This window comes from Cinclus cinclus, chromosome 8 (genome assembly GCF_963662255.1).
Source record: "Cinclus cinclus chromosome 8, bCinCin1.1, whole genome shotgun sequence".
In the NCBI taxonomy this organism is placed as follows: domain Eukaryota; kingdom Metazoa; phylum Chordata; class Aves; order Passeriformes; family Cinclidae; genus Cinclus; species Cinclus cinclus.
In genome coordinates, this window is record NC_085053.1 from 24,337,582 (window position 1) to 24,481,760 (window position 144,179).

Here is a 144,179-nt window from a genome sequence, read left to right on the forward strand (position 1 = left end):
AATTCTCAATTTTACTTGAAATAGACAGATTGGCTGAAATCATGGTGTAGAGAATAATGCTGAGCCTAACAGTGGACTAAAAGCTGATGGAAATCCCTCTTCTGAAATGCTTTGTGCAATTCTGTGTGTCCTAATCTCCCTTCCCAATTAAAAAAATAAAAAAGGTTAAAGCTCTGCAAAACCAAAACCAAAAGTCTTTTACAAGGAAAAGGAATGGAGTATGTAAATACTTGTATATAGGGAAAGAGTAAGAATAATTACCAGTATAAAACAGATTAAGATATTTACTTCCCTGTAAGAGAAAGACACACTAATAAAACTGAAATGAAAAATTCTTGTGTTATAAAAATATGTATTTTCAATAAAATATAATCGATTTACAAAATGTCTTGACACAGTGTATTTGTAAATCTAAGAGTTTAAAGGGGTCATAAGCATCCTAGATGTGCATAATTCACTGTCAGATAACTTTTAGGAAGAAACTAAATTTTTATAATCTCTTATCTCTAAGTGCACGCTGTATTCTTTCTGACACTGACTCTTGTCAAACCTGGGTTCTGAACTAAATCAGTAAAGAATGATCCATCACAGCAATCTGTGCTGCTATAAAGAATGAATAAGTTACCTTCAATTTCTCTTTAACAGTTTCCTTATGCAAAAATTGCAAATAACAATCAGTATTTCAAGATGGGAAGATGAAATGATAAGAGTTATTACTTGTGTTTTCTGATCCATGACTAAAAATATGATGTTGCTGTGAAAAAAAAATCCAGCAAGTATAACACACTCATACAGGCTAAATTGATTGATATGGTTTGAACAGTGTTCAGTCCTTCTGTAATGGCTTTATTCTTCTTGTATTCATGCAAAATGCATGTTCCAGGGCTACATTCCTGTATCTCCTAAAGACTGCTCAGGATCTCACACATGATGAAGACACAGTAAGCAGTGAGGATGCAGCAGGGACATTCCCCAGTTATGTGTTCAACAACAGAGTCAGTGTCACCTAGCAGTAAAGGAGAGAAAAAAAAGAGATTCTTTGGGGCATTTTCCATGGAAAGAACCTGCCTGTCGACTTAGTGTCAGCTGACAGTCAGAAAAAATCCAAATCACCCCACCTTTTTTTCCCTCAGCCTAGTTTCCATGACCTTTCTTAAAAGTGGGCCAAACTCACAAGCTGGCTTCCTTTTCTCTGAGGGTTTTGGGTCTTTCCCCTATCTCTGTGACTCTTTGCATTTTTAATTCCTTATCTAGTTTCTCCAAAACAGAGGGACCTGCAAATTAAACGTGCAAAATGGCCAGACAAGCATTGTAAAACTCAAGGAGACATGTAACTAAACATGAACTTGGCACAAGCTAAAACACAACTTTTATGAGAAAATCATTAGACAGATGCAATGGTCAGAAGTGGAAAAAAATTTGGCAAGGTTAAAATTAAAACCCAAATACTGTGAAGGTGCAGGTTTAACTAATACAGCAGAGAACACAATGTAATCTGGAAATAGTATGAAAGTTACATTCCATGTTGAAGTTACTGACAAGGGCACAGGCACAGGGGGTAGGCAGGAAAGCTGACAAAGTCCAATGGTCACTGGAGATCTGTTCCCCAATCCACAGCTCAGGCAGAGCTCAACACCTGTGTTAGCAGAGTTGCAGAATGCAGAGGATGAAAATAATCACCTGCCTCATGGACAAGTTCAACACACTTCACAGTGTTTTTCCACAGGTTCATAAAATGTATGGCTGAACACAGAGAGCTCAAGAACCAGATGGACAATGCATTCAGATGTAGATTCTGGTATCATTTCCCAGAACAAGAGCATTTGACCATTTGACATACTTATCCCTTTTTTCACCTTAAGTGGCCCAAAAATCCAGGATCAGTTCTACAGGCAATGCATATTTATTTGGAGCCACTTCTGAGGCTGAAAAGCAGAGGTGCAGCAGCTAACACAGCAGGCTGAGGAAATGAATTCCTGATTCAGGAACCCAGATAATTTATGTATGGTACTGGGGGAGATTAAATATTCAGGAATACTGTCATCTTTGTTCCATCTTCCAAATGTATCTATAATTTTCGTAATGTATTTTGAGGGCTTTCATTTTCATGTGGATTTGAAAAGACCTTAACTGTGTTTTGTTACAACAGGAAAGACCCCTATACCTAGAGGGCCCTTATCGTTTATGAGGAGACACAAAACTTCAGTTTCACGGACAAACTTATCTCACATACACAGTTAAAGCCATTGTTAATACATCCTGAATAGGAAGGAAATCCTTAAAAGAAATCCTCAGTAACAGTGTAAGGGATGGGAGCTGTCAGATGTGTCGCTCGCTGTCCCTCTGCAGCCTCCGGGTACTTTACACCTCCCAGACAGGTCAAGCAGCACCTGCAGGTCAACCCGCAAGCAACCAGCCTTGTGCTGCAGTTTCAGTTCCAGCCCTGTGTCTTCACGTATTACTTTTTCATGCTAATTCACGCAGGTGGTCGTTTCTTGTGTAAGGGGAGCTCCTCTGCACCGCCGATTTGCTCTGCTCTTCGCCACCGCCACCTCTGCCCCTGCGCGGGAGGATGGAGCAGGGTGCGGGAGGATGGAGCAGGGTGCGGGAGGATGGAGCAGGGTGCGGGAGGATGGAGCAGGATACAGGCTGCCCGACCATCGGCCTCCTCCTCTGCCCCGCCGGGGCTCGGCCCCGCAGCCCCGGCCGGGTGAACCGGCCTCTGGCCCTCACACCTTCCACCCCACAGCGGGTCAGTCCCGCTCAGGCAGGCCTGGAGCGAGGGGGGGCTCTTCCCTCTCTACCTGCCTGAAGGAGCCTTCCCCACAGCCACCCTGTCCCTGGGAAGACTCTGCTCATCCTCCAAGGGAAGGGGCTTTGCCCTTCGTCACAGTTCCCCGGGCAGGAGCTTCTGCCGCGGTCCCTTCAGCACCTCAGTGCCTCGGCCAGAGGTGCTCCCTCCCGTTTCCCCTAGGAGAAGGGCTCCGTCTCCGCACTCCGCTGCGAGCCAGGCCCCCTCTACCGCCAGAAGCCCCTGGAGAAGGGGGGCTCCCCCTCTCCCCCCGCCCAGGCGACTGCGGCTGGCACTGACCCGTCTCTGCCGTCCTGCTCCTCTCCGCCATATTTGTTGTCATCCCGCCACCCCCCCAACGCCGCCCGGCCGTCGCCATGGCAACGCGCGTCACCGCCATGGGGGAGCCCCGCGCCCCCCCCCGACATGGCGGCGGGGCTGACGATCCACCCCGGGGACAGCCTTCCCTGCGAGCGGCTTCCCGGGCTCACCCTGCACGGAGAGAGCCTTTCTTTCCCGGGGAGCGCCTGCCTGGGGACAGCCTGTGCGGGAAGCAGCGCCCGCTCCCATCCTCGCGCGGCCCGGCGGCCGCAGCGTTGGTGGCGGGCGGGGCGTGAGGGGAGCACCGCCGGCCGCCCGCCCCTCACGCTGCACGGCTCCCTCCCGCCCCGCCTCCCCCGGCCGATGTTTACCGGCGCTGCTCGGACGGGGAAAGGAGGGCTCGCGTTCCGCTCCCTGGTGGTTGCCCGCCACCTCGGCAACTGCCGTCACTGCGCCCCGGGGGACGGTGCCGGTACCGGAGCTCCTCCCGGGGCTCCTGCCTGCCCGTGGGAGTCGGTGTGAGCCTGAGGTGCGCACGGGGCGCTGAGGAGGAGAGGCTCGTTATCGCAGAGTATCAGTTAGGCTGGAAAAGACATCTGAGATCATCGAGTCCAATCTAAGACCAAGCACCACCGTGTCAACTTGGTAGACTAGGACATCACCAAGTGCCACGTCCAGTCTCTCCTTTAGCACCTCCGGGGACGGCGCCTCTGTCGCCTCCGTGTGCGGTCCATTCCCACCTCTAATCACCCTTTCTGTGAAGAAATTCTCCTTACTGTCCGATGTCCCGCACATCTCGGGGCAGCGGCGGCCTGTGTGAGCTCAGGGTGGTGTCGCCCCAAGGGAAGGGAGCACATCCCTCCTGCACTGGGGTGCAGCACCGGCAGAGAGGGCCGATTCATGTGTGCCTGACTGCCCCACCCTGCCCCAAGACTCAGCAGGCCAGTCTGGTCATGTGGCAGTTATGTCAAGTTTTATTTTATTTTATTTTATTTTTAATTTCTTAAGGCAGCCCAGTGGGGAGCTTCATTACGCGTGTGAGTGTTGCCCGTCTGTCTCCTTGCCCCAGCCCCAGCAGGTGAGCCTGACCATATGGCAAGTGCAGTGCTGGGGACGGGAGGGCTTCTGTGTGCGCGTGTTCGCGGGCCCGCTGGGTGACACTCACCATGTGGCAAACACGGCGATGAAGGCTCTGGTGCACAGGGGCTAATTATGTGTGTGAGTCCCAGGGGACCCGGCAGGCTGGGTGTGATCATGCGTGTCTCACTAATGCTGAGGCGCAAGCTCCATTGTGCATCCTCTCCGCAGACAGCTCCAGCCTCTCGGAAGCGAGGCTGACCGCGGGACGAGCGCAGTGTGCCAAGCACAAGCATCAAGACTCACACTTACATGTCTTATGTCTGTGCATACACAGACAGAGGTGGGGCTGAACGCACCCCGAACCAGGGGGCTGTTAAAACTCTGAAACAGGGAGTGTACGAGCAATGCTAAGCAATGGAAACAGGCAGGACTTTGTTTATGGTTGTGCATACGCTCAGGTGTTTGCTTCCTTAGATCTAATAAATTAATGAAACCACTTCCTAGTGACCAGTCAGGGAAATAATCCAAGATTAATAATTGAGGCATGCAAAATTATATATTTCTCCATCTAAGTTGTTGCTTAAACACTCTACCTCTTTGTCTTCCTATCTAGTGTGTGCCTTTTCTGCTCCAGTTCAGCTCCTCCTAACAACACTCACGTGGATAATACCTACAGGTTCTACATGCTTAGATTTTTCTGTGGGGTCAGTTGCTTCCTTTCTCCCTGGAAAAGAGAAAGGCTGCTCTTTTTTGCAGCCTCCTTCATTCTTCTTTCAGTTCATAGTTCTCTGGTTATTTTTGCAGCATTTATTTTTGTGGTTTCACTTCCTTTACTGTTTCCTTTCTTTTTCAGTGGCACTTAGGCCTCTTTCTTTTATCTATTTCTCTTTGCTCTCAGTATCTTACTTTAGTATTATATAAGCTAATTGAACATTACTTTAGCCACATCCCTGCTCCATGATGAAATACCTGTCTGAAGTGGTGTACCAAGGGGGCTTTGTGATGGGGTTGGAAGATACACCCTTGCACAGAAGAATGTTGGAGGCCATCTAGATCCAAGCTCTGCAAAAATATTTTCTAGACTTTCTCCTCTGCAGTCTTTATAAACTATAGGTGGTCACTCGCATACTAAAAAGGTGGATTTGTCTCACTGCTGACAGTGAGCTACACTAAGAGCACACATCCCCACAGACACATTCTTTCCCTTACAGCCTTGCTCCAGGCCAGCAAATCATCCAGGCCTTCTGCTGTTCCTTATTTATTGCTGGGCAAATGATCCTGGGACTTCCCTCTTCAGAATATGCCACATATACTCTGATCTTTCTCTTCTTTCTTTTATGTTCCCTGATAGCCATGGCCCATCCCATCCCAACTCTCCTTCACATAATTTCTCATAGTACTGATCTCTTCATTCCTTTATTTCATGTTTCTTTTTTATGTTTTTCTTTTTTAGATCTTAAACAGTTCTGTCCAAGTTTGCAGCTCTAGTCTGGTTTCTTACCATGTCCCCACATCCCCTTATTCCCTTTGTTCTACTTGCTATTCCAGCTTTAGTGTCCCCTCATCCATATTTCATTCCTATCTATTAATACCCATATAGAATTTCTCATCTTTAGATTTCTAAGAATTAAGTGCCTGTGGAGAGACCTTCCATAACTGTTCTTCGGGTGACCTCTTTATTCACATTTCTCTGAGACTCACTTCTATGGTGACCACAAATACTAATCCAAAGGCCTTTTGCATCTAATTCCCAGCCGATTAACTCAGCTCAAATACCTGCAAGAAGTTCTATTGAAATCAGAGACATTTGGGGGAAAGCACTTCTTCCAGTCAAATTATCTCTTCTGAGTTAACACACTTGAAAAACCTAGAAATGCCACACTCATTTTTTTTAGTCTGAGTTTAATGCTATGTTATAGTCACCTCACCAAGCTGAAGTGGTGTTAAATATAGATGATATGCAGTCTTTCCAAAAACAGTAAGATAATTTGACAAGAGAGAAGTGGAAAGTTCATATAGAAAGTTCTTTTAGAAATAGAAAGATAACCGGATGCTGTAACTCGAATCAGGGCTGAAGAATGAGGGAAATAGTTTCAGGAGAAGCAATTGCTTATTTTTATTTGTGCATTTTTAGAGCACCTGGGAACATGTTGAGGTTGTCATTAGTACAAAGAGACCTTTGGCCCCAACGATCTGATTTTGGTCATTACAGAACAACAAAGAATAACAGCACTGGTGCCCTGGTTATCCTCACATTTACTGCTTCAGCCCTATTCCTTGTTCCAGCATGTCCCCCCACCCCCTTTTGCATCTTGGCAAGCAAAAGCTGCCTCACTTCTGTGGCTCTTTGCAGCTTATTCCCACCCCATCATCTTTTAATAGCCTATGGAGAAACCAACGGCTTCCCCCCACACATTTCATTCAGTAATAACTTCTCTACTTGTTACATTTTCAAACCAGCACCTTCATGCTTTCCCTCGCTGCTGCTTCGCACTCCCACTCACTTAATTTTCCTCCTTCAAATCCCTCCCTAAAAATCTCCTCTGCTGTGATGTCTACTGAAGGAATGATAATGAATCGTCAGCTGTGTGCCAAGCCGAGTGTCTGTCATGGGGACTGGTCTGATGTGTTGGGCAGCCACTGCTTGTGTGGGACTGGCAGTGCCTTGAAGCAGCCTCTCTTTTCACTGTGCTCATTAGAGGTCCTGGGATGGGCCCTTAAAACTCATTATATAAGCAAACAAAAATAAATTGAGGCAATCGAAATAGAAATGGAAATGCTGGCCAAAACCAGGAAGATTAGACAATATTTCAGCTGTGATTCATCAGCTTAGGTAAATTTACATAAAATTAATGTGACTGACAGCTCCCTTCATTACAAATATTGAGAAATACATTATTTTTCTAAATACAGATTTGTCCCATTTTTCTACTTATTTATAATCTATAAGGACTTGAGGAGTATGCTTTACTTTTTAAAATCTGTGCTTGTACTTTAAACATTAGATATTCCATTGTTTGTTTATCTTCTGTTTGCAGCCTGCAAGGCTGTGGTGATTAAAGAACATAAGAAAGAATAATAACACAAGAGCAAAGACTTGAAAGGAAAAAATATTCCTGATCACTTTTTTTTAGGATAATTAAAATATGTTGAAGATTGAATGATTTGTGTTATACATTTAATACTTCTGATTCAGCTTGAGGTGGATGCTGTCAATACATGTCTGTCGAAACCCCAAAGATCTTCCAAGAAAATCAATAAAAATCCAATTTTACAATCCTGATATTTTCAGTGTTTAAAAAATTGGCAAAAAATGCCCTTTCTTATACATTACAAAAAAGCCAGTAAGGTGCATTATTGATTTTTCACAAATCGTTTGTAAGTGACTGTTAAGGCTGAATGAGAAGGAGAAGATGGAGCATTAGCACGAGTTTTGAATAGGTTTCACACACCACATGTATGGTGCATGTTGTGGGTCTTCAACGTGGGGATTTAAGAATACAGGTGTAACTGTGTAGAAATCACATAATTACTCTTTCTTTTTTTAATCCCTTTCCCCATGTAGAATAAAGTAGTGCAAGCATTCAAGTATATTTCAACTGTGACTGCTGTCAGAGAAAAGGCCATAAAAATGGTTCTGATACCAACAGGGCATCAATGGTGGCTGGGCAAGCAGAGCAGGCACAATTCAAACTTAAAAAGAAGGAAAAACAGAAAGAAAATCAAGTCTGGTCAGAGTTTTTAGCCAGGCTGTTATGGTTTGATGGATTCAGGGAGAGAATTAAATCTGATAAAGAAATAAAAAGCCAAAATGAAAAACCAAAGCCCAGACTGAGGTAGCAAAATGGAAGTGAATTTTAAACTATGCACACATAGTGGAGGAATCCTATAATCTTATTATTGTAACCTTGATCCATTCGTTCTCCCAGCATTTATTGCTCTCATTAGTTATGTAATATCTAAAAGCACACTGTAAATTTTTTTGTGTCAGGACACTATCTTTAATGTATTCTGAGCATGCCTAGTATAATTAGAGAGCTTTATACAAAAATAATATTACCTGCTGGGTTTTTTTCTGTATTATTTCTAAGCATAGAAAAATTAAAATGCAGCAAGTCTGGAAAGGTCAAACTGATTCTCCCCTCATTCTGTGCATGATTTCAGAAATAATCAAAAAGTTATGCTGAGATAACTGATATGAAACCAGTGACACTATCATCACAAAAGTTGGATCAATTTGTGCCCATGCAGGCGAAGCATCATCTCATTTCACACCTCAAAATATTTTTTTTTAATTCTACATTTTATAGATATTTTGAACTGTTTGTTCCTAACACTTTGTTCTCACGGATGTGCATCAATATTGTGTAATTACACAGAGACACTGTCGGCCCAAAGGAACCCAGGCTGCAAACGACCGCTGTACTGCAGGGAAGGTGAACAACTTGAGCCTCGAGGATACAGAATGCTACCTTGCTTTTCCACTCTTCCACAAGCACTCTGGGCTTGTAAAAGCCAGGGATCACCAACATGTAGAGCTCTCTCAGGTGCACGTCCTTGCTCTTTCAGTGTCCCTCTATGCCAGGCAGGGCTGACAAGGGCTTGGCTGCCAGAGTGTACTTCTGCCCTGCATTTGACTAGGAAATGGAAGGAAGGTCAGTGCCAGCCACCTGGGTGCAGAATGGAAAAAGAAATGTTACCCAAGTAAACCCTTGCTGTTACAAAACTGAGACTTTGAAATTCTTTTCAGGAAATAACCTTAATCTTTAAGTTCCCATCAGAAAGGTATACACACGTACCATGTGTACAGTGATAAAAGCACACTTTATCTGGGAAAGGTGAAGGGCTAAGTCTGTTCTCCTGGGCTTTGAACATGTGGATCAAGAGGGTTTAGAATTTCAAACCCAAAGAATAATGCTAAACTAGAATTCTGTTCCACTCAGAGGAGTAGCCCTAAGAATTCTTCTACACTGGAACCCTGGAATTCCTGGGAAGCCCTCAGTGGGGAAAGCACTTTCCAGGGGGTTCTAATTGTGTAGCTGCTAAACACAGTCTGTAACTTGACAGGCACTCCCAAAGGGTCTACAGGATCCTGATCCAGTCACAGTGACAAAGATTACTACACCTATACTTAGAAATTAAACTATAGGCTTGTGTGATGTTTTACTATACTTACTGGTAATATTTAATATCTAAGTATTAGTTTTTCATTAATATTTCAATACTATTATGGACATTGTCCAGACTCACTCCCATGTCTATATTTACAGACACATTTCATGCATTGCATTTTATAATCTATAAACGTTACAGTTCTCTGCTATCTTTTAATCCTTTTCAGTATCTGCTCTGATAAAATTCTTTTAATGTAGCCAATAAACATTGAGAAAATGAGAGAGGTACAATGAGAACTTAGTTTCAGTTTAACAGTTTTTTTGCTGTCTTGAAACTGATTATTTGGCCCTCAACTGAAATTTAATTCTTTAGAGAAAAGGAGAATTAATAATGAATTTAGGAACCACGTTAAATTCCATACTTGTAAAACAAATTCATGATTTCTCAAGGTTCCAGTGGCACAGAAAAAGGAGCAGCAAATCTCTGAGAGACAATCACTACATGTAGCAGCTGGGAGAGAGGAGGTAAACTGAAATGGCAGGAATTTACTTGAGAATGCAATAAGCTTATGTTCACTAACACATGGCAACTAATACACGATAAAATCCCAGTGCAGAAAGGCCATTTTTAGTTTTCACATTTGTTAGCAGATCATGGTAAACAGTTGGCTCACCCTAATATGCACTTGTCTTCCCTAACATTTTTTTCTCACACTAAGTGGCAAGGAACTCTTTTTGCTCCTATCATATACAAGTCCTACAAATACTCAGATATGAATGGAGGAGATCTATGCCAGTGCCAGCCACATGGATGAACAATGATGGGTTTATTCCTTTTAGGAATCCAAGGGATGAACTCAGGGGCTGCAGGCTGATTGCCTTTGGTAGTTAAGTTGGTGTGAGGGCTTGAGTCCAACACACTTGACAGCTCGAGACTGTCAGCCCTTAAGGTCCTGGTTCACCTTTCACCTTTCACCTTCACTGGAACATTGCTGCCTTCCCACTTATTCCATAAGCCCTTCAGTGCCACCAAAGCAAGTCCTTGTAGTGCAAAATATTATCAACATTTGCTTTAATCATAGTACAGTAAGGAAAACTCAAACCCATAGCAGCACTCCATCATCTTAGGAAAGGGTTAAGAACATGTTAGACCCATTCTCTGTGGAATTCAGGGTACAGGGTAAAGCAAAATATGGGATCTACCAAGGCCAACAACCTTCCCTCAAGAGTACAAAAAATAGAGTTGTTCAGTGAATCTAGTCCTAAATGCTACCAGATATGGCAAGATAATGAGAACTTGAGAGAAGATCATTATGCCCCTAAGGATAATGTCATTTCAGATGATGTCCACGAGATGATCAGGGATTAGTGCTCCCCACACTAACTCCAGCCTGACCATGGTGAGATAGGCAGAGATCTGGCTTTAGCGGTACTAGAGAAACATTGCACCACATTCACAGTAATATTTTAAAGTCACTGTTTTATGTGTTTGGAGACATGAAACACACAGCACTTTTTCTTTAATCTCTCTAGTTTGTCAAAGTAATACAAAATTTCTAGATATTTCTGAACACCATTATTACCAAAATTGTTTCCCATGTTCTAATAGCAGTGCTGAGAAGTGAATATCCAGTAAGACATAATCACACCCAATTATCTGTCCCCAACCTTGAACCTGGAGTCTGTAGAAAAAATTACATGAACTTTTTAAGGTTTGTATCCATAACATTTTCTGCATTCTAAAGCTTCAGTGACCCTTCCAGCCTGCAATCTTTCTGCCCCTCACTGCAATCGGACCCTACAGATGATAAAAAACTCTTCAAATTAAGATCTTAAGGAAATGAATGGGTATATATGTATCTGATCAGAATCTGCAGAAATAATTTAATGTAATTACTAACTAATCCATCTTGAAATCAAGGACAATTTAAAAATTAAGGCATTAATATGAAATTAGAATCACTTGAAGTTTGGATGAAGGAAGTACAAAGTAAAAAATGTGGTTACATTACCATGTTTACCTCCTAAATGAAGATATTTGGTGAAGCACAGATGGGCTACTTTATTTTGTAATCCTCTGACCCACAAGGATTGGCACTGAGACAGTGTTCCCCCTAATACATCTCTCACTCCATACTTTTTCACGTGGCAGTGAAATACTACATTTGGGAGCTCATTGACTCACTTCGGAGGGCGGCTGCTGTACCAGAGAAAGGAAGCTGATTTCCTTTTCATATTTTAAGCACACATAAAAGTGGTGGCAACTTAGGAATCAGCTCTTAGAAAAAGGACCTGGAATAAAAAAGTGCTTAAAATCTTACCTGCCAGAAAGTAATGCTCCATTATATGGGAGAAGGGAAGCTCAGTACTGAGGATCTGATTAAGGAGAGGGCACAGCACTGTCTAGGACAGCTCATCTTGACCATTCCTGAAACTGTGCCACAATTGTAATGAGGGGCAGAGCTGCTCACAGGCCAGGCATAGTATCTGCACCTTGACAATGGCTGTAGAGGAGGGCTTCCAAGCAAATTCCAGCTTTGCTTAAAATTCTGTGCTGGAGCCTGCAGGATTGGACACTACAGCAGTGACCCCATCAGCCACCTGAAGTTACACCATCCTGATGGGGTCACGTGTGACTTAGCAATCACTTAAGGATTCTGCTATAGTGCAAGAAACTGATTTGGATTCCTGAGTCCTAGCCTTGCCTATCAGCACCTTCCTCCCATACAGAAAGCAAGAGCTTTTAAGGGGAGCAGCCAGTGAACCTGAAAGTGACAGAAATGTGGGTAAAGTGTCCCACTGTGGCATGGCACTCTGACAGAGATCCACAAAAGAGGCACGACTAAAGGAAACATAAGAATAGATGCTATTTAATTAGGACCTCTACAGAAAGCATCTGATTTAATTGGCTAAGGGGAAGTCTTCACTCAGGCAACATTTATTGGGATATAAACAACGTCCAGTTGTAAACACTAATTAAACAGCAGGGCTAAGGTAACTGAGTTCGGCCTGCCTAACTAAGATGTAAGGTTTATAATCCATGCAGTTATGTGACAACTGCGAGAACAAATAATTTCATATTCAAAAATTCAATTATGCCCTTTTTGTAATGACATGCTCCAGGGGTCAGAGAATACTTTGTCTTTAAGTAACATAGCCAGTTTTTGATAGAGATTGAAGCTTGATTGCTGTTCAGTGTTTGTGAGGAAACTGGCAGTGGCAAAACAAGCCTGATGGATATCCCATCCTGTCTGGTGGTGTCTTATGTGACCCACCACCACCAAATTCTAGGCACCCTCATGCCTTTGGTTTCAGCAAACAAATTCTCTTGATTTTGAGCCATCTGGCCCATAACAGTTCCTCTATGAACTCATATCATTGACCATGTATTATTTCAAAATGTCCTTTCAAAGCAAGTTCACTCACAAGTTTCAGTGATAGTTATATATATAGTTTGAACTAATCCAAATTCTATGGCAGGTACACGTCCATGTAGCTACAAATTCACTGCAAACCCATATTGCAGAATTTCTTCAGACCTTCTGCAATGGGTGCAGCCTGGCTTTACGTCACACCTGCCCCTCCCCACAGGTTGCCTCCAGGTTTATTCACAGGCAAGCCTGGACCTTCTGCTGCATCTCCAGCATCCTTTCTCCTTGGCAGCACAATACCTGCCATCACAACTCCTTCAAAGACAGTCTCCGTAACAAAGAAAACTCTGATTTATTAACTATCTTCCTTGCACTGTTGGAATGACCTAATGATGCAAACAGGAAGGAAAATGAGAGGTTTAGAGGGCAGTCATACAGAACTACAGAACATCTCAAGCTGGAAGGTACCAAAAGGATCAAGGCCAACTCCCTGCTCCTTGCATGACTCCCAGTCCATGTGGTTCAGAATGTCATCTGTGAAGAGAGAGGGATGTGTGCCCTTGAATGCCATTCTAGGCACTAACATAACCTGTGGGATTAAGAAGCATCATTTGTCACATATGATGGACAACTGAAATAGAGACTCTCCCATGAAGAGCCCTCTTCCAAACTAGTGACACCCACAGGAGCTTTATGACTTTTATGTGAACACCATTAAGGCTTTTTTAATAGTTATGACACAGTATAGGCTACAGTGCATTTGCTGCACTTTCAAACTGTGGCTCTCAAACAATGTGAATTCTATGAGAAGGCTGCAGGCTGAGCAGTGACAGGCAAATGCACTGACATCTGAAGTTAGTTTATAGCCTTTTAAAATGCACATAATTTTCTCACAAACTAAACACCTGCAGCATGTGAAACCTAATGTTAAAAACTTGTATTTTTTATTTTTAGTTCATAGCCTCTAGAAATATATTAAAATGAGCAGTAGGTATAAAACTATACTCAAAACCTTAAATGTTTTCACAAGAATTTTTACTTTTAATAATTTAATTTATTGCATTTTAGATTTGAAAGTAGCAAGGACAATTTCAAACAAAAACTTCAAAACCAAGATATAACCAAAGACTTTTTCAGGATGAAAGAACACATGTAAGGAGGATCAAGACCCTACAGTGAGATCAGCTATTAGCTAATTAAATATGTGACTAAAATTCATCATTTTAAATAGCAGCCGTATTGATGGTGAGCAATCTGGTAAGCAAACAAATGATAGTGGATTTTTTTTCATCTCTTCAGAGAGAAACATTTATCTTAATAAGATTCACTGTGCCATAATACATGTGGAATAAGTCAATGTCTACTAATTAAAGGACATTGTCAACCTGATTTTCTAAGCAGCTAATTAAAATATGCAGCATCTAACAACAGCCTTTCTTGCAAAATATGCTCAGTTTAAAATATACATCCCTGGAAAAGTTACTAGTTTTTCTATTCCCTGGTGTTTGCCTTTTTAAATGGATTTTCAAGAAAGGAGGATCTGCTGAGCTGAGGTTCTATTTCTGTACCAAGTTCCATTGATACACACCCCTATACTAAGGCAGAAGCCCAAGGATTTGTAGGTCTAAAAGGCAAGACAAGACAACAATGACACTAATCCTAAGGGTTCGCTGTTGTTGCTTTTTCAGAGATGACATGATATCCCCCTGTCTGGGTTTTGTGAGGATTTTAGATAGTCTAGATGTTACTTGAAACCGTAACATTTTCAAGAAGAAATGTGATTTTCATATTGATGAGGAATCTTTAACCTCCCATTTTATGTATTACATTAATTTCTCAGAATAAGCAGGCTTCTCTCTTTCTTATTCTGATTCTCTAAGTAGCTTTTTCAAGAGAAAGAAGTTGTTGTAGATCTGTCAGCAAGGCTCTGGGAGTAGGAGGATGTTTGGATTTCCGGCATATTGCAACGCAGTTCTTGGCCACCAGCAAAGCTATGTGTGTGAATCTCATTTTATATCCGTTGTTTGCAATACCACATATTTTAACAGGCATTTGAAATAGTCTCTGTACTCCTAATCACAAATCATTCCTTAAAAGACCCTGAGAAGGCAAAATACAAATCTTTACAGGACTCGTGTCAAGACAGACAGTAGACTAAATGATGGTGTCATGGAATTAAAACAAAATCAGTTATATCTTCAACAATTTAGTCTGTGTTCAAAGTTCTTAGCTCAAATCAGCTTATTTTTTGTTTGTTTGTTTTTCTCTCCCAATTCACATTGTCATTTTCTATGACATACCGTCCACATTAAAACATTAGCCAGCTAATCTCATTAGCCAATTTTTAAATCTGTATTAAAATACATTTTTGCAGTGTAGAAACCTGAGAAAGTGGACTACAAACTCTATGACTAATTATTTTCAAACCTGGAAGTATGCAGAGCTCATCTTCAATTTCTATTTGCATTATTTTTTTTTCTCTAAAGATCACCCGAGTCACCACTCCCACCATTTCCCCTCCTTTTCTATCCTCGACCAGTACAAAGAAAACATCATTTTCCCAGCCAAGGCCTGTGCAGCATCCTTCAGAATGCGTCAGAGCAGATCCCTCATCAGCCAGAGGAATCACTGTGTTAATATGAAGTCCTTCCTGCCCAGCAGCACAGAACAAGCTTGGGATCACCACATTTTTTACTCTCCAGCAGAGATGATTTTAGCATTGTGTTACCTGATACACTATAAACCTTTTCCTTTCATGAACCTGTGCCCTTTTGTGGGCAAGCACCCAGCTCCTCCTCCCAAATCATGACAGCTCAGTGAGTGACCAGAGGCTTTGGCAATTTTATACACGACAATGACTTGAAACCAAACCTCTCTCTTGCAAATAATTCCAGGATAAAATGTACCTGAGAGCTGTGTCAACAATGACTTAGGAGGGCAAAACACGTTTTACTTTTCTATAGCTCTGCATTCTGTAGTGTTAACAGGAGTTAAAATCTAGTTTAGTCATTAAAGTAATCAGGTATGAATCAAAGAAGCTCAGGAGATGCTGTTGTTGAGAAAGCAGAATTATTTTCACACAAACAAGTATTTTCCTCATTCTAACTTCTTCTTAATGGGCATATATCTTTAATTAAAAAAATACTTTGAACTGTATCAAGAAATTTTCATCTGTAATATGGCTCAAACAGAAAAATACTAAAATGCTAGAAGCGTTTTGGCTTTTAAGTACACATCTAGCATGTTCATTGCCATAAAGCAATACTGTAAATGCCAAAAAAGTGAATCACTGATATATAATTTTAAAATGCCAGTGATTTCCCAGCTGTCACTGATCTTGGAAAATTTCCCCAGCAGCATGTGGAGATCAATAGTTGTTTACAGAATTTTTAGTCCCAGTTTGTAGGGAGGTTATCGCTGAGGACTATGTCAAATCTTTTATCTGTGAGGTTAAAAGACTGGTTTCACACTTAAATCTATCCAAAAGCCCATCATGCTAAAGAAACACAAGAATGATGATCCAGGAAACTACTGCATGTCCTCTGGGACAATAATGGTGCAAGTCTGCGGTAGCCATTCCTGAAGAAAGAAAGGTGACTAGAAGTAGTATCCATCATGGATTTTCCAACGTTTGCCCCACCTGACCAAGCCTAATGACCTTCTGTGATGCCCTGGAAGATGTGCAGACAAAGGCAGAGCCGTAGATGTCATTCATCTACCTTGCCTTCAGCAAGGCTTTCAGCATGTGCACAGCACACTTGTATCCAAGCTGGAATGTTACTGTGGGCATGGGCACATTGCAACAGGGGTGAAAATCTGCCAGGCCCAAGGGGCTAACAAGACCTACTCCAATTGGCAGCTGCTTGCCAGCAGCATTCCTTGGGAATCTACCCATAGACCTAAGCCACAGAATATCTGTCAGTGTCCTGGAGGAGAACACAGAGCATAGATTATTTATCCCTTTTTATATTTTCAGGATATTTAAGCACTGAAACAGGCTGCCCAGAGAGGCTGGGGAATCTCAATCCTTGCTGGTTTTCAAAACTTTGTTGCATCACGTCCTGAAGAAACTGATGTGATTCAGTGTTGACCCTGATCTGAGCAGGAGTTTGCTCTAGAAGACATCCTAAAGTCCATTCCAACTGAATGATTTTATGATTCTGAGAAAAAGGCTTTTCAAAGTTTGCCTATGCCATCCATCCTACCCTTAGGTTTTCCCTATACATGTGTAGTTCTGGGCTGATGTCAAAAGTAAGTAAATTAACATGTCCTCCTCATCCTTGTAGCTCAGAAGCAGGTTTAAGATCAATACCCTGTGCATGCTGATCCCAAATTCCATGGCAACGTTAATGTATCCCATTAGCAGAAAATACTCACTATTTTTCTCTCCTTGTACACGTACTCGTGAAAGCGGGTAAAGAATCTTTCTCTTCTGAATCCAGATGATTTTCTATTCAATATTTTTCAGAAAAGGTACTGAAAAATAATTTTGTCTTTGATTATGTCTATTTACAGCTTACTCATCAATGTTTTTAGTTATGGAAGATCAATTTTTTTTCTGTGCTCATCCATTTCTCTTTTGTTTCATCTAATTTTTCATCAGCTGAATCTTTTCCTTGTTTAACTGAAATGAGAGCTAAGGTTTCACACACATCACCGTGTCCATAGCTCTGAACATTAATTGGATAAGAAATTGTGATACAAATTGGTAAAAGGGCATGCTATATCCCAACACTGTAAAGAAATGGGAGTTTTGCACTGTTCTTGTGAAACCCAAAATTTAATTACATTACTCCATGCAGTAAAGTCAAACACACTGAAACTGCTGTCCCTTCCAACCTTTTAGAGGTTTCATCTCTTCACAGCTACATTCATACTGCAAGCTCCCTGCTTAGCAAATCAGACATTGCAAGCAATACTCAAAATGAAAATAACACTGCAGTGTAGTCATTTGTCATAGGACTGCACATTCTAAATGTGACACTATTTAGCAAACAGTAGAAATGCATACTGGAAATGAACCATATATTTTCTCCCTAATTCCTTTAGTAAGAGTAGTTAAACACATTAAGTTGTGCAGTTTCATATCCAAGGTCTTATTTCCGGCATTATAAAAGACTGCCTAAAAGTATTTAAACTTTTGTGCGTATCATCATAAAGAAAAAATCTGAATTGTAAGGAAAACATCCAAACATACACATTTAAAGTGACAACTGGAATTCTTCAAATGTGTGCAATTAAAACAGCATAAAATGGAATTTCTAAGAAATTATATATATACAAAATTATTAAGCATGAAAATAGCCAGAAGCCTTTATGGGACAATTATAGCATACAACGGTGGCTTTGCCACCAACTGAAGCCAAAGACCAACTTCTTGTAAACCCATGAGAAACCCAACACTTTTCTTGAGGTGCAGTACTATGTATATCAATAGAGGAAGCAGTTTAAATATTTTCAAACAGAAAAAAAAATATCTTAAAAGTCCAGAAATATATAAATAACATAGTCTTCTTATTTATCTTTGTTCTTTTTTTTCTACTCCTGGCTATGCAAATTAGTAAAAAAGTAGAAAGTTGCAATAGCAGTGGAAGACTCACCAAAATACATTTCAAAACTAAGAAAAAAAAAATTTTAAGTTGATATATAAAAAAATCAGTAGTTATACTGACAGTTGAAAGCAGAGTGAATACGAAGTCATGTGGCTCTGAGGCCTGATCTCTTAAGCTGCTCCTAATTAAATGCAGCTTTGCTCTTACTGGATGTTAAGAGCTTTCCAGGTTACTGCCCGTATTAAGGAAAATTAGATACTTATCTGTATGGATGCTGCAAAGTTGATTGAAAAAAGATAATATGTGAAGACTGTGTCAAAAAATAATATCGCTGATTCATTCTAATGTGCTTAGACATTCCTGAACTCTGATGGTTCATCAGTACCTCATAGTATGGGTCATAATCCTTAGCAGATAAATGCTTAATCCGAGATAAATCGTAATAAATCCAAATGAGATTAGACCTTTACCAAAATATCCAATGAGTGGTGTAAAAACATGTTTGAGTGACTGTGATACATCAGTGGGAGTCACCGACTGAATTCTGTACAGAATGGCAGAGAAGGTGCAATAATACTTAAAAGCAAAGCAGAACTGTTCTGATCAGCACCACTCGGGGGCTGGTGTTGAGTGTTCTTCACCAGCCTCCCTTCTTAACAATATTCCTCTGATCTGCAAGGCTTCATGGTTTACATCAGTGTTCTGTCAAAGTCACCTACTTTCTGAAACAAATGTTTTATTTATCTCCTCCTTCCCACCCCTACTATGGTGAATCCGAATAAAACCTGCAGGAGCCTTAAGGCTAAAACATTCAGAGGGATTCACTGGCATTTTCATCCCCTCTGTGTTTGGTAACTTATGTTATCAGGTTAACTTGTTAAGTATTTACAGTAAAGGACATCTTTGCACAGCATTTTAAAAAATTAAAAAGCCACAGTTACTAAAATTCATGGTGCTATGATTGAGTAAATGTGTTATGGTTAGAGATGGACAAAAAATATAAGAAAAACTGTTTGCTGCTGAAATCCGAGATTGCTATGAAAATCTAGACTCTTCACCTGGAAGAAATTTTGCCTGCCTTCACTTGTGACACAAATATTACCTCTTAACCTGCTAAATGTAAACAAAAAGCTCTTGTCTTGAAGAAAAAGTATTTCAGCTACATTTTTAAGTTTTTATTCTGTAATAATAAAATCTCAAATTCTATTCTAAAAATTAGTGTTGCCTTACATCCAGCGATTTAGAGGAAAAGTCATTACAATAAATCACTAATAAATTGCAACCTGAATTAAATTACACTTGTGAATTAAGCTGCCCATGGAAGTCTGAGTTCCATTAGCATTACTGAACATACTCGGAGTCGTGATCCTGGGACACTGACTTCATGGGAGTTTTGACTGTGGGAAGAATTAAAGTTTGTATCTGATGTCCTCAAAGCCTTTGATGTGTTTATAGGTTTTATAGGTCAGTTGCAAAGATAAGCTTTGTAATGGCTTTCTACACTTACCCTGGAAAAGCACTTCCACTCTCTTTCCACTGCTTAAAATACAGAACTATTTACTTCTGACATTCGCCATTTGTTCTAAACACCGTGGTGTGCATTACCCGTGTATCGATTCACAAAGCGTCTTCTGAACGGGCAATTTCCTCGCCCTGCTCTGACAGCACAAAGCCACCAGATGTTGTCACCGTCTGACTTCGGCTGCTGCTGCCGTTTCATCACCAGGTGATGCGAGCACAGCTCTGCCTTGCCTGTTATGATTTTAGCAGCAACCTGGTTAAGTGCTTCTCGTTGGCAGCTCCCGCCCTTTCCATTCAGCCCAGGCTTCCAAACTCCAGCAGATCCCATTGCCGGTGGCTCCGGGGAGACAAAGGAACGGGGCGGGCAGTGGGAGGAGAATGGTGAGCAAGGTGCTCAGGTAGAGACAGAGACACACAGAGCAACACAGGTGATCTCTAGCGCAGGTGTGGAATGAGCACGCACATCCTCTGAGCTGAGACTTCACCTCACTTTCACTGCCGACAACACACGACTCATTTTTCTGAAGGAGAAACGTAAGTTCTTATTTTAGAAGGTGTTTTTGTTGGTGGTTTTGCCACGTAACTAAGAAATGAAGCAACATGAAAAGGAACTAAATCTTTTACTTTGTGTAGTCTCTAAATCATGGCTTAGCAGTATTCAGTCATAAGAAACATTCACAATTACTTCCTATTTACACAGATCGACCTACAGCTCTCTTTTCATCGTAACTACATTGGTCTTTACACTTTTCAAGGGTACAGAAGACTTTCCTATGACTATTTTTTGTTACATTTTCAAAGACTCGGTAGGAATATCCTCTGAATTGAAACTTGCATCATCAAGCCAATGCCACATAATGATCATTAGCTGTACAACAGTGTAGACCTTTCTCTACACTTTTGGAGAAATGTTTGCACTGTAACCAGATCCAGTAAGAACTATAAAATGGTAGATGCACATTTTTGGAGTATTAAGTGGTTTGTTTTGTTCTTTTTTGGGGTTTTTTTGTTGTTTTTTTTTTTTCTTTTTTTTCCTGAGACCTAAAAAATCTAGGCAAAAAACTGAAATCCTGAATAGTGCAGCCTGGGTATGCCACAAATAAAAAAGCTGTGTAAGAGATGTCATTTTCTTGAGTATACAGAGCTCAAAGTGAAATGCTTTTAGAAAAGCTGTTGTCTAATGTGGTGATACCTTATCATTTAATGGATTGATGCCCTTTTCCTGACTGTTGTTTGCAGCTAGACTTCTCAGTTTTTAAGAATATCAATACCTCTTCAAAAGTTGTAGAGGCTGTAAGTCAGGAAGGATTTTCCATCCTGTCAAAATAAATACAAGGAAAATATCCAGCGCACCTAAAAGTACAGCAGCACTACTTTGGGTAGGAGAGAAGCATTCAGAGACCAGGACACTGGTTAGGGACAGATGATTTAATATGAGTGCTGTGAGAAAGTCAAATTTGTTTACAGGAAAACAAATAATCTTACTTTAGCTTTGTCTGGATTTCTCACAATGACATTTCATATCTCCTCTGTTTAGAATAATTCAAGTATTTTAGGGGTTGCCTGCATAGAGTATATCACAGATCTTTTCCCTATGTGATAGCATGTCTCTAAAACAACAGGATTTGGATCAAACTAATAGACAGATGAAGCCAAACAAACAAATAGCTGCTATGCTAATTTCTGAAACAGATGGCTCTGATCCAGTATTTGCTGGGAAATGCAATTCCTTGTCAATCTAACAGAGAATCATGTCTGTCTTTCTCTAATCCTGTATGTATAACATGTAGGGAGGAATCTGGCTCAGGATACTCCACCCACAGCTAAATTTATACACAGAGAACTGAAAATCAAAGTGCATAAACAATTACAAATTCCGCTGTCCTTACTGGAAGCGAAGATTGGACCCTGTTTTGAAGTTTCAGGTACAGATCTTCAAAAGGCCCAAGATGTTCAGTCTTTCCTCACTTTGTGGTAGAAATACCCTTGAAATTAATGTTAGTTGTATATATAGCTTGCAGCATTGAAGTAAACCAGGCAAGCTAAAAGCTTCTAATTCTTTTAGACTCCAGGTATTTTACTGAAATACCTGAGATTCTGTTACTTTTAACTAAGCCACCTGAAACAAAAATAAGTCAGTAAAGACGTAAAAAATTTCACACCCAGGTTCCTGACCAGGCCAGAGCTGAGGCTGTGGGTCTAACTCAGCTTCCTCAGACAGTCTGTCTTCACTGCTGGTGCATCTTCATCTAAATTTAGTTTAACGTTAAGAATTACCTACACAGCTAGAAAATAAATTGTTTGAAAAAATATAGGACAAAGCTTATGTCTAAGGAGAAGCTTCCCACAATGTTCTATTTGTGGCACACAATCATACATTTGTGTCACATCATCTTATCCTTTCCTTGAGCGGCGATTGAAAAAAAAAGGCTTTTTAACCTACTCAAAATTCTTCCTCATACATCTTCACAGCCGAGGGTCACGGACCCAGTCAGTGACAGAGGGAAGCGCCTGCACGGTGGAGATAGCACAAACCTCACCCTGCCGGCCGCACTTCACTCATTTCCATTCCCACACCGGGAGCCACTCGGGAGGGAGCGGAGCGGCGCGGACCCCCCTGGGTGCGTCGCTCCGGCTCCTCCCTCCCGACACCCCCACACCTGTGCGCTCTCCGCGGCCAGGGCTCGCCCCCGCACCCCGCGCAGCTGCCGCCGGTTCCGTGCGCCGTAAGAGCCCTCCCCGCGCCGCCCGCCCCGGCCACTCGAGCGCGGCCAGAGGAACATGGCGGCGGTGCCGCCTCACGCCGCTGCCTAGCGCCCCGCCCGGCGGCTCGGGAGACCCCGTAGGTACCAGCGCCTCGTGCGCCGCGCGCCCCGCTAGCGGCAGCCCCGCGGCTGCGGGCGATGCGCGGTGAGCGGAGCCCCCGGGCCCGGCTCCCCGCGGGTGAGCGGTGCGGAGGGTAAACCCCCCTCTTCCTGCGCTTCAGGCGGTGAATCTGCCCCTGGGCCGTCGAGTGCTGCCGGGAGCGAGGCTGCCTTCGCTTTGGGTGATGCCATCTGCGTTCATTCCGCTTCTAAAAAAAAGGCTTTTTTCTTTTTTTTTTTTCCTTTTTTTTTTCCTTTTTTTCTCTTTTTTTTTTCTTTTTTTTTTCTTTTTTTTTCCTTTTTTTTCCTTTTTTTTCCTTTTTTTTCCTTTTTTTTCCTTTTTTTTTTCCTTTTTTTTTTCCTTTTTTTTCCTTTTTTTTTTCCTTTTTTTTCCTTTTTTTTTTCCTTTTTTTTTTCCTTTTTTTTTTCCTTTTTTTTTTCCTTTTTTTTTTCCTTTTTTTCCTTTTTTTTTCCTTTTTTTTCCTTTTTTTCCTTTTTTTCCTTTTTTTTCCTTTTTTTTTTCCTTTTTTTTTTCCTTTTTTTTTTCCTTTTTTTTTTCCTTTTTTTTTTCCTTTTTTTTTTCCTTTTTTTTTCCTTTTCCTTTTTTTTTTTTCCTTTTTTTTTTTTTTTTTTTTCCCCAACAACAAAAAAAGTAACTTTGCGCTGTGTTTCCAAAATTAAGGGTTTTAGAAGGGCTTATCCATTGGGACCTTGCGGTGTGCGGCCACCGGGCAGTGGAACCAGGAGGATCCGCCGGGGCAGGGACCCGGCCGCTGGCTGCTGCCCGTGCCTTTCCACCTTCCCGGGCATTCTCCTTGTTTCTCCACCTGTGTTACTATGTGTCGCATATGCAAGTTCCAGGCTGGGTCCCGTTTACTGTGATGAGTACAATTAAGGTGTTTTTAATTAAAGTCATTACGCATGACTGTGTAGTTTTGCCTAATTGCCTAGTAGCTACTCTGGAAGTTAGTGCTGGGTTTGTGCCGATACTTCCCCTGCACCAAGCTGATGGTATATGAAATATTCCCAGGTTGGCATGGATAGAGTTTAAATTTCTGTTCTTTTGTTATTCCATAAATTAAAAAGAAATTCCTAAAGCAAGCTCTAGCAATGAACATTTGTGCTAAAGAATCTAGATTTCCCTAAATATTTTCTGAGTTCTTTTTCAATGCAATGGCATGCCTTGAGTAAGACTCACTGGTTGTGGAGGCTGGTTGGCAGTAAGGCTGCCTACAGTGATAAATCATCTTTTAAATTTCACCGAAGCAAGAGCAGGACAGCTCATATTGCATCACTTGCTCAATTTGTTTATTGGTTCTTAAGTAGGTTTCCCACTGGTGTCATTGGAAGGTTGTTGTATCCAGTGGCACCCTTAGTGCTATTTAAGGCTTTTATTATCTCCTTGTATTAATAGAGGACCACTGAATATTACTTAACAGGTATATTGGAGGTTTGGTTTTGTGCCAGCACTCGGCCTTTTTCTTGTAAGAAGGGCCAGTGAGAGCAGTTGAGAATTCTTTTAATAAAAACAAAGCAACAGTTCCCCCTGTTTTTTAATTCAAAAATTCCAGAACAATATTGGAAACCTTAAACAACAAAGTTCTAGTGATGGAGAAGCAGAGCCTGCAATGCATTCAAAGCAAAAATAAAATTGATAGTCTAATTTTGCTATCCACACTGAGTGACACCTGAAATAGTAAGGAAGCCTAAATGATGGAAAGTAAATTAGATTTTTAAATTAGGTAATGTTTGAAGATGTTAGAGTATTAGTACATTTATTTCCTTGTTAATATTCTGAGATGTTTTAGGAAAAAGTAAGGAAAGATAAATCATACCAAAATAATTTAAATGACACTTTAAAAAAAAATCAATTGCAATGTGAGGCTTATTGCTATGCAGAGGAAGAAGCTTTTGCACAGAAATAAGCCTTTTACTTTATTCCACCTATTGAACAGAAAAATGTAGACTAGGGAGAAAGTGCTTGTCTAGCTTTGGCAGTAGAGAAGCCTGGAAATAGTCTGAGGAAATGGAGATCCCATTCCATTTTAGCACTGCTGGTGAGTAACCTGGCACAGGCATGTGCATTTTTATCTGAATTTTAAAGGGGTTTTGAAGCACAGTTAAGTTTTTTTAGCCATATGCAGGAAGGACTTGTTATTTTTGCCTCATTATGGAGGGAACGCTTCAAATTTGCAAGTTTAAAATTACTGACTTGCAAGGAAAATGTGTACTGTGTCTTTAGTTTAGAGAAGTCTGCTTTACATGTTTATTGGTTTTGTGCAAGGGAGAAAAGGTGGCACCCTCCAGCCATAAGTCAAAAAGTATAGGCAGGATAGCAATTGCCTGCAATTTTTAAGTGTAGAATGAGAGGTGCTGATGTGGGCAGCCAGTTCTTCCTGGATAGTTGAGGGTTACCTTGTTAGTGTATAGTGATACATCAGAACAGAATTTTAGGAGCCCACAGACTTCTCTTAAATGTAAGAGTATATTTTAAAAAAAAAAAAAGTGGCATTTGGCTTCTGTGTAGGTGTGGAAATAACCTGGAAGATGGTTCCTAAGTGGGGTAATGACAAAGAGTTAATATGTATCCAAATGGAGTGTTGGGTTTTGTGCCAACACTGTAGGGGAGAGGCAGAAGTCAATTGCAAATCACTTTGCATTCTGGGCTGTGGGTGGGAATTCCTTTTTCTTACCTAGTTTTCCTTTTTCTAGGTGTACTTGGGGTTTTTATAGCTGAGAGTCAGCAACTTTTCTATTAATTTTTCTGGAAATAGATATGTAGCAAATAAGTTCTTAAATAACTCTAGGTTGTGTCAGCGTTTTTCTTTGCTTGTTTCTATCAGCATTAACTGTTACTGTTCAAATCAACCTAGTAACAGTTTTGAAGAATGGCAAAAGTAATGAGAATGGATGTATTTTCATGAAAGGCTAGTATATAAGAGGAGAGAAGTAAAACCTTAATATTGCCAGTTAGATTCCTATTATCTGCAACTGCTTTCTGGCCCTAAGGGAAGTTGATACCTCTAACAGCAAGATCTGTGTGAAACAGCATCATAATCTTATAGTGGTCTAGCTGCCTGGATAAAAGAAAAACATGTGGAGTGTAGCATTATTGGTGTGGCAGTTTTATCAGGATCTATTTGTAGTAACTGTGGATTTGTTCAGGATTAATTGGGGGGGGGGGGGGGGAGGGAGTGTATAGTAACTTTAATTTTGGCCCTGCAAGGATGATACTATCCTAGGCAGAAAAGAGTGTCTCAAAACTAATGGCAAAACATGCCTGCCATATAGAGTTAAATCTTTGTGGTATTTCCTTCACTTTGGCTCAGTTTTTGACTAAATTGATGGAAGAATCCTGCTTTCAAACAACAGAGGAGCTCAAACAAGGTGTAGGCTTAAAGAGCAAGCTGAAAAATCATGACAAAACTCAGTAACAGTGACAAAATAATTGTGGTCACTTCTAATTAGCCTGTTTACTTCATAGTACCAATTCAGATTTTTCTAAAAAAGTATATACGCTGGTGTTTTTTAATTAGCTCTTCTTGGTTTTTCTTACATATCTTAATTAAAAGTTTGGTGGTAGTTGTTAATTGTGATGTACTTGTTTAGCCTTTTGTTTAGTCTTTGTTCTGTTTATGAATGCTGCCTTCGAACAGCACTGCTCTTACTCAACCATCTTGCACGATAGTTTTCCTTGGGGGTTATGGAAATGATAATCAGCCTTATGCTTGCTCTGTTTCCAGGTGCCAGAAAGAGACTCTCTGGAAATGAGAGCTCAACAAACTGACATTTCATGTTCTACCGTCACCTAGACCAGTTTGTCAAAGGTGGAATTTTAAAGTATTAGATTGGGCTATAATAAGTAATCTGCTAGAGGATTTTCATGTTTCTGCCTTGGTTGGACTTCAAAGTTCTGGTTTCAGCAATCTTCTTTGTTTTGTATTTGTGAAAAGAGGGTTGTAGTGGAGAATCTAAGTGTGTTGTCCTTCTTGCAGTCTTTCAATATTTTGTCTGTTTTTTTTCCTCTCCAAACTGCAGCAAGCGTAGCATAGAAACACAGAAAACTCTTAACCTCTTGCAAAAAGAAATAACATGTCAAATATTACAGTATATAACTGGATTCAGAAAGCAATTGACTTGTGAACCAGGCTTGGTGAACCATTTTATTTGCAGTGTCTTTTCATTACTTATTCAGATAATTGATGCAATGTTTGAAGTCCCTGAAGTGCACAGAAGCATCTGCAATTTCATTGACATAGTAAACTATTTTAGAAAAAAAGTACTTTAGTATCCTTACAATAGACAAAATATGCAGTCTTTGTTTCCATAAAGATTGAGTTAATGTGTGGGAGATTGAGTTTGGGATTTCCATAAATTAAGCTGAGTTCTCACCTTTCAACAGTTGGGTTTTTAGTACTGAAAAACAAGTGTCGTTTCTCTGAGTTCTGTATTACTTTAGTAAAAATAAGCATTCTGGTGCTTCCCCCTGGTTATAAAAACTACTAATAATAAATGGTGGTATTTGTAAAACTGCTGACACTTCTGCAGTCTAAGAACACATTGAACAGATGCCTCCTGTTGCCCTCCACTTCAGTGTGTTTACTGGTGCTTCATGCAGCCTAGGTCATATTCTTGTTTTTGTGTTTCTGAGTGCTCCTACAGCCTCTTCCCTCTGAATGCAGTCAGCTGCTCCCTGATTTGGTTTACATGCTCTTAGTGTCTCCCTCGGGTTCTCTCCATTCACCCGTCTTTCACAGCAGGCTCTGCAAGCTTTGTTAATCAGCTCATCCATTTGCATTAGAAGGTGGGTTTTTTCCCAGCACAAGAAAAATTTTCACCCCTCACTGCTTGCTGTCATTCCTTAGTTTGGAGCTTCTTAGTTTATTATCAAATTTATCACTTGCTGTACTTAGAGCTACTTTTATGTGTTGGGTTTTTATTTTATTCCATGTGTGCCCATCTATGTTATCTGGCCCCTTGCCTGACTTTATTAAAAAAAAAAAAGGCTTACTTTTTCTTCTTGATTGATTTCTTCCACTTGGTTCCTTTCATTTTCTTCACTGACTAGTAGTTTTATCACTTCTGGGATTTCATGCACTATTTCCAACACGGTTGACATTATTTGAACCATTGTCCTCCATATTTTCATGCAATGTATAGCTGAAGAGTCTTTGTGTAGCTGATGCCATTGCATCTTGCTGCTGTTCAGTCCTTGTTTTTTAGGCCTTTTTCAGTTGGGCACAGTCACTTGCTGTAAAATACCTATATGGCAGTGTTTTCTAATGTCCAATATATAAACAGTGGACTTCCTGAGCTTCCTGACAATCATGTCTATTATATATAATTTGTATTTACTTTTTCTTACAAATGCATAGTTCTAAATTTCTTTTAATGAATTTTATGATCTCCATGCATTTTTGACATGCCAGTTTCTTTAGTTGCAGTGGCCCATGTAAAGTCACCTTTTCCCAAGCTGTTGCTCATTGCTTATGCAGAACCCTAAATTGTCAAAGGTATATAAAAATGGATATTGTTTAAAAGAAATAACTTCTATGGGAGGAAATTTGTATGTTAAAAGAGAACCTTTCCTGTTAAGCTGATGTGATGCAAAGCTGGTCTGATACAGATTGCTGTATCCAGGTCTGTCAACCTGTTTTAATTGTTATTCCTCATTCAAGTATTTCTGGTTTTGAATAACTTCTGTTTCATTATGCTCCTAGTTTTTCAAGAGAAGTTCTTTCTCTGCCCTGTCTGTTGTTCATGTATTCCTTGCTTAATAGATTTGTAACCCACTGGCAAGTCTTAAAGAGCAGGAAGGTGCAATTTTCAAAGATGTTAAACTACCACAGGTTTTGTTTAATGTCCAAAAAGAGTCTTAATCAGGGGTCTCATCCCTCAGAGGGGAATTGCACCGCAGCAGAACTGGGTGCTGAAGCCTTAGAAAAGCATTATTTCCACAGGACAAGGTTTCTGCTAGCAGCCTTAATGTGTGGGAGATGATTTCTGCCATGCCATGGTGAGAAGAGATAAAGCACTTTGTATACACTTACTGGCATCCTAGGTAACATCTCATATTCCAGACAATTTACTTTTGGTTGAATTGAGATGAATGTTGGTGTTCACAAGACCAAGCTTTCTGTTAATGTACTCACTGCTGAATTCCACTGCTCTGAAGAAAACATCAGCTTTAATTATGCCTTGGAAGAGTCATTCAAATTCCTCTCACTCGGGGCTCCACGCTGTGGTTTGTACTGGGCTCACTGGAGCTCTTCTCAGGCTCTCTCAGCAGCAGAGAGCACGCAATAGTGCCAGGTTTGCTCTCTGCAGCTCTCCTTGGATGTGGCACCAGTCAGAGGAAGTTAATAAAGACAATAGATGAAAGCAGGGAATGAATCAAAGATGAAGAGATTGGTAGAGAAGGAAAAAATGGCATTTCTGGAAGTAGCACATTAAGCAGATTGGGTCTGAATGGTTTGTTTTGCTGTTTTCTATTCTGAGAAGGAAGATAGTTGTTGGCCAGAAAAGCAGTTTCTGGAAGAATGATGTGCCTAGAAAGAGGACTAAATCTCAGCATGCTTAAAGATGGCTGCTTCATGTTTCACTCAGGGCTGTGATGTATCCTTACTGTCCTGTACTCCCTCTCATCTGCATCAATTTTCTGTGTAGGTTGCTCCTGTAGGAGTCAGCTCAAGAATCTGACTTTTGTGAAGGTAGGAAGCGCCTCTGGGAATGTCCACCAGGCAGCTTGTCTTAGCAGATGCATGATACAGAGGAAGGAGCAACAAGCAACAAATAGTTTAGATTGTAATTTACACTGAATGAATAATGTCAGGAGGCTTTACTGTTCCACATGATCTGTGAAGCCTCTTTCCCAATAAGTCAGAATCCTGTGGTATCTAAACTGGACTTATCCTGTCATAATAGGACAGCCAAATTTCCTACTTCACCAGTGGGACCTTAGGAGGAAAAGCAGTTGCCACTTTGCATTTGCTGCAGCTGGCAGAATGACTGGAGAGGTGAGAAACTTCCTCTCCAGCCCAGATATCTTCCTCTGGCAGCAGTAAAGACCAACTGATGCCAGATTTCTCTCCTCTTGTCCTCTGCTGGTATGTGGGGGAAGATATTAAGGTCAGCCCCAGGCTCCGTGTGCTGTGACAGCGTAGGTTGTTCCCTTTACACAGATGGTCTGGCTAATGAGAGTACATTGCTGAACAGTTCTGAATCAGGGTTATTAACACCCAGAACTAACTACACTTTACAGAACCACGGAGTTAAGTCATCTGTAGTTCTGGATGCCCTGTGTGGTACAGACACTCACTTTTTGTGTGCCTCTCCATGCATCTTACTAGTCTTGCCCTGCAGATGTCTGACTGATTAAAATCCCAACCTGAGATATAGTATTGGAAATTAGAGCTGGAGCTATGCAGCCATTGTCTGGTTTTTCCATCCACTTTCTCAATGGTAAAATAGTCTGCTTAGAAACTGAAAAGCCAGAGTTGTGCCCTGTCAGGCCTGATCTTAAAGGAGCACCTGGACAGGGTTGGTGGTGGTGGCTACAGGCAGGACCCATCAGAGCACTCCACCCTGGGAGTACATGGCAGTGCCATGCTCCCTGCTCTTCTTCCTTGCCTGACTCCCTGAATCTCATGCTGCTCTCTGCAGGTCACTCTACCGGAAACCTGTTTGAAATTTTGCCAGGTTATGTTGCTTTTTGTAGTGTTGAACAACACATTTGGGATCTTCTTGCTGTATGGGAATGTCATTGGCTGATGGGCTTTTTTTTTTTCCTCCATCCTCTTAACCTGTCAGCTCTGATGCCCAGCAGTTGCCCTTCCACAGAATGGTGAGGCTGAGTTTGTGGGCAGGATAGCAAAATGCTGAGGAGCAAATTTGGTATACGGGAGCATCTGGCCTTTTCATCTTAATCTGAATCTTACAAGCAGTCTCTTGTGTAGAAATTGAGAGGATTTTTTTTTTCTGGATTCTTAAATAGATGAATCAAGTAAAGCTTCCATTAAGCTTGATTGCAGTGTTTTTAAAATTATTTCTATCTGGGTCTTGTGGAAGCATTTGGAGCAAGATCTTACTGTGTACACTTACATGTTGTTTTTTCCCAATATTCATTTTTAGTATCTGGTCTTATTTTGGTTCCTTAGTTGATGTGACTGTATCTGAGAGATGTTTTTTTCCTTCATTCATTACTTAAAAGCTTATGAAATGTGCAATAGCATCTAGTTTTGACAGATTTTTTTAATAAATTACTGTTAGGATCCTAATGATACAGAAGGAGAGGTTGGCTCTGCTTTCCATGTGCAACAACAAGTGATGAAATTCAGGGAGTTCATTACTGGAGGGAATTCTGCATCTGTCAGCAGCATGTGCAGTGCTGCAGTCCTTATGGCAGTGTTCATACCTGGTACTGTGGGCACAGGTCTTGTGTATGGCAGGCTCTCTGATGGTCGTGGTTGGAGTCTTGAACATAGCAAGGCCTGACTGATGCCAGTGCAAAGAGAAAAGAAAACCTTTGTGAGTGTCAAGTCATCCAGGTTGCAGAGAAATGTTCTGTGCTAGTAGTTCTCCTAAGCATTGAAGTCTTTGTGCCCATGTGGCAGCTGAGAAGTGACAAGGGCAGGAATGGATAAAGCCATGTCATCGTCCTCCAGCCTGGGACAGGCTCCCAACCAGCCTAAGAGGGTGGCTTCCTGAACAGATGATAGCTCCTAAATAATTGGCCTTGGTCTCTGTGTTGACAGTCTTCCAGTTAACAGCGAGGTCAGTGGGAGTAATTGGTTAATAGCTTCATTGTGTCTTAAATTTAAATAGCACCATTAACCTCAAAGGTCATGAGCTGAGATTTCCACTACCAAACCACAGAATTTTATGGTGTATCCCTATGCTGCCCTGTTACTTTGGCAGAAAGCACAAAATTATGGAAGTAGTCTGGAGAAAGATACCGCACAGATATGCTGGAGGGATTTTGCCATTTGTTGCCAGCAGCTGAAATTTTTTGTCAGATATCAGATATCAGCATGACTGATATCTGGCTTTCCTTTACCCACAGAACTAGGACCTTCTACCACAGCTGAATAAAATATTTTCCTTTATTTGACACCTTTTAAAAAAGTTTGGTTTTTTTGCACACTAGGTGTATGTTGGTTATCTATGCTCACTTGGAACATTTTAAGTGAATTTTTTTAGGCATTGGGGCTATGGAAAATATTAAAAATAGAGGACTGTTTCGTTTATTACATGAGTTTAAAGTTCCTTCATTGTACGATGTCAAAAGAACAATTAAGTTTTATCTGAGCAGAGCAGGGTGTCCCTAGGTGCAGGTTACAGCGCATCCAGTGATACTATTAAAAGAAAGATCGTTTGTTGTTGCATTAGGGAATCCTTATAAAACATCAGGAAAACTGCCTGGAAGAATATAAATGTGTTCAGGCAATGGAGTGAAATATTCTTAAACTGCAGGGTGATGGCCTGTAGCTGGATAGGTTTTCAGAGCAGCTGTTTTGATGTGATTGTTGCTTTTCCCAGCAGTCATAAATTGGATGTACTAGAACCCTTTTTTTCTTGAGGCTTTGCTGTTTGGAGGTCCAGAATCAAAGCTTCTGTTATGAAAGCGAGATTATACAGCCCAGAGTTCATGAAATAAACTTTGTTGGCTTTTTTTCCCATTCTGATAAGTTGTTTACATGCTTCCAAAGATGTTAGGCTTTTTCCATGTACAGACTAATGTAGTCTTGCAGGATTTGCTTTGTGTAGCTGTTATGGATGCACTGAGTGTTGGCCTTGGCTGTGGGTCTGTGGTCTGGGTCTGTGCTAGACTTGCTTTGCTTGAATCACTACTCACTAAAGTACTTATTTGTACTTCTGAGCAGCTGTGCTGAGTTATGGCAAGGATTGAGCTGTGGTGTGAAGAGACCCCAGTGTGGACAAACCTCATTTAGCTGAGGGTCAACTGGAGATCACCTACCTTGGTCACCTGGTAAGCCCATGGTGGGATTGGTCTGACCAAAGGTTGGGCTTTCTGCTGGAGCAAGGCTCCCCTGGTGGTCACTGGAAACCTCCTTAGTGTACAGCCAGTGAAGAAGAGCATTATTTATCTTTCTCTGAGATTCATAGAGCAGGACAGATGAACTGTGCCTTCGAAGTGCCCATTCCTAGAACTTCATGTACAAAGGGCTGGAGAGAGCAGCTGCCCAGCAGATGGGTAACCTCGGGTGAAGTAAACTCATCCACACTGACCTCTAGGACTGGTCAAGCCCATCCTCTCACATACAGCTGTTCTCCACAGACTGGAGAAACCACAAGCAGCCTGGCTGCTGTGGGTCCTCATCTTACACCTGCCTGTCCAGTGAAAAAAAAACAAAACAGCTGTGGCTGTGGAAGAGGCAGTTCACTGCCAGTGCAGTGTTCACAGTTCAGCACAGAAGTGGACTTGCTCTTGGGTACCAACCTGCCAGCTTCTCTAGCTGGGCTACACAAATCCCTTGGAGCCCAAGCACCAAATATATATTGCTAGGTAATTGTAACCCAAAGTTATTTACTAGGAAGTTTAGCCTGCAGAACTACTTTTATACCTGCTAGCATGTTTTTAGGGCTTTTTAAAAAGGACAGTATTAAAAATACCATTGTTCATCTGCCCTACTTTAAAGGAAGCTAAAATTCACCTGCTAAGGTATGTTACACTTTGCAAAGAGATGTTTAAAGGACTATAAGTCCACAAGAAAATCTGAGAACTAGGTAGGAAAACTAGAGTCATCCTGATCCCAAGAGATGAGCTTCAGGAACTCTAGAGGGCAAGAAGAGGAGCTGCAGGTTATTTCTTTCAATGCTTTCTTTAGCCTCTCCCTGCTTTTTTTGTCAGTATGGAAAGTTCAGTGTTGGCATTGCTCGTCTCTTGAATTCTGCATCAGTTCTGATTTTTTTATGCTCATTACCCTCTCTGTATTTTACCTTGTTTTCCTTATTATGAAATTGTCATTTCTATAATTTAAGTTATACACTAAAGACTTGTGTGAGCCATATTCATGAGGGAGCTGTTTATCCCTGAAATTTGTGTACCTTATTAAGGCAGCTTACCTAACATTTATTTCTTAAGGGGTAAAATAAAACAGATGTGCACAGGAAGCTTCTTGAAAGTCCTGGCACTTGTACATACAGGTGTAAGCTTTGGAGCATGAGGTAAGCTTGGCTTCTGCAGTAAAGCCATTTTAAACTTTCTCCTTTCCAGCATCCTTGATTTGGGGATAAGCTGCATGGAAAGGTTTACCTGGAAATTACTGAAGATGTTTTTTATCAAATGAAATTGTAATACTTATTTACCTTTTGCCTGCTGCTACTAAAATATTCTGTGTAAGTGCCAGCTGCTCTAACAAGAAGTAATTTGGACAATTAATAGCTCTTGACGCTTCATATTGTCTTTATTCTCTTTTGTACCTCCCCTGGTTCTGCATCCTTCCTGTGTAATTGCAAGTTGCAGGAGACATAACCCTTCTGCATGCTGTTCACAGGTCTCCTTTGATTCCTCCTGTACCTCTGTTCTGATCCAGCCACCTTGTACTCTTCCCCACATCTCTTTCTGATCGCCGTCTCAAAGCTTGGAAACATCAGCCCATTAATCCCCTTTCAGGTTTTTTATTGTTGTTGTTGTTATTGATATTATTTGGCCTGACTGCAAGGTGTATAGCACACTGTATTACAGATGGGCTTAAAGCAAATCCATCAACTGTTCTAAAATTAGGCAGTGCTGGTCGAGAGACCTTGTTCACATTTTTTTATGAAGGTTTTTGTGCTTATACATAGGCACATTAAAAATGGCTGAACTCATGTAAATCTCCCTGGTAAGTCTGGAGTTCTTCAGTGTCTAGGTCCTTTCATTATTTACAAGTAAATACATTTTAAAAATGCAGTCATAAATCTTTGAAAACACCTTCATTTGTGCTCAGTTGAAACTTTGCTAACTGTATTATACAAAATTGACAGCAGTGTAGAAATGTTTTAACTCTCCCTGTAGGTAGGATTGAGTCCTGCTTGTAGTGATAGGAAAGCAAGCTGTAGGATTTCAGATGTCTGTCGCATACAACTTTTAGTATCTCTGAATTTAAAAGGAGGAAAACAAAATCAGGGGACTGGAGGCATTAAAATCTATATTCCTGAGTCAAAAGTAAAAGAACTGGAAAGGGGAGAAAGAATTTCTGGTATGTTACTGCTGTGTTAACGTGCTTACCTGCAGTGCATGCTGCCTTTTGCTTTTCAGTCCTGGCAGTGGGTTCTTTAAAATGTAGAGAAAATTGGCCAGGCAGGACATACTGGGACTGAGTGGATGCTCTGTGTTGCAGAGCAGCAGCTGAGCTGGGAGAGGAGTGTGGAGCCAAGGGCATTCCTGGCCTTCAGACTTGCTGGGAAGGTGCTGAATCATATTCTCCAAACCCTTCTTGCACTGTAGCAGAGCTGCTGGCCCCCTTCCCTGGCTGGGCTGTGCCCTGACACAGGAGTCCTTTGCTGAGGCTATTCACTGGCACACCTGCACACCTAAATCTGTGTGTCTGCCCGGCTTCCAGTTGAGGAATTGAGGATGTGGTTCCTATCACTGCTAAGGCTTCTCTCACTTTCAGAGCTATTTACATCTATTCATTTTGTTACCTCTGTGCTCTGCTGTGCCCTGGAGAGTTTTGTTCCAGTCTCCCAGCGTTCAAACATAAGTATCCACAGTGGGGTTTGCAAATACACACATCTTTGGAAAATTGGCATGTGATACTTAGAGCAGCTATGCAGCATCCAAATTACACATCTCATAAGGCATGAAAAAGAAAGTGGGCAAGCAATGTTAAATAGCCTATTTGTGCAAAAGCAGCTAGAGTGTGATATCTGTGGGAACTGCGACTACTTGCCTAAGCTTTGTGCATCTAAATTCCTCATTTAGGATTGTGAGTATTTAGGAAGGCTTTGTCTTGTTTTGCATCTAGTGTCTAGCTCTTTAAGGAGCTAGATATCTGACTACTCTTGGTTTTTTTCTGTTTTGTTCTGTTTTTTCCTTCTGTCTTTTCTGGGTTCAGATCCAAAAGGTGATAGTTTTTCCAGGTAGCTGTGTTATATTTCATCTCCTCGGCATCAGGAGGAATTTCATTGCACCACACAGAACATTGCATTGGCAGCAGAGCTTGTACAGCTTGTCGGTGGGTTCCACAGCAGGGGCAGGACAGGAGGCAGGGACAGGTTCCTGTGTGTGAGTAGATCATCAAATAAACTAATAAAAGCTCAAGATCACATCAGTCATCTCTCATCTGCTGTTTTCTCAGGAATTGTATGGTGTTTTTTTATATGGCTAGTGTTTGGTTATCATGACTTATGCAGTGAAACCTTAAAAATTTGACTGTTCCATCATATACATTAATTCACTAACCTTTAAGAGCCTGAAAAACATTTTCAGTGTCATGCAAGGTTGGTCTCAATCTCCTACAGCTGCTTGATTTCCACAGGGCAGTTGGTAAGGTGCCTTTTTTTCTGTTTGTTTTTTTTTTTTTACTCAGTAGCTAAACAAGTTATGCATATATACACTTAATTGTAAGCTGCTCAAGCAACGGTGGGAAAAACCCCTTGTTGTATAAGTAAATAACCTGTTTAGCCATTGTTTTGCCCTCTCTCCCCCCCACCCCCTCACAGTCCCTGCCACCTCCTGCACACATGTACAGCAAAGAGCAGTCAGCTTAACTGGGCTGATTTCTTTATTTCTTTTTTATTTCTTTCCTGTTCTCTTCACTGAAGTCTGGCTTTGGGTTAGATGCCATGAACAATTCAGCTCTAGCTTTCTCATTCAAGTTTGTGACTGTCAGTGTCACATGAATTACGTGTTTAGCTTTTCAGTTTCTTGTAATGTCATGGATGGCTTTAAGTTAATTTTTTTTCTCTGTGTATATTTATAAAGGGTTTGCACACCTTCATGTTCCTGTTTTCTCCTAGTGCTCTTTTTCAGTTAGTCATGCAGTGCATTTGCATGGGGTTATAGGTGGTGGAGGATATTTTAAATTATTACAAGATCTTCTGATGAAGAAAAGACTGAGTCCAGTGTTGCTGAACACAGTGTTGATGTGGTATCTTGAACTGGAGGCTGTTTCCACAGAGACTCTTGAACTGCTGCGTAGGACAAACCCGGGTGCTTGCATTGTGTAATGTCCTTTCCCTGCCAGTTATCTTTATTAAATCATTTTGTACACGAGATCCATCTCTTGCTCATAAATGCCTTGCCTTGGTTCCTCATCCACCTGCACCCTCCCATCTGTCAAACAACAAAATAGCTCTTTGATAAGAATTAAATATTAATTGTATGAGAGGAATGTCTTGGAAAAGAGTAAAACTTCTAGAGATAAATGTTTAGTTCTCCAGAAGAGTAGAAAATGAGGTGATGGAAAATGTCAGGTAGTTCACAGGCAGCAGCATTTAAATGGTTTGCTATAATTGTATTAGCATAGAATTAAATTGAGTTCTTTATTTTGTGCTGCAGTGGAATAGGACTGTTACTGATCATTTTCTCCTCCCTCTTGCTTTGATGATTAGTGTGAAAACTCAAGCAGCAAAAATTACAGAGTTCTGCAGTAGTGCAGGGAGACAGTGGTGTGAGGAGGTCTGACTTGGAGTGTTGTGTCCTTGCACATGAGAGCTCTGGTGCTTCCTAATAGACTGAAAATGAGACCACTGCTGCTTTATAAGAGGTCTGTTTCAGCCACATTGCTCTACAGCTTGGCAGATGGTGGCATGTGAATGGTTTCATATTGATTGGATGGATTTGCCTCGGGGTAATAGGAGTGTGGGTCCTTAAAGATGTAATTCTAGATATTTTTTTCGTTTGGAAAAAAAATCCAACAGAAATGTGCATTTGTAGAACACTTTTCTTTGTATGAGAGGAGTGTGTGGTAATCAAAGCACTGAAGTTACGTGGAAATAAAAAGTACTTAAATAGATTATCACAAAGACCAAAAAGCCAAGAATACTTATTTACTAAGTGATTACGTTTTTACATTAGAAGAAAGTGACACTTTTAATTAGTGTTCAAGGCATATGGTGAATGAGAAAATAAGCTTATTTCATGCAAACAGAAATCGATGCAAATAACCTTTCTCATATAAAAAGGGATGACTTGAAACTCAATACATATTCAAGAAGGTTAAGTCATTACTGCATCACTTTAATATTAGTTAAAGGCCAGCAAAGAAAATCACTATTCTGCATATACTTAGCATGGATTGCTATAAGTGAAATAAATAGGTGATGGTGTTTTGTAGGTGATAAATCTAAAGAAGCCCTTGTCCATCTAATGCTTTTGTTCTCTAACCTAAGTAAATAAATTTTTGGGTTCTGCGTTACCACAGGTAGTTGCCAGAGATGCCCTATTCTTCCCAGCCAGTAAAGACATTTTGTGATGCTCTTTGTTTATTGTCCTTTCTCACATCTCTGCTTTGTGTTTTCAGTCTTGTAAATGTTGTTTGTAAATCCTTTGGTATGAAATGACTTTTCAAATGTGTTTGTATAGCACCTAACACAAAGATCCCAATCTCATTTAAGCCTCTGGGTGTTGCTGTAGAGTGTTGAGTGAATTGGTATTTTTTATAGTAATGGAAGTATTTCTTGAGGTATTTGACCTTAAATAAAGTGGAGGGAAAAAATACTTAAATAGCTTGCAGGCATGATGAAATAAGGGTGGTTTGATACCTTGGGAGACTTAGGTGCTATTGAACACTGGATCCTTCCCATGTATTTCAGTCTTGTGCTCTGATGCGTGTAACAGTGGTTTCATATATGAATAAGCCACAGTAAGTCATAGCAGTATCTTATCAAGTTTTCTTCAATTTGCTTGAAGGTATAGTTCATATTTTATAGCAGAATTAGTTGCATTCTGAATTTTGTCTTTCCGTGAAAGAACCCTCTTGTGAACATAATGCTGATTTTTTGTTCTTCTGTAGTACAAACCAGTTAGTTGGGTGTGCTTTCCCTTTTAATTATACTTTGTTCTCAATACTGATTGGATTTTACCACTTTTGCTGAATGAAAAGCTCCTGTATAAATTTTAAGGTCCCTTTAAAAAAAAAATCTGTTAGAAGCGAAGTCATTTTAGGGTTTTGTTTGTGGGCTCGCTGCTGGGGAGGAAAGGGCATAAAGCAGTGACAATTTTTTTTCCTCTTGCTTGGGAAGTGTAGGGGGGGATTTACATTCTGTATCACAACTAGCAGCTATTCCAAGAAAAATCTTTAAGATGGTTACTTGGATCTGTGTACACTGCCCACCTGGTGGTTATGGAGTGAACTGTTACTTTAAAGAATAGTTTAAACAACAGCCATGTTTGGGGCAGGCTAATCTTGCAAAGAGAGCAGTACATATAACAGGAGTCTACAGTGTGATAAGGGGAAAATTCAGCTCACTGACTAGATGTTTTAATGTGCGAACTCTAGGGAAATAACATATTGACTATTCTGTTGTGCGCAAGAAAATTGAAGAACCCTTTGCAGACAGAGGGCTTGCAAAGGATTCTTTCTGTTTCTCTTAACCAAAATCTGTGGCAAGATGTTTGAAATCAGCAGGACGCTTAATGCTGCTTTGTTAAATAATGAGGTAATATTTTGTCACTTTTTCTGGGCAGCATCTGTTTTTTTCTCCTTTTTCAATATGTTGGTGAAGGATTCAGTTTAATCTTATGCAAGTAAGAGGTTGGTTTTTTTTTTTTAAACATGATTCTTCAATTTATTATTTTTTTTCCTTTTGATGCTTTTGGAGAATTGGGTTGTCTTTTATTTGCGGTTTCAATCGGCTGCTGTTGCCTAGGACATTATGCCACGTAAGGCTTCTAAACTGCACAGAGTAGGTAGTTATTAACGCTGAATTGGCTTCTGGTATAGTCCATCTGGGCTCTGTATGAGAGAGCTTGCTAGCGGCTACTGATGCTAAGATACCCGCAACCTTTGGGATGTATGCGTGGTGGAGAGGGGCTCAGTGATATGAGATCACTTCTTTTAAGGGAAACTGTCATTAATGAGTCAAGAAACTGCTCATTTATGGTAAGGAGAGGGAGGGGGGGGGGGCTGGGAAACAACCCTGTGATTTCATTTTGATATTGGATTAGCTGTTTAAGACAAGTTTCTTTTTGTGGGGATGGAAGATTGCACTAAAAATATGCTTTGCTCAGGGGCTTGCTAGCTGATGCTGGAGAGACTGTATAGAGAATCTGATGCTTTACAAATATCCCCACCGTGATGCGGTGGTCAGTCCCTTTCCCTGAAAGATAAATGGTACTATTGGAAGCACGAGAATAAGGTTGACTTTTTCAACAATAGGATTCTGCCTTTGTCTTTCCAGAGAGAGGCCTCTGAGGATGTTTGAGCATTTGTTTTAGCATTTCTTGGAAAGGCTGCGTGTGTGGGGTGCTTTTTGGGAAAGTGGTCAGTGTGTAGAGTACCTGGATTTATAGACAGATAAGATTAGCTAATTTTTTAGAGGAGCAGCGTGCGATTATTGTTTCAGAAAAATGGCTGAATCTTGATATGCATAACGAATTTATAGTAACAAAGTAGGGTGAAGTTGAAAAGACTTAAAAATAATTTCTGGATGCCTTCTCCGGTGTTATTAACCCTTGAAGAGACCTGAAGTAAAAAAATATGCATTACTAATCTAAGTTTAATATCTGATGTGTGTTTGCACAAGTATCTATGCTAATATACTAGCTGTTGTAGCATTTTGATATCTGTGTGTTCCGTCTAATGGGTACCTAAATTTGAGTTAGGAAATGTATCTTACAGGTTAGTTTAATCTATGCTAGTTTTTACTAAGCTACGAATGTGCTCAGAAAGATGCGTGGTGAGAGAAATCTTCTGCAGCCTTTCACATTGTTCATATTTTAATTGAATTCGGTGTTCATTCCACAAATAGATTGTATGATGCTTGTTAAATGTGATTTTTCTCCTTGCTTGGTGTATAGCTGGATTTTATGAGCTTTACTACATTTCATATGTTTTATTGGTGTGTTTAGTCTCTGTGTGTGTTTGAGCGTGTCTATGGTTTAAAGAAATTTAAAATGTACTGAATGTCAGTCCCTGGCTTAGCAGTACGGAGGGAATATTTACACTTTTTAAAAAATGAAACTCGTAGAACAATGATGATTTGGTTTACACGTTTTGAAAATGGTTTTGGTGGTTTGTAGTCAGATTTTCTTTCTCTAGGAAAGAGCAAAGTGAGCTTATAATGTGGCCCATCCTAGCTTTCTTGGTTTTCAGCTCTTACATTTAAAAACGCTTGCAGTGATACCGAGGATTTTGTTTTTAAAAAAATCATATTTAGTTGTTGAAATGAATCTGTGGACAGTAAAACTAAACCATCCTGTGTGCATTAATAGAGTAATACTCAGTTGCTTTAGTGGAGATAAATGTAAATTTAAGGTTTGTTGTAATTACAAAGTGCCATGCCATGTTATTTTGGACAAAACATGCTTTAGGAAAATACTTCTCAAGTAAAGAGAAAGCAGTGAATGCTTCCTAACTTGTGAGAATTCTTTAAAAACTTGCCGTGGTCAGAAGGGGGTAAAATATTGCTGTTTGGAAGTGAAGTTTTGTTAGTTTGTCAGTGGCAGCGAGCGGAGGACTAATGAGTGTGCATTGTTAAGTTAAGCACGTTTCTCTAAAGCTGGAAAATTCTTTTAAATGCCCAAAGTTTGCTGTCGTTTTATTTCCTGTCGAGCTGAAGAATAATGAAGCGAGGTGGCAAAATAATTCTGAAATACTACTGTCGTTCGGGGGCAGAGCCCGATAAAGAGGTGTCTGCTGTGCCTTAGACATTGTCAAGTGGCAGCAACATCAAATCCGCTCCTTTAAAAATACGTATTTTAAAAAACCTCACCGGGTGGAAGGAAGGAGAGATGGGTTGATTATTAAAATCAATAGTACCTGAAAATAAATGCAGCTTTAAATGCACGTCAAAGTGCTTTTGTTGTGCCTTTAAGCCTAGAGGCAGTTCATTAAATATGCATTTCTCCGGAAAGCAACTGTCGAAAAAGATAAGGTGGTTAAAATACGCCGGACCTGGGAGCGGGGCGCGCAGGAGGTAAGGAGATGTAGGCACTGGAGCATGGCCGAGGTACGGCACGGCCGGGCCCGGGGGTGGGAACAGGGGGAAACAAAAAAAAAAAAAAAATTTAAAAAAATGTATATACGGGGCTGCGTGTTTTTTCTTCAGCCGGGCCTTAATTACTAGACACAAGCAGCAGTTCAGAAATCTGGTCTCTGTTGTTGTAGAGGTCACCGCATCATTAACATTGTCAATCTGGCAGCGGCTAATTTCAATAGCACCTGATGTCGCAACGCCTTCCCCCCCCCTCCCCACACACACCACACACACACCCTCCCCCCTCCCGCCCCCCCCCCCCCCTCCCGCCCCCCGCGCGCGCGGCGCGCTCGGCCAATCAGCGCGCGGCGGCGCTGACAGATGGCCCCATAAATGGCGGTAAAGGGGGGACGGCGGCCGCCAGTCGCAGCAGGGCCCGCGCCGCTCCGCGCGCTCCGCTCCGCGCGTCCCGCCCCGCGCCGCTCCGCGCTCCGCCCGCCGCCGGCGCCGCCGCCGCCCTCCCGCCGCAGCACCACACTGAGACAACGAGATAATATACTCGGCTCTTATTATTTATTATTATTATTATTATTATTACTGCTGCCGCTTTTATTATTATTATTATCGATAATAATTTCTCGCTGCACAAACGTCTAGCAGTGTGCTTTGTGGATCTTCCAAAAAAAAAAAGAGAAAAATAATAATAATAAAATAATTCCCTGAAACCTTAGCAAAACCGTTAGAAGAGTTGAAGCCTTTCAAGACACCCAATATTTGCCATTAAGAATGGTTATGGTAGGTATTAGTAGATTTAAAATCTGATCGTAGCGGGTTTATATAGAGGTAGATATAGAAGCTAACATACAGATTTTCCCCGAATCTGCATCATTCTCAGTCTGTGTTTTCCCATGAATTTAGTTTTCTGCTACTGATCTGTTTGTACATGATCTCTCCCTTTCCCCCCCTCCCTTTCTTTCCCCCTCTCTCTCTCGCTCTCTCTTTCATATTTAATGTCTGCGTATCCTTTAATAAAGGATGTACTTTGTCATTTTAAGGTAATTGCGATTTCTCTCAGAATAAAGAGAAAAGCTCATTTCTAATGCAAGGCTGGTATGTGGCTAACTGAAATGTAAAAGGAAGAAGAGGCTTTTTTTTTTAAGGGTGGGGGAGAGTTAATTTCCACATTGACATTTTGGAGATACAAATGCAGAGCAAAATTGGGGGGGGGGTGGTGTTTAAAAAAAAAAAAGCCTCGAGATTGGTAATTTTCTTTTTGGTGGACTGCGCAATAGGTATGGTAATTTTAAAAGAGGGTGATTTATATGAGCTTCAGTAAATGCTGCATATTGTATTTCAAAGAGTTTCCTGTCGTGACCTCATAAAAAGAGGAGGAGGCTTGTATGTGTTGCAGTGCCTAGTATATGTCGATTTTGTTGCATCGTTGGGCAGCAGCGCTGTAAGAAGGAATGTCAGCTTTTACATAACGCTCTTTTTGCTTTTGACTCTGTGAGGGGCTGTAAGGGTCCATCTTTGTGATCACAGATGGAGTGGAATGGCTTGAAAATGGTAAGTGAACGGGGAGAGCCTGCTCGTGGGGTTTTGTCTCGTTTCTCGCGTACCTCGCGAATTTCTTTTGTTCAGGGTGGCGGACCGTGAATCATAAAATAAAATTAGAGAGCCTTGTTTATTTTTATTTTTTTTCCGGTGGGATATGTCTGCCTGTGTGTGTGTGTGCATCTGTATCTGTACATCCATTTACCGTGTGTAGCTGCGATGGCACTCCACAGCGTTTCCATTGAACGTCGCGTTTCAGTTGAGCGCGGATGGTCTCTGCTGACAGTCACGGTGTCATGGTACCGCGTGTGCCTGGCGGAGCGGGCGGCCGATGATGCCTTTTAATCTCCCTTCCTATTACACCAGCCTTAAATACAAACCTAATAATCGCCTCTAAAAAAATCCAGGTATCGCGTTTCCCATGGAGCCGGTGCTGTCGAGGATGGATGGGTGGATGGATGGGTGGATGGATGGATGGAAGCAAGCAAGGGTGTGTGGTTTTTTTTGGGTTTTTTTTTTTTTTTTTGTGTCGGGGTGGGGGCTGGGGGGGGGGGGGTGGGGAAAGCCGTGTTGTTTTGTTCTTTTTTAAATGCCGGGAGAAGTCAAAGCCATTTATGTGAAAAATAGTATTTCTATTTTTAGCCCGTATTCTCCTGGCGGAGGAGCCCGGACGCGCTCATCTCGTCCCCTCTTTTGTGCTTTTCCTTACAGATTGTGCAAAATGGCATGATCAGACACACAACTGCGGGCACCGGGGCTGCGCCGAGCGGGGCGACCCGGGTGGGGGCTGGGGCCGCCCGCACAATACCCGGCCCTCCTGCCAGCCCCGGGATGGGGGCGCCGGGGACCCCCCCCCCCGCCCCATAATTTAACGTTTTGCAGACTTTTGCCGCGGATATTTATTATAACCGGGGAAACAAAGCGACGGTCTTTTCCCATTCTTACAGGATTGTCTTTGTCTAGCTGCTTGTTTTGATGGGTGTAAAACAAATAAGATTAGACTGAGCAGCCGAACTGAAAGCGATAGCTGGGAGGAAAAGCCAATGAAAGGTTGCCGGGGAAACGAGCATAGGGGAAGCTGAGTGGGGGAGCAGGTGGCAATCATGTGGGAATACTGCAAACAGTGTAAAAAAAAAAAAATCAAAAAAAAAGAAAAAGCAGGGGCTACCTCGATTATCTTTGCTCTTCTTTGTGGCAGTCACAACTTTAATTATTCTTTATAAATAGGTGTTAATTACATTTCTGGCTCAGGCTTACAGTGATTTCTAGAAATCTGGTTTTAAGCATCTGTTCTTTCTCCTTTGGAAAAGGGGGTTATCTTTTTTTTTTTTTTCTTCCCCCCCTCCCTGCTGTGAAATTGTACGTGCAAAAAATTGCAAGGAATCCTGTGAGGCAGTATATAAAAAAAATGTAAATTATATTGAATGAAGTTGACAGAGGTATAATAGTGAACTCCCACAGCTGATAGCTTCTGCAAATCATTTCTTAGAATTTTCCAGCAAATGTCCCTATGAGAACAGTAGGTAGAATGAATTTACCCTAAGCAGTGATTTTGTGTTAAGTGATATTGGTATTTTTACAAAATCAGATGGTTATATGGCAGAATAATCAGTTCAGGGGAGTTCACCGTATTTTAGGGTTTAGGCACTGGGAGGAATTTACAAAAATACTGAAATTATTATTCTCTTCATCTCCGGCCCCACCTTTAGCCACAGTTTATTCTGTATCTACTGGAGCAATATCCACTTCCAGTGTCGGGCTCCTTGTGGCAACTCTACTTTTTAAACCACAGCTGAATATTTTGTTAATTGTGATGGTCTCTTAATTGTAGTGGCAAACAATAATGGGAAATAGCTGGTGGTGCTAGAAGTGTTAAAAAAGCATAGTAGACTAGTAAGTGATAGACGGTAGCGTAAAAGATATAAAAAATGTGGTTGCCCAGAAAATGTTCATCTATCACACATCAGGAGGCATAAGAAGCAAAGCAAGAATATAGAACACGCCTTTCTTTCTGTCTTTGGATTTGCAGATATTTTTACTTTATTCCTTTCTCTGGTGCAGGGTTACTTTGAATGCAAATTCAAGCAGGAATGGTAGTGCTTAGTTGACATAGGAATAAAAAAAATTAAATACCCCCTTTAATTTGCTTTAAGTATTGCTTCTGCTGCAGTCCTTTTTGTGAAAAAGTGATTGAATGGCCCTCTGAAAACTGCACTGCTTTACAATGTAGAGGGGGAGAAGAAAATCTTGAGGGGGTGTGCGCGTGTGTAAAATTCCGTATTTTACAGCCTGTGTATGTGCGGAGATGCATTCTGACATGCATTGTAGTTGTACGTGAGAGTAAAATAATTTTTCTTCTGTCCAAAACAGAGAATACTGTGTTCTAAATCTGTTAACTTAGTCATGACAATAAATAAGGATGCTTTTTATTATACACAGCTGCATTGTTTGTTTTAAGAGTCATCAGCTAGTAGTTACATTTTCATTTTCTGTTCAATTTCGTGTTTCTACAGAGGTTTAAAAATAATGTAATCCTTGTTTTATGGTGCACGTGTTCCTGCCCTGGTTTTCCTCTTTTCTTTGTTTTAAGATTATATTAATGAATACAGCCTGCATGTACATAGTGATATTTTCTTTCTACATGAAAAAGATTGTATTGTAAATCTTCCTATAGAAAAATAGCTCTAAGTTAGCAAAATAGAATTAAGATTGCTAGTAATCCTAAAAGATGAAAATGTAAAACCTCTTTCTGTTAAGACAAAAAGATACAGAAGATGTAGTTGTCCTTAGACGTGGCATTTTCCTTTTTAAAAAACTGTTGTCTTAGTGTACTAGTCAGAAAGGAGGCAATCTTACAATTGGATATTGATGCAATGTGAATACCAGCCATCAGTTTAAAATCCTGTCCCCGTGTATTCTGCTAATCAAGATCCGTTGTTAGATACAGGGGTGCCTCTCCATATCTGGACTGGCTTGGTTGCCTCCTTTGCTTTCTTCCTCTTTATTAATTTTTACCTTTTTGAGCTCCCTCAAAGTGAGCCCAAGCTGTTGTGACAAAGGATGGTTACAATGATCTGGAAGGGGTATACTTAAAAATCCCATTTGAATGCGTTTGAAATAGTCTTCATCGTCTTTATTTGGTCCTGTTAAATATTGTGACTCTTTTGAAAGAAATCTGGTTGCATTAATCTTACATATATTTAATGGATTAATTTTTAAAAAATATCTAAGTTACAGGGGATTTTTTTCCCCTCAACCTTCCTACTTGGTATGCTGGGAGTGTACTAATTAAATGCAGGTTATTTTCTGTGAGTAATTGTCATACTGGTGGTACATAACCTACAGCCACTCTACACCCTGAGGTTTTTCAAAAGAAATAAGGTATGATTGCATCCCATATTCTGGCAGGGGAATTTGGTATCTTCTTTGGGAACTTGGACTTTGAAAATAATTTCAGCAAACAGCCCAGGCAAGAAACGGACAGTGGCAGAGAGATGGTGAGAGAGATGCAGATAACTTGACAAATCCACTTGTCCGTTTTGGCAATCTGTGTCCTCTGGACACCTCATTTAAATGCCTGGACACATCAAAATGTACATTTGTTTGTCTGTGGGACAGCTAACTGGATACACTCTGATGCACTGGCAAATACTGCAATGCAGTATTTTTTCAATGTCATTGGGGTTTTGGGGGAGAAGTGGGCACAAACAGTTTTGTTGCAAGTGAGGTGATGTTAAAAAGCATAGTACCTCTGTAAAGGATAGGCCAGATTTTGTAAAATTTGCTAATCTGTGATGGAAAGTCACCCCTCCCCCTTGTACTCCTCTCCTCTTGCTCTTTTCCTTTCTGTGTAGGGTGGAGAGATGGGTACGCATGTATTTTTGTGTGTTTGTGCATGTGTATCTTCTTATTTGAATGGACCTTGAGGAGAATGCTGGGGTTTGGATGAAGAAGGAAAGGGCTTTTGTGTAGTGTAACACTTCCTAGTTGTTTCTGTAAATGTCCAGTTATCAGCAGTGTAGGTCTTGGAGCAACTTTGAAAGAAGGCACATTTTTAATTTTCTAAGGAACTTTGTGGAGAGGAGGGCAGTGTTGCAGTTCAACAAGTACTAGAGATTTAATCCTAATAAAACATGCTTCAGGGGTACCTGTACCTTGCCTTAGTGTACTTTTAACCATTTGAGATAATGTGAAGGGAAGATGTTGGAGAAACAGATACTTAGAGAATGGTTGCTTGCTTTTTCCCCTCTAATAATCAGTCTTTACTATTTTAAAAATTGGAATATTTTAAGTGCGGGGGGCTTGTGTAAGTCACTAGCTTTACAACAAGAAGAAGAAAGGGGGGAGAAAAGGTCTCAATGTGTCAGAGGCAGTGATTGTATAAAATTAGCCATCTAGAAAAGGCAGGAAAAGGCTTGGAGGAAGAAGGAGAAGGCACTAATATGTGAAACAGCACTGTGCTAGTCGGGGAGATAATGAGTGATAAATTTGAACTGGTGCAGTGGTGTGATGCCCATTAATTTCTCAGAACCTTGACTTTGCAGGTTTGTTACTCTGTTGTTCACACCTTTAATTATAACTAGTTTTGGATGATAGCTTGGGGCACTGAAGATGAGACCTTTTGTTTGTTGTTTACTCATTTAAATATTCAGAGTTTGCAATTGCATTGGAACATCAGTGTTAATCTCAGATGAGATTATTATAATACAGTTAATTCTTGGAACTGCCTCACATTGTCTTATTTGTAGCATTTATATCGCTTGCATGAATTCATTAAGAATTAGCTCAACAATGTTAGGTTGAGCTTTATTTTCTGTAGTGAAAATCTGTGTTCCCTAATGATGCATTGTTGCTTCTTTAGAGCCCCAAAAGTAGGGAGGAAGCGGAGAGCCCATCTTATTTATTGTTCTACCCTTGTCAGTGTCTTTCTTCTGTGAGGACTTTCACCTCAATGGCTAAGAAAACCTGTGCAAGTCAGGAAATGCTGAGAACCAGTTAGGAGTTGTTAATTAAATGGGGAGAAAAGACAGCATATTAATAAAAATAATTAATTAAAACAAAGGATAGCTAAACCTTTGTGTGTCCTCTCTGGAAATGAGATGTAATTGCACAGTCAGATGCAAACCTGGCTGTGACAATATTTAGAGGCATGATGTATATAAAATGCTGTAGTATGCCTTCGTTGCTAAGGCACGCGCAATTGCGTCAGCAATGCTGTTGTGATGGGAAATTATTTGTCCTTGAATTCTGAGGGAAAAATAAGCTTTCATTAATTCTGTTCTTTTAAAATTAAACTTCTCTAATTACTATAGCATTCCATACACGTTGCTGCTGGTAGTTTTCCCAGTCTGGAGCCGTGTGCCAGGATTTTTTTGGAGTCAGGGCGGTGGCATTTGGTGGCTTCGGAGCATTCGGAACCCTTGGAGGTGACGGCGGCGCGATAATGTGTGTTCATTTCAAAGCACACGCCGGTGACTATGGGAGGTGGCTCCTGCTCGCGGTGCTTCGAGAAGGTTCCATGCGTAATGCGTCCGTGCCCACGTAAGTGATGTTGGCGTTGGCAGGGGGCAGCAATGCCACTGGAGCCTCTCCAGTAGCGCGAGTCCTTCAGATCCAGCGGCTCCGCCGCGCGCCCGGCGCCGCTCACCGAGCTGCGGACGGAAACCCAAACCGCTTCCTGAGGGACGCTAGGTGAGGTGGTCTCACCTGATCTCCATGTAGAGGCCCCCAAAGGTTGCTGCTGGAGCAGGTAACTGTGCCCTGGTCCTACCTGTTGGCCTGTAATTGCATGCACTTCCCTTTAGAGAGGCTGAGTGGTTTCCTGAGCACTCCCAAGTATTTTCTCCCAGGTTGAGTGCTGTTGAAAAGCCTTTGTGGGGACACGACGAATGAAGGATGCGTGTCCTTCTTGCTTTTCTTCCTTTTAAGAGTCTCTCATGGTTGCATTCTGGAAAACTAGCTAAGACAGCAGTTTACTCATAATTTATAATTAAAGGTAGAACTGCCTCGTCCTGTAAGGCTAAGTCTAATTGCCCAGCAAGGATATGGAGTTTCAGATCCTGACTCTGCTCCTGCTGGCCAGCACAGTTTGCCAGAAGTCCATGTTTCCCTACTGCTCTTAACAGCAAAACTGGTATTTGTGAGTTTGAGAATTGATACTAGTAGACTGAACTTCATTGGGAGGTTTGACATTGGGGATTTTTTTGTTTAATACAGGGATTAATTAAGACTCCTGGTGTCTATGAAGTGTTTGGAGTGTGTGGAAGTCAACCTGGTTCTAGTAGTTCTGGTTAGAGAATGTCATAGAAACCTACATGGGCAAAATACTAACAAACCTTTTTTAATGGGTTGAATGCTAATCTGGAGGGGAGGCCGGGCTGTTCTTCAGTCCCCTTCAGCTGATATCTAGACGCCCATAGTCAGCAGCAGTTTAATGTTAGATAATGTGAAATTCATGACTCAACGGCATGAAATAACCTATATTTAAGTCACTACACTGTGGTGGAGTGTTAAAGCATTCTGCTTTAGGGATCAGAGCTGTTTTGGGGTATTTGGCTTTTCTGCCTGCTTAAAGGGTTTATAAATGTGACTGTTAATTGCAGTAATTGTATTAATCTTCTGTTGGTCCTTCTTGATCTTTGAATGGTGGTCAGTGACTTTTTGCTTTACTATGTGCAGAAGATCTTGTGGGCAAAGATGCTATTTCTGTAAAGCAGAAGGCACAGTCACGACTCCATAGAAGTAATAATGTATGTAAATAAATGCTTCTTAAATAAAAATAGTTCTAATATATCTTTGTTCCAAATGAAGTTACTGGCAGTAGATGAGTAGGGGGAAGTTGATTTTTAGCTGAAAGCATGAATGCTGCAAATTCTTCCTAATATGCCTGTGCCAGCTATGCTGTGACAATGTTGCTGTCGATTCTCTTCCTGTGAGAGCAGCTGTTCAGGGAATTAAACTCTTTGCTTGATGCAGAGGGTCCTGAAAAATTCACTGTGCTGCTACAGTGGTGGCTGTGGCCATTTTTAGTGTGGCCGATGATAGGAACTAACTCCATGATCCAGCACAGTAGCATATTGTTCTTTAGACTAACTGGGCCAGGACAAAATTATCATTCTGTATTTCGTGTGCTCTGTGTGAGATTCCGGAGAGCACTTCAGAATTTGACATTGTGTTTGATAATTTATAGAGCACAGTTTATATTTAACTGTAGACACACTAATCCAGGGAAGAAGAGTAGTATATTTTTAGAATCCTTTTTTTTTATTGTCTGTGCTTGTCATCACCCAACTACTGAAAGAAGTGCTCGCAAATGTAAATGCACAGATAGAAATTGAGTTTAATTCCCATCGTTAGTCTCTAAGTGCAAAAGTGGATATTATTTGTGTGATGTTCTTTTTGGTGATCAAGGAGCTTTGCAGCCGTACGTAGCCGATGCAACTGCTGGAGGAGCCACGTTCTCTTCCAGCATTTCAGCACCAGGCAGGACCAGGGCAGCTGGGCTGAGTGCTTCCATGGCCAGGGTGCTTAGGTGATGCAGTAGTTTTAATGACAGCATGGCTTTTGTCACCAACTTGTTTGAGGTGAAATGGATGGAAGTAGATCCAGCTCCAGGTTTAAAGCGCCTGCCTGTGGCTGCTGTGTGTTGTAAGGAAAGCATAGCAAATAGAGGACAATAAATTAGTTGGTTTGACTTTTTTAATACTCAAGCAGTAGTTCATATGTGTTTAGGCTTTTAGACATTCTCCCTGTTGGTCTCTAATAATGGCTGATGTATTTCCAGTTGCCTTTTGACATCTAAGTGAAATGTCCTTAGTGGGGCTTGGAGTCAGGACAGCAGGGGTGGTCTGGGTTCCTCCCTGTCCCCAGGCAGCTGCACCTGAGCAGGGACTGAGCTTGGCAGGGCTCCTATTGGGTGCTTGAGCAGAATTGTGTTTTAACCAGGACATTTTTATCCATGCGATATGCTTACCTGTTTAAGAAGAGTTTTGGTATGTTTTTAATTTCTTGTTGTTCAGGGTATGTTTGTTAATTTACACTTATTAAGGAAGGTGTTTGGTTTGACCCATGGCATGCTTCTTTTATATAGTACAGAGAATAGTAGTTTGTCTAGGATAAAGCATAAGACTATTAGCCTGACCTGTGACAGATACATACTTCATGTTTTGTCCTTTATTGATGAATAATGTATTCCTAATCTATAATAATGTGACCTTAGCATAGATGCTTTCATGCATGAGATTGAGTTTAAGCATTACTGAGATATTTATCCCATGCAGTACTTTAAAACTTACACTCATTTAAGCTATTTTGTAGGTAGTTATCTTGAGAGACCATCAGAGTAAACAGCTGCCTCTGTTTACTCAGAGGCGATTTCTGATTATTTTGCTCCCAGAATCTTCTCAAGTTTACAATTTGTATTATCTGCTCACTATCTTTAGATGGTGATGGCATATTATTTTCAGTAATTCATTGTAACTTTGTCTACCATGGGTATGCTACAGAAGTAAGAATGCTTGTATTTTATGAGAAGGTTATTTCCATAAGCAATATTAGTGTGGTACTGAGCTGCAGACTAACAGGTGAATTGCAGAAAAGATGTAATTTTTTTTTATTACTAATCTGGTTAAGTTTTAAGAGAAACACTGATAGCTTGCAGCAGGCAAACATTTTTAATGATGGAGATAGGACTTAGCTGAACATCATAGTTTCTATTTTGGGGTCTGTCTCACTTAGACCTGCAAGCTGCAGTATCCATAGAGATGCTGTTGCCAGCAGTTGAGATGTACACATGTTGATTAGTGTTTCCTAATTGCATTTAGCAGTGTGTCTTCATTAAGGTCCTGTTGAGGACAGAGCCTTAAAACCTCTGAACTGGGGCGTGTGTTTTGTTAAGCCATCCATTCCTGCCTAATATAAGCCTGTCTTTGCATGAAAAATATACAGGCAGCATTTGCTGAGAAGTTTATGGCTTAGGAGCTGAAATCCTACTGCAGTGAACTTTAATGAATATTAAATTGCCTAAGGGCTTCTAAAAATTGTAGCTTTTTGTTTCTAGAACTTCAGTAGAAATAACAGCAGTGGGGGGTTGGATGTTCCTAGGCTTCACGGAGAGCCCGCGCTGTCCTTGCTTTGCTTTGCCTTCTGGTAAGTAGATGTTTTTAGGTTTCAGTATGGCTCGTATCACAGGTTTCGCTGTCTAAACTCCGGGGTTGCAAATGATTCTAGATTATTTTCTTAAAAGGAGAAAAAAAAACCACCCATAAAGTGGAATTGTGACAGGTCTACAGCAGCTGAAGACTTGCAGCTGTCTGCTTCTTACATGAACATGTACATCCCCGTGGGAATCTGTGCGTCAGTACACAGTGCTACATACATATTCCCAAGTCAGTAATAGAATCAGTTACAGATTAGCAATATATAACTCAGTGATAGTCAGTAAACCAAACAAGTAAGCAGTGATTAGGAAACAAAATTGAGCTAAAAAATGAAATTCGGAAAGTAACCAGAAATATAAAAAGACTCTCAATTTCCTTTGCTTTCATTTCAGTGTATTTTTAGGCTGCATGTGCTTTGGACTGAGAATCTTTCTTAAATGTTGATCTCTAGCAGGCTCTTATTGCCTAATATGCAGGCTTTTGAGAGACCCTCTTCAGTCTTTCTGAGTTTTCCTCATGTACTTGATGTTTTTGTGGTATATCTGTTTTTTTATCACCCTGTTAACACAGATTTCAAGCATGGTTTCTGTTAGTCACAGTCTCTTTTTGCAAGAGGGACAATGCAGTTGCTGGCGACCTCTTGCTTTTGTGGTATCTAATAAACTGCAGCCCATGGACAAAGAGGATGGTTTCATCAAATTTTGGCTTGAAGTGTCAATCAGAAAGATCTTTTTGAGATTTTTTTTTGGACTCCTTTAGCCTTTGTAAGCATCTTGAGAGAACAAGTAGTAGCCTCAGTGAAAAGACAGGGGAGAATAAGAAGCAGTCTGGAAAGACGAAATTACTAAAATAAAGCCCTTGTGAAATTTTAGGCACAGGATTGCCTGATATGAATTTGGCAGAAGTGTGATTGAAGAAGTAGATGTTGCTTCAGAACCGAAAGCCTGACTGTGTTGTCTTTATTTCAGTTCAAAAATAGTGCAGACCTTTGAACAGAGGCAGCAGGTGATCCCCAGAGACACAGGTGGGCAGGAGCCATTGGTGGCAGTGTCCCAGGACAGGAGGAGGACACATCCCTGCCACCAGCCTCTGTTGGGATCCAAGTGGTTGTAAGGGTTTTTAACCTGTGCTGGTTGGGTAACGCATCTGTTTTCCTCTCCTGGTGTTTTTGGTGATGCTTTCTCCAAATCTGCGTTCGGGAGTGGTGTTTGAATGCTGTGAAATCAAGGCTGTGTTTTCCCATTTCTTCATGTATGAATTGTGTTTAACAGTAGAAATTATCACAAATTCTGGTACAACCATTCTAAATCAAGATAACTGTCTGGCTTTCCAAAAGTCAGTTTGCCTTAATGAAAAGGACAACCATGATCCAGGGAAAGAAGGAAACTTCTGTGCCCATCAGCTGTTACACCACTTTCTTCCTTACCATTTCCCAAGTGCCGTTGCTGTGGAAAGATATTGGGAGAACAGTGAAGGATAGAGCCAAACACCTCTGAGGTTTCCAGCAGCCATAGTTTCTTGATAATCTTTGCAAGAGGCAAAGAAAACATTGCAAATAGTTGAAGGTGTAGACCTCAGTGGCAGTTGATGAAGAATCTCATGTGTTGAGTTGAGGTACACAACACAGAACTCCAACTGTTCTGCTTCTGGACGAACATTGTTGTCCTTACAAATGTGCCATGCTTCCCAGAAACTGCTGTGCATGGAGTGCCTGTCTGTACCTGCTCCCCAGTCCTGTGTGTTTCCTGTGAGCTTTGCAGACTGCTGAGCTGTATGAATGATAATTGTAGTTCTCCTCCTCCAATTTCTTACCCCAGAGTACCTTCAGGAAGAGTAAGAGATTATGCAAAGTGTGCGATATGGTGCCTTTGTTCCTATCTTTAGTGTAGTTATTGGATGTGTAGTTCCAAGAGTGTTTTCCCCTACTACACAACTAGCAGCTATTGATGTTGAAATAGTTGAGAATTATTTTGGTGTCTGCTTCCCCCCCCAGCTCATTCCCTTTTGTCTTTAAAATCAAATGCAAAACTGTCGAGTCCATACTTGATGGGAACAGAACACATTTATCTGAAACCCTCAAAAAAACCTGCAGTTTGGGGCATCATTATTATACTGGTTTTCTTTTTTGATGAGGTTTTTAGGAGTTGTATCTCTATCAGTGGGCCAGGCTTGAGAGTAAGGTGGTGTGTTATGGGGCTGTCACAGCTTTCTGTGTAACTTCAGCAGCTTACCTAGGTGCTTTCATCTGGTTTGACTTATTTTTTATTCACAGAAGTGAAATAAAAAAACAGGTTTTGCCTTTCTGCTTTTTGTCACTCTGTTGGAAGAGCAGCAGTCCCTGCCTTACTGCCCATTTGTACGGCACAACTTGGTGCTGTCATGGTTTATGTCCTTCAGGCACTGCTGTGATAACAAGTAATATTTGCCACTAAACTCTGCATTCACTTCACTGCAGATTGGGGACAAAATATTTTGGTTTAACATATTTATGCAAGCCTATAATGGACTGGTTCAGGATAAATTTAGCTATTAAGGAAAATTATTTTTTCCTCTATTTGAACCGAAGCATCTTAAAATTAATGCATTTGTTGTCTTCTCCATTTGGATTATTTATGTGCTCTGTACAATTATTGTGGCAACCATAAGTGTGAATTTCCTGAAAGTTTCAATGCCATTTCAACCTGAGTGCAGCACACTCTGAAAGCAAGACTGCTGTATCTGTGCCATGAGAGCCAGAGACTGCTAGTTTTCTGAGCTGAGACTTTCAGCTATATCTATATTTAAAATATTAAATATGACTTTTACTCCCAGGAAGGTAAAGATGTAGCACATAGAAGTGCCTATGAGTGGGGAACATGTCAAAATATTCAGAGGGTTAGATAATGATTTGTTTCTGGGGTATTGGATTTGCCTCCAGGCAGATAGACTAAAAAGCTTCATTTTCCTCCCTTAATTCATGTTCATGATGTATTTATTAGGTAAATAATAGCAAAGTCTAGTTGTGCAATACATAAGCTTTAATAAAAATGTAATTGACAGTGAAATTTGACAGTTGATACAGTTAAGAGAATATTGGAGCTGCACAGAGAGTGTTGTCTGCCACTCCTGAGGTCACTTTAGGAAGAAGCCCACGTGTGGTTCAGGTGCACCTGCTTCTTGCTCTGGCTGCAATTGTGATTTTTGAAGCAAGGAAGACTTAAAATCACTTTGTTCTTTTCTTTTAATGCTCCCATGGGAAGGTGGCACAATGTGTCCTGAACATTTTGTGATCCAGTGCCTCATTCTGCAAAAACATGCTAAATCCCCATGGAGCGAGTAGCAATGGGTACATTTTAACCTGGGATGGGTTTCCTGGGCTGGAACAGGGCTAAAGGACCTGGATGTGTTTGTGTGTTTTGCCCCATGCCCGTGGACCAACCTCCTGCCTTTGGCATGGCTATTCATGGCTCAGCAGATGGCCAGGCTGTGGATGGATTGGTCAGGCAGCTCCTGTAAATGAGGTTTTTCTCACCTGCACAAGAGTTCTAGGGGAACAGAGACTTGTACTGTGCTGCCTTCCATTCAAAAGAGCAAATATGCAGGGAGTTAAAGCCTATTTCTCAGTGTATGAGGGAAACCTTTGTGAATCTACTTTTTTTTTTCTTCGAGAGGTTTTGTTTGTTTCTTCTTTTGTCATCGTTTTTCACGAGATGGCTGTGGGACCTCTGCCATGGCACCATTTGTTTTCACTTGTAAAAGCAAACAACTTGCAATGCTAATTAAAGAGCTTTTTTAGATAAAGTAAGAGCTTTGCATTATTTATCTAAACTCTTTTTTTATGGGAGAATGTTCTGAGTTTGTTCATTAATGAACACTTAGAAATAATACAAAATTAGACTTCATGAATTCTTCATGAGATGTAATTTGCCATGATCATTTTTCTTGGCATTTAGGTGCTGTGAACAGTTCATTATTCATAGCTAACTTTTTTGACTTCTGAGTCCTCAAAATGGATGTGTACGCATGAATTTTGAGGTTTAGAATTTTCAGATTTTGGTTTTAGGAAAAGATTGTTTGAGGTATGTTAAAACCACTTCTCTTTAATGCCTATAAATAACACTTATTCTTAAGACTCTTAATTGTGACTTTTTTTTATACATAAGAAATCAATTCCTGTTTATTGTGGAATATGGTCAGTGGAGTATATGTAATTCAGATAGCAAGAATGGGTGCTGATTATTTGCTGAGTGCAAGCTCCTTTCAGTGTACATTTGCGGCAGCCTCAGTTCCACATGCAAACCTTTTAGACTGCTGAGAAGAAATTTTGTAAATACAAAAAAAATTGTATATTTACATTTATCGAGCCATTGGCTGTTGCTTATGCATGCAATAGGGAGATAAGGCTGTCTTAGTCTGTGGGTAGTTTTCCAAATGATTCATTAACTGTGCTTTGTAATGGTAGATGGATGTCACACATTTACTGTAATAAGTGAAGATTAGTGTCAGTTATTCCAGCTTGTAATAGTTTGTAATTGTAATAGCTGTGTTTATACATACAGGTATTTTTTTGCATTATTGTTGGAGCTAATATTTTAGGAGGAATAAATTGAAAATAATTGAATTAATTGAAAAAACAATGAAGATGTGATAGAAGTATTTCTGAAACGTTAGTAATGTAGGAGTTGCTCTAATGGGTATTTGTGGCAGATACTCTGTGGGAGTGGTTTATACCAAGCCTTTTGGTAAGCAGTGTTTTGCAAAACACTGGCAAAAGCTTATGTTGTCTTCCCCAAAGCATTTATTTGTGAAATCTGTCAAACTAAAATACCTCATACTTTGCTGATATATTACCATAGTGAGAAAAGTAGTACACCAGAAAATTTTTAAAAGCAGCAGTCTGATGAAATACATGCACAATTTGAAACATGTAACTTACCAAATCAACATTGAAATTCTGCTGGCAGATAGTATTTGTCAGTGTTAGACTATACAGATTATTGGTGGCTAAATGGTCAAATATGTATTAGCAATAACTTCAGTTTATTCTTCTTCAAAGATACTATCCTATTTATAGAATATCATATTGCAGTATTGGGAATTTGGCAAGTAATTGCCCCCCAAAAAATAAAATGCCTCTTTATACCAGTAGCATGTGAATGTCATCAGACATGACACTTGCATTGTAATATTTCAGGACCAGTAGTAACTGCCTAAATTGGGTCAGAAAAGGCTGCAAAAAGAGGTGTTGCTCAGAGCACAGATATTGCTAATTTTACTTGCTTATGGAGGTTTAAGAATACCTGCAGGGATAACAGTATATTTTGTTTCTAAAAAATAAACATCGGGGTTAAGTCACTCTCAAATTTTCAACGTTTGTTTTGCCTGTATCCAGATAAGCCCTTGATGAGTTAGGCACACTTAGAGCCTTCTTTGATATTTTGGTAGAATTTAGTTGCAGCCCAATACTTCTCTGTATTTTAAAAAAGTCATTACCAGTAATTAAAGCACAGTAAGTTACCTGTGTGCCCTGGAAACTCGGAGTGTTGATTTTAACAATGTTTATATTGTGACACAGGTACAGAATTAAAAATTTAAATCTTAGTGTTGTGGATAGAGGAAAAAAAAACCAAAACAGTGACATGTTGAAATCTATTTGAATAAATAAAATTCCTCTTATGTAATGTGCTGACTGATGTGGAATCAACAGCTACTTAATATTAAAAACTGTGCTTGACAATAAACATCCCAGTGCATGCACACTGAGCTCTGCCTGGGGTTTGAGCTTCAGGCATGTCAGACACAGCAATGAATGTCTGGGAAGGAGAGCCAGGGCTGACCTTTTTGCTACCATCAATAATGTAAGTCTGTACTCATGGCAGGAGTCAGTGGGCACACCTAAAGTGTTATTCCTTTGTGCCTGTAAGAGCTCTGAGTGCAAGCTCTGCTTTTGCACAGAAATCACTCCGTGAATGGAGAATTAAAATTATGCAGTTAAAAAAATACATCTTAAATACTTTATCAGAAATGCTTTTAATAATTCTTCTACATTTCTATCCATTATCTCTTCTTTTAATATGTATCGAGCAAATGGATTTTCAATAACCTATGACTTGGCAATAATTTGAAGGGCAAATAAGTGCCTTGGTTTTCCTTTCTACCATTAAAAAAAAAAAAATCAGGAAAACCTAATTGGAGTTGAGTAACTAGGAAGAAAACCTGGCACCTGGTGCAAAATTAGTTTATGCCAAGATACTTTGAAGTAGATGAGGAAATGTACTGGTTTAGGAACAGATTTTTACCGAGCAGCTTACTCTTGATGTTCTGAATGTGTTAAATGTCTTGGGTTGAATTCTGTTCCTTTGCTTGGTGGGGAAGGTATGAATGCTGAAAATTGAACTAAACAGCGTTTGCAAAATGCCTAAGTAGGACACCAACCAGTTTGGAATTTTTGTTTTCTTTCACAGATTTTAAAAGATCCAGGGTTATTGTCTACCGCAGGGAACTATAGATAGCTTTTGAGTCTGTTGCTAATAATAGATGATGTACCTTTCTCGGTGTGTTGTGCTGAAGTCCTGCTTCTGGTGAAACTGAAACCAGTGGTGTGGTATTCCTGCCGGCTCCAGAGGGGCAGGATCAGTCCCTAAAACTGCAGCTTTATCTTGTAGGGTTTTATGTTGGGAAGAATAGGGTCCAGTGATGTAAAGGCACACGGGAAGCTGTCGTTAACCATGTCAGCGGCTTCACTCATCCTCTGACTGTGCGTTGGCGTCGGAACCGGGATGTTTTTCTTCCCCCCAGTTCCAGTCGAGTGGATGCGGGTGCAGGCTGTGCAGAGCTGGAGCGTGGCCACCTTGGGGTGCAAACCCCAGCCCTGCAGCAGCTGCTGGCAGAGCTCGGAGCCCGCAGAGGTGCGGAGATCAGAGGATGATCTTCCAGCTGGAATCCCGAGCTAAACAGATTTAGCAGCATCTGAAGCGTTTAAGTAGTACGTGTGAGTAAATAGATGGATGGAATTAGATGGGAGAAGGGAAGGAAGTATGGCCGGCGCTGGGTAGAAGGGGGTATCTTGAAGGAAAACTGTGTGGGGCTGGCACAGCTTGGTCAAGGATGCCAGCAGTGCTTGGTGCCACGTGGCTGGTAAAATTGGCAAGGGGATTCTGGTTTGGATATGCCCAAGTCTTTCAAGGAGTGACTATTTTTGTGCAGTTTATTTTCAAAATGATTCTGCTGTGTGGTTTTAAGGCATTTCTGTTAAGCACAATGTGGCAAGGCTTCTTTTTATTTAAAAGCTGTTAAACCAAGTAGCTATTCCTGGGCTTGATAATAAAAATAATGGTAATTCAAAACTTATTTCCATTGATAAAAATGAGGGTTATTTCCTAAATGAGACATTAACACTGAAGCATTTCAATTAAAAAAAAAAGACATGACCAGAATATAACCTATTTAGACTCTGAGCCACCCTCATGCAGTTAATTTTAGAATAGACACCTTTTTTTTTTTTTGGTGTATGTGTGTCCCCATCCTCCTGAATTACAGGCCTAATTTGTCACAACATGTACCTCCCTGGATTTAAAAAAGAAAGCAAATTAAGTCTTGAGTAATTATAATAATTACAGGGTCGGAAGAATACCAGGTTCAGAGTGTGTGGTGCCTTAGCCCTCTGTTCTCCTGTGTTTGTCACTGTCCCTGGGTGGTGGAATCTCCTAGGGCAGCATTTTGCATCATTGACTCTCTGGTGGAGGTAGGCTGAGCCCGTCCAAGGGATGATCTTCAATTCCAGTGAAGCTGCACATCGCAAACTTCACAGCAGGCAGCAGAAGCCACCATTTGCATTGCTTTAATTCCCCAGATTTGAGACTAAGATGATGCCCTTCCTTTGGCAGCACTGCAGACAGTGAAGTCGGGCTAGAAGCCACAGTAAAGGCAAATTATGTAAAAAAGGCTTGAAGTACCCAGGTACTTTTCTGCTTCATCTGCCTGTGCAGTTTTATGATAACTTTTTCTGCAGATAAACATGCAGGCAGCTTTGCTCACGTGACAGGTGGCATTGGTGACAATGGGGCTACTGTCCTGCAACACACTTTGCTAAGCTGATTCTTATTTGTCATTTTTTGGAAAGGTCTAGTTGAGTGTCTCTGTGAAAACTGGAGTTCTGTGTTTCAATATAGATATGCTTGTTACCATTTCAGGCCTTCACCTGTGCCTGATAAGCCTTTCTTTGATTAAACCTTTTTGATTCTAGTAAATATCTGAAGACCTTTGTATCTGTGAAGATTACAAATCCAGGTCTTGATTATTCAAAGAGGTGTCAGTTCATTAGTGAAAAATATAGGTGGAGAATGTAGGTCATCACTGGAACCAGTAAATGGTATGTCTTGGGACACCAAGTTTATTAATTGAAGGCAGGCTGAGTGATGACACGGTGCAGATTGACTGTGCCTGGTTAATGTTGTTGTCATTGCACTCTGTGATACAGTTATTAAATAGGTAAAATATTTTACCTTTTCATATAGAGCCATACACTTACTTCATCTGATTTAATGGAACTATAATTTTAATTATGATTATTACCTTAAATTATAATTAAATTTATGTGGTTTAAATTTACATTTGTGAAAATGGCTGCGTGATGAAAGCAGAAATCAGCTTTGCATTAACAAAAAAAGGGTTTTTTTTTAACTGCATCTTAGTATATGCTCACAGCCAAAGACTAGCATGACCTACTTTGCAACAATAACAGAGGAATCAAGCCGGGTTTTTTTGTTGAAGTATCTAAATTGGCCATGAATGCTACCTACTCATTCGTTTGTGAGTATCTTTAAAAATAGCTGTTGTATCTATGAAACTTAAGGGTGGTTTTCTTTCCCCCTTTCTCTTATTTTGCTGTAGATAATTAGCACCATGGAGCCTCAGGTGTCGAATGGCCCTACTTCCAATACAACCAATGGACCCTCCAGCAACAGTAGAAACTGCCCTTCCCCCATGCAGACAGGGGCTGCTACAGATGACAGCAAAACCAACCTCATAGTCAACTATTTACCCCAGAACATGACCCAGGAGGAGTTCAGGAGTCTCTTCGGGAGCATTGGTGAAATTGAATCCTGCAAGCTCGTGAGAGACAAAATCACAGGTAAGTGCTTCATGTTGTGGATTTTGCCTGCGTTGGGGTCAGCTTGTATTTGGGGTCAGCAGAACCCTGGTGCTTGTATTGCAAGTGTTAACACAGGGAATGCAGCAGATGCAGTGCTAAACTTCAGGGGCAAGCCTTTAGTCTTCAGTGCTGCACTCTGCATCTAGAACAGCTGAGAAGCCCCTTGTCTCTCAGCCTCTGCAGATCTGGGGGAGAAGTCTGTATGGTGCCAGTCTGCATGTGTGCTACACACTGTGCAGCTTCTTGCAGGAGAGCTTATGGCCTTGCTTTCCTGCTCATTCTCATTTGTATTTAGCATGGCTTGAACCAACTGATGGTTCCTAATTCTGGCTCTGCCATTTGAGCTTCACCAAACCCTTGTCAAATTTCTGCCTACTTAAGAACACTGCAAGGTGAGGTGATTCTGCATGTCCATCACAGCTTATTGACCACGGTGTTCTGGAACAGCAGTGGGCTATAGTTGAGACACACTGCTCTGGACTTCATTCAGACACCTGTAGATAATAGTTAATTAACTTTAGTCCCCAGAAAAACACTTTAGTTTGCGGGGATCCTTTTTTGTATGAAGTAGCATCCATTGGTAGGTGCCTTCAGAATAAAATCCTCCCATGGCAGGTGCTGCCTCAACAAGGAGAGGCATCTGTGCTGTCACTAGAAGGGGTGTGGATGGGTGCAGATGCACCTGGGCTAATCCACATCTTTGCTACTGCAGCCAGGAATCCACTGGTGCACAAGATGGGATGAACAATCAGCTTTTATATCTTGCTTTATAGGTTAGTTTTCTAGGTTGTGTGTCTACTCGCACCGTAGGTGGGAGCAGCTGAAATTTCACTGCTGTTCAGTGCATCACCAGTGCTGTTATGTTTAGCACAGAGAGCAGCAGCCTTGGGAGGGAAAGGGTTCCAGAAAAGGAGTCAGCTCCCCTCTGAGGCTCTCCTGGCAACTTGGGTGCGTGCTCTGTAGGAAGAGGCACCATGGGAAGATGAGGAATGAAAATGCAAATCTTCATACCTGCTTCCATAACATCCTGGCAGCCATTGTACTGGCAGCATTAGGATGATCTGCTTAGTGCTTTTCAACGTGCAATGCTTCTTTTTTATTTACTTACTGACATACAGCAATGCTCTGGTTGAACACGAGGCACATAACAAATGGCAGTAGCTGCAGGGCAGCTTGAGTCTTCACAAGTGTTGTCCAGCAGAGCTTTCTTTTAGCATGTTGGCCATGATGTATCTATTGCAAATCTTCTGATTTAACCACAGCTTCAGGTGCTCTAAAAAGAAGATTGAAAGATGGAATTGACTTTCATTTGCTTGTTTTTCTGCAGACTTTTTTTTTCCTTCTAGTCTGAAAATAATCTGTGAAATTTAACTGCAGCTTAGTTCAGTTATTTCAGGCTGAAGTGAAACCCTAATCTACATGAGTCTAGGGTGACTAGCCTGAATTTTGATCTTGTGTTTCATGAGCTTTTGCTGCTTACTCTATCCCTGAAATTCATTATGATTTTCTTACAATACATTTTCAAGACTTTAGATATTTGGTGTTGTTTTCATAGGGAATGGGTTGTCTTTGGACCGAGAGCCATTACTTCATCAGCTAGGAACAGTGTTCTTTTTGTTTCACTCCATCTCCAGGCTTTTGTCTTTCTGTTTGAAGATGTGGTAAATTTGCTGTATGATCTTCTGACGTATTCTTGGGTAGTATTTTTGCCTATGCTTTTTCTTTCCATACAAAGTGCATAAATCTTTGATCACTAAAATACTTTAAAGGAACCATTCTTTAGAAAAAACTTACACAGATGCCTTGAGGACATCGCCCCTACATGTTGTTTTAGTGGTGATACAAGTACGAAAGAGCCAAATTTGCAAAAAAAAAAACAATTCTTCTCCAAATTATCTGTGCTGTTTTTGAAAACAGAATTTCATCTGCCAAGATTTTAAGGCCTATTATCAAAGCATTGTGCAACATTTCTGAATTTGAGGATGCCTGTTCACTCCTCACATTGAATTCAGAGTTAGTAAATCAAATGCAGTCCTCTGCCAGAAGCAGTTCCTGTTTTTAGGAACATGGGGAGTAACAAAATGGAAATGCATCTGAGGTCATACCCAGCACATCCTTCTGGATCATCGTGTAAGCATGTTCTTCATTAGGCCCTTGGATTGTTTTTTTGGGATGGGAGGTGTGGAAGTGTGCCAGTAGGCTGGTGCAGGAGTGACTGGCTTTTCAGGGGGTCTTTACCTTGCCCTGATTTAAAATCAATAGAAGTATTTTTTTCTGACAACGAAAGCTGTATTGCAAAAACAGTGAATTCTTAAGCTACTGCTGAAGTAGTGAAGATGTGAAACAGTTTTGGTTTTGTCTGCTTCTGGATTTTTCATTGTTTCTGTTTAAAATTTTCTGGCTTTAATAGATCTAAGCTAAGCATGCTCTGTTTTGTTATGCCTTTAAACAAATGTTCTGTTCTTTCTGTTAGAAGTCTGGTCTGTCTTCATATATTGTCAGTTTGCTTCCTTCTTGCTGGGCTGCATTATCAGGCAAATCAAAAAAAGTCAGCATAAAAAGCTGGAGAGAGAGCTTGTTCAAGAAAAATGGGAAAGGTCATAAACCAAATAATGATTAAATAGTTATCCTGGCAAAACCATAGTAGAAAATCTCAAATGTATTTCTGAAGCTAGGTAGCATTGAATTGGCTGATGTAAAAGAGTCTATTTTCCCAGTCAAGAAGCTGCAAAATTTTTTTTTGTTTAATGATGTTGAGTCTTCTGAAATGTTTTTTTTTCAAGGAGTTAAAAGGTATAGAAAGTCTGTTTAAACATACTGGATCTCTCCAATAAAATTCATGACCTGAAGTCTTATTAATTTTAAATTTGGTTAAACAATGTATGACAGGAATAGTCATTGCTCCAAGTCTTCTTGCAGTCTTAGAACAGTAGTAGGAGTTTTTAATAAAATTGGTTTGTGAAGTTGCCCCCTCGCTTTGGAAAGGCACATGTTGAAACAAGCATATTCCTTTACTAAAAAACTATGCTAATTTGGTAGTACACCGCACTGAGTTGAATAGGAATGACAGCTTCTAAGACAGCCTTTAATTTGGTATTCAAAACCAAAATCGTAAACTTGGGTTTTGTTTGGTAGCTTCTCAGAACAGGCAGGATATACAGTAGCATTTTTTAAAGATGCTAATGACTTGAGAGGAGATGGAAGTCAGGCATACATTTTAATTATGGGGGAGGGGTTGCAACAGCAAAAATGGTTTGGGGTTGTTTTTTTTTTCACTGCAGAGATTTTAAGGGAATGAGACAAGGAAAAACAGACTGAAGATAGTTGCCTTCATTTGGCAGGGGTGTTTAATAAAAGCAGAACTTGTGGTTGTAAAGTGTGCTTATTAAATTCTTCATTTACACTACCTAATTAATTCTAGCATTTTAAATTAACAGTGAAACTGGTCCCTGCTGTACCATTTCATAGCTACAGCATATTTCGTCCAACAACCCAGTTGTTCAGGTTTAATCAGCTGCGCTCAAAAAATGAGAAGGAACTTGGGTTTTAAAAAAAAAAATATCCAGCTAAGTGGCATAAACATTTTAGAGGAGCATTAGATGAGAGGAGGTGACTTCAGGGAGGAAAACCTATGGCTTTGGATGGATGTGAGTGAGGCTCAGCACTAACCAGAAATGCTAAGCTAGAGAGTGTTGTAGATGCTCTCTATTTCGCATTTTGTCTGAAGAAAACCAGTGACAAATGTCTTCATTGCTTGAGGGAGAGGGCTTGAATTCATGAAAATTTTCAGAGAAGAAATGCTGAACTTGTTTTGTCCTGTGTTTGCAAACAAAAGATCCAGTCAGTGTAGTGTCTGTCAGACACTGCAAGTGCTGCTGGCCCACTGAGTTGTCCTTGTTGACATAGTTTGTATGTGGGAGAAGGGGGTGTTTGTTATTAATTCTTTAGTTCATTTGGTAGCTTTTAAGATTCATTTTTTTTGTTTCTCTGTGACTGACTCAGGAACTTACATCTTTGAATCTTCAGACGATTGGTATCCAGACATCTTTGGCTTGCAAATCTTTCGCATCTCCAAATGATCCAGGAACACTCTAAAGCAGAATATTTATTGATACAAGAGTTCTGTGCATCCCTTATGTTATGGCAGGGTTTGCATAATTCTGCTGTGTGGTACAATTTGATGTTCTTCGCATGTATAATCAGGAACTTTGTTGTTCTTCTATGTAACACTTCTGGTTTTTTGGGTTTCTTTAATTGTTCTTTTTGAATTTGCAGTTCCTTTAAGATTATGTACAAAGACCAGAGTATTTCACTTTAGTTTCAGGTATTTATAATAGTACTGACGCAGGTTTAGATTTAAACTGCAGTTCAGAAATAATCATGACATTGTAGGTATAATTTAAATATCAATCAGTGAAAAGGAGAGAGAGAAACAGACTGCTTTACCTGTGGTCTTCTCTAGAAGTTATGGATTGTCCATTCCTCACTCCTTGGATTTCAAGCCTAGGATCCAAGAACCAAAACCTACTAAAATGGCAGAATTGGAAATCATGCAGCATTATGAGAGTACAGGAAGGTATTTTTCACATGTGAAGTGTGCAGTGCTCATTCCTCTGTGGAAACCTGTAAATTGTTGACCTGGGCAGGCTGTTCTGTTCCTTCAATCCAGAAGTTTGTCCACACTGAGTTAAGTTGGTATCATGTGTCCTCTAGAAAATTTTTTTCCAATTTCTGTGAAATGTGAAGCCTATACTGAAAAGGTGCTTCTGTGAAAAGACCCAGATTTTATTTAACAGTGTGTTCAGCAAGTGATGGGGATCTAGTGTGTTTCTATCTAGAACATGCTGTTCAGAGCTGTATGCTTGCAGTGTGCTGAAATTTGGAGCTTAATTAAGCAGCCTTAATTTCAGCACCTGGGTTTGGTGACTGCTTTGAAAGCAAGGGATGGAGAAGGTCTGTATCCTCAGGAGCAGAAGCCATTAATTGCACATGGGCAATGCCTGGGGAGGCAGGAATGGTCATGTTTGCCAGGAGGGAAGCTCTGGGATGTAATGGCAGATGTGCAGGAGCAGGAGAACACTCCCCTGGTAATCACCTAGTATTGGCACAGTGCTTGCAGCAGGGAGCAGCCAGTTTTTATGTATTTTAATTGGAGGTTTGAGGTGTCATAGAGTAGATAACCAGGACGTCCCAGTGGGCCCTTCTGGGTTGGAGTAAGAGCACTCTGAAATCTGATCATAATGTAAAGACACAAAGCAAAAATGGGATGATGGCTAAATTTAATTCTAGAGAACAGGCCTTTGATAATGCAACTCATGGCAATAGGTAAATATTGCATGGTTAAGCCTGCAGGTAAAACACTTGGGTTGGAAATTGCAGAGATTTTAGTAAAATGGTGCTGCTTTGTCAGGGGGAGAAAAGATTTATTTAAGGTAGGTTATTTATGCTTAGAAGCTGCAGGTAGAACTTGTATTTACTGAAAAATTCACATACAAAGGCTGGCAATGTTTTGTTTATCTTTGAGAATTTTGTAAAATGGTGTGCCACAAGTGTCCTGTGGAAAGAAAAAAAATCAATATGCAGATAAATATAGCTTACAGTGAAACCCAGTGTTAGTCTACCTGATCTGAGATGACTGAAAGTCTAATCTGAACATAAACTACTTCTGCATTTGATGTCCAATTCACTGATTGTGCTTTGGAAGTGCCTTCCTTTTTGAGATACTACTGGCTCCAGTGGTTTTCCCCACGTAAAATACATTAAACAGATAGGATTATAGAATGCAGGGATTATGTTAGATAAGACTTTATAAACTCTTTAGAAAGTATGTAAACACTCATGCCTCCTGGCATAAGCCCACCTAATAACAGGGTTTAGGAGAAAAATACCTTGTAGAGGTAGTTTATTCCCTTGTTGACTTGGAAGGGTTTTTTAGTAATTCTCTGTAAAGCAGTGGTAACTAGTCACTGATCTCTGAACATTTATTTGGCACAGATTTTGTTGCCCTGGACTGAATGTTAGCAGCAATTTCATTGCTCTGGTAGAAGAGGCGAATTAATACCATCCTTTAGAATAGGAAAAAAGCTTTCATACTGCAGTGTTCACCGTAAATTGAGTATATATTTCTGGCATTTGGCTTGATTGCATTTAAAGGCCATATTTAGTAGTGCCCCTCAAATTGACTGTATAGGGAATATCTGTAAGAAGCAGTGGAGTTCTTGCATTTTATTTCCTTGAAAGCAAAAGACTTGGTATTTGCTGAAATAGGAAAAATATTTATACAGCGGAGTACTCAGCTAGGGTTCTTTTGTCTGAAAAAATAATACCAAATTAAGTGAATTGCCTTAGGTTTCTCAGGAAGTTACTGTACGTTGCCCTCACTGTGTTTATTAGGTAAAGGAGATGTGTATGGAAGTTACTTTGTGTTGAATGCATACACAAATGCAGTGAGGAGTGTCAGAGCAGTATTAGTGCAGCTGAAAGTCAAGTGCCCAGAGAAGCAGTAGTCTACAATAATGTAGTTTGCTACTGAAAAGAAAAACATTTTCTGCTAATCAGATGGAATACAGACTATGCTTTATTTTGTTGTTGTTGTTTTCTGGGTGGTTTTTTTTGTTTTGTTTTTTGTTTTATGCAGAGAATGAAATATTAAAAGGTATGGGAAACTGTACAAGTTTCAGAGTCTTTTAAATTTGAAATCTAGAATTATTTTTAACGGACTAAATATATGGCTCTGGATGTTATTAAAGACCTTTGATAAATTGATCTTAATTTCATAGCCTAGTTATTTTTGTAGCTTATTTCCTGAAGTATATTCTGTTCTGGAGCAGAGAAAAACGTAATTTCCATGTTGCATATGCTATTTTAAGGGCTGCAGATTCAAGACAATCCCCAAATATTGATTATTTTAATGAACATTTGCATTAAGTATCTGAACTTAGCACTGTGGTGGAGGAGACACAAAAATGGTAGCGAGTGTCTCAGTGCTGGATCTCTAAAATGGTTTGTCTGTGCTGAACACTGAAGAAAATGGTCAAATTAGCATCCATCATTTTCTTTATCACTTCTCTGCAGTCGCCTGGTGCAGACTCTGTGCCGGCGAACAAAAGAATTTTGATTTCTTGATTATTTGAAAAAAAGCAATTGAAGTGAGTGTTGGGGCAAATAAGCAGAAAGCAAGCAGGCATGGCCCTCGTGCTGCAAAAGAGCTTTCTAATTAACTGCACCAGTTTCAATCCTGAGCTGCTTCTGAAGTGTATTAAATGCCTGTAATGCATATTTAGAGTATTCCGTTTTTGCTGCTTGGTTTGAGTAAATACCATCACCTTCCCATCAAGCCCAGTGTTGAAGGATTACCTGTGTGATTTTCAGCAGCACAAACACGCCTACACCTCTGAAATCATGACTTCTCAATACGAGGTTACTTAGGAGGCTTTCCAGTGTGTCTGCTGACCTTCTACTCTGAGCCTCTTTTCCATCCCTCGGATCACCTGTGTTGAAGATAGCTGTCTACCAGGGAACAGCCTGAAATGTGAAATGGCTCTGGTGCAACCCTCTGATGGCACTCCATCATTCACTTCTACTGTTCTCTCTCCTTTTTGGATCGTTCTGCCCTCTCCTCAAGAAGCCCAGACCTTGTACATCAGCACTTGTGCACAGCTGCTTCTCTGTAACTTTTTTCTTTCCTTTTAGCCCAAAGAAAAAGGGAAGGAAAGGAATATGAGTGTGAGGAAACCTCTGGGAGACTGTCAGTCACTAGTGAGGCACTCCCAGCTGAGGCAGGTTCCTTTGGGGCAGCAGCAGGCAGCACACCAGGTACCTGTCACGGCTCCAAGGCTGACTTCCCCACCATTTCTCCACTCCCTGCTGCTCGAGGAGTTCTGCTTTTCAGCCACACCTGTGAGCAGCACAGCTGTACCGGGGCTGTCACCTCTACCTGTTTCCCCTGTGCTCTTGCTTCACAACTTGTCCAGAAACGGAAGTGACCTATGTAAAACCAGTTGACGTTCTTTGGAAAGTGGTCTGCCTCCTGGTCTCCCTTTTCACAAGGCTAATTTTCACCAACGCTGCATTTGTACTTTGTTCTTGACTTTCAGATGGTGTTCAGTAGACTCGTGACCAGGGTTGCTTGACCTGCCTGTGGTAGTTCATTCTCTGCATCAGTGAGCCAGGGAGTCCTTGCCCCTTCTGTCTTGCAGAGCTGATCCATCATCATTTGACTTGCCCCTAGCAAGCAGGTTTTTTTCTCTACAGCCAACAGAGTTCTGCCAAGGTGATATTCACCTTGGCTTCTGGGAATGGTCAACATGAGCCCTTCAGACCGGGACTGGGATCCGCTGCTCCCAGGAGCATGAATGTCCTCAGCATTCCTGCTTCTCCTCTGTTGTCTGCTACCTCAGCTTATGTGCAGTTCCTAAACTTATCAAAGTCATTCAGGTTCCACCCTTCAGAGTACATCCTCCAGGTTTTTGCTTTTGGAGTTACTCTTAACTGTGGCTTGAGGAAAGACCCATTTACATGATCAAGCCAACCTCTTTTCTATCTGTTTATCATGTGAGATGCAATTTGTAGAGGGCAAAGTTCCTTTTGGGATATTTACTGCATGGAGTTCTTGCCTGGCCTTAAATCCTTTTTTTTTCTCCTCTGCTTCCTGGAAACTTCAGAGGTTCAGTCTCACTGCTTGGAAACTTAGGCCATAATTTTAAATTCACTTAGTGAAAACTTCTTAATTTCTAATTTTGCTGTTATACTCATGGATATATGGAGAGGGTGTTTGCTATACCCTTAACACTGCTCACCACCTCTTTTCTTGGTTAAATCACAATTTATCTTGCTGCCTGAACTGGGAGTCCAGCAGTCCTTTGTGTGTAGCTCACTGGCAGTCCTGTGCCTAGAGTCAGCACAGATAACCATCTCGGGAATCTGGGCTATTGGAAATTGCTCTGATGCATAGTCTTTGCCAGCAAATCTCTGGGTTTCATCAGCATTCTCTTCATGTCCTGTGCTTCATTCCTGGGCCAGTCATTTGATAGGGTACTGCAGCCTGACTTTTCAAACCATTTGCAATACAGCCTGAATTTTGTTTGGGCTCTCCTGCATCTCTCCACATCTATTAAGACAGGTGTTGCTCCAATACCATGTTTCCCATTTCCACGATGCCATAGTCTTGTAGTCACTCTCCACTCTCATTCCTGTGAAATTCTGATTCTGTGGAAAGAGGAAAAGGAAGCATCATGACCAGTCCATTTCTTTGGCTTTGCTCACTGGCTCTGCTTTGGCTGACTCACTGCTGCACATTGTTGGATGTAGCTGCTGTTCTCTGTTGTTCCTGAGCAGGATCTGTCATTGACTTTGCAGATGTTGCCGTGTCCCTGCCTAGGAATTTCAGTGCAAGTTGCTGACTTACTTGCAGGTGCTGCTGGAGAGGTTTATTGGACCAGGCAAACCTTTCCTCTGACACAGTACTGCTCTTCTTAGGACTCTCTCAGCATCTGTTTAATCAGTGGACTATATCAGCTTGAGGGGGAAGAAGACTGAACACTTAATACTTGTATTCACAAGAGCCTGAACTGCCTTTTCTTTCCAGTTAGATGGTTTTCAAGGGGTGCTGCAAAAGCAGATGGACAAAAAGCTGCGTCATACTCACCTGCAAGCAAACAAATGGCAGCACTGCCAGTGTGATTAATTGTTGCTGTACTAGAGGGGCTGCTGTTCCTGCAGCGCAAGCTCTATTCTCCCTGGTGCCCTGTTCAGATAATTGTGCTCACACACGTTTGGAAGCACCTTAAGTTGGGTATCACCAGGATTCCTTCCTCTTGCTGCAGAATTCTAGGACCCAAAAATGAGGCTGCCTCCTCCTTCCCTGGGAAGCTGTTGGCTGGATGGAGGGGGTGTATTGACTTTCCTGGCTGTGAGGACAGCAGGTAGGGCATGAGAAGATAGGACATGTAACAAGAAGTATTCTCTAGCAGTTCCTTATTTAGATTCCTCTGTTCTCCTACTTGCTGTAGCTGTGTCATTTCTATTTACCAGTGTGTATCTTTGCCCAGTTCTGTTTCTTTAAACATTTTTCTGATCTGGAAGCCACTTTGTCTTAAGAAAAAAAAAGAAAAACCAAAAAACCCAGCCCCAAACATGAACAGCTTGGGAGCTTGACTGGTAACATATTTTTCCCTTATGCTTTCTGCTGCATTGGAATAGCTGCTCTGGTACCTTCATTTTGGTTGTTGTTAGTATTGTGGTACTCACTTGCTCCAGGTTAGGTGTTTTGCCAAACTGGAGAAAAAGAAAGGAACAAATTTATTTACTACCTACCTCTCTAGTATTGTGAAAGGCATTTTCTGAGAGTTCTGTATCACAGAAATTGCACTGTTCTTAGTGGTGGTCTGCCAACAATGGCATCAGTCAAATGGTACATCCAGTGCTGTTCATGTAGGTAATGTCATAAGGGAAGATATTAGCTGATACAGATGGAATCTGCCACCTTGAAAATAACAATTTTTATGCTGGAGGAAACTTACTGAGGAGTATATTCATGCTAATATTCTTCTCAAAAAAATTACCAAGATTAAGTGATAGAACTAAGTAGTATGTGCACACAAAGTCATAATATTTTCTCCTTGAAGTAGTTTTCATTACTTTTGTCACCTGCAGGTACCTAAAAGGAATATTTAAACATTTAAAACCATACTTAAATTCCTGTTCTTGCTTTAAAATTCTTGGAAATGCCATCTTAAAGCTTAAACAAATTTGTGGTGAGGCTCCATGCAGTCTGTATATCAGTGTATAGCAAAATTTTTATAGGTGGCATGTTTTGGAATATGATAAAGTAGCTTTACCTTTCTCAGCATTTTTCCAGATGCTGTGTGAAGTAATCTATGTAAATCTAACTATTACAGATTAACCTTCTTAGCTGTCAGGTTGCAGCTTTTATTTATATTTCTGCTGATCAGATTAAAAATGCTGCAGTCACGAGTTATGTTGTTAATATTAAATTTTGTATTCCGGTCTGTAATAAATTACTTTCCTCTGTGCATTGGAAAAATTGGTTAGTAGAGCTCAGAGTTTAATTAGTAGGCTGTTGATGAGACAGAGAAGGTATTGAGAGTCATTGTTCCGAATTACTGTGAAATTTGTTAGTATTGTTGTGGCTTTTGTGTTTTGCTGTTTGACAGAGGCTGAGGTACAAAACCTTAAATGTTGCTGAATTAAATCATTTAATGACAAAATTACCAGGGCTTTTTGAATTTGCAGTCAAACAGGTTTCAGATATTGACACTGCAGTATAATATTATGTCCTACTTAATATTCTCGCTTTGCAAAACGTACTCGTTTTTCTCCAGTTTTGTGTTCCTCTGCCATTTCCTTTCGACTGGAAGCATTACTGCCACCATTTCTACGTGAAGTGATTCCAAGTTTGATGATGCACTGGCTTTTTCAGATCTTAGCTATGTCTTTCCCGTGATCTCCACTTGCTTCCTTCTTATTGCCAGTGTGTTCTTAGTCTTTTAATAAATATTTCTAGCCTGTGAACAAAGATTTTTTTTGTTTTGTTTTGCCAGGACTCTTTCTACTCTGCAGTTCTTTGACACTTCATGAAAGTAGGAACCTTGGTCTATGTGCAGGTTCTGTCCTGGTTCTGTCCTTCTGTCCTTCTTTCTTTCTGCCATTATTTTCTAGTGGAGCTTCTCAGAAGCTTTGCTTGTGGGTGTCTGGCACTGCCCTTTTCCATACAATTTTGGTACATCTGCACTGAAACTGTGTATGTGATACAGTGTGGGCTCACTGTGATCTGAACTTGCTGTGCCTTTGGTTGAAGCCTGGCCAGTGAATAATCGCTGTTTCTTCTCGTTTGCCTTAAGTTTCTGGTTCATTGATCAGTATTAAATTTTTAGTTGCATTCTACTTTCATCTAAATTTCAGAGTGCCAGCATTTGGGATGATATGCAGGAGGGGAGATACATCTACTGTAATGAAGCGTGTGCCTGTTCTGTGACCTGCTGGCTCAGGTTCTTGGAGTGCCTTTTCTCTTTGGTTCCAGACAGTGATTCTTTCTACCCTCTTGTAATTTCATCTTTTTTTTGAGTAACAGTATTAAAAGTAGCACACTTCTAATAGTCAATCTCTAGTCATAGTCTTTACACATGTGAAATATCTATAGGCTTTTTGTATCTCCCTCTGGTCAAATTTCATCAAAGGATACCATGTTTTAGTGTTTGAGCACTGGACACTTCTAAGCTTGCATCATAAGTCAGTCGTGCCTTAGGTCTTATTTTAAAGATGTGGTAACTGCAAAAATTTTCCTTCAGTTTTTTTTGCTTTCCTTTTCTATGGTGCTTGTATTCCTTTTTGGAATTGTCATCTTTACCATTCTTTCTGTACTGCTTGTCCAGTGATGCTGTGTCCTTTCTCCCCAGTGTGACATCCCCTGTTTAGGATGAGAACTGCTTCCCACAGCATACCGCGTGCTTAATATAATGCAGTGACTTCTTTAATTCCTTTTGCAGATTTCTTTTCTACCCTGTTGGTAACCATTTTTATGTACTGTTACGTCTTTCAGGGCTTTTTTTCTTCTGGCCCTATTTGTTTTCACTTTTCCTTGCTGAATCTTGTTTTCACTTAGCCTGTTCGTTTCTAATGTCTGCATTCTTGTGTTTAAGTCGTCTCTTCAGCATTGAATTTACTGTTCAGGATAGACAAGTCTTGGCTGTTTCTTGTCCATTCATGCCTGTCCCCAGAACACTGGATTTTTATAGTACAGTCCCTGTTCTGTTCTGGGACAAAGCAGGGAGGAGTGCAGCCTTGCTCTTCTCGGAACAGCTGCTAATTCAGAGGCTGTGTGCTCCTTGAAGGAAGGGGGAGGAAAAGATGAAAAGAAGGGAAGCAGGAGATGTCAACTGAGGGGAGCAAAATCCAAATATTTGTTCAGGAATGGAACTCACTTGTCTTGTGTACGTCAGGAGCAGTAGTTTTTCAAAACCTACTTAATCAGTTGCTTGCAATAGTATGAACACACCCATGCTGAAAATCCAATTTTGCATTTAAAGAAACTTGATAAAAGCAAGCAAACAAAAAAAAGCAAAAGGAGGATAATATATTCTACAGAGCATGAAATGTGTGTGTTGTTTACAAGATATCTCTAGCCCAGCACAACTCTCAATGGGCCAGTGATAAGATTCCAGTCTTAGAGTGGGGGAGCTGCTGTTTTAGCTCTGTTTTAATGGCTGTGTTGCTCTGTCCAAGTTCACCCTGGAAATTGTGATGTCTTTCAGTTTTTCTTCTCTGTAACAGGACTAAAAGTGCTTTCCTCAATGGTGTCTGTGAGGGAAGGTATGTTTCAGAGGTAAAAATGCTTCCATGCTATGGTAATGGGAACCACAGAAGACTCCAGCCAAGTCAGCAGCATCTGTCTCAAACTGCCTCTTAAGCTTTGCATGCAGATTAGTCCATGACCTCAAGCACAGCAGTGGCACAGCTGACTTGGTTGAACTCTGTCTGCAGGTAAGAGTAGAGCTGTGTTTCAGGTGAGGTGCAGAACATCTGAAATGATAGAAGCCTTTTGCAAGAGCAGGTGTGTCTTACCTTGCTGTTGTGGTCAAGTATAAAATAGAGTAGTTCATGGTTTTGGAAGCCCTCCTGAAGTTTCTATGGAGGTAGGATTTTTGGAAGGATCTGGTGGTGCTGGATAGCAGCAGGCTGCGGAAGCATTCTTCATCTTGTTCTGTGTTCTGACTTGGTTATATGGGGCCAATCTAAAGCAAAAATAATCACTGTATCTAATCTAGAGAAATGGCAGTTACTGCCAATTGGTATTAATTTACACAAGAGCTGCTACTGCTTCAGCATCTCTGAAAATCAAGACATTAAATTGCACCGTCCTGCATGAAGAGATTTGCCTGAACTACAGAAGAGGACAAAACTAGTGTAAACTCCTCTGGCACTTCCTGGTAAAATCAAACTTTCTAATTCAAGGTGCTGGATAAATGATACTTCTTTCTGTTGGGGGAGCTTGCAGATGTGTCTGGGGAGTCTTGGTTTGATTTTGAGGTCACTGTGTCTGGGTCCTTGTCGTTCCCATCCAGTGACATGTGAAAGTCCAGGGCTTGCAGTTACCTCACCAGCACTAATAATTTGCTTTGTCTACATTTGTAGCACTTTTCCCCACATTTTGGGCAACGTTTCTTTTTATTCCTCTTTTCTTTTTCTAGGCTTGTTGTCATGGTATCTGGCACTTCCCATTCAGATATTAAAATTGAGTGAGTGGTGTCTGTATGTCTGGTTCATTTTCCCTGTCTTATCCTCTCCCGGAGGGAGAGTTTTACGTGGGATGTAGCACGCTGTTTGCAAGGGCTTCCTTTGGGGGATTTTTTTGATCTTACAGCACATCTCTGTTGAGGAAGGCTTGCTGAGAAGAACCCCCTTCCACTTGGGCTGGAGTTTATGAAATCCTGTGTGCACAGGGCTCCCATGGGACCTCATTGTGCAACTTGTGTCTCCCCTCGAGCTCCCCAAAAAAGGCCTTGCTCCTGCATGAATGAGCTTTTCTCTGAGTCTCTCTGGCATTAAGGCAGCGATGGGAATTTTCTCTTTGCAGTTACCTGATGGGGCAGACCATTGCTGTTTGGGTGTCAGGGGTCTGATGCCCTGGGAGAAGAGCTTGCTTAAGGGATCTTGTGACATCTGAGGACCTTTGTGTCATTGTGTAGCCTTTGCAGGTGCTCTAGCTGTGGAACACAGGGGGTTTTCCCCAGAGGCTTGGGGTTAGCTTTAGTTTTTTGGGTTTTTTTTTGTGAAACTGTAGGCATGTTTCTTAGGAGGGCATCTGTTAAAAGTACATTTCCCTGTTAGTCTGCAACCTGGCTTTCCTCTCCAGTAGTATTTTAAGAAGGATCTACTCAACTCAGATAATGCTGGTGGCTGTTTTTAACCAAGGACAAGTCATGCTTCTTAATTACAGGTGCACTGTAGCATCACACCATATCTGGGGCTCAAAGTTGCATTGCATTTAAATACACCTGACATTTCCTAATGCAGAAGTGGGATCTTCTCAAAAGAACTAAGGATAATTCCAGTATAATATTGTCACCGCAGGACAATAAAAATTATTTGGAAGGTTCCAAAACAAAGTTTGTACCCATTCACCTTCCTGCAAGAGGCAAAAAACAAGTGACTTATCAGTCATGCTTGTCTGGTTTTTGCTTTGAGAAAGATTGTGCATTTTTCCCTAAATTCTTGCAGAAGTGAGAGTTAATAGGGGAAGAATGCTTTCTTGCTGTTCGTGAATCTTAGTTTGTGCAAACATGAGGAGTCTGTATTGTAAATAAGCTGTAGACTAAATGGGCTCTGTGATAGAGCTGCACTAAACACAGAACAAGTTACCCTTCATAGATGGGTTGCAGTGAATTGTGACAGTGACAGCCTTAACTTAATTGTTTGGCCCTAGGAGCACTGTGTGCAGAAAATGCTTCCCTCCTGGTTTGCTTCTCCTGAGACTGTATTGTGTGTTGCTGGGGTGAGAGCAGGTGATTCTCCTTGGTAAAGGGGTGGAGGATGAATGAGACTGACACTACTGGTATAAAAAAGCATAAGACAAGGAGCAGGTTTTGAACAGATCTCATTTTCCCTTGATCTGAATTTTCTCTCTATAGTTTACCTCCTTTTTTTAGGTGAATAGCTCTATTTGTTAACTGTTGGGGAAACAACGAGAAGGAAAAAAAAGTTGTTTCACTTGACCCTCTTTGTATATTATGAATATATCATCTCAAGGGTATTTATGTAACCTTCTCCAAAAGCCTCTACTTCATACGGCTTTTCTTATGAGTTTGAGTCATTCCTTTTCATCCCAAGAATGTGTTTAAAACACTTCTGAATTGGTTTGAAGGCTCACAGGGTGGTGTTCTGAAATGGACCTGCCAGCTGGAGCAGGGGATTGCCTTGAATGTCAGAATTCTTTGGTTACTCTTGCTTAAAAGACAGAAAGTGCCAGATACCCATAGGTGCTATTTGTTACAAACATCTCATTTTGAGAAACACTGGGTAAAGTGGAAGAGTATGTGCAGGTTTGCTTGGAAGAGCCACGGCTGGGGACAACAAGTTGCACTGAGCTTTTGCGATAGAGAGGAGCTCACCCCGTGACCAGTTTCTTCCCTGAATTTCACCGAGGTTCGAACAGGCAAAAACAGATCTGGGGAGATGTGGAGAATTCGTGGTGAGCATTATTTGTCTTTTGGTCCCAGAGGCAGAGTGACTGAAGGCTGTTGCTGTCTGACGGCTCCTGCCTGGCTGATGCGAGATGAGCTGTCAGACGTGCCCTACTTCCAAAGGGAGCGAGTGTGGCAGGGAAGCGTCGGCGCTCCCGGTACAGCTGTCAGGAGGGCAGCTTTAATTAGGTTTTACATTTGGGTAGGGGACAACAAAAACAATTTAAGGCAGTTTGGGTTGCTGCTGTTCCATTCTGTGCTTCTCATGAGTGACTGCTTATAGTGGGGACCCTAGTCCTTTAATGTGATGTTGCATTCCACAGTATTTTATTTCCAAATAAACGGGATGTTTCTAATAATTTTTTAACTTACCTGGTCACAGGTGGGCAATTAAGTTGTACTCATCTCTCAGTTGCTACTGGAATAATTTCCTTCAATAAGGCTTCAGACTTTCTGAGAAAGTAGTTGGCTTCTGCTTTGCTTGTGGCAATGATTGTTCTTCATAGAACCATCAGGAACATTTGTATTTGTAGCGCTTCTGAGTAGAAGAGATTATAGAGCACTTAACACGTCTTGCCAAAACATTCTCTGGATTAATTTCTGCTTGAGCTACAGCACAGCTTTCAGGAAAAAAAAAAAATCAAGCCTTCAGAATTTCCAGTGGTAGAACTGACAAAATGGTTGATAGGTACTTAAATTCATGTTACCTTCAGTGTCAAAAACACAGAGCAAATGGTTTCCACAGGAAAACAGCATTTGCTATATTGTTTCTAGTCTGGTTTCACTTGCCAAGCAATGGTACTTGGGATACAAAATTCCATGGGTAGACCTTAGCTGAAAAAAAAAATACATTTGTACTTCAGAGTAATACTAATGTATTAGTGTTCGGGTTGAGGTTTATTCAACTTTCTATCCCAACACTTTTGATTGCGTAGGCAGATTGTGACCCCCTTATCTCAACTGAAGGAGTTCCTGTGCTGTAGGCAATTCTCATGGCCCCATCACCAAGGCATCAGTGTCTCCTTTGGGGCATGTGCACCAGGACTGGGCTCCTCCTCAGCAAAGCACAGGCAGATCAGAAGCAGCAATTCTTCCCCTTTCTGATTGTGTGAATTTTATGGTGCGAGTGGTTTTAATTCTTATATAAATGTTGCAGGCTTGACATGGCTTGTGTCAGTCTTCCATTTCAGCATTCCTAAAGCACGCCACAGTTAACTTGGTTTGTCAGGATGTAATCTTTGTGCTGTGTAAATGTGTGTATTTGTTGTTTACTGAAGAACTTAAATTGCTTTGTAGCTTCCCTCTGGCTTCTTTGTACTTACCCTCTCCTCCTCTTGTCCTTCTGCAGTCAATTTTCTCAAGCAAGGGGTTTGGGATTTTTCCACTTACTGGTGGAAATAAACAATTTAGAGCCAAGATCCGTTTCCTGAGACAGACCTGTAGGAAAGCATCTTCCTTGTGATTTCCTGTTCACAATTCCCAGTAAGAGATCTGTTGGCTTTTTTAATCCATTTAATGTGTGCCGTGTTAATTTTGTTTTAGTCGATTAATAAGCAGTACCAAATCAAGTCCTTTAGAGAAGACCAAGTATATCAATGTTGATTTAATGGCATTCTTAAAATTTATGGGTCAAACTTGTAATCTCATCAAGAAGGTTGTCAGTTTAGTTTGACAGAATCTATTTTCCATAGACTTAATTTGATTGACATTGATTTTATTACCCCTCACTAATTCTTTATTATTAAAGTCCAGTATTGAATATTGTGTAATTTTGCCTTCCCCTAAATTAGACTGCTGGGCCTGTAAGTACTTGGGCCACCCAGTCCTCCCTCTTTGAATTTTAGTGCAAACATTTTTCCTCCAGGCTCCTGGAATTTGTTGATCACAAAAGAGAGCCATTAGCCCCTTTTTTTTTGGAGTCTGTTCTTTGCAAGCAATCCAGATCATTTTATTTAAACATATGTCATTTTAGGAGCTCCTGTTTAGCATTCACCTGGATTGCTAGTTATATCTTCACATATTTCTTCAGGTGTACATAATGCCTGCTGTCTCTGTACTGTTACTATTAGTGTCCCCTGGTGAGTCAGGATGAGTGTTAAGGGTTATTTTTTCTGTAACCTAAAAAAAAGAAAACAATTTTTTTATTTTGTTGCCAGAGGGGTTTTTTGCCTTTTTGGTCTGTTTTCTATGACATTTCTGTTCTAACTTACAGGGGGTTTATTTGTTTTCCCTTTATCTCTTAATATAAATATGGAATTGGCCAAAGCAGACTGACTTACAGAAGAATTAAAGGAAGGCACAGGTCTTTGACACTGCCTTTTTTACAGTTGCAGGTTTTTGGATGTATGAATAAAGGATACAGGCTAAATTGATTTATTTGGTTTTAATACCTTCTTTCTCACTGCTTGTAAGCATAATTTCCAGTTCTGAAATGGAGCTTTCTCAAATGCAAAAATGTGTGTTACCAGCTTGGGCTTGGCTTTGCCTGTTTCTTGAGGGTTGTGGGTTTTTTGTTTGTTTTTTTTGTTTGTTTTTGTTTTGTTTGGGTTTGTTGTTTTTTTTTTTTTTTTTGACTGTTAAGTCCTTGATAGCTTTTAACCCTGTTACTGCTAATTTTTAGACTTGTTCCATACCAGATTCTGGGAGGTCCAGTATACATTTTCTGCTGCTAGAGAAAACATTCGGAAAGAGCAGAGGGAATAGCAAGATAACAAGGTGTTGTTTTAGGATCATCTAGAAATATCTCTTGCCTGACCTACTGAATCACAGCATGTGATGAACTATTGGATTCCAAATCACAGAAAATATTTACTATTTACAGTGCTGTTCCTGGGAAGTGTAGCATGGGAATGAACTACAGTGTCTGTATGGGTTCCCACTGAGAGGTCCAGATGCTTGCTTTGTGCTGCCAGATTGTGTCCAAAGTAGTGTTACCCTTTTGGAGTACATGCAGCACATGATGGAGAAAATAGGGAAGTCCATACTGTTTACTGTATTCTGGAACAAATCCTTTCCTTTCCTTCACCTGTAACAGTTTTTAGTTCTTTCACCTCTAGAGTCTGTTTGGGCTGACATAAGGTGCCTTGCTCTTGAGAGAAGTTTGAAACTCATGTTTTTAGCTGCATGTACATCGTTTTTTTTGGCTTCTTAACCGTTTAGCACAGTAAGATTCTGATGTTTGCAACAGTGATCATAAAGCTTTTGACAGGCAAAAGACTAATCTGAGTTTTTCTGTTCAGTTTTTTGAGACTGGGATGTTTGTGTCCATCGTCAAACACATGATAATATTTAGGAGAGATGGTTCAAAATGCAAAGTAGCCAAACAAAATACATTACTGAAGTGGAAGGCTCTTAATGGGAAAGTTTTCTTCCTTCAGCTTCACTAGTACAGTGAGGTCTAGGCCAGGAAGCAGCAGAAGGAATTTGCTGATGGAAACAACTGCACCAAGATTTCAATGGGCTGTGAAGGGTGTGGAGTTTGAGAGTTTTTATGATAAAAGGGGTATTCATTGAATTAACAGAAGTTCAGTGCTCAACAGTCTGAGCATTCACCCTTTTTTGTGAGTACACTACAGCTAATATAGCAATCAGTGGAATATGGATTCATAACCAAATGCTTTTGAGTAACAGGCCTGCAATCCTGTTACAAATCTCATATTTCTCGAATGTTCAGGAGTACATACACTAACAAGAAGAAATTGTGTTCGTGCAGACCTGTTATTTGAAAGAAAAATGGTATGACAGTGTAACAGTTTTCATTAAGCCAGATTCTGCAATCCTGCATACAAAGCTAGCTTTATTCATTTTGGTATTTTTTATTCTTCACCTTGGAGAAAATATATTTATCCATTGCAACTTGGTAGTGAGAATGAGAAATGATGATATCTAAATAACTTGAATGTTCCTGGGGGACTCAAAAAAAAAAGGTTCTGTGTAATTGTGATCTCATTCTTTTCTTGTGTTGCCATTTATTTTGCTTTCCTACTGCTAGTGCTGTCTGTGGGTTTGCTGTCCATGGTCTCTCTTGTACAAGTACTTGCAGAAGTGAGAATGTTTCTGGAGGAGTTTGTTGAAAAACAGTGTATACATTGTAGAGGTTGGTCAGTCCATCTGCCTTGAGAATAGCAGTGGCTGGACATGGAAGCCCAGGATCAGACATTGGACATAAATCCCAATCTCGTAAAAATCCCATGGAAAGATGTTTGTTTCCTAGAGAATTACTTTCCTCTCCCTAGGATTGTTCAGGATTAAATGTATCCAAGATTTGATATGTTCAGAGGCAGGGGGATTGGGGCTGTATAAAATACCTCAGGTAGCAAGCAGAGGAAGGCATAGCAGGGAAAGTATCTTTGCAATATTTCTGCTCCAGGCTTTGTGCTTAGCCAGACTTCAGGTCGTTCTTGGTTTATGTCATGTAACTTGGGTAAGAATATTTTTTTTGAGATTAGTTCAGCTCTCCAGGAAGACCAAGTATGTTTTTATACTTTCCGAAGTTAAATTGATGGGGTGAAATTGCTCCCTGGCTGTATCATATGTTAAAACAGCCACTTCTTCTCCCTACGCCTGCATGTGGGCATTTCAGGCATGAACTGCAGTGTTTCCATGGATTTTTCAAGTCCTCCATTGCATAGTTAGCAGCTTTTAGGGCTTTGATCTGATTTCGTAAGACAGAAGCACTCCCTGTATTTGTGTTACAGCAAACGCTGTATTTTTGGTGGCGTCTGACTTTGAGAAACACACAGATGCTTTTTTGTAGTCCAGGAGACAAAGAAACAAAGCTTTGTGCTGGGAGGCAGGATCTGTGCCTCCAGGGGACATCAAGGCACTTGGTGTGCAGCTGCCTTCCCAACCTCCCCTTCCTCCTGGTGAGCAGGAGCTGGGTTGCTGCTTGCTGCTCCCGTGGCTAGAGATCTCCACAAATGCTGCTTCTCTCCTTGGGAGGGATTTTCACGTGTTTCCTTTCTCACTGCCTGTGAGCAGGAGCATTTTGATGCCCTGCACATCAGCGCTGAGAGACGGGTGGATTTTTGGCTTGCTGTGCTCCTGATAAACAGAAGGGTGTATGAGAGGGAGCGTGGTTGGAATGCAGGATGGTTCACCTGCCTGCTTGGGAAGACTGATTCTTGAAATGTGATTATCAGTGTATTTTTCTAAGTTCATGTGCCTTAACAAAAGAAATAAAAAGACTGTTTTCCAAACATGTAAAATAAGTTCAGCAGGATGCTCGAAGGAAGGGATCTGGAAGTGGCTGTCTGTCACGTTGCATTAATAGAATTGGTGCTGCAAAGCTGCTGCTTGGGAATTGGGAAAAGATCCCTGTGGAGTGGGTTCTCCCAGCCCTGTGCAGCCCCACAGCCCCGTGCGTGTCCATGATCCTCTCTGGCCCCGTGTCGCTGATCCCAGTTATTGCCTGGCTCTGTTTCTGCTGCAGTCGCACACACTGGTCTCACTGGGGAAACAGAAGCTGTTGAAATGCTTTTGGCTGCTGAAGTGGGCTCCTGCCATCCCATGCACAGCAGCAGTTGTTGCACTGTTTGGGTTTGCTGTCATCTCAAATACTCAGAGGGGAGCTTTAACGTGGTCCCTCGCCCAGCTGCAATTTGGGCTGTCCTTTCTCCTATTTACTGGCTGTTCACTGAGCAGTAAAACGAGATGTAGAGGTGGTTTTCTGTTCCTCAGCTCCTTCAAGGTTAGTGTAAAAATGCAGTTTAAATACTTCAAGGCTTGTTTATAAACAGCAGCAAAATTGTGTGTGTGTGTGTTTATTTAATTTTAAGAGGTGGCCTCATTACTGGCAGGTCAGCCAGTTATATTTATTAGGAGCTCAGCACAAAATTATTACACAGTTCTGTTGCTGTTGAGCCCCGTACGTGCTTTTTGGTAAACTCCTGGGGAAGGTAGGGTAAGGGGTTGCTGCTTCTTATTCTTACAGAAGGATCTTCAGAGCAGCAATTTAAAGTTATGATGGCTCCCCCTGTATTAAGGAGATAAAGAAATAGTGAAAAACAGCATAGAGACCATAAGGGAAATAAGGGATGAAATAAGTGGTGTAAGAAAATTGTACTTCCACTCTTGGAAGTTGTTCCTGTGCTGAAAAATACTGAGTCCTTTCTTCTTTATTTCTTGTGTTTCAACAGGGCAGAGTTTAGGGTATGGATTCGTTAACTACATTGATCCAAAGGATGCAGAGAAAGCCATTAACACTTTAAATGGACTCAGACTCCAGACCAAAACCATAAAGGTAAGACAATATAAAATGCCATTTGTTCGATTCAAGAAGGGGAGAAAGTAGTTGGAGCTGTTTCTGGCAATTTCATCACTGTTTTATTCTCTGTTGTAAGGGGGTTAATGAGCACCTCCTTGGAACAGTGAATGGACGTGCAGAAGATGAAATCTCTCTTCTCTAAAATTGCTGCTGTTGTTAAAGAGAGGGGAAAGTAACAGGAAGCTCTTTAAAGCATGACAGTGAGGCTTAAATGTAGAATAAAACAGCCAGAGAGGTACCATAAACAGGTGAAGTAGGTGATGGTGCATTCACAAGTTACATGTTTCCCTATGTTTTAATGGGAAACACTTTGTCACAGAGCTCTTTCAGTAACACTTCCTGTCGTTATCAGCCGTTGAAAGTGTGTTTGTCACAATTTAGAATATGTCATTCTCAAAAAAATTTTTCAGCATTTCCACATCCTTAATTTGATTTATTATTTTAAAAGCTGGAGGCTTCCCACTGAAGTATCTTATTTCATTGTTTGTAATAGACCATTAGTTATTCAATGACCTTCTTTAGTGGTCTCACAAGAAAAGCAAGCTTCTGCATTGTCACAGATTTTGCTGCATGGCCGATAAAGCTGCTCTGAAACAGCTTACAGAAGATTTCCACATCCCAAATTCTGACAAATAATACAGCCTGAGGGATGTGAATCAAAAAATTGAAGGGGAACAAACAGCAGATCAGATCCAAATTATCTGAAACTGCTTTGATCATTTTTTTGAATGCTGGCTCTTGATTTGCACCATTTTCTTAATTTTTCTTCTGTAGTTAATTTGTATTTCAAAGCTAAAATTATTAATATATAAAAATAGAATCTTTACTGTGCTTAATACAAGTAATATCAGTGGTGTATCTTGCAAAAAAGATAGTGTCATGTGGTCAGTACTGTAGGTTTTGGCATTCTGGCTAATGATTGTGGTTTGGACAAAGTGGTATTCCCCAAAGCCAGAGTATTTCTTGGATTCTGGTGTTAGTGCTAAGGATTTTTTCAAGCAAGTTTTTCCCCTGATCTATTTGATCAGTGAAGAGCAGAAGTGCTGAGCTGAGGGTTATGAAAGTGGTGGAGCAGCTGCAGGGATTTCGTAGAAGAGGCTGCTTCCAAACCTCCCTCAGACCATCCAGATTCCATCCCACAGATAGGCATGTGGGCCATACATCAAAATGCTCACAGCATGATTTTGTAGAGTTAATAGAAACACTTACAGGAATATGTAAGGCAAGGCAGCAAAATCTACCATCTTATCAACTGCTGCAGGTGGAAATGCAGGCTTGGACTCAGCAGTTTCCACTTAGTGAGAAGTTACTCTCCAAATTGCTTTTAAAGGTACATTATCAGGGAAAAAAAATCACCTTTGAAAATATCTATTAAAAAGTCAGAGCTTGAAAAATCTAGATGAGTTTTTCATGAAGCACATGGATATTTTGAACATTATTTGGCCTTACAAAATAACTGCATTTCTTGTCCCCAAGTACCTCTTGTTTTACCTCTTCCTTTTTTGTGAGCCAGAGCATTTAAAATATTTCAAGGTTACAGGGAGCTTGTGCTGTAAAAGGCCCCCAGAAACTGCAACCCACACCTATTATTATTATCATTATTATTATTGTTATTGTTATAAGTGTCTCACATGCAAAATTAAACCATTATGCCTTTCTTTATCACCTGTAGTAAGACTTTTGTTTTCTGGGAATTTCCTGTGCAAAATCTTGTTCGTGGTATGTTTTTTCAAATTCTGTATAAATGTTAGAAATTGAGTAATTTGTTTTGGGGTTTTCATGTTCATTAATAGGTCGTAGACTGGCGTAGAATAAAGGGAATTTGGTGGGGTGGGAGCTCTTGGAAACTGTTAAAATTTAATAAGCAAAGAGATGGATCTAATCTACATGCACAGGAGCTGCATAAGTTCTTCTATGATGGGGAAGAAGCATAGGATTTGGGATTTTTTTTAATAAAATTGGGGTTATGCAGTTGCCTAAAAACAGCCCAAGGGAGCCTTCTATCCCAACAGCCAAAGTTTTGGCCACAGGGACATCGAATCAGCAGTTTCCAACCCAATTTTTCATTACAGAATCACATGCAACCATCTCACCTTTACCCCCTTGTTTTTTTTTTGTGTTTTTAATTATCTGTTACTTCTGGAAATGCTGGTAAATTAGGTCTGCTTTCCCTAGTACTGTGCAGTGGGGGTGGAGGTTTCCCAGTGTTCATGCAGAGGGGTAAATTAGGTGTGTTTAGTGCTGCCAGTGTTGCTGAGTTCTCTCTGGTTTCTGAAGGGTTTCAAGGTGATGAGGAGCAGTACTCAACACTGCTGAACCTCCTCCCTTGCCTGTTGCCCCCAAGTGCTGCTTTCCAGCATCTCACTGTCTTTCTTTATAAGGCTGAAGTATTTAAACTGGTGGAAATACTATATTTAATTATCAGTCCAAATTACTTCAGCTACAGATGCCCTTTACAGTTACTAAAAATGTGCTATTGGTGCATTTAAAAAAAAAACCTCTCTCAAGAGAACATCTAGAGAGGAATTTGGTGGCATATAGTTTTGTAGACTAAAAAATATTTAGTAGAATAACTTTGAGCCAGAAAAGTACTGAACATTTCTTTGTTCTGTTTTCTTCATGAATGTGTCTGGGTTTTTTGCCCCAGAATCAATCTGTAAATATCTTATTGATGGATAGGCTGAACCTTGGCCCCTGTCTACCTTGGGTAGCTGCAGTACTGCAGGTAGAATTTCTCTGGCTGCCTTTTGGAAGCTGTTTTGATGGAAAGTAAGTTGAAATGAGTAATGTGTGAAAGCCCTTTTACGGTGGCAGGTAGCTTCTGCCTGCCAAGGTCACTGTGGTCTTGTTGGCTGGGTCCCATCTGTGTGGTGGGCTCTGCTGTTCCTTGCACGTAGGCTGAACGTGAGGTGGCTCTGGGGAGTTGTATTTGCACTCCTTTTTTGACCCCACAAGGCTTAATTCCTGTTTAAAAATAATATATGTATTTTATGTATGTGGCCCCAAATGCTGTCCTTTTCACTTCTGTAACATTTTTGTGGCAGCTTAATGTTCTTTCTCTCCTGATGCCTTGCAAAACAGCCATGCAGTCACAGGAAGAGCTGGCTTTAATAGCAGGATCAGCAGAACAGCCAGGCACAGTCGGCTCTGATGTGTGGACTAAAATAACTGAAGAAGTGTTCCTTTTATTCTTTTGTTGTTATGATAAATAATCCCTTTTCACTCTAGCAGCTAAAATATTTATGTGCATTTTATTTAAGTCAATGATGCCCTTTCAAGTCAAAGTTGAGAGGTGACGATTTACAGAAGATCTGTTTTGGAAAAGCATTGGAGAGAGTGTTGTGTTTGGTGGTAATAGGTTATAGACATTTTGTTCCTCCTCAGCTGATCATAGTGCATATTTTATTTACGCCATTTCATAGCAGCATCATCTTCTTGTGAGAGAGAAAAGCTTCACTTTATTTTTACAGCTAAAGCTTGACATAATTCTGCAAAACAGTTTAGAATGAGGGAAGAGACAGTGTGTGTTGAAATAAATATATATTCCAGAAATTGAATCTATTTTTAGAAATTAAATTTGCCCATCCATAAAAGCATATGAAAGGTCACTGCTGCTGTTGAAGATTGCCTGGCAATTCAGTTGCATCAAATATCAGAAGGAAAATAAGATGTGTGATGCATGGGGTACAGATTGTTTAAAGTGCTGCTTTGCCCTGAAAAAAGGACAGTGCCTGAAAGGATGCAAAGGAAGTGTTTTACAATTTACTTGGGGATTCAGGTGACCTGGCTTCATTGGAACAAGGGCAGAATAGTTTTGAAAGGAAGTTTGAAATCTATAAAGAGCCAGTAACCCCCTGAAGTGCAGTCTGGTGCACCCCTCTCTTTTTCTCTGTTCCCTGAGAAATAGGTTGGCTTCTTCCTTCCCTCCCAGGAGCAGGTACATGCTGTAACACTGCTGGAGCAAAGGGACATGTCCCCAGAGCGAGGAGAAGGAATCTGGGTTTTCTGAGCCCTTGATAACTTCCAGTTTTTAAATCTGTCATATCTATTAAATGGTAAAATACTGTACTGAGAAGCTCTCTCTAGTTATTTTAATTTTCAGTTAAATTTAGTAAATAGCATGGAATTATGTATTTCTGCTTTACTTTCCTGTTTTGATCAATAGGTCTGGATGGCCCTAGCTTAAAATACAGTAAAGAAGGCTGTGGGAGAAAGTAATCTGCTTTTTCTGAAAATAAAGTAATAACATTATGCTGAAAGATCTTCCTATTTATCTTGGTTTCTGTGGCATTTTTCAAAATGCCAGCAATTTCCACAAAACTCAGGCTCTGAATCTGTCCATGTTAATTCTTGTAATTGTCCACAAAACTACAAAGCATCCTGTCACTTGGTTACCTGTAGGGTAACCAAATACCAGCAGCCTCAGACTTCTCTGTCCTACAAAGTCATTTGTCACAAAGATTGCCTTCCAGCCATGCTCGGCGGAGGAGGCGGCGCGGGAAGCAAGGAGGAAGAATTGCAGCAGGGAGCGTTGGGGAGCAGACCTGCATCTCCTGCACCCCATCCTACACTCTTTGGGAGGTGTGGGGGGAGCTCAGCACAACCTGGGTTGCTGGTGGTGATGGTGGCAGAGCTCTGGTGTTGGTGCCCTTGGTGCAGCGCTCGACCAAAGCGCGGTGTTCTCCAACCGTGTTTTTCCGTAGCCTCCCCAGGGCCACCAAGCCTGCTGGGCACTGCCTGCAGCCTCCTATCCCGCTGAAGAAATGGGGTGAAATACAAGGCTGGGTGGTAAGGGAAGGGTGTACAGAGGTCAGGGTAAGGCACAGGAAGGGCTTGGATGCTCTGCAAGGAAGAAGAGATGGAAGGTTGGGGTATTGGAAGGTGCTGAGGATGAGGATGTTGGGCTACAGCAAGGAAGGATTTGCATTTTTGAGTGTCTTGTGTGCAGTTTACTAGACCCCTTTTTTTCCCTTTCCTGAAATTCACATTACAGGCACAAACTGCAGATTTGGGATGTAGCTATTTTATAGCTCCTTGTAAAATTGAGGTAACTGCTTGTTCTCTTTTATGGTAGCTCACAGTTAGTCAAAGAGGGGTCGTCTGCTGTAGCTGCTGCTCCCTAAGACAAAGTCTTAGACAAGAGGCTTTAAAGATACTGCAGACCTTGAAAGCCTCAACTAAGTTATTCCTGTTTTGCTCTTTAGGACCCTCTGTTAGTGTAACCTTTGGGACTTGGTAGCGCTTGTTAACAAACCCTCTTCCACCCTTTCTGCCTGCAATGGTAGTGGTGCTCTGAGGACCTTTCAGTGCTGCATTTGAAGGTTCAGCTTTGGTTCTGCTGCTTTCAGCAGGCACCAGAGAGTCTCTGCCTCGTCATTTCATGCATCTTTCTCTTGTGATTTCTCTCTTTACTGCCTCTGTTTTGCCAGTGAGTCCTTTCATTCCACAGAGCCAGAGCATTTCTTAGACTTGGCTCTTGATACAGCCAAGAGTATTTCTAGGTTATTATCTATGGATGTCTTTCCTGAAATGATGGGCTAGACCATTGTACCTGCAATTATAATTAATCTCTGTAAAATGGCATCGAATTGCTCAACAGTAAAGTGCGTTGTCGCTCCACCATCCCCCAGCCAAGGGCTTAGGGAAGAGAAAGGACAAAGCAGTGCAAGCATCAGATGTGAAAGTATTCTAGGTCCTGGTCTTCTGCCTCTGGACTAGAGGGCTTTTGTGTCTGCTTGTTCTGACAAAGCATGCAGCTTTCACAAGAGGGTGTTTCAAATCTGGTTTTGCACAAAATTAGGGCACAGTTGAGGGTCTGGAAGTGGCTGTGGGGGAATGTCTCTTTCTGTCATAGCCTGTTCACTGGTGCTAAGCAGATTTTACTTCTAGTTCTGGATGTGCATTAAACAAGTGAGACTGTGCTTTATTTATATGTGAGGCTTTGGAGCCGTTGTGTTAAAGCTCTTCCAGTCTGTACCAGGGGGTTAAGGATGGCAAGTGAGGTCCCCATATAAAATGCTTGTCCCCATTTTAAACTGGACTTTAGGCAGAAAAAAGCCAAGTGACTCACCCCACAAATGATAGAAGAAATCCTGTATCTCAGAGAGTGCCACAAAAGGAGAAAGCAGAGTCTGTATTAAGGTCACCAAGAAGTCTGATATTTTTGCATATTGCACAAACTTTTTGAAAGCTTCCCAGGGAGTCACTTAACACTGACTGCACCTCAGCTGCTTGTGGCTGGAGAGGTGTCCCAGGGACTGCAGCTGCCCTGGGCGGGTGGCTTGGTGGTCCGTGGGTGCCTGTGCTATACCCTGATTCAAGGTTCCTGCACGGTTTCCCATGCTCCAGATGAGGAATGGTAGATGCAAAGCAAGTCATGTCTCAGAAGGTTGGTATCTGTAAAATGAGCTGCTTGGTTGCTACTCAGATGTGTCCAGGGCAGGATGGTTGTGCTGGCAGAGCATAGCATTCCAGGAAAGGATGATGAAGTTCCTCTTCAGAGCAGACCAGAGTTAAGTTTTGCAAGGAGGCTTCTGGAAGTGAACTTTGATGTTTGAGAAGTCCAGAATTAGCACAGGAGCTGAAGGCTTCTCTTACAGGGAGCAACAGCAAAGTGGTTACGTGTCAGTGTTCAAATGGCTGCTGTTGCTTGTTCCATAAGACAAATGGGATGCGTTCATGCCTCTGGGTGCCTTTGCTGTGGGCTTTGGCTTGGAAAGGCCAGGCTGCTTCAATTTATGTTCTGAAGAGTCTCGAGGTTAGTAATTCTTCAAAAAGTTTTCGGTGTGGGAAAACAGGTAGGAAATCAATAGGGAAGATAATTACTTGAAGCTGGAGATATTTTCTGTGCACCTGAACAAAAATGTGCTTTGCCATGGAAGATATGAAATGTGGGACCTTCTGATGCTGCAATGGTGTTGGGAGACAGTGGTGCAGCCTCTAGAGATGGCTGTTTATTATGAAGACTTTTCAGCAGCCCTTCTCTTCTGCAGCCCTTACACAGGCTAATGCTCAATGTCAGATGAGAAATGTCCTATTAAATGTTTTTCATGGTTATTATATATGTGTTTATAGAAACTAACATCTGAGGCCAGCAAGCTATTAAATGAATTGTACAATATTTTATTATCTTCCTTGCAAATTTGACCGCAGAATGCCTAAATATTCTTGTGCAGTGAAATCCAACACCATGGTTCGACCTTCAACTGCTGTAGGAGCAGACAAACATTTTAATGCTGAGAAATGCCTGGGTCAAAAAAGCAGTTTGGTGTTCTCCAGCTCATTATATAAATTCTTTGTGGTGGCTAGGATTCCATCCTCTTTTTCTTTTTCAACACTTTTTCATTACAGGGTGCTAACACTGCTGTGAGCAAAGGAAGGGGGAAAGAAATCATTTTTACATGTGAATATAAAGAATTAATGCAGCGTCCTCACCCAGCGCTTTGCGGTTTGCAGTGATAAAATGGGAGCTGGTTTTTGCTCCCATTTTAACTCGCACAGAATAAGGAGCTTCTGGTGTGATGGAGGGTCAGGGTGGGCAATTTCTTCCTTTGATAGCTCACACACGGGAAAACATCCCGTCCTCAGCACTAACTGAATAATAGCTTGAAAGCAGGATGGCACACTCTAACCGATCGATTTGTCATTGGCTGACCTCAGAGGGAAGATGAAAAAGATTCAAAAGCAGATAAATAATTGACATTACTAGCCTTGAGTCCATTCAGCTCCGCAACCTTTTCTCCTTGATATTAAAGACGGCTGAGTTGCTTTTGGCAGCTTCTTTCTTTGGCTCAGGCTCCCCTGCAGCCTGAATGTTTGATTGTGGGAGGAAATAAAAACTAGACCTGAGCAGCCATAGGTGTTCATGTGTGCTCTGAGTGAAGGGTTGGGAGTGTGAGCAGCCTCTCCTTCCTCTGCCTGCGAGGCCCACGAGAGCAGAGAGCCTTCTCTGAGTAGAAGTGTATATATGTTATAAAATGTCAGGCACTCATTGCTCTGGGAAATAATGTTTTTTTGCATATCCCAATACTTTTCATCCTCCCTGTAACATGGCATTTGGTTAATGAATGTGCCAGAGTGAGAAACCCAAAGGAAACCCCTGGCTGTTTGCCCAGGAACTTTATTCATTTTGCTGTTCTCAGTTTTGAGGCATAGGTAAGATCCCTACCCTCATCCCAGAGAGGCTCTTAAATGTTTTTTTAAACTGTTATTCCTAAAGTAGGTTAAACTGTAGATACCTTACAGTACCCTCTCAAGGTGAGGCATTTGCAGTGTGGGGAGTGAGAGTCTGCTTTTCCAAATGCCCTAGCACCTAACCAAGCTGTAAGTGAAAGCACCATGTGATTATCCCTGGTGTCCCCTAGAGCCTGGATTGAGCTTTATTACATAAAGGGCAAGTGATGCCATCCATGTGTGTTCTGGTCCTGGATCCATCAGAGTGTTGTGTGGGACCAGCAGGGAAGCGATGGCAATGCTGCAGCCCATCAGGGGCTCGTGGGCTGTGGCACAAAACAATTTCTACCCCTGTATCCTTCTTCCTTTCAGCACCTGAAGGTTTCTCTGCTCCTCATGTCTGCTTGAGCCTTTGTGCTGTGTGTGTGAGCTTGCTTCCAGTGGTGGAAATGTTTTATCTATTTCGTATTTCTTTCCCTGAATTTTCCACCTCCACACTCCAGCCTTCTCTGTAAGTGTTAGATTTAAAAGGTTATGGACAAACACGTAAGTTATAAAGAAATTGCCAAAAACCTTAAAGTCTAGAATCTTTAGAGTTTATCTGCTATTATGCAGAGAAGATTGTGGAAGCAAATATTAGTCATTAACATAATTTTCTGTGTTGAGTCAACATCTATTTTTAGGTGTGTAGCACATAAAGACAACTCTTTGACACATAAAACACAGAGACATCCATTTGACATCATCTGTGTTCTAGCTGAGGCTCAGGAAAAGGGGAAGACAATTGCTGAATGTATTGTATTCATGATGGGAAACCCCCCCACTTCCTTCCTAGACACATTTTAAGAGAATGCAGGAGAGTACTGATCTGTTTATATTGAAATAAATCAAAATGAAGTGCAGAATATTCAGCTTGGGTTCCAATGCTTTTTCAGACATGCTGTAAAGTAATTCATGATCTGTGTTGAATATTTGCCATTAGGCTTTATCCTGGAAGTGTTTTTATGATGTTAAATGTGTTGATTCTAAATGTATATATTATTTCAAAAGTGCAGAAGGCTTTTTATGCACCTATTACAATTATAAATCTGATTTCATAGGTAGAAGAGCAGTTAAGAGGCTTGAATCAGTAATTTTTCAACAGCACACATGCAATGCCACAGCTAGATTTTCTTGTTTGCTTGGTCATAATACTTTATGGTCTGGTTCTGGGTTTTATAATGCAAGGGAACTTCTCGTGATAAATTGCAGATCTGACAATGAGTGTCAGTCTACAGCTCCCTGAGCAGATGTTCATTTAGTCTAATTTCACCAGTACTTTACTGTTCATCCAGAACAGATCTTGCCAGCTCAGGATGCAAACACAAAGAGAGCACAAAAGATCGCTCCCCAAATAACCTGATCTGTTTCAGACACTTGGAGGGGAAAGAGAGAAACATGCAGGAACTTGAGCGTGCAAGGCTGGCTATGGCAAATCATCTACACACCCGTGGGGGCAAGTTTACAAAGCCATGCGTGGGAAGTTGCACATTAATCCACCTCTGAACGATATTTTATCACTGCACTTCAAGAACCCTTGTCTGTTTTAATGTCTCTGTAGCTCTTCCTTGGTTCCTCCAGCCTTTCCTGGCCCTGCTGGTTTCCCAGGACAGGTCCTGTCTGAACCGTAGGGTTATGTCTAGTGAGAGAACAGAACATTATCTGTCCAAAATGCCAAGGGTGGCTGGAGCTCACTAACACTCCTCTCCTTTTCTCTCTGTAGGTGTCATATGCCCGTCCAAGTTCAGCATCCATCCGGGATGCCAACTTGTATGTCAGCGGCCTTCCCAAAACCATGACCCAGAAAGAATTAGAGCAGTTGTTCTCACAATATGGGCGCATCATCACCTCACGGATTCTGGTTGATCAAGTCACAGGTTAAAAGACAACTTTTCTTGATACGTGCATGTCTTTTCTGGAAATGGCAGGATTCAGAATGTGTGCAGCTGGGTTTTTTTTACTTTCAGTGGAAAATGTAATGCCTGTTCCCTAATAAATGTGACTGCAGGTATAACTGCTGCCTCTTTAATGAGGGACTATCAAAATGCAGAATATTGTTTACTTAAAATCGTTGTTAAATACGGTAGGGGCTGACTTTGGAAATTACAGATTGGGAAGAGGTTTTTCTTTACAGGCCTTTTCTTAATTTGCAAACCACCTATTGTGAGAAGTCAAACCCAACATTCAGTTTATGTTCATTACATAGATGAGGCTGTTCCTGCAAATATTCATCTCTTCACATGTTTTTACTTCCCAGGGGTTTCTCGAGGTGTGGGATTTATCCGTTTTGATAAGAGAATAGAGGCAGAAGAAGCCATAAAGGGACTAAATGGCCAGAAGCCTAGCGGTGCTACAGAACCAATTACTGTGAAGTTTGCCAATAACCCCAGCCAGAAAACAAGCCAGGCACTCCTTTCACAGCTGTATCAGTCTCCCAACAGACGCTATCCTGGACCACTTCATCACCAGGCTCAGAGATTCAGGTAATTACCTGGAAAAGAACTGAAGTTCCACCAGCGACGACAGTGTGGGGCAGGTGCTGTGCAGGAAAATATGCTTCAGTTGTGTAGGCTGACCTGATTTTCTTTGTAAAATTAAATATTCTTTCCTGGAGAATGAGGAGGAAAATCTGCTGACAGCAGTAGTCATGTTGTATTTACCAAAACAGCTGAAGTACTGTACAATCAGATCTCATGAAGGCTCATAGAAAAAGGGAGGACAGAATAGAGTTACACTGGTAATCAAATGAGCAGTGACTGTCCTGTTCTTTCTCTTTTTGGGTAATGCTTTTATTTTCTGCTATATTACTACAGTTTTGATGCCGCTTAGACTTTGATGTTAATGACAGTGGATTGGTAGCAGGAAAAAAGCTGAGTCTGTCCCAGTCAGCAGGAGTATCATTAAATTTATTAGCCTGAGATATCTGCTCTTAGTATAAAGAGCCCTTGTATTAGTCTTTGGTGTGAGTCTTCAGATGCTTTTGGGGATGTTTTATGCTTTGCATTTTGAATATACTGTTTCCATCTGATGCATAAGGCAGAGCTAGCAATATGTGATGTTCCTATTACTTTTATACTTAATAGTTCTCAGGCAAAGCCAGCTTTCAAATAAAGTCTGCCTTCTAGAAAGAGAACTTGGACATATTTGCATAACTGAATTGCACACTGGTTTTAGAGAATGATTCAGAAATAATTTTAGTTTGTCAGTGATGAAAAGTGCTAATGAATTAAGGATCATAAAAAGTCAGTGTCATTGGATATATTAAATTTATACTTGTTTTTGTGTCTTTGGCACGCAGCTGTGTCCATTGAGGTTATCACTGAATCATTCAATGGACAGAAGGACTTTATTGTGCTGCCATGGAAAGCAGATGATTATGTTCTGCAAAATTTGGTGGTCAATTTAGATTGACATGTCATGAAGGATTAATACTAAATATATATAAAAGAGGGAGAATGTATTCTATTAAAGTAGATTATCAAGAATTTTTCAAGTTCCAGCAGTTTTGGATTTGACATTTTATTTCCAAGTTAACCGTAAATATAAGGTGACAGTTGAATTGCCAAAAAAAAGTTGAATTATAAAAAAAAAAAAATAAAATAAATCCTAAGTGGATTTTTTAAAACCAAGCTCTGGAGGTTAATCTTTTCTATAAGACTGTAGACAAGCTATAAAAAGGCTTTTAAATGCTCTGGTGAAAATTTAAGCACAACCTCAGACTTAACAAAGCAAGCCAGGAGTTGTTAGGCTCCTTAGACGTGTGGGAAACTTGTTGAACGTTTCTTCTTTGAAAATGGAACACTATTAATAATAGTTCCATTGAGCGATCTTGCCATCTGTGAGACATTAACCCAAAGACCCTCCTTCTCTTTTCAGGCTGGACAATTTGCTTAATATGGCCTATGGCGTAAAGAGGTAATTAGAATTCCACAGATTGCCAGATGTCCGTGTTGGCACAGATTGGTGCTACAATTTATTTTTTTTTAATTCACTAACTTTATTTTTTTTATCCCTTCTTTTCTTCCACCAGCATGTCAAATTCTTTTTAAGTTTGGACTTCAGTTGGTTTTGTTACTTTAGAGGCCTCACGCGCAAGTTCTGTGGGGCTTTTCAACCTTTTTTTATTTACAGGTGGGCTTCTCAAATGGTTTAGGTGCCACAGCTCCAGGCATTCAAATTGCAGATGCTCTGCTAAGCAGTGCTTTTTCCAGAATCAAAACTGTTAACTTGAGTTTTTAACAAAGCTCTGATCCGATAATGGAAAATTTAAGTCAAAAATCAGAATTAGGCTGCTGTTGTCTCACAGTTAAGTCCACCTTTCTCCCACATCTGGCATCATAAGTTTGACTTGAAAATACAGCTGTGTGCACCTCAATCAGCCCAAAGTTTCTTTTGTTACAGGTTTAATACTTTGAAATTTTTTTCAGTCCTTGAAATTTATTTTTTTGTTTGTTTAAAATAGCTGTGTGTTTGTATGTGCACGCATGTGTGAAAGCTCAGCTGATTTGTCAACATTTCTGCTGTTCATGAGTGTTTGGTAGCTAAAATGAGATATGTTGTTAGTGTTTCTTTTAATGGCAACATCAGCATAAGTGACCCTTGCAGCAAAACAAATGTGTAGTCTTATTCCTGATGTACCTTAAGATGTCCAGATTAAGATGAGAAAGTACTACTTAATCTTCTGAAATGGTCTACTCACCACACTTGAAAATTACTTGAGCTTTCTTTTGAAGCTCATCCTCCAAAAAGGTATGGTAAGTATATCTTTACACTAGCCAGTGTCAGACAGCGAGGTGGGGTGGGGTTTAACCCCTCAGTAGCTCAGTACAGATCTAAAAGCTTGAGAACTCACAGGGGAAAAGTCAAAACACAGCTTCTCCCCAGAAGCACCAGTGCTGGTGTTCGTAGGCACATTGGTTGTGTTGGGATATCCTTAGTGGTGATGGGGATACGGTGAGTCAGAACCCCCTGCCTGATTTCATCACACACCCCTTCTCCTGTGTTCTCCCACCTTATTTGTTCCTTGTCAGAAGCATGGAAAAACTCCCAGTCGAGTGTCTGTCCAGGTGCAAGTCAATGTCAGAGGGATGGGTTTGTTCTGGGAGGTTTCCCTGGGGTTCTGCTGCTGCTCCTTCCCTGGAATTGGGCTGCTGTGTGGTACAGGATAGGCTTAGTCTAAACAGAGAAAAAGAGAAATTATCTGCCTTTATACATCTGCTTTCTCAACACTGTCTGCAGTGTTACTCTAAAAAAAACAGCAGTGTTTAAAGTCATTTTGCAGGCATCTTAAATTAGTTCTTATCTCGTCTCAGCAAACCTTGGCAATTGTACCTCCACTAACAAAACCTGAATTTATAGGTGCAGGGTCACAAAAAATACCGCACTCATAATTTCTGAAGCTGCTTCAGAAACAGGAGACTCTCTCTGTGCTAACTGTTTGGTACTGATGGAAAATGAGACATGCTGATGTGGAAAAAAAGGTTTTATTGAGGCTAATTTCAGATCACTTGCTAGTAGCAAAGCTCCTTATGTGATGGGTGATCTTGTATTTGTGTCAACACACTTGCACCAGTTTTGTGCGTGATTTGTTGGAGTTACAGCAGCTGCTGTGCTCATGGCACATAAATAGTTGAAACCTGCATAGCTCCTGAAGGTATCCAGGGAGAGGCTGCTCTCCAGTGAACTGTAGGAAGCATTAACCCTTACATCAGTGCAGTTTTCTTTAAGATGCAAAGCCTTATAATGCATTGTTTCATGCACAGCTTTGTATTGCACAGGTTTTACATCATCCTTCCTTAGAGCGTGGTGTATCCCTTAGTATTTCACATTAAATTTCACCATTCCAGAAAAGCAGTGTTTGCTGGCTTATGTATGGTACTGGCCAGCAATGGGCTTGAAGTTCCATCTTCCCCATTTTGAAATGAGCTGAAGCTGTTGGCTTGTACAAGCCCTGGCTGTGCCTTATTTCCAGTCCTTATTTCCACCTGTGGTGGAAGGAGCAGTAGAAATTGGCCTTGTCCAGCCTTTGTGCTGAACTGTTGTGATAATGTTGCTGGTTTCACTGTGCGGGAGAGAAACTAAAATGTGTCGAGAGGAGGATTTGCAAAAGTGAAGTTGAGTTGGAAAATTGCCACGTATTTTTAATAAACTGTCTGCAAACCTTCCTGAGGATCTGATGCTATGAGCATTTATGAACTGCTCATTTACAGCATAGCTACACCCCAGTGATGATCCTCAGCTTAAGATGTATATTCCAAGTGTCTTCTTTTTCCCTGAATATACATAAAAAGTGCCATCAGGCGTCAACAGAACAGCGAGCAGGCATCAAGTGTGTAGTTTCCTTTATGGTTATTTAATATACGCTGCCTAATATTGTGCAGATTGTTAAATGTGTGTGAAAATTATTACAAGTGTAAAAAGTTTTGGAGAGCACAAGAGCTCACTCAGCAACCAAGTCCCTCCCTCTGCTCCCTCAGTCATTGCTCAGAAAATCCTGAGGAATTATTATTCTGTTCTGGTATTAAAACTCATCATATTGAAGGTACACGTGAAACTGGATTTTTAAGATATTTCCTCTGTGCAGTTGTTATTTTAAAACATGTCCCAAAGTGTAGCTTCAGAAAGCATGTCAATTTTTTTTCCACACCGATGAAAGGAAAATTATGTTGATCCTGAGGGCTGATACTGCTTAACATCTTCATTAATAACCTGAGTCATGGGCTGTGCTGCGCCCTCCTCGCATTAGCGGGTGACACTGAATCGGTGAGGAGCAGGGGCTGGCACTGCTGCTGGCCATGGCTGCCACTGGGGAGATCTTGGAAAGCTGCAGGAATGCGCTGAAATTCAGGGAATGCAAATGTAGAGTTTAGCCGCTGACTGCTGCCTTCAGCTGCCTACAGGGGGCTTTAGAAAGAAGGTGAGGCCAAGCTTTTTGCAGAGGTCAAAAGCAGGAGGACAATAGTCAGCAGGGACAGGCTGCAGCAGGGCAAGTTCCACCTGAGGAGAAGGGAAACTCATTCACAGTGAGGATGGAGCCCTGCAGCAGGGGCTGCAGGAGCAGAGTTCCTGTCCTTGGACGTGTCCTGAGCTTCCCTCTGCAGGGCCTTGAGCAGCAGATCTTGTTTGAGAAGTTTGCCTTGCTTGGAGCAAGAGGCTGATAAGATGATCTCCACAGATCCTGCCCAGGCTTTGTTATCCCATAATGGATCTGTGTTCATAAACACCTGGCTTTATCTGCTCTCTTCGGATATTTGAGGTAAAGTCCCAAAGGACAATGAGGGAGAAACAGTAGGGTGCTCTATTGAATTCTGGGAGTTAGTCCCTTCATTGACTTTTTGAAGAACCTAAAGCCTGTCATGGAAATGAAGCCTCACAGTATGAAGGTATCAGCTGATGTGCTCATTAATTGTATTTATGTTCTGCTTATTCTACAATTGCTGCATAAACCTTCTTTGATATGTGGCTGGCTTTAGGACTTATTACCTGGACTTTTTCCCTGGTGTATGTCAATTAAGGACCATGTTAGGAGGAGAAATAAAATCTACCACTTAGAGACATCTTTCTAATAGTATTTTTAGCTGAAGAATCTACTGTTATAGCTGAATCCTGACAAAGGCACTTCTTATTAATCTTTAAAATAGGTCTTGAAGTTTGCTTGGGTTTTTTCACTGCAGACTAGTAGAAAATAAAGCATTAGATCTCTCTTGTCCTGAAACTTATATCAGTGCTGGGAATAAGTGGCAAATTTCTACAGCCCCTTTTTACACGAGCTGTTGTTTATCACGGCATGTGCAGGCCCTCTCTGACTCAGATTGTCCTCAAGCATTTCTTTTTTGAGGTCTTTGTGCACATCTAAGCAGGGCTTATCCTCGGAGGGAGATGCATTTATGCCCAGATCTGGCAATTTTACTTAGTGCAGCTCCCCTCTGCTTCAGCAGGTGTTAGAGAACAAGGGTGGCTCTGTGGTCATCTTCCAGGGACAGGATCCAGACCCTTCACTACCATTGCCTTGTTTACTTGAAAGTCTCGGACCCCTGCAGCTCGTGCCAAGAGATATATTTAGAATAGACCCCTCTTTTTGCTCGGTAGGTTTTCTCCGATCACAATTGATGGTATGACGAGCCTTGTGGGAATGAATATCCCTGGTCACACCGGGACTGGATGGTGCATCTTCGTCTACAACTTGTCTCCCGACTCGGATGAGAGCGTGCTGTGGCAGTTGTTTGGTCCCTTTGGAGCGGTCAATAATGTCAAGGTGATCCGTGATTTCAACACCAACAAGTGCAAGGGATTTGGCTTTGTCACCATGACCAACTACGACGAAGCTGCCATGGCGATTGCCAGCCTTAATGGATACCGTTTAGGAGACAGAGTATTGCAAGTTTCCTTTAAAACCAATAAAACCCACAAATCCTGAATTTCATATCCTTACTTACTAAAATATATATATATAAATATATATACGAACAAAACAAAACAAAAAAAAAACTCTTCAAGGCTTATATTCAACCATGGACTTTATAAGCCAGTGTTGCCTAAGTATTAAAACATTGGATATCCTGTGAGGAACAGGAAAGGATTTTATAATGCTTAGAAAAAAAAAAACCTTTGATGCATTGAATGTTCTTTCATAGCTGTCGTTGTTGAATATAATATACATAGATAACAATGTGCAGGGATTTTTACCCGGCCAGCTAGTTTTACTACCTTCCTTGAAGGTGGGTCTTTTTAAGATGACCATTCACTCATTTGAAAAAATAATAAAACAAAAAACAATTTTTACGAACTAATGGGATTAAAAGCGAGAAAAAAATTTTTGTTTTCTTTTCTGTTTTTTCAAAACATTGATTGAATCAGATTGGTAAACCCCCCACACAAATTAAAGAGGAACAATAAAAATTGCAAAAAGAAGAACATAATTTTGCAACTTTTTTTATTTTTCCTTTTTTCTTTTGTATCATGTGAACTAAACAGTCTTCTGTTAGGGAATGGGGTAACGGGGGATACCTGATGACATAACAATTTAAATAACATTAACAATGTTGCCAAAGAGGTGGTCTCTTTGCTGAAAATGGGTTTCAAGAAAAATCTATTTTTATAAAATATAAAGAATTTTTACAAGAGAATCTGGATTTGAGAAAAAATATTTTGACTGGCTAATTTAGGGGAAATTGACAACTTTGTCATGTTCATACTGCACTGGTAACTTTTTAGAGATCAAGATGTGTGTTTTAAACTGGATTAGTAGATTGTTTTTTGAAGGATGGGCTACAAACAGATGATCTTCGTATCTTTTCATAGCATGTAATAAAAATATTAAATACAGTACGGGAGAGTGTTCTTCCCAGGCACGCAGTTACCCACAGTCAAAACCCAAAAGCAAGGAGATGAGTTGCAAGACGGTTTTTCTTTAAGTCATCAGTATGGGATATCAGCAGAACAAAAGTTAAAAAAATTAATTTTTTGATCAAAAACTTCCTTGGTTTGAGCAGTAGGTGCTACAAAATTATTTACATATCTTAGTATCATAGTTAAATGTAATGTGTTTAGAAAAAAATACATTTGCTTTAAATTTGTTAAGAATTTTCAAATTCACTTTATAGCCCAAGCTAATATAATTGGGCTGTGTTGGCACATTTGGAACACTGTTTATGTTGCTTGAAACACTTATTTATTTAATTGCCGATGTGATGCATATGGCCAAAATCAAATATAGCTAGTTTGGCTAGTCTACTTATTTGTTTACTTAAACTATGGGAAGAAGCATATTATTGTGTCATTTTGTTGTGTGTGTATGTGTATATATAATATAAATATATATATATATAAAGTTATTTTTTCTTTTGGTTAATTTATTATAAGTTGTAACACTTTGCTAGTTTTGTTTGTATATGTCTTAAAATGTTTTCTTATGATACTTAAGTGACAGAGGTATCAAGGTAACTTGTGTAGAAATATTGTTTGATATATTGTCATGTTTGTTGTGAATATTTTTTCTTACTGCACAGTAGAAAAGAAAACAACTGGGTCTTTATTTTAATGTAATTCAGATTGGGGAAAACAGAGCTAAGGGAACAAAATGACTGAGGGGGTGCTCTCCCATGTCCAGTGCACTGATCATTTTAGTATGTTTGTGCTTTGTACGGTTATATATTTAAAACAAAAAAGGGTCATGCTCTTCCCTGAGTACTAGAAACAGTTACTCGCTATGCATAATCTAGTTGATAGTTAAATTTGCTATTGCTTTTCTTGTCTTGTTATATAAAATCTTTTCAATACAAGTTTAGTCTTAATGGTAATAAAACGTTATGGTTATTTATAACTTGTGCTTATTTTGTGCATTTTTTCCATGCTATACCCACTAACTGCATGTAGACTAAGTATCGTTTTTTCACACTGAAGAGGCAAACTTTTGTAGTAGACAAATAACTAAAAGCAAAGGCTGCATCATAATTTTATCAGTTTTTTACTTTAACAATGTTAGATTTTAGTTTAAAGGAACACTCATTCAATGTTCAGGGAAACCTTTATACATCATCTGCTATGAATGAGCGCAGTTTGCTGGGAAAGTTTTGATGCATTTGCTAAGCATTAGTGGGGAAGGCATGTCAGAATCTTTTCTCTACGATGTGTTTTACTATCTGAATAATAATAATAATTTAAAAAATCTTTCTTAGGACCAGGCAGTTGTATACTTTAGTTATAATGAATGACTTCATGTTAACCTTGCTAGTTTAGATCATTTCTGAGGGAAAGTATTGTAAATGTTTTTTTCATAACCTTGTTGTGTTTGAATTATTTGTACTTTAATTGTCCAGACAATAAATGAAAGTGTGTAGAATGGCTATGGACTTTCCACCTTTTTAAGTGTGTTCAGATGTTTTAGTATTCCCAGCTGCACCTCAGCCGAGGTAGAGGTTTAGTGTCTGATTCCAGAAGCAAGGTCTTCAAGAGAGAAACATTCTAGTCAAACCAGATTGAGCATATTCATGATTTGTTTTTTCCTTCCAAAGGCCAGAAAGAATCGGCCATTTAATTTAAGATGTTGAACACCAAATACCAAACTGTAACTTTCATTTATTTGAATGTGGAAGATGCTGAAGGGTTTCTACTATATACAGTATTTTTACACAATGAAAATATTAACTCAGTCAATATCAACACTTTAAAACATAGTGAGCAAATTTCAGTGATAATATCCGTTTTTAAGCCATCATTTAGTTTGACTTTTCTATGAATATGCTATGAATGTCATGCAATATGAAACAGTGTACATATTGTCTGATGTACAACAGTATATATGATCACATTCCAAATTTGATTCTTTTTGCCATGTGTTATAACTAGAGTTGATACTTCTTTCAGTTGACTTGTTTGAATCTCATTAATACAAATATTCACTTCATGTTTATGTTCTGTAACATTCACTGATTGAGAATATGTACCTTGTAAAACTGCAGCATTGAATTTCGTAACTGAGATTAGGAAACTATCAGAGGGCTGGATGGACTGTGTGGTTCTTCAGCTCCTTCACCTATTAATAAACTCGTGTTTTTGTGAGATTAAGTTACTATGTTGGTTATAATAATTAATTTCAAGCCACAGAATGAGTTTGTTCTTAAATTTACAGCTTGCTTAATTCATCCTTAAATCCACCTCACCATGCCATTGTAAAAAGCAGAAGTGGTTCATTTGGTCTGTTTAAAGACTTGACTCTGAAAAACACCATTCTTCCATCTACCTATATATGTATATACACATATTTTGACTATATACATATATATATACTTTCTAACATGCACCAGCCCATTTAAAAGAAAAAACCTGCACTTTCATTTTAAGGAAGTGATATTTTATCACCAGCACTATTTGCTATGGTTTTATCTCCTTTATAGCATTTGTTAGGGTTGTCACCTAATTTTTCTGCAGTCCCTTCTTGAGAAAGTAGTGAGACCAAAATCACCGTATGCTCTGGATGCTCTTAAGACAGAACACAACTGTCATTGGGGCTGGTTTTGATTCAGATTATCTCCCCACTTCCACTTAAAGGTTGGCTCCTTGTCTTTACATCTCATAAGGTGCCTGTTTCTCCATTCAGCAGCTTGGTGAGCTTCTGTGAGCACACCAGTAACATGAGAGAACAGACTCTGCCAGCATTAGGGGTCTGGGATGCAAAGTTCAGTCCCCCTTTTGAGAGTATCACAAATGGGAAGAGGATAACAACAGTCACAGACAGGTTTCCCATGCTGCTCCTATTAGGAGCATTTTCAGGAAGTTTTACTGAAACAGTTTCTGCCCAGCTGGGATCAAAACCACATTTCACTAACACACATTCAAAGTAATCAAGGTTTATATTTCCTTCTTGAAAGGGTAATCACTCTTTCTGCAATTAGCGAGCCTGCTGCATAAATGGAAAATCACCTGGGGGAGGGTGTTTCAAGTGCATTCACTTTGTGTTCCACTTCAGCTTGCCTTAGTCACAGACCTGGGCTTGGAATGCACTGAGAGTGTTGGGAAATTAATGGCTGACAGATCCAAGGGAGCAGTGAGCTGCCCTTAAATTCATACTGGGGCCACTCAGCTTTCCTGGTGCCCAGGACTAGTAGCAGCCAAACAGAGGTGTACTCTGGTGATCCTCCTTTCCAGTGGGAAGGGTGTGTAGGGGGGTCTGGATGCACTGCATCGGGCAGGGGCAGCTGCCTGGGTCCTTGGATTGGCCTCCAGATAAACAGAGGGCCGAGGCACAGCCAGAGCTGCTTCAGGGAAGCCTTTCTCCATCACCAGAAGCCAGGCAAGGCTGTTACCTTGCACATCTTACATGGCTACAGAGAGATGAGGTAAAGCCAGGTCAGAGAGTGATGACAGTAAAGATTTGCTCCCTGCCCTGGAGATCTTGCAGACTGAGCTCCCTGCACAGAATTCATTGTGCATACAGAGCAGAATGAAAGGAGATCAAATCCAGCATAACTTCATAAAAGCTCTGACATGTCAGACTAATACAGTATCTCTCTTCTAAAAATATCTGACTTCCTAAACCCAGGAGATGGGATGGAGCCAATCCAGCTGAGCCTCAATAGCTCACAAGGGGATACATCAGCTGGGCACAAACAGGGACTGCTGCAGGATGGGACACAAGGCACCAATCAAACACAAAGGTACAAATCCTGTGGGACGCTGCACTGGGGCATTGCTGCAGTGCAGCACCTGTCCCCATGCTCAGGACACTGCTTTCATCCCAGGTGCTTGGGGGGGTACCTTCAGCTCCCTGGGGAGTGGTGGTGCTAGTGCAGGAGGCACTCCTGAGGCCTCTCCAAGAAACACTGTGTGCCCCTGGTTTGCTCGAGAAATTCCAGTGGGATCATGTGGACTACAGCACCAGGGTGATCAGGAGAACAGAAATTCTGAACAGTCTCACCAAGCTTGAATTGTTTCTACCTCCCATAAACACAAAACCCGTGTTTTTAAAAAGCATATTCTTGTAAATCTCCCAGAGCCAAGCATTAGAAAGGGCTGCAGAAAGAAAAGTACCCAAAAGGAGGGGTCATACAAAGGCACCCTGATTTAACTCACCCACATAAAAGACAAGAAATATGACTGGTGCTTGCAGATTAACACTTTTCTGAAATACTCTTTCTACTCACAGTAGAAATAACTGGGAAGATGGATACACACACGCAACAGCTGCTTTTCAGACACAGTTGGGAGTTTTGCTTGCCACACTCCTGAGGTATTACTGGTATTTTTAAATGCTGGTCCAGCATATTTTAAAATATTTCATCTTAAATTTCATTCAGACTTAAATGTTACAGAGCTGCACATTTTTTCTTTTGCAGTAGCAAAAAGAATAAAATCCTAAAACCTCTATTCTATTAATTCCACACTAAACCTCCTGTCTCACATCACTGGGGTTTGGAGCTGCCAGGAAGCAAGACCCAGCTACTGCTGCTTACAAACACAGTCTGAAGCAGGTTCATATTGCCTCTACCAGAGAGCAAGCAAACCCATGTGCTAAGTGGAGCACGCTCTGCCAACAAGTCCAGAAGCTTGTTTTTGTCACCAAAAACACGTGTCCTCTCCCCATGCTCTCCAGTAAGCCTCATGCTCCTGAGACCCCTGGGCCCTTGTCAGGTGTGACACCCTCGTCCTGCCGCTGGGTGATCTTTGGTGTGAGCCCAGCCTTGCTCTGGTGTCTGAAGGACAGGAATTACTTCTCTGCCACTCCACCCCATGGCCCAGGGTCCCCACACTGGGGACTCTCCCTGCAGGTTGTTCTCTTTCCTGGCCCACTGCATCAGCCATCACTTAAAATAACCAAATTCCCTAAATTCCATTTCTGATTTGCCAGCCACAGTGGCCCAGTTGCCATCACTCGGGAGGAGGAGCAGTTGAATTACCACCTCTGGCCTTATTTTGTCCGTCCTGAGCACTTCTTTAACACAGCCACAACTATTCAGGCCCTCGGTTCCCCCCTTTCCAAGGCCACCAGTTTGACCCTGTCCTAGACAAAGCCATGTTTTTGGTGCCACCCAAGGTTGCTGGGGCAGGCAGTGCCATGGGACTGGTGAGTCTGGCAGTGCCTGACTCCACTGAAGTGCTCCCAAGTTCTCTTTCTCTTCCAAGACCCAGGCAGGAGCCTGAGATGCTGCATAGTGAGAGCACAGGTGTTTCATAATGACACAAGAGTCTATCAAAGTAGAGGGGGGGAAAAAATCCCTAAACTCTTAAAATGAACATAAGCAATGCCCTTGAAAGAGCCATCATTTACAAATAAATCCCTGTTAAGAAAAAGAAACCTGCCAAAGGAAACAGAGTTTAGTTTGGAGGTCTTGGCAGTGCTGGGGTATCACTGTGTGTGTGTCACTGAGCATGGCTGAACTGCCCCAGAAACCTGAAACAGTATCGAGGCAACTGGCCATCCCAAAATACTAAATTTTATTCAGTGACTTTTAAACACACACACTCTGAACATCAGGATTGACTAGAGTTGCCACAATCCATTTGTTTTAAAGCAGAACTTAGACTTTTCTTCCCTTGCATTTTGTTGGAATTGCACAGGTCCCAACAAAATGATATGCAAGAATTAGCTCTTTACGAACAATACAATTCTGATTTTAAATCAGCACATGAGACAATTAATTTTGTAAGATAAGGAATCTGTTGCAAATATACAGCAGTACACCCACACATCACCATCTGCTGTGGAGAATTAAATGTACAACTCACAAATTAAATCCTGCAAAGTTGGTGCAAAAAGGTCCTTTCTTGAATTTAAACAAGGCTGTGGAAACCTGCAAACACATTGCAAAAGATCATGAAAACAATAACAAATTTGTCCATCTGCAAGTCAGTTCTATCAGGGTTGCAGTTTTGTTTCATTTTTTATATTGGGTGCATTTGCAATAAATGTTGCAGCTCACAATGCAAGTTGTATAAACTATTTGAGCTCTCTTGGCCAAGAGAAGTCACTCTTGGAGGTACTCCTTAAAGGTTCCATAACTTTACCCCAGGTCTTCTATTTTTACAGAGAGGATAAACAAAACCAAAACAAAACAGAAAACAAAATTCCGTTTTTTTTCATACTCAGTTTATTGAATAAAAAAAATTTGGCAAATCTGGCAATTGTTGTGGATGTTTTATTATTAGATGTATTAATAAACACTGTTCCACTGAAGTGAGGAAAAATAAATATCAACAATTACTGCTGCCATGAAAAAACCCTGACAAGCACAAATATCTGCATCCCTTTGACTCCCCTGGAGCCAAGCCTTCATTCTCTGAATTTGCCTCCCATGTTCTTCTAACACACTGCTTTTATTTTTTTTACACCTGGCAGAACCACCTGAGACTAAGTTACATTTCCTGATTTCCTGCACTGAGGAAGTGGCTATGAAACCTTATAGCCAGGAAAGGCAGTGAAGCCTCTGGACTTGGACACACCAGTAAAACACTGGGTTGGGTGTGAGGAGGAGGCTGGAGCAACCTGGAAGCCAAACTCTTTGTACCTCTGCCTTTTCCATGTTTGGCTTTGACCACCAGGTCTGCTGGGCACTTGCTGGCAGCCACAGGCTTTAAATGAGCCTAGGACCTGCTCCTCAAACTCTCACCAGCTGTGCACCTCAAAAAAGTTGTCTTTTGCAGCATTAGGATGACCAAAGCTGTGCCAGTGATCTCTGAAGTGCAGGTGCCCTTCTCTTTTTTTTTTTTAATGGGATGCAGGAAAACATTCTGGCATTTTTCCTGGTTGCTACTTGATTGTATCAATGAAAGAGCTATAAACACACTGTCTCAAAGCACACACTTATACCACCAAGCCCATCAGCATATGGAATTCTACCTGCACATCCTCAAACCATGGGGTAGGAAATACAAGATGCAGCATTCCCCTGCCACTGACAAAAATTGCTCTGGGTTGGTGTTCTCGGGGATTTTAGCAGGGTGGGGTTTTTTGAAAATTAAAATATTTCCTAAACTTTTTCTGAGATGCATGTGTTGCTTTAACACCCACTTATCCTCTCACACACCTGGGATGCGCTCTCAGTACACACACCCCGAGTATAATTTATGCTGAGGGGCCTGCTACATGTTTAACTCAGATAAAGTGTATCCGTAATTAAGAAATGCAGCATCAGAGGTACAACGTGCATGGAAATTTGCGGAAAGGATTCTATCAACGGAACAAATGCTGCTGAAGACTATTTAAAACCACAACCTAATCAGAATACTACGCCTCTCTATATATTTATATCAATATCACCAACCCTTTGACATCCCCAGCACTGCTAACACTCTGCCTGGAAGCCAACTTATCGCAGCTGCCTTGGGCACACTCGCATGCATAAAAAATCAAGTGACTTGATTAATCAGTGGAAGTTGCTGAATCATGGGCTTGCAGCCGTGCCTGCGTAGCCCTGGCTATCGATGGGAAACCGGCAGCCAGGGATTGAGATTAATCCCTATCAGCTGGTCCACAGACCTGTGTGGCCCTTTGCCAGCATTTTTATGAGAAATAGAATCTTAAGAATTTCAGACCTGAAAAATAGCCGTGTCAAAGGGTTGGGAGTGTGTGTATGAGAAGAGACTCCAACCACAAGTGTCAAAAGGGAAGTGGAGCTCAGAAGAGAGAGGAAAGCTGTGAGCAAGAAAAACCTGACTCCACCTGGAAGCTCAGGCAGAGGCAGCAGCTGCAGGTGTATCCCAGCTTGAGCAAACCCTGTCTGCAATTCAGCAACCCCACCAAGGGAAGAAATGAGGGACGTGTGATATGGGTGTGGGTGGAAAGCAAAAGTAGCCAGGCTATAGCACCAATGCAGCCATAGCAGGAAAATGGGAGCACATCTGGGTCTCCTGGACATGAGCTGCCTTGCCTTGGGATTTCAGAAGTCAGGGAGGTTGGGACAAAAAATATTTTTCCTTAACACATAAAGAGCAATTTATCCAGAAAAAAAAGATAAATGTCTAGGGGAAATGTTTTATTTGACACTCCTTGTGGAGGCTCCATGAAAGGCTTACCCTGCCCTGCGTCTGGCAAGATTCACCTGCTCTCAGGACAGCTGGAGGCTTTGGGAGAAGGAGCTTCCTTTCTGTGCCAGCCTGTATCTGGGGGAAAAAAAGAAACCAAAACAAGAAAAAAAAAACCCAAAAACACCACCTTGTAAGCAATTCACTGAGCCCCACAGCAACCATGCGCAGCAGCCCTGCTGTCTGGCCATGTGCCCCAGATTGGAATGGTGCTTTTTTTGTGGAGTTCAAACCCTCCCATCCAAAGACATTATCTTTTGGTTGGATCTTCAGGTGAGACAAACAGCCGCTGCTCCTCTGAAGGACCCTGCCCCAGCTGCTTTCTGCTAGGAAATCAAGAAACTTTTTGTTTAAAGAAACACATTTGTCAAGTCTTTACTGCCAGGCAGCTGGTCGAGGCTTTTGCTTTGCTTTTTCAGAGGGTAAGTGTCCTTGAATGAGTGTCTGGAATAAAAGGAAAAGGAGGCCAAGCACCCTTTGTGCCAAACCTCTTATGCTTCCTCCAGTGCGACTCTGCTGCACTTGTGAATAATCATATTAACATATATTAGAGGCGTTGTGTGGCAGTAATGGAAGAGATTGTGAAATCACAGTATCTTATCTATTAAAGTAGCCAGAGCAATAATATCATGTCAGCTAAATTAAAAAGCAGAGAAGACACCAATCAGGTTGATCACTGCCTAAACCCAGTGTATCTTTGGCTACACACATATATATTTTAATATGATGTGACTCTGTGTGTATTTTCAATATTAAGAGATAAAATACTGTTCTTTGCCATGTTATAAACTAAGTTTGTGCAATGGAACAGATTTTTAAAGCTAAGTTAAAACCTCTTGAGACTAAGGGGTTTATAATGGAAATGCTGACAGACTCTTAACTGGAGCACTGGGATCTCTCTTGCTATTATGACCAGATAAACCAACAAGGTAATTCAATGTAGTGTTTCAGCTCCAAGACACTAACACACTCCTTCTGGTCCCAGGTGCTGAGGGGAAGTTAAATATAAAACTTAATGAAACTGCTGTGACTGACTACAGGGCTGGCTGGTTGGCCCTGCACCAAGGAAAGGTGAATTTCCCTCCTGGGAAGGTGTCTGAAAGGCAGGCAGTGACCGGCTGGTTCAAGTGCAAGCTCTGGCTGGAGCTTTCTACACTTCACAGAAGTCAAATGGCTTTCTAAAGTCTAATGGGTGGCTAAAGTTGGAAAGCTATGAGAATCAGTCTCTACACACATGCACACACACACACCACATTAAGAATTGACTAGAAATGCAGAGAAAGTCCAACACTCCCACCACACACCACACAACGGTGCTGGGGGAGCATCTCTGCTCACAGGGGCTGGGAGACACACACTGCTCTTCCTCCCTGCAAAATTGCCCCAGAAGCCTTCAGTTTAGCAACTCAAATGCCAGGGAATCCAGCTCTGCTCTCAAAGCAAGAGCTGCAGAGAAGCTGAGGCTGGATGGGTGTTCGGTCCTTGCTCTGTTTCCAGAGCTTTCCCCTGGCCCCAGAGGCAGGAGATAGCTGTGGAGTTGTGCTAAGCTGGCACAGCAGCTCTCCAGCTTCTGTCCAAATAGACAGCAAAGCTGCCAGCATCAGGAATGCCGTTCATTCCATATTTTGACACTCAGAAAACTTCACTACTCCTTTTTGTGCCACTTATAATATTACCAAGACTACTAGGAGGTGCACACGCTGCCTCTACCTACACATGAAATCCTGAGCAAACGTCCTGAGGTTGGAGGGCTGGTAGCACTGCCTACTGTCAAGACCGTCTGACATTTGCAATTACAAGACTCTATTTTCAGCTGCTTATAACTGTCATATTTTGACCAGTAACTTGTCATTTTTCCATCCTGGGCATCTGCCGCAGGCTGAATTTTTTTGGAAAGCTTCAGCCAAAACAATATAGCTATTCCCAAGGGCAAGGCCAGGGAACAATGCAGTGTTTTGTAATGGTAAAACAGAAAAAGAACTGACATCCTCTTCTTTAAGATGCACCACGACTCCTCACAGTTTGGATAGGGGAGTAGAAATTTAGTCAATCTGTGACCTTTGTGTTAAGGATGTGCCTTTTTGCTACTGCCATGAAAATCTATGCAAGTGTGGCCAAGTGAAAGCATTTGGAAAAATTCCAAACTGACTTCTTCAGCATACACTTTTCTTTCATTGAGAATCCTAAAAGCTCAGAGGATCCTGTTCTGCTGGACTCATCTTGCCCCCCAGCTGGTGCAGAAGGCAGTAGCCCCATCCCAAAGGCAAAGAGATGGGGAGAGAAAAGGCAGAACTGAAACAAGGAGGAGATGGAGGAGAACGGGCAGAGTGATTTGCACCCACCAGAGCTGCTGGCTTTCCAGGGCTGGGAATGGGATCCAGGATCCTGAGTCTCACCATCAGGAGGCTGCCAGGAAGTGCTGTGAGAGCCCACTGTGCCCGGTCAGAAGCGGCAGGTTTTACAGCTCCGAGCTCGGCGTGCCTTTTCCTGGGTTCACAGCCTGCCAGCAGGAATTGCAGCTGGAAGTGCTCCACACACTGGAAATCAGGTGCCAAAATGAGCAGCAAACATTTAGCAACCACATGCAAAATGCTGGGTTAAACACCCTTCCCAGGCCCACAGAGCTTTTGGCAGGATCATCCAGGTGGCTGAACTGGGACAGCCTCCCAGATCCAGCTGCATTCCCACAGCCCTCTCAACCTCCACAGCAAGCAAAGCAGGGACCTGTGGGAAAAGCATCCCTGAGTCACCTGTGCTCCAAACCCATCTTGAGCACCAGCCTCTCCTGCACCTGGGGTGGCAGAGGGAACATCAAAACCGCAGCATGGTTTGCACACTCAAGTGGTGCAGGCAGCTTCTGTTTGTGGATTCCCTAAATTTTGATTACAGGAACACAATCCTTCATTATGCGCTTTGAATATGGAAATCCAGGAGAGAGAAAATGGAGGGTGCTTTCTTTCTTGGGAGTTGTCTTTGACTGGCACATCCTTCCTTTACCAGAAGCTGATGTTTACTACTGCGATACATTTATTTTGAAACTCAGTTCATCTGCTGTAAGAAATTACTCAGACCATTAATTTTGGAAGCCAATGCTGAGAGATCACGAATGTTAAGAATTCTAATTATGTTGGGTCTGGAAAATTTAATGAATAAAAGAGACTTTTCATAAGCATCTCAGGCCATAATATTTTAATGCTATTGGCATTAATTAAAATAGCTGGAATTTTTAAAGGAGCCCTCTTCTTTTCCCTTTAAATATTTTACTTCTACCTTTAGAACAGAAACAGAATTTTGCTAAAGCTACCAAAAAAGTGCTCTCTGTGGCTGATCATCTCATTTATAATCGTGTCATGGCGGGAGCAACCTTTCACTGAAATTTTGTTTATGCTTCAAAAATTTTCTCCTAATAACTTCTTTCCCACCCCCTTTCCCAAGCACTAGCAGGCTTGAATTTGTCTTCTGTGCAGGGCTGGAAGGTAAAAGTCCAGATGATTTGGCATCCTACAAGGGACTGAACTCTCAGTGCCTGATTAATGATACTATCCATCTCAGAAGGTAGTGATTCCCTCCTTTAGAGCTTAGGGGCAAAAAATAGCCTAACCTTTGAATTCATACTTCATCTTCCTCTGGCATTTGTGGCCTTCTGCAGGACACAGGGCCCAGTGCTGTCTTGCTCCCCACACCAACCAGCACAGCAAACAGCCTGGGAAAGAGGGGAGAACCTGCTCCTCTGCTTCAGCTTTGCAAATCCTGGTTCTTATGGATTTGGTGCTATGTCCTGGGTGCCCAGCGACACCAAATTTCTAAGGGACACCCTTGCACTGCAGGGTGGCAAGATCGTGACTGCCAAGGTCTCTGCTGCTTGTGCTGTGACCAGTGGCAGCAATGCTGAATGCAGAGGTTAGAGACAGCTCTGGCTCTGAGGTCTTGGGAAGTGGGCTCATTCCCTGACTTGAGAGCTCAAATGAGCTCAGAAAGATAAAAGGGGTTTTTTTTTGTCTCTGATCTTAAGCTCACGGCTTTTTACTTGGATTTTTCTTAGTATCTAAATATACAGTCACTTGCTAGTTAGTAATAGTGGGACCTCACCTTGTTTGATGGTGTGCTCAGTTTTTAGAGTGTCTAATTAAAGGAGAGACACAGGAACTGTCAGTGCTTAGCCATTGAGAAAATGGAGCCACTGGGTTTTCCAGGCACTGAACATGCCAGGAACTGCCTCAGGTGGAACCAGCACTGTGCCATTGCCTAGGCAAGGCAGGGGCAGGTGAATGGAACATTAGGGCTGTGAAGAAGCTGCCATGGCCTCAGAAGCATTTAAAAAGGCATTTTCTCTTGAAAAGGCCACAACTCCAGTTGTGAAATTTGAAAAGTGAAAACAGCAAAACAGCATTTTGCAGTGGATCAGGAGAAGAAGTTTCCACAAGAACAGCAAATAACAGAAGGAGGAGGTTGAGCTTTGTTTCTACAAAATTGGGCACAGCCTCCTGTCTCAGAGGTGCTTGGCAAACAGCAAGGCTGCTCCTGTTGGGACCCTGCACATCATCACTGCAGAAGAGGCAGGTCACTGCTTCCTGGCGGTGCTTGCTCCTCCAGCACAAATATGCAGATTCAGCAGGCTGCCAAGCCTGTCTGTGCTTATTTCTGTGCTGAGCACAGCCAGGTGTCACACAGGTGAGGTTGCACATAGTCATACAGGAGGCCCAGAGGGCTTTTATCTATTTTCTCCATGTGGCTGAGAGAGCACTCAAAGGCACCTGCTGATTTTGTATGTTTGGTGCTGCGGAGAGGAAAATCGATGTGGGAACTACAGATGGCTTCAGTAGTACGGGGTATTCCATCCTGCCTTCTGATGGAAACAGAGCTGATTTACTCTTAGTGGCTTAACTTCACTGGCCATTATATTTTGTTTCATTATTCAACGGCAAACACTGAAGAAACATGTTGTGAACATGCCCAGTCCTTTCAGGTGGAAGGAGGTGAGAAACATTTTCGTAGCATTTCAGAGACTTGTTTTAGTGACTTCACATGGTTTCAGGAAGCTTTTCTTCTAATATTGAGCTGCCTTTAGCAGGTCTTTTTTTTTTTCCCTACACCTTGGGATCCAGTATCATTTCCTTGTTTTTTCTGCACTCCAGTGCTATCAGCCATCCTCAAGTGTTTGTCTCATCACTTTCAAGACTGCACCCCTACCCAGGAAAACAGTGAGGGACAAACTTTCTGCTCTCTGCAGGCTTTTCTCCCAATAAGCTGGAAAATAATGTTTGTTTGGCTCATATTCTTAGCTAGCTGCAGACTCCCCACTGATACCCCCTGCCCTGTCAATTGCTAACTAATCGTGCCTGCAGTAAAAGTAATCCAAACTGGGGAGTTGTTCAGCAGCAGCAGCAGAAGGATCCATTAAAACAGATTATGCTCCGTGCTCCATTTCTGTCCTCAGCCTCCAGGCTCACCCTGCCTGGGCTCTGCCCCAGGGCACAGGAACCCACACTCTGCAAAGTCACCCAGGAGTGTCCCCTCAAAGGGCTCATCTCGAAGGGACAGGCCAGGGGGTCGGTCCCCGAGGGACCTGGCTGCGAGGTGATGTTGTCAGGCAGGCTGTCCAGGAATGCTCACGGGCAGGAAGCTCTCCAGGAAGCTGCTGCGATGGATTTTTAGCTTTCTTATCCTTGACATACAGGCAGCAAAGCAGCTCTGTATTTGGTTTGACTTGAGGCTTCAAGAAGAGCAAACCCCTATAGTATTCAAGCCCTAGGGAGGTAAAAATAAAAAAAAAAAAATGCACAGTAGTGATGTCCTGGAGCTAATTGAGCCTTGAAACTCAGTGACTGCTTGGCGTCGGGAGAGACCCCAGCCTGCAGTGAGGAGCAGGGTTTCTGCAGGCCTTTGGAACAAGCCTGTGGGATTTCACAAAATCATAAACTCACAGAGTGGTTTGGGTCAGAAGTGACTTTAGAAATCCCCTTATTCCAACCCCCTGCCATGGGCATAGACACCTTCCACTGTTCCAGGTTGCTCCAAGCCCCATCCAACCTGGCCTTGGACACTTCCAGGGATGGGACAGCCACAGCTTCTCTGGGCACCCTGAGCCAGGGCCTCCCCACCCTCACAGGAAACATTCCATCCTAGCAGCTAATCTACACCTGCTCTGTATCCGTTTAACGCCGCTCCCCCTTGTAAAAAGCCTCAATCCAGATTTCCATCCCTTCCCCTCAGAGGGGCTGGTTACAAGGCCTTTATGTCTGCCCCTGTGGGTTTTGTTGGCCCTGTGCAGACTCGGGTCCAGCACCCTGCTCCCAGCATTGGCTTTCTGGAGATCCTGCTGTACAGAGTAACAAATACAGACCTGATACACCCGGGAGCTAAATTCAGCCGTCTCCAGCTGGGATACAGCCACTGCTAACAGCACAAGGTGGGGTCAAGAGGCCCTGGAGCTGGATGCACGGGGATGCTGATGAAATGGAGTTATCTCAGCTGGACACCAAATCAGCCACCACTCCTGCTCCAGAGAACACTGTGCACAGCTAGAGCCACATGGCTGGACATGGCTGGGCTTCCTCTCCCCACTTTGTTTAATTGTGTGCCATTAAAGCTACCCCTAAGCCGGTAGGGCAGGAGCATGCAGAATGTACCTATTTACCTTGCAGGTTTTAAAATTCAAATGGGTTATGTAAAGCAGCAAAGTCTACACAATTTAAATTGGCCTGACTTCTGAAAGCTGCAGGTTCCAGGACCTGAAAGAAAGCCTGCAGCTAGGCTGAGTATCCAAGGGAGGTCCTCTTGGCATACAAAGATCAAGCACAATCTGAAATTCAAACATACCTTTACGCTTAGTTTTTATCTTATTTCAGTTTCACGCAAAATAATGTTGCCCTAGAAATGAAATTTCCCCATATGTCTGGCACAGCTCTACAATGGCCATTTAGTGGAGCAGTAAAGCAAAGCACCAGGTACTTGACAGCTCTTTTTGTGTCACTCGCAACATGCCTTCTAATTCTAGAGAGCTACTGCCATGTACTCCAACAGGGTTTCTTTGCTTTCCTGAAGCAGTTACATGACTTAAGTATTTGGTCATCTTTTCTGCTAATAGGAAGAGCACACAGGTAGAAAGCCCTGTGCATTAAAATCAAGATTGCTCAGGACACCACTAATATGATCCACGCAGCTCTGCAAAATGAATTTTTATTATTTTCGCAGCTTAACATGTTAGCATTAATATTTCATTACTAGATTTCACTATGATTTTGGTCCTTTTACTGTCTCAACCAATTTATTGCTTGAGAAGGTTATTTTTAATCTTCAGCAGTAACTGAGAATATACCCTCAGAAAACCTTTCCCAATGTGGAATTTCTTTGCTGTTTCATTATAATTGAGGTGATGCTGTATCCAACAGCTCTTTATGAGAACAAAATATATTTTAAGAGAGGAGGGAGGTTTATCAGTGCCTAGCTGAAAGTCTGTATTGCCCACGTGTCTTAATTTGTAATTATAGAATTTCAGACATTATGAATGAGGAGAATGAGCTAATTTGATACAGAATTGATACAGAAAGGTTGGGTTTAGCACTAAGCACTCAGGCAACTGGCCTCTGAGATGCTAAAGCAGTGGTGCTCCAGGAGTTTCCCTTTGAAAAATGAAGGTGTTTATTTGGGTTCTGATTCAAATAAGGTTGAGGGTGTAAAAGCACAGGCAGTGTTAGGCCAGGTTTGTTCCTCTCTAGGTTTGTGATTTAGGACCACGTCTCAGAGATTGTCCTGGCAGCCAGAGAATGAGAAAGGGCCAAAGACTGCACAGAGTCTGGTCTTGACCCCATCTCCCGCCAGCCTCGAGGCACCAGAACAGGGTTTAGCACACAGGCTGTGCACTGTCTATAAAAGGAAAAAAACAGGTCTGAAAAAAAGGTCTCTCAAAATCTGCTTCAGAGTTACAAAGTATTTCTCAGTGTCAGGCACAAGCAATTAGTGTTATTTATTCATCCCCTTAAAACATCTCATTCCCCAGTTCCAATTCACTCCAGCCAGGTACTGCCAGTGATATTGCACCTCTCCTTAATTCCAGCCTGATGGATTTAGGACAGGATGTGCCATTTTGGTCCCTTATCCTTCCCTGGGGAGTCTGCTCTCTTTGCTTTTTGGACAACTTCTTTGTCCTAAGTGCAGGGTTATTTTCCCAGCTGTTCTGGGGATGGGACAGGGATGAAGGCAGTTCTTTACCAAACACTGGCATAAAGAATATAACTGACCATTCACCAGCCAGGAAATTCAGACTATTCCCAAAGGTACACAGAAAGGCACAGGGATATTTGCCTAGACACACAACAAGAAGAAGATGATTTTCCTCTTTGTTCCCTTGGACATAAACTCAAAATGTCCACTTGTATGTTGTCACATCTCCTAAGGGACTCTTCCTTCCTCAGCTGCACAAACCCTCCCCTAAATTGTACCTGGAGTAATACCACCCTCCATACATAGCAAACAACCTGTGCAGGGGTTCCCCTGGGCTGCCTTGTACCTCTCCAGAGCGTATCCCCAGTAGTTCAGTCCAAAGGAAAACATGGATCTTTGCCTGTCTGTGCAGCCTGGGACAGCATTAACCTTCCAAATCCCCACACCAGCCCAATGTCCCAGGCAGTCTGTTTAATGAGACTGACACACGTCAACAGCTCTCCAGCAGACTTCAGGAACCTGCATTTTGAGGGGTTTTACTGCTCAAGTGCTTATTCTAAAACATCTTCTGGGGTAATGATAGCATAATCATCAAATATGGGGAACTTAAAACCAATTCAGAGCAGAACCAAAAAGGACACAAATTTTTTACTCTGACTTTTTATGGTTCTCAAACCTCTCCCAGCCTGCTGGTGTGTGGCCCAAACAGAAGAGATTGAATGAGTTCATCAGTACTTGGGCAAGTTTGTTTTGTGGAGAAACCAGGAGGTGGGCTCATACTTATGCCTTTAACAGACTCCAGGAATGAAGCTAATCCAAATCAGATGCTCTGTCCTTGACACAGCATCAAACAACTCATAAAAGCCTTCCTGGATTCTAAATATTGAGTACATTCTTCACAGGGAAGATGAGCAGCAGAGCAGATTTTCCATTGAAAACATTTTCTTCTATGATTTTTCCCGATCTGAGGATTGCAACGAGTGCATGGAAATTACAAGCTACTATAAAAATTACAGAGACTAAAACTACAATTTTATCCTGCATTAGAACAATTTTAACATTGTTAGAGGAATATATCTCTGCAATTTTAAAATTATTTGAGTCATGACAGAAAGACTCACAACTGCAATATTTATCTTTCAGATTCATCTTAGGATGTTCCTGAAGACTAGTGAGATGTCAGATTATATAGCATTTTGTGGGGACTGGAGAAAGTCACTTTGACAAGCAACATATGTAAATTGCAGCCATTGATTATGGGGAATTTAATTTTATCTATTCTGTATTCATGGTACAATAAATAAAAATACTTCAGTGGTCACTGTAGGACTGCAACAACTTCTACAGAAATGCAATTTATAGTTGCATATTTTTAACAGCAAGCTTCAGCATACATTTGATTAAATTCTGCTTTCCAGTGCACTTAATGAGAATTCTAATTCTCTAGAGAATTCTATAGGCATGCCAGGTAAAGAGGAGTCTATCAAGTCAGAACTGTGGTTGTTAGTACAAGGAGCTGGTTCCTTTGAAGAGAAATATAATTCATAAGCATGAATGCATATATTTTAATAATGCCAAGATACATATTGGCAAAGCAATAAATAGTAAGAAGATTTATTACCCACTCTATTTCCCAATGTATACAAATGCAAGTGATACTTGTGAGGTATAACATCTTTTGGGCATGTGTTTGAACTGAGTGGCTGGAGCAAAGCTTATTTATTTTGGGTTCTCAGAAAATCTGAGGTTGATTCAGACTAAATTTCTTCAAGTTGTCCCATTGATTTCCTTGCCTGCCTGATGAGGAAGGTGAAGAGATGCACGTCTAAGAGATGCAACATCATGTCCTGACTAATGGCCATCCACTTCTCTAAATAAACGGGGTCAAAGAATTAAAAAACTTTGTCTTACCTGCTCCTATTTGGTATCTCTCTCCTCCAGCTCTCCGATAGCAATCATTTTTATAAGGACAATCTCACTACCACAATCATCTTCTTACAGCAACCTGGAAAATAAGTTTACCCTTCCTGGTAGGAATACTGGGGACATCCAGACATCCAGCTCCTTACTTTATCAATCTGTAGCCACAGCCTCACCTCAGATAAATTCTACCAGAGACAGTTTAGTTTAGGCAAGTGTTTTTTCCTTGGCTGCAGATCTGGACAAACCCTGCTGAACACGGGGGCAAGTTTGCCTTATTCCAGCCTGCCTTCCTCAAGCCTGGGTTTTGGAAAGGGTGAGTGAAAGCCTGGACACATTCACCTCAGTGGCAAAACCCCTTTCATAGGAATGGGACCAGGATTTCTCCCATGCAGGGCCATGTGTATCTGCCAGGTCTGTAAAAATTATGATGGCTGTTTGTCTCCAAAGCTTGTTCTGGTTTCACTGCACAGTTTATTGATTACTGTGTGTTTTAGTCATTTTTTGGTGTCAAGAGTATGAACAAGATTATCTAGTCTTATATCACTTTTAATATGCATATTTCAAATTAACTGAGGAGTTCATTAAATTTGCACCTACCTTTCTGGTGGGGACCCAGTGAGAGTTGCTATTCAGGATAGCAAAAGGGGGACACTGGCAAGACAGGGAGAGAGCAGAGAGTGTGAAGCTGTGCCCCACACCACAGTCATCAGGTCACAGTTATTCTTCAGGTGACTTTTCTTGCTGTCACTACTATTAGTCCTGGAATTAAACTCAAATCAGTCTCCCCTAAAGAATATAAAAGAATATAGTAAGACTTACTTTTTTGTCCTCTCAGCTGTTACACCCTGAACCAGTGGGTTATTGTAATACTGACCAATGCTCGATTTCTTATTCTTACACTGAAATAAAAAAAAAAAAAAATTAAAAAAAAAAAACACGTTAGGATGGGAGAAAAGCAAAAAAAAAAAAACTATCCAAAAACCAACCAAATCCAAAACAGAAGAAAAGAACAAATGAAATATACCTTGTGCTTATGCTGATTTTCAGAAATAGGTTAATAAACATTGCTTAGAAGAAAGGAGCCTCTAGCGTTAAAGAAAGAAATCAGAAGGTCTCACTTAAGTGATTTTTTGTCAGGAATCAAATTAACGAATATAATATGGATTGCTGACAAGGTGCTTGATCATTCTCAGCAGTGAGGATTATTTTCTATGTATATATTACATTTATTTATACATATACATACATACATATATATGTATATATATATATATATATATGCATGAGTTTGTGTTTGAGTTGATTCCATTAACACTTCATTTGATAATGATAAATAGCATTTTTATTGAAAAGGAAAATATCATGAAGTCCTGATTTGCAAGAGCAAGTTAGAATGTATGACATTATTATGTCCTACTGCATTTTCTTCTCCTTTAAAAAACACAAGCCTTCAGAGCCAGTACAAAAGAATGCAAACATTTTATTTAGTCCATAGACAATTTTCCTCTAATTCAATCTGCAAATAACGAAAAGTACTTTTTTTTTTTTTTTTTTGTGAGAGGGTGGAGGACAAAATGGAAAGGGAGGCATAAAAGAGACTTAATTAGATCATGGAACTCTTTCTTAAGCAGTTCAGCATCTTAATTCCTGGTAAATTCAAGTAACATCCATCTGGGGGTTGATTCTGTCAGTCTGTATCTATGTCTGTCTGCCTTTATCCATCTCTCCAGGCACCCGTGGCTGTGGTTTCAGAGCAGCAGCGAAAGGATCCCGAGCTCTGCATGCAGCGAGCTGCAGGATCCAGCCCCTCTTTGACAGTGATTGGGGCTGACACTGACAAGCACTTACGTCCCATTCTCGGGCTCTTTTTGTATGGCCTTAGATACACGTGTTGTCTGGCAAAAGTTAAAAATAAAGCATTTGGGGCTAGGCTGTGGTCAGTTTTCCTGTGCCTCCGCAGTGCGAGGGGGAGGGAGGAGAGGGGAGGGGAGGGGAGGGGAAGGAGGGGATGGATGCTCCGCGTTCTGCACCACTCGCATCAAGGTCAGCCAGAACCGCTGCGAGAGCAGAGCAGGAGCCACCCAGAGCACGTGGTGTGCTGGAAGAAAAAGCTTTTCCTCCGAGAACTAATCACCTGCAGGTCCGGAGGGGCTGAGAGATGCTCGGGAATTGCCCCCGCTGAATCAGGAGGCGGATTTAGCCGGCCACACCCCGATGCAAGCAGCTCCTGAGCCTCAGGGCTCTTTGAAAATTTTCCATCGAAACTTTCAGGGGAAGTATCTGTTTCCCTTGAAAATGTCAGCATGTTTTTATTTCATTCTGCTGGACAAATTGAATATGGAAAATGGAAAAGATATTAGCAGAAACTCAGAATTCCTAATGGCAGGATAAGGGGACAGTATTCATTTTGTCAATGTTCGGTTGGTATTTCCAACTGAACATTTTGGATTAAAATAGTGATGGCCTGACTAGGCAAGATTATACCTGGACAAACCCACCTCTTATTTATGAGAAGCTCTGTTTCAGATATTTATGCAGTAAAGTTGACTGCTTCCCACCCACCCCCTCCAACCCCCACATTTCTCACTGCTAAAGTGGTGGATACAGGTAAAACATTTTCCTTTCCCGAATTTCCTAAGGCTGTAGAATCTCCTTGATGCCCCTGTCTGCCAAAGCTGCAGAGCTGCTGTAACCCTGCTCTGTATTAGGGGTGCTGGCGACTCATCTGAGGGGACTTCAGGGGTAAAAGTTGTTGGATTTATGTGAATATGGGACCAGAATGAATGAGAACAGGAGGATGGGGCAGAGTCCAGTGGTCACAGAGCCCAGTGTGCTGCTGCAGCAGACAGACATCCCTCAGACACATGCCCATCTCCCTCCCAGAAATACTGACAAGTGTTCTCCCACTGCTGTTGTGGAAGGCTTTTCCAGAAACTCCCATCGTTCATTAGAAATCTTCTTCTAGAATACAGGGTCACTTACTGATGATTAGCTTACAGCTATTTATGTATCAATATTGTCTAATTGTAAAACAATCCCCTTCATTCCTATGGGGTTTATGGATGATTCTCTGCAGGCTTTAGTCTGCTAAGGCACAATCCCTCTTCTCCCACTGAGCTATTCACCATTCTCTGCTCCTGCTCTAGGCTGAATTTCTTTCTTTCAAGCACAGGTGGCTATAACTGGTCACTACATTCCTGAAAAAGTCTTACTACAGCCCTCTAAAGGGTATTCATTTTTTTCCCAGCTTGACTGGAAGTGCTTATTTTGATATAGTGCCAAAATATGCCCCATTCTTCTGTATCTGTCCAACCAAAAAAGCCTTAGCTTTTATTAGAAATTGTCATTAGTTCCCAGCTATCTGACCTTGCTAGTTGAACTGCTCAGTGTAATCCCATTTATATCTTCCTGGTCCCTGAGGATATTCTGTTTTTCTGTATGCTGTCAGCCTCCTTGCTATTGACAAACCCTCCCACCTCCAGCCATCAGCACATTTTTTTAGCAGGTTCTTTGTTGTGCCTAGTTGATTAATGAAAATATTAAGTGATATTGGTCCCCAGACTGTGCCTTCAGAAACTCCACTTTTAGCTCTCTCCAGCCTGGTATTTCCTCTTTCAGCATCATCTGTTATTATCTCCTTTAGCCAGTTTCTACTTATTTTACAATCCTGGACCTAATCTTCATCATACCCAATCAAGCAATTGTCCATGTAGCTCTGTGTCAGATGTTTCTCTCACAGTGTGTACACACCACATCTATTGCCGTTTTCTTTGTCTAAAAAGATCAGGATAATCTAAAGATTATCAAGTTAATCTCGTAAATCTGCTTTCAGTAAACCTATTCTGTGTGTTATCCTACTTCTTCCATTTGCTATGCTCTCTATTCCTCTGCTTTCCAAAAGCACTCAAATGCCTTGTGTACTACTGATGTCATGTTAATATGGCTACATTTAACTAGAACACAGTTTTTTTCCTATTTTGAATACAAGAATCACATTTGAAATTTCTCTTGCCACTCCTACTTTAACACAGTTCTAAATACCCTTCAAGCAGAAGTGCAGTTTTGAATGCCAATTCCTTCAGACAGCTGGGACACAGATGCTTGGAAACCACTCCTTGAATTTTTCTTCTACCTCAAAGGCATCATTTTCACCCTTCCAAACTCACTCTCATAAAGCCAGTCTTCTCCAATCCAAGCTCAGAGCCATTGTCCAAACTGAACACGGAGCCACAAAATCATCTCTGTTTTGGAAAGCAACTATACCAATCTTAAACCCATCCTCGCTCAAGCCAATCTCACTGTTACTTTCCTTACTGTCAGCTAATTCTGATGGCTGAAAACCCCACTGTTTTTTTAAATTTATTTTGTTACTATTGTGTTAACTTTTATTCCCATTTTGCCTCTGTGGTTCTGGATCTTACGCTTCCTGCTGATCACTGTTTCCATTCCTGGGAGACTTCACCATTTTGAAATTTCATAATTTCCTCTCAGTAAAAATACCTGCAGTGGAACAGTATCAGAAGAACTTTATATTCTAAGATATTGCCAAAATTTGCTATTATCCTTTTTCCATTATAACACAATTTCTTTGTATTTATTGACTTCAGTAATGTCTTATATTTGAAAGCATTGCTCCACGCATTCAGTACAGCAGATTCACTGAAGCTGAACATGCAGGTCTGATTGAAAAGCAAACTTCTGGTGCTGTGAGCAGTTGGACCAGGGTTCTGTATGGCCCATCCATCAAGTATCTGGATCCATGCAATGTGTTATTGCAGCTGGAAATGTTCCCCCATCAAAACAAAGCTCGTGGATTTAATCTTTCTCTGACTCTGTGTTAAGTTTGCAAGTCAAAAGAGGGTTTCTCTAATGTCACCTTTGAAATCTCACTTTCAGGTCCGCAGTCAACCCCTGCCTTTATTTCCTCCTCCCTAATCACCAGCACCAGGCTGCATGATTAGCAAATGAATGACAGTTCAGGACCCACTGCAAAGCCCAAAGTGCAAGCTCGTTTGATGATCAGGCCCTTTAATTGGAACTGCAGAAGGGATATGACAATCCATCCACTTCTCCATGGTAATTTTGACTTTGTAGGGCTTTGAGATTAAAACTGTATTGTGGAGTCTAATGGAGATTGTGTTGACAGAGGGAAAAACAGCTCTCTAGAATATGCACTTGTCAGATTTCCAGGTCAAACACAGGGTTCCACATTTGCAGAGTCCTTTCTCCAGATACAGGCACCCCTAGCAAGGTGCACAGTTCTGGGGGTTTCCAGGTTTGGGGAGGGGAAATGTCTGCAATGCACAAAGAATCACGCTGTTGTTGCCACCATGCAGTTTAGTCTCCAAAGCAATCACATGAATCCATAGTTTATTTCTATCAAATCAAAATCTAAACTAAAAATTTTTGAGTGCTCTTGGCCACAATAGTGCTCTTGTTCCGTAGAGAAGCAGATGTATTTCAAATATTTTGTTTGCAATATCAAATCAGTCAATTCTTAATATTTGGTATAATAGATATGCTCAGGGATGCTTGATTGTAACTGTTAGTAACTTATGGAAGGTTTCATGTATAGGAATGGAAACATACAGATTCCATGATTTATCTAATGACAGGACTGAGATATAGCTGCCAAGTCAAAACTGATTTCACCATTTCAGACTCACACACATGGTCAGCTCACTTTTATGTGAGATATGTCTGTAACTCATTTCAAAACTAACTGAAATCCTACCCTGCTTCATAAATCAGATTATCATTTCTCTGTGAAGTAGGAATTAATTATTAAATATGGCTCCAATCTTAATTTTAAGTATCTCCTATTAGTACACAGCTATATCCTGTACTTGGTACCACTGAAAAGGCTAGTCTTATCTTAATATCTAGAAAAGATGATTAATGTTCTATACCTCTGGTCCTATGGTATTGATTTGCTGCCCCACTTAACAGCGATATGTTGCTAAGGTAAGTGACTTATTTCTATGCTTTTCTTTATTGAATTATTCTTTAAGTGAAGAAAGCCAGCTCCCCTATACTGAAAATTATCTCGCTTCCATTAACAAGATGGCAAAAAATAATATGTTATTTCATGCTTCAACATTTCAAGTAAACCTTTCCATTTTGTTCATTGGCACACAAAGAAGAATATTTATTCAGATAACCACAAGGCCATATGTAATAAATGGATAATGTGACTTTTAGCAGTAACTTTTTTCTATCATGAATTTTGCTTTGATACTTGTCTTCTGTTTCATTTAGAATTCCCAGCCCTTCATTATTAAATTATAGCCTACAAACTATTAAAATTTACCAATTAGAACTGGCAGATACTTTTTTCAAAGTGAAGATTTAAGTGTTGATTTATTGCAAAAAATATTCACATCCTTCATGCACAGGCAGCATTTGCCCAGCTTGCTCACAGTAGCTGCTGGATTTACCAGCCCAGGCTCTCTCGTGATTGCAGGTACTGTGAGGTGTCAGTGTAATGCACTTGCCAAAAAGACAAATACAACTTTAGGATGCATCCAGGAAAGTATTTCTAACTGCAAAGGACTAACACCACTGCACAAGGAACTCATATCATCGCCCCCTTTGAAACCATCTGAACATTCCCCCTCCTCAGAATCGAGAATAAAAAACTCGACCAGGTGGAAAGAAGGACAACTGAGACAAAAGGGATGAGAGGTAGAAAGCAAGAGAAAGAGGGTTAAACAGTTTAACATGGAAAAAAGCCTTAGAGAGAAAAAAAAAATCTCTGCTACAGATGGTTGTTGGCGCTAAAGCAAAAAGTATAAACGGGATATCTTAAAGAAATGTCTAATCGTAAGAGGGAAGTTGTTCTAGAAGAGACTTCCATAAGAGTAGTGCTACAAAAGACTGTCCAACTACCTGCAAGATGGAACTCAGTATAAATGTTCAGGATTATGTGATTTCAGCTCCAGTAAAAACTGGGGGTTTGACTTCCTGCTTGTTTCCATTGTGCATTAACAATGCAACAATCAGGCTTTTACTTGAACTGTATTATCAATAACAATGTGTAATTTTATGGTTTGTGTATTGCTAGAGCTCAGGTCATCTTCCAAACTCCCCAAAGGAAATGCAATGAGTGCAAAAGCAGCTAACAAGCTGGTGAGTTTGAAAATGTGGTTGAAGTGGAATGTGTTAAAAAGGAATGAGGTGGAAAGTGACTGGATCACAGCTTAGTCCAGGTCCAAACTTGTCTGGAAGAGCAAAGGTGGCAAACCACAGCAAAGCAAAATCTGAGATGGCTCCTAATGTAAAGAGAGCAAAGAAAATTATCCTCACACATAATAAAGAAAGAAAACAGAGAGGCCTCCAGAGGGAACTATCCCAGAACAGGGCTGAGAAGGAGGGAGGTCCCTGGTCACAAAACGCTCATCTGCAGGTGAACCCCACAAGTGAAAAAATGTACATGAGAGGGAGAAAGTGAGGTAAAGGAGTTGTGAAATTAGGTTTGCTTCTACAAATCAGTGTAGGTTTGCAGGCTGAGGGAGAATGGTAGCAAGAGATTTAACATCTAGATCATTGCTGGTGGCTCTGTATCTTGGGTTACAGCACAGTCACCTAAACACAAGTGGGGCTTTCAAGAATAATTCTGAAAAGGAGTCAGAACCTCTATTTACCTTCAAAATTTACAGCTGAATATTTTGAAATCTCGAAAGTGACCCACTAAAATCCTTCTAGTACTAGCCTTATTTCTATGATAAGATACTTTTGATGTGTTCTGAAACCTAGAGGCAAGTGACTAAATACCTTTCCGTACAATTTAACACCTAGTTGCATTAATCTACATTCCCTCCTATAATATAGTTATTATCTTAAATAATAACTTCTAACACTTTTAAAAATATAATTTCCGAGTGAAAGGTGGCACAAATCAATATTCTTTTCAGTGTGACACAGAAGGGTACAACTATCTTAATCCATGTTCAAAGCAGAGATGGAAAAGAGACTGCTTCTCTCATTTTATAGGTATGGATTTATCACTGAGATCATGTTGTATTTCAGCCACTGCAATGTGGTAGCAGGATAATTAGGAGGGGTATATTGGTGTGACAGCCTCATGATAGTGATCACCATCATCTGCAACTGTTGATCACATCAAAAATTCAAAAGTGAATCAGAAAGCAGATGCTTCTTGTTCCTTATTCCTGTGATCAAGCTTCATATCCATCCTGGTATCAAATAAAAGGAGTCAGTTTTTAGGTCTTTCACATATCCATAACATTTTGTTTTCCCTGGAAAACTGCCTGATGTCAATCTCTGCATTTAGTATAAAGAAGAAGCCATTTTCCAGAGGAAGGTCACTTCTGCAGATATGTCCCTGCAGGAATTAAAAGTTTCCTTTTGTTTCAGACAGGTATTGCAGCCCAACCAACAACTACAGTCAGAGCAACCTTCCAGGTCAGTCAAATATTGGCAAAATTTTCAGCTATAAGCTTGCTGGCGATTAATTACATTGAGAGAGGTTTTGAGAAAGTTTATTAGGAAAAATTAGAATCCATATATAAAATCGTCTTATGCCAGGCATGAATTTTGTAAAAATGTCAATCCTCATACTGCACAAAATGTACACAGAGGTAATAAATCCAGCATTAAATAATAATTTCACTATGCCTTTGGCTATACAATACTTTCAACTGCCTTTCTTTTCCACATTATAACCAGTCACTGATAAGTGTTCTTTAGATCCATAATGATGGCAAGGAGTTACATTTAGGAAATATGAGGAGTTTTACTTCATGACACTTTTTTTGACCAGAATTTCACTGTGACAATGTTTTCCTATCATTTCATTCAAATTATCATTCGTGTACAGTATTTATTTTTAATTTAAAATTAAAACACTGAATAATTAAGTACCACAGAGAATACTGATGTGTGGAACAAAGTGGGACAAATAGACTCTGTCTACAAGATCTCTATGATCCTCTCTCCATTAACATAAGCATGAGTTCTACTGGGTATTTACATATTAGATTTGGCAAGCAATAATACAATGAGAAGTAATTTCTGCATTAATATTTTTCTTTCAAATAAGACAAGTTCCTGAACTTGTCAAACATAAATGCAAAATTATGAAAAACAATCCTAACCAAAAACTCTTGTTATTAAAATGCATGGCAACTAATTATTGATCTGATGATATTCTGCATAAAGAAGACATGCTTGACTGAACAGAAATATTTTAAAATCATTAATATACATGTGTTTATTTTACTGAGTCTAAATTTGAAGTGGTAGATTATTCTTATTGTCTAACAAATTAGGAAGTGTGACAATACTGCTGTACAGCACTGATGTATGATATCTTTCTCCTTAAACTTATTAATTTCTGTCAAATTAAAACTAAAACACTAGTGCAAATCTTGAACAGCCACAGTATGAAAATCAAATGTGAATTGCTATTAGAAAAGCCATAGTACCTTAGATTGCTCCAGGCAAACACACAGAGATACAATACTAAACACTGTCTTTGTATAAGAAAGGAAAGGAAAAAATCTCTTGTGGGACGTGCTGCCAGTTGAAGCTGAAGCCTTGTCAAAACTGCAGTTCTTCTGTGGGAAGATGGTGAAATCGAAAATCTTTGTGCAGCTGGGGTTTCTCTTCCCTTCAGTTTTCCACTTAAAACAAAAACCTAAGTGAAATTCAGTTCACTGCAGATTTGCCAAGGCATCGTTTCACTCTAAGGACAGATTAATAATTTCTGAACTTATTTCAACTGAATTTCATGGTCAAGATATCTCGTAATTTTACACCTCCCCACAATGACCTTTATACTGTACTTATTTTACAAAATATCACTGCCAACGTTTTTTCCATTCCAACAAGCTTCAGGATACATATATCTTGATATTACTTTGGAATTACTATGGTGTGGAGTGCTCTGTAAATAATCAATGACATGTAGCTCGTTCACTATAAAATTCTGAGGAGCATAGTAGAAGACTGTTCATCTTTAATGCATTTTTACAAGTCAAAGTTAACCTTTATGGAAGGTACAAGCTCATTTCGATGAATTCCTAAATCAGCCCTGATAATCTAGCCCTCTGGATAATCAGAAATGTATAGTATAACAATAGCAACATACCTGCTGCACAATGTGACTTCCCCACACAAAGTACTGCAACAGAGCAACTCTTCTCCATAGCCTGAACAACCTAAAAGTTCTTTGATAATTTCTCTAAAAGCAGGTTCTGACACCCTTAGTATATTTCCTTTCAGTTATTCATGGAGGCAAAGTAGCAAATGCTGCTGCCACTGCTGAAAGTTTTTCTGGGTTTATATCCCACTGCCAGAACGCACAAAGCACCCAAATGTTAAGTGATGCACCCAGAGGCATCAAGTAGTTAAACAAGTTCCCCAGAGCCTTCTCTTCCAGAGAATATTAACGCATTGATACACTGCCTGCATATAGATATCCTGTCTGAAAGTGCAGTCTGACATTTCTGGAGGAAGATCCCAACACTCAGACTCCTGTACGTCCCTGATTTTGGGAAGAACTGGATACCAACTGTGAGTAGTTGTTGTATAGCACTGCTGGGGGCAATTAGGAAAGTTCTTCTAGAGGGTGAAATATACTCTAGGTTATTCTGGTGATCCAAGGGACTGTCCACTGTCTCCATGAGCCCTTGACTTCCAAGCCTTCCTTTGCCAGCAAAAGGTGCTGCCCTGGAGAACACGAGCAGTGAGTGCCCTACAGAAAGCATATAGTTCATGTCATTCATTGACTCCTGGTTTAACAGCTCTTTTGGCAAGGTATTAATTGCTCTAGACCTGTCTCCTCTTTGCAATCAGGCCTCTTACCCTTCTGTGTGCCCTGTTCCTGCTCTGTCAGTGCTGGGTGTGGGATGTCGCGCTGCTGCGATCCACTGCTCCTCACCAAGCCCAAGGCTCTCCTGGCAGGGACAAATTGCTCTCAAATTGCTCTTGCTGTCCCTCTGCTGAGGCATTTTATTGCTTTTGTAGATATTGATCTGCTTTTGGAAATGTCAGAACCAAACATCTCTTTCCATGAAAATGTTCAAGAGAAGAATTTCTTCCGGAGTGATAAACTCGAAAACTGTTCTCTGACAAACTCCCTATAAGCCATGGTTTTCAGAAGCACAGGAATGATTCACGTGGAACAAGCTACCAATAAAGACTGGAACAAGCCATGGTTCCTCACTGTAACATGCTATGAAAAGGGATATTCAGAGTTCTAAACCAATATTTTCACAGCCTGGAGCCTTTAAGCTATCTCTGGGACTGGTATCTCCCATCTACTCTCTGACAGGAAAGCTCCATTGGAGGAGAGGTGTGACAGGCAGTACAGTGATTGTTGTTTTTTTGGTGAAGTCACTTTGCCATGTCAAACATAAAATCAGATTTCCTTGAAAACTGCTCTGCTCACTAGATGTGAGCACAATTTTCTAACTTTCAGTTTAACAGGAGGTTCAGTGCAATAGGAAACACCATTTTGTTTAAGTTCATTTACAAAACAAGACTATACTAAGATTTTCTTGCTGTTTACTCAGTGGAATTTTTGATTTTGGCAAATACGATTCCTTCAAACTACATCAAAACTCTATTACAAATACAAAGTAATCAACAAAAAAGGGCTGATGCAAACACATCCCCACAGTACTGAGGATTTGGGTAAAAATTGTCCAAATGCTTTGCCTGCCTTCTCCCCTGTACAGTTATCTCACCTTTATTACTTGCCACTGCTAGATGAGAAAAGCAAGGGTTTTATTTGTTCTGTGGTGGCACATAAGAGCTCATCTCATAAATGGACCCCACTGTTTTATGTTATATAAACCTCACAGTAACACATTATTTCTACAAATGAACACAGTTAAAATTGTAACAATTGGTCTCACATTGATCTACTCCTTCATCTCAACATTTCCCATCACTGAAAATTGACTAGGATATAAACATGCAAAAGCAGAAATAAAGATTTTTAATAGGTCAGATCTCTATGAACTGGAGTAGCTTGGAGGTGGTCAATAGAGCTGTACTGATTTACAGCAGCTGAATATGCATCTGCCATGGCATACTGGCCCCATATGTATGTATGGGAAGAAAAATTGCTACAAAAAAAAAAAAAATTTAAAAAGGGAAAAAAATCAGCAATACCTTTATAATGTTTTTCATGAACCCCTAACGCAAGCATCTCAATAAATGTTCTTAATCTCTACTGTGAGAATATAATGAATAGTGAAAATTGTGATGTTCTTTTGATGTAGTAAGTTGAAAGCTCTTAGTGAATCAACTCTATAATGAATTCTTTCAGATACTGATGAAAATGGTTTATTTACTAAGGAACTTGGCTTGATTTTGAAATTAATGTGGTGATTTAAAACCACTTTGGTAAAAGAAGTTTAATGACAGCTGAAACCTGAAAAGTATAAAAGATGGAGGTTCAATGAATAAAGCATTTGCTCATTCTGCTTTCCAGGTTTAGCTGATGGCTAAACAAGTGCTGTTTTCCAGGACTATTCATTATTATCCCATAACAAACTGGTTGAGTTCAGCTCCTCATATGGTGGAAAGAAAAGCTACATAAAAACCCCCAAATAAACTCTGGCTGTGACGAATGTGGTGGCAAAACTCCATTATTTCCCATGTTCTCAGCTTGCTTCCAATCTTCATAAACTCACTGTAATGGCAAAAATTGAGCAGCAGAAATGGTGGTAAACTGTGAACTGCCAATTCTCTGTTATCTCATATCCTAGAGTCACACAAAAATGCAGCATTCACTCTTGATGTCTAAAATTATCAGCAGCAGGAACACGTTCCTGATACAATGTGAGAGATGAGGACAAGCAAAGGATTATTTTCAGTGGTTTGGATTTGGTCATCAGTGAAAAACTGTTCACATGACCACCAACAATCTAATCTTATTTTCTCAACACATGAGGAAATGATTCATTATCTAATCTTATTTACATCATGAGCATCCAAGTCATTCTCTTACTCTCTTTTTTAATCCTTAAATCCCAGCTAAATGGATTATGCCGGTACAATTTGTGTTTTGAAATCCTACCTCTTATTGCCTTCTGGGCAGAAATAAATACCATCATATGTATTCAGTCTAAACACTGGAGTCAAGTCCTCATGTGAGCTAAATTAGCAGAGCTTTATCAGCTGTATAGCAAGTTGCATCTACTTTATTTGTCTACAGCTATTGAAATACTGGCTGTTACTGTAGGCAGAGAGAAATTCAGGACTCCTCAGATATTTTCTTTACCACCTGAATGTAATTAAGAATCATATTTCAGTAATTTGTCCATAACTATTAAATATCTATAACAATTTGAAATCTATAAATATTAAATGTACATTAAAAATAGCTCTCAATGTCACCCTATTGGTATCCAGGTTGAAATAAAGACAGAATGTGAAGTCTGAGCAGCAGAAAGGAGTAGAGGAAGACTCTAGATGGCTAATGAAAAACTTTCCATGTATATCTTCTCTATTTTTTTTAAAGTAATCAAGTTATCCAAAAAACCTGAAGCATTTCCAGTCAAAAGGCATAATTTTTCTTGAAAGTCTTCATAGTAGCTTTTTTCTCAGAGGACACAGAATATTTTTTCAGAATACAATGTCTAGTTACAATACAAATCTCCAGGGAATTCTGGCCCCTGCTTTTAGCCCTTGTAAATCCTCTTCGTACCTTTCTGGCTGCAATTGTTTACAAGGATTCATGAGAAATGTGGAAATCACATTTTTTACCAATAAGTGCAGGAGGCAAACTGATTTAATGATGTGTGGCTGCTCCAGAAAAAGCTCTGTCCTTCCCTCCAGCTTATTTAAACCCAAGCAGGACTCCTGGCCATGTCTCAGGATCTGGTCATCAGCAACTTAAGACTAATTGCTGCATAAAAGCATTGCCCTTGCTTCTGGTAAAATGGGATGAAAATGAGCTTGTCATCTGAGCCCTTTATTTTGTTATATGGTCTCTATGACCGTGTATCCAGTGCACTCAGCATTTACAGGGAACCTGTCATCAGTGAGAAACTGAGGCAAAGATAAATTACGTGACTTGCCCTGAAACTGAACTCAATTGAACTCAAACTGAACTCAAATTTCCTAAGTCCCAACCTGACAACTGCTGGAATCATCTGTCACTAAAATAATAAGAAATTTAGAAGAAAATTGTATGCTCTACCCATCCTCCTCTCTACTTCCCTAAGATGGTGTTTGATTCTGTTTCTTTATTCTGGATCAGTATCTTCTAAATTTTTAAGAACAAAGTGTCTTGATTTATGATAAGGTTCATAATTCTGAATCTGTTCCATGAAATCCTAAGAAGGTTACATGACAAAATGTTTGAGGGAAGAAAATTAGGCTTGGCTTTGTCCAGAAAATAGGATCACCTATATTTACTTGGACAGAAACTTTGTCCACATTACACATGAATTGTGGGGGTTGTTGGTTGGTTGGTTGGTTGGTTTGCTATGGTAGTATTTTCTTTGGGTATCTGAGGAAAAATATGGGCTTGTACCTCTGAGAAAATCAGACCAGCAATATAGCCAGGATTTTTAACATTCCTTATCTCCCTACTCTGCTATCCTCTGACTGTCCTATTCAAGAATTTTCTCTATATTTATTAAATAATACAAATGACACTAAAATAGGGCTAATCATTGAAATATTGAGAGACTTCTGTTTATAGAACAGCTTTGATAGCACTAATGGAAATGTGAAGGGCATAAAGGAAATATGAAGTATAAAGCAGAAGAGAAGACAAATTCCAATTAAATCATCCAGGTTTTCAAGAAAAGAAATCACTGATTAGTTTCAATATCCTCCCTTACTATTGCAGTGTCCTCTTCACAGAAAAACTAGTGCATACACAGCAAATAATGTTGGTAATAATAGAGATGCACTAAACTAAAAAAGGATGAGTTGGTGATGAAGTAGTTGACATGAAGAGGAAAAAGTCCTGGATGTATTTGACTGATCCAGCTCATGTTCTAAGTTCAACAAGCAGCAGCAGTGAAGAAGGTTGGTAAGATGCTAGTACACATTAAGAAAGAGGCATACCTGTAACAAAGCAAATAAAATTACATTTTTACTATGTAAGACCCTGTGGTGGTAGACCAAATCTGGAATATAATGTCCAATTTTGGTCATGAGAGTGGAAGACAGATGTAAATAAAATGGAGAAAGTACAGCAGAAGGCAACCAACATGATTAATGTACTGGAGAATGCTGGCAGAGTAGCTGAGAGAATGATGAAATGGGAATTATTTAGCCTCAAGGAAAGGTGATTAGGAGGTGAACTGACTGAAATATTTAAACTACCTGTGGGTTATTATAAAATTAAGCTCGAAGGCGAATTTGAAATTTTTTGACAGAGCAGAAATAAGGGAGGCAGGATTAAATACACATTACATTAACGACCTCACAGGTCACTGGGGTACACATGAGATGCCAACTTGTGGAAACTGCAGCACAGGCTTTGTGCTGCAACGTGTGGGTGCACGGGGTCTTTGAACAACCTGGCATTGCTGGCAGGAGCTGAGGGCTCAATCAGTGACAGCATCAGCAGCAAACTCCCTTCTGGGCAGTGAGATTGCTCAGTCCAGACCACGTCCATGTGGAGTGGGGCTGCCTGCTTCTTTGCATACCTGCATAGTGGCTAAAAAGCCTGGATCCCAAATGGACCAGCCAGTTCCTTTCCAACAGGACTGGTTATGGGGTAACGTATTCTGTATCACTGAATATGGTATTATGAATATGAGTATACTCTCTGAACCTGAGGGTGGGATTCATCACACCTACCTTTGGCCACCCAAGGTAAGGCAAGGCACTAACTCTGGGCTGGTCACCTGAGCCCCCACTGCAGGCACTGGGGAGAGGAAGAGAAACTGCCAGTGCAGAGCTTCCTGCCTGTCCTAAGGCAGGTGCTGAGATAGGGAACACCAGCTGCTCCTTGGAGGTGTCTTTCTCTTTCCATTGTCTCTGCTGGCAGCCTAACATGCAACCAGGCTGGAATCCCAGTGCTAGGTACCTTTCTGGCAACCATTGCCATGATGGCTCTGAGCTGACATGAAAAGGAGAGTCCATGAGCACACAGGAAAAAAAAAAAAAAAGAGAGAGAGACTACTGAGAAGTGGGGGCCAGAATTTAGACCAGGTAGACAGCACTGAAAACAAGATTTAAGTCCCCAGGGTGAAGTGAGGGAGATGATGAGGAGAGGTAAAAAGTTCAAGCTCACTTATAGTCATTCAGGAATCTTGGAGTTAAGCAAAAATTTTTTGATGAACAAACAGTTCAGTTTGTCACTGATGGATGAAGGCTCTGAATCGGCATTGAGGCAGTCCTGACATGGTACTTAAACAGTGCAGACTAAGAAAAATAAACTGTACATGAACAAAGAAATGAAGAAGACGCAGTGGCTATTAACAGTGAAATATGGTGGTTTTAATTAGCAAATGCTAATTGTAGGACTGGATATACAGTGGAATGGAAACATTGAATCTCAGGTGAAAGTAGGTGATAGCAAAATACTATTAATCTGAAAAGGTATAATGAGAAAAACAAAGTAAGAGAGAATGGAAAGGCTGATTGTTCCTTCCAGCAAGAAAATTTTATTATCAATAAAAAAATTAAGTGAAGCTTGTTTTTTTCTGTTGGAACAAATTTTACACAATATGTATAATGCTTGGGTTATATTTTTTGCATTAAGAAGCCTAAAAATGGATAATATTAATTTCAAAAATAATATAGACTTGAGTAAACCATGAAAATCCAGTAATAGAGAAAAAAATCTTGCAGATTTCACAGCAGTGATATAAGCAGGAGAAGGGGAATATAAGAACTAGAAAGAGATACGTATAAGTAAATCTTCAAAACAGAGTATAAATATGTAGATAGATTTAAAGATAACAAAAACAAAGTATCAAGCAGGATTATCAATTTTTACCATTTGAAAACTATGTTAGCAAGAACTGGGGAGCAAAAAAACAGTAGCAAAACCATAATTTCTGATGGACCCTCTCTATTTCAGAGCCTGTTAGATTTATACCCCACCTGTGTGAGATGCAAGAGAATCATAATTGCCCTGGACTTTGTTTCCAAAAATGAACAAAGCTGAGCAATAAAACACACAATTAGAATTCAGTGATCATACCATTAGACCTGAAATATTTGTAAGGAAATGACAGTGACATCATGTAATGCTGTTATCACAGTCAGAGTCTAAAAACCAAATTTTTAAAATGTCTTGAACAGAAAAGAGATTATGGTGTACTGGTAAATATTTAAGAGCAGATAAAGATGATAAAATTGAAATTAATTCCATCAGAGCTCACCAGATTGCAGCTGAAGAGTTTGGAAGCTGCATACAGTTTTGCTAAAGCATAAAATCATAGATAAACAGGACTAGTCACAAATACTGGAAAGAAACATTAACATTAGTGTCTGCACCATACCCAATCTATTGATTTTTTTTTTAAGGTAACATAAAATGGTTTGATTTTACTGGGTGGAAACATAAACTGAATGTGAAGAGAAATTGCAGATATTGGGACTATTTACACTAAAAAAAGATTGAGAGGGTATGATAAAAGTCAAAAAAGCAGTTTAACAGCCCTGCTCTGTTCCTTGTGATTGTGTTTGTCCTTCCAGAAGTACAAGGAAAACACAGCGAGACTGAACAGCTACAAATTCAAAACCATGAACTTGATAACTCTGGTACTGTTACCACACCAAGACTCTGAAGGGAAACTGCAGCAAACAGGCAGTATGCACAAGGTAATCCTTTTTTTCCCCTTCTTTTAAATGTTTTTGAAGCACTTTGCTTCAGAACCTGCACCATCCTTCACCTATCAGGACTGGTAGGACAGGATGGCTGGCCACAGTTATCCCATAACTGTACCTCTGCCTGCAGGAACTGCCATAGATTGTTGTTAAAGGATTGGACAATGCAAATCCTCGTGAGTCAAATTGGGCAGTCAAATCTTCTTCTTTGTGTGTGTTTTTTAGAAGAGAATAAAGGACAGCTTAGAGAAGAATTAAAGAATCCATCCATATTTCAAGTACTAAAGTTGCACATATGTGTGTGTTTGTACAGTGTATGCACATTTAAGAAACACGTGGGTTTTGCTGTGGAAACATAATTATTATGAACTTAAGAACATCTAGACAGAAAGATATGACTCCTATCCTTACTTACACCTTCCTATCAGAGAAGAAGGATGATGAACTGGCTCCTTTTAATAGCTCCAGAAAAACGGCAGCGTGTTTCTGCTCACACACTGACAGGGAAGGACTTGACTGCTTGAAAAAATAGTGGTTGCCAGCTGTGCTCTGAGTGAACTGGCAGTCCAAGTGTGAGATAGGAAATGAAGCTTTGGCAATATCATGTAAGGAGAGGCTGAAAATTATTTCATATATTTTATCAAAACTGTACTCTGAATATGGCAGGTGTCTGCAAAGAGTAGAGGCTACTAACAAGGTGCTTCACAAACAGATTCATGGCTGTGTGGTCCCTGGGACAGTCTCTCTCTCTTTCATCTTTCACAGGACCCAATGTGGACAAGGTGTTGATGTAGCAGCAGCTTTCTGTTCCTCAGCCCATTTGCTCTGTGCCTTCTGGAGGAGCATGTCAGGGGATGTTGATACTGGAGACATTCCTTGAGATGCTGCTGTGACCTGCAAGGCTGTGCAGCTCGTTCACACAGACAGTGATGCAGAGAGGGATAGAGGCCCTTGGATTTTGGAGATTCTCCACCCTTCTGTGCCACTGACCTACAGCACGATGAGAAGGATGCCAGCTAAACCCTGTGCCTCAGTTTCCCACTCACAAATGAGGACAGCAAAGCATTTGTCTTGTGTAGTGTAGGATAACCCCATCACTACAGCCTGGAGCGTGTTCTAATATCTCAGGTAGGTAAACACAGATGAACTGCACAGCATTATCAATCTTAAAATGGCAAAGAACAACAGAAAGGCTGTTAAAAGGCCTTAACCTTTTTCTCCCACTTTGCTTTCCACTCAGAATGCCCCAAGCACATGCTGAGGAAATAACACTGTGGCAGCAGCTAAGGAAGGGCCACTGGGTACTGAAGTGTGGCTTTGTCAGTTTAATAAACTGCTGCTCTTGCAAAAATGGCTGCAATCTCTAAACTTAACCCCTGAGAACTTCAATTATTTTATCTACCAATCTTCTGGATTACTGACACCCTCTAAGGGAAAAGCTGTTGTCTTAGATTAGCCAAAGCAGCTACAATGCTGTCTTCCTTAGAGACGGAGGATGACTTAGCTGTCTTATCCTCAGAAAATCTATATAATCCGAAGATTAATCCAGAAGACCCTGATCTCTTTGCACCAAAAGGCCATTCCTAACAAACTGCTTTCTCTCTAGCAAAGCTAGCTCTTCACTTTCTCTTTCAGCCTAGAGTAAAAAGAGCTGTAATTGTCCTAATAAAAGCATTTTAGTGTCATGGATAGAAACTGTCATAATACAATTTCTTGCCTAGGTAAAATTTATCCAGAGAATAAAATGGTTCCTACATTCCTTGATATGAAAAAAAGAGAGTTAATTGCCATCAGTTAAATGAAAGCATGGAAGCAACTGGATAAAGAGCTTTCCCTTGGATCTCCTACAGGTGTCTTAGGCTACAAAACACTTAGCACTGTATGTGTGTTGACTTTAAAATCATTGTGAGATACAAAATAATGCACATTGCCTCTCTGAGCTACTTCATTAGCCTGATTTACCTCCAAGGCTCCTGTTTCAGGCAAGTCTGCTAGTCTTGCATACAAAAGGATCAGCCATAGAACTGTGCAGCGTGAGTCAAGCCTTTTGTCCTCGCAGTAAGAGGGAATAAAGTACAAAACAAAAACAAACCTTCCCTACAAAAGTAGCCTGTCAAATTAGCAGGGCATTTCAAATACAAAGATCTTCAAATCCTCACTTCTGCTCTATTTTAGAGACAGAGGAGAAAACCCTTATTTAGCAACAAAACACAGTCCTTGACACACGGCTTTTAAAATAACTAATCGATCAATCTCTCCCTCCCTCTGTCCATCTTTTAAGAGAGAAGATTGAATGTAGTTTGAAAAGAAATGTCCAAGAAAGCTCGTCTGTGTGACAAAGCAAAAGCCAGACTAAATCAAACAGTAAAAGCTGGAAATGCCCCTTCTCCTCTGGAAAATGAGGGATAAGAGGCAGAGTGCTGGGGCAGGGTGTGGGAGCTCCATGGGCTGGCAAGGTGCCCTGCAAATGAAGCCACATCAAGTATCTCACCTGCCCCTAGCAGTGACTGTGGGACATTTCAGAGTGACCTTTAGAAATGTACATAAAATACTGTAGATCTTCTCTTCTCCTGAGGGCATCTGTAGTATGAAACGGAAGGTGGCCTCACAGTTGGCAGAAAGTGTGCGGGGCTTTCTGTTTACATTTATTTGTGTACAGACACTGACTTGTTTGCTGCTTTTTCTAAATTACTGCCCTCTGCATTTCCTTCATTTTACATGCACTGCTGTTAAATCACTTTTTCTGATAAATATGGAAACTTGATGAGTTGAAAAAATCCTTCCATGTCAATTCTGCAGTTCATATTCATGCTGAGATTGTATCTAATTTTGAAAATCTTCACACTTGTGCCCTGCCATCATGTGTAATCTTTTATGCATGGCTACCTCTACTGCTGCTGAAGCAGTTGCTATGCGACAGATGAACCTGCTCCGTGGGGCCCTGACATTAGTAAAAGCAAATTGACCACAGGAGCACTAATCTAGCATGAAAAGCAGTTGGTGCTGTGCATTTCCTAGAGAAGGATTACCTAATCAACAAGCAAAACCTCCTTTTAAACGTGAGCTGAATTACCTGGGTCTGGATTTCCCTGTTTCGCACCTTTTTGCTGCACCAAAGCACCCTGAAGAGTGAAGGCTGCAAAGGTGCATTGCTCAAGAGGAGCAGGGACTCACCTGGGATCAGATTCTTCAGCTCTCACCCTGGCCTGCTGGCAAATTTGTCACTTGAACTGATAGTTCCTGTAACTTCTTTCTCCAAGGTTACCAAAAACTGGTAATGAAGACAAATAAAGACAAAAGATGGTCAGACTACAGTGAATGTCACCCTCTTATCACTTCACTGATAAACCACATGATCTTTAAGTGTCAGAAAAGGGTTAGATGAGAAAGTGGTCACCTAATCCACGTGGAACCCAGAGTACAACACCTGCTCAAAAACCACCACAGCACACTGCTGCCTTTCTTGGAGAAAGTGATCTCAGGGGAATTATATTTTGCCAGCCAGATCACTACTAACATCATTATTAGTGATTTAACCCTGCAAGTACTGGGCAATTTTCTTTGAATCCATCACCAAACATATGATTATATTAGAGAAAATGAGTCCTGACTCACATAAATGTTCAGCTGACCTCTGCCTGGATGTTTCTGAGGAGGATAAGGCTGATAATCTACTGTTTTCTCCTAGAGGTAGAAAGGCTTTTTAACCCTTATCTTGACACAGGAGAACAGATGTGTTGGAAAAGGTGACTTTGAAAGCCACTTTTGAAGAGGCAAAGGTTTTATCGTGTGAAACATTTTCAGGACAATTAAAGGCACTCCTGGAGGATCCTCCAGATTTGGGGGACCCAAATTTCCCCAAGTGAGGTGTCTGGAACTTCATTACATCCCAGTAAGGTATGATTTTTTGAATAAAAGGACTTCCCCCTGCTCTCCTGTTTCTGTTGTGGTGCACCACAAAGAAATCCAACCATTCAGTGTGCTCCAGCATGTTGGAATCATGGATATTACAGAAACAGCAACTCAGTTAGAAGACCTGGGAATGCTATAGCCACGGTTAAAGTCATGTCTTGGCTGTATTTTGACTGCAGCCCAGTTCGTACCCACAGCTCTACATGCTTACCTCTAAGTATAGATAAAGAGAGAATTTGATGACATCTTCATGGGGATAATACCGAAAATGGTTGCGTCATAAGCCTCAGGAAAGGATGTCAGATAGGAAAACAGAAATCACCTCTTAAAAAAAATCTTAATCTCTTCCTTAACCCTTTGTTTTCCTCAGCTTCTGAACACAACAGCAACTACAATGCTTGCTGTTCTTAAATTAATAATTTCATTTAGTTGATAAAAAAAAATTAATTCTAGTGCTTTTACTGCTTATGACTAACTCTTGTTAAGACTCATGGTACAAGGGTTACTGACTGTTCACTGAGTGACGTGAAGGGACTTAGAGATACAACTTCCATTAACCTGGGTAGGATGCACACAGCTAAATCACACTCTGAATATTTAACCCCGATGGTCTCTGTCTCTTCTGGTCTGTATAAATTGCCTTGAAGAGGGAAATAAATGAATGCATCTGTGATGCCTTTGGTGCAGTGCTTAAGCACATGGAGCAGAGATTAGCAGATAGAGCAGAGCACACCTGCACCTGAGCTTGGGTGGGTCCTGCCCCACAGCCCCTCACTGTCCCACACACACCAGCACAAGAGAACTCTTCTACCAGCTGAGCTTCTCTTCTGTGCAATGCAACACCAACAGCCCTGTGCAGGGCTGTATCCTGCCACAGGGAAGGAGCCATCATGTTCTGTGTTGAAGCAGTTTTATTTAGACCCATCACAAACTAACCAAGATCACATGTAGGACCAGTGAGAGCCTGGGAGGTGGAAGTTCAGTTCACTCTCATGCAGGAATTATTTAGTTCACACCAAACCAGTGCTCTAGCACAGATCTCAGGGCACCAGCTGACATCAACCAGCAGCAGCATCATGCACTGGTAAGTCCAACAAAGAATTCCATGCTGTACTTTTTGACATATACTTTGACTGTGAAGTAACCTCTGTACCACAGAACCCTAACCTGGTGACTAGAACTTGGTCTCCAAAACACTCTAGTTTTTAGACAAATCTTCTCTTCCCATGTCCAGACTTTGCTGAGGTTACCATGTGCTGTAAATCTGTTGCTACCCGAGTTCTCATCCACAAGGAGCTGAAGAACTTCAGCTGGTAATACTGTGCTGTCCAACTTGTTAAAGAAGGCAATAAACATCTCCTACAAACCAGGTTCAATATTCCTAATGAATAACCACTGCAAAACTGCTTCTCTGCTAGCTGGAGCTCCTACTGTTTCCATGACCAGTTGAAGTACATCTTTTCTTGCCTCAGGTTTAACTAGTTCCTCTTTTCCTCCTTCACTCACCCTTCCCACAGTAAGCATGCACACAATTCAGTGTCTATCCTTATGAGGAGAAAAATTATACTCATCTGGTCTTGACTTAAGTAGGCTCAGCAAGATTTTAGGCTGGGTGTTACAGCCCAAGGAGAAGAGCTGTGCAAGCCAACTCCAGTTCTAGAAAGTTGTAAAGGTGCTTCAGCACATCATTCCACCTGAGCAAAGTATTTATGCACTGCAGGGTGCTTCAGTGGAGGTTCGGGGCTGCACTGAGGCTGCTATTGCCAGATTTGAGTGCACCATCTGGATGTAGGAGCTTGGGCAGGTGCTAGCTCAAGGCTTTCTTTGCTGTACTTCAATACACAGAATAGACACATCCCCACTTGTCAGGCAGGCTCTCCAGTTTCCCCTTGTCACCCCACTGTCCTTTCCAGCACCTGCTTCAGCTTGACATTGTTTTGTTTGAAGGAATATTATGAGAATTATAAGGGTGAGATTGTTCTGAACTCATCAGTGTTTTGTACAATGATGCTAATACTTCACTCTTTCTCCTGGAAATACCTGTCTTAATGGAGCCTGTGACCACATATGGGGCTTCTGCCCATTCATGTTAATTGAATGTCTCCCATTGTACACCAGAGCTTTTTTTCTGCCCTAACAGCCACTTCTTTTTTTTGGAGCAATGACACAAATTACCATTAAGCAGGGCAATGCTCAAACCATCAAGGGCTACAATTAAGTTTCAGGGTTCCATGTGGGAGGACTGCACCAGAATAATATAATCCTTTCTTTATTCTTTAATGATCATTACACTCTCTATGTATTAATAAAACTAATTTCCTATCCTTTTGGATATGCAAGACAAAAGTAATTAAAAACAAAATTAAGAAGCTCTTGTTGTATGTAATAACAAGGGTCCAAATTCAGTTTTCAGTAAAGCCCTGACAGCTTAATTCTGTGCCTAAACATGTCATTGAAAAATCTCATAGAATAACGGAATGGTTTGGGTTGGAATAGACCTTAAAGATCATTTGGTTCCAACCACTCTGCGCCAGGCATGGACACCTTCCATTAGACCAGGCTGCTGAAAGCCCCATCCAAGCTGGCAGTGAGCATTTCCAGGGATGGGACATCCACAGGTTCTCTGGGCAGGCAACCTGTGCCAGGGTCTCACCACCCTCACAGAGAAG

The 144,179-nt window shown here is 40.9% G+C and overlaps 1 protein-coding gene across 4 annotated transcripts; it reads left to right on the top strand.

Moving 5' to 3' along the window:
* The first annotated feature begins 38,914 nt into the window (after nt 1-38,914).
* Nucleotides 38,915-100,636, top strand: ELAVL4 (ELAV like RNA binding protein 4). Of its 4 annotated transcripts, none has more exons than XM_062497920.1 (7): nt 38,915-39,665; nt 61,284-61,524; nt 83,882-83,985; nt 93,944-94,097; nt 94,478-94,703; nt 96,097-96,135; nt 100,288-100,636. In XM_062497920.1, the coding sequence occupies exons 1-7, from the start codon at nt 39,549-39,551 to the stop codon at nt 100,634-100,636; spliced, it is 1,230 nt and encodes a 409-aa protein (XP_062353904.1). In that variant the 5' UTR covers nt 38,915-39,548. The 4 variants fall into 4 exon arrangements, with proteins under 4 accessions (XP_062353904.1, XP_062353905.1, XP_062353906.1 ...); XM_062497921.1 differs by having other exon boundaries at nt 100,309-100,636; XM_062497922.1 differs by lacking the exon at nt 38,915-39,665 and adding an exon at nt 100,155-100,157 and having other exon boundaries at nt 61,281-61,524; nt 100,309-100,636.
* Nucleotides 100,637-144,179: the final 43,543 nt, after the last annotated feature.

Coding starts and splice junctions, on each gene's coding strand:
- ELAVL4 (XM_062497920.1), top strand. CDS start 39,549: ATGCTAAGATACCCGCAACCTTTGGGATGTATGCGTGGTGGAGAGGGG. Junction 39,666..61,283: donor CAAGAAACTGCTCATTTATG/GTAAGGAGAGGG, acceptor ATTTTGCTGTAG/ATAATTAGCACCATGGAGCC. Junction 83,986..93,943: donor TCCAGACCAAAACCATAAAG/GTAAGACAATAT, acceptor TTCTCTCTGTAG/GTGTCATATGCCCGTCCAAG.